Source organism: Brachyistius frenatus, unplaced genomic scaffold, assembly GCF_029030835.1.
Source record: "Brachyistius frenatus isolate BFR_SWC_R1_liver_20210118 unplaced genomic scaffold, ASM2903083v1 Contig_6, whole genome shotgun sequence".
In the NCBI taxonomy this organism is placed as follows: Eukaryota; Metazoa; Chordata; class Actinopteri; family Embiotocidae; genus Brachyistius; species Brachyistius frenatus.
The window spans coordinates 772321-916499 of record NW_027210605.1 but is presented as its reverse complement, the minus strand read 5'-3'; the positions used below and the strand labels follow the sequence as shown (position 1 = coordinate 916499).

The following is a 144179-nucleotide window of genomic DNA, read 5'->3' as shown; positions in this document are numbered from 1 at the left end:
AAAGAAAACAAAGGTCTCCATCAAGTGGAAGAAAAAGCATCACAGAGAGAAAGAGCAAGAGATCATCAAACGCTGTCAGAGAGGCTGGGCCTGTCCACTGCCTTGTGAGGATTGAAATAATGAGTGCGTGCTGGGGGGAATTTACCTCCAATGCCAAATGTAGGCTGCACATTTTTGGGACCAAAGGGCTCACATATCAAAATAAAGTACAGCAAAAAAGCTGAAGCTGAATTATTTTGCAGAATAGATGCTTTAAAGGAGGTAACACACTAGCAGTTGTACAGTGGTGTGCTATAATCCCTTAGGGTGACTTAAGTTACATTTGGTGCCTATAGGTTATGTTATATTGTATACGGCATTGTCTCTGACTGAACACACAGGGGACGTTAGCAGATATAGAAGTATTTGATTCCCTTTAAACAACTGGGATCCACAGCGGTCCTTATCTCTGTTAAACCCCCCAGTGATGGAGAGTGGTTCAGTGGTCCGAGGGACCAGAGCGGCTGGGTTATCTCTGGCCCTCAGCCTGGAGGGAATGAGCAGGTGAACCAGGAATAAAAGCGTCTTTAGGACACAGCACATGCTTGCAGTAGTGCATAGCAGACCACGAGCTGTGCAGCTGCAGCATCAAATGAATTGTGCGGGAATGGGAGAGGGCAAGGCTTCAGAGTGGGTTTGGCGCTCAAACTGTTATCACACCTGACAGTGTCTGGTTTGGGTTCCAGTGGTGCACGCGGCATACGTAAGCGGCTGGTCATCTGTAAGGCAGAGTGATAGGGTGTGACGTGTCACACGCCACATTAGGCCCCGCCAGAGGATGTGTTTGACAGACCACAGGAACTTCACTCCAGCAAAAAGCTTTGCCTCCACTCATTGTCAGACCCACTTGATATTTCCAAGCTCAATTGTGGCGTCTTAATTATAGAATATCAACTTTATTGGAATTTCTTCCTTGATTTCAGCACAGAATGTGATTTAAAAAAAATGTCTGCCATTATTTATTATGGAAGGTATTTTAAGTAATTTCACACACATTGCACGGATACAATATATATACACGGATATATATATATGGCTATTTGTTTATTGTCTCCACTGTCCATTTTTTACACAACCAAAATAAATGTGTTTCAGTAAATTAAATAACTGACCATACTGGTCTTCTGTACAAACTGATTGGCCCATCCAACTGTCTGGTGTTGTGACTCATCAGTAAGATAATTAATGTAAATAATGCTGTCACTTTCTATTCTGTAATGTAAATCTGGGATATTCAATCCTGTGTACGTGTCAAACAATAAGCGGTATGTCATTAAAAGTTAGTTCTTCAAGCTTCCTCTGACTGATATCTGAGAAACAGTGTTGATAGATAATAAGACATTAGAGAGAGGAAGTTTGAGTATATGGTGGAAAGAAAGCTTTTAATGAGGTGAGTGAAATTTCAGACCCACAGTACTGTGAAAAGTCTTTGGGCATTAGAAGTAAAGTGAGGATCCTATCAAAGATAATGCCGTTAATAATTCTTATTTATCAATTAACTTAATGAAATAAAGAGAAAAAAAAACCTAGATTAAATCAATATTTAAGTGTGACTACCTAATTGTTCTAGGCTCACTTGCACACCGTTTTTAAAGCTACATGGCAGGTACGTTGTTCCAGGGACCTTGGAGAACTTCTTCTGTGGATTTAGGTTCTCCATTGCTTTTGTCTCTCCATTTGCTCATACACCGACTTGATGATGTTGAGTTCAGGTGTCTGTGAGGGCCACACAATGTGTTGAAGGACTGCTTGTTGTTCTTGTTGCTGAAAATTCTTTATAACTGTATGGCTGTATGTTTGGGGTTGTTGCCTCATTTTGGTGAGAGAGAGTGTTCAGATGCCTCTCTGGTGAGATGAGATCAAGATGTTTGACAAATCTAATTAACTGTGTTTGTTGTTGGATCCATCTTAACCATAAGAACTAACTAATATCTGCAAATTTTTAAAGAAATATGAGACAGCTACCGGACTTCTATGCTGATAGTGGTTTAACCCTTTCATAATGGAAACATTAATGACAAACTAATAAACTTGCTTATATTGATACTGATGAATCTTATACCATGGATACAGTCCATCAATATACCGTCATTATATTATTACGTGAGGAAATCAAACAAACTTTCGACCATTAATATATCCTCTTTTACTGTTCATAAATACTCACTACAGTGAACCCTCGTTTTTCGCGGGGGTTACGTTCCAAATAGAAACCGTGATAGGCGAAATCCGTGAAGTAGTAACCTTTATTTTACAATTGAAATAGATAGAACTGGACATTAAATATATCTACGTTACATATAGTCGTAATGTGATTTCAATGCATGATGCAAATCCGAGAAGCAGCGAGACCGTGAAAGGTGAACCGCGTTATAGCGAGGGTTCACTGTATTGTCCATTGGTTTTAAAGCAGTACCTTCTGTAAATGCTGTAAATGCTTCTGTAAGAGCTTCTAAATTTCAAAATCTAATTTATAGTACACACACATGCATACAGTAAGGACTAAACAAGGGACTATATAAGACAAATCTAGAATCATTCAATATAAAAAATATAGAAGGACATGTGAATTGAGTTTATTATATTTCTGTCGACATGTTTCTTTTGTATCAGTAGAAGTTTTGTTTTGTTTTCCTCGTGTCTTGATGAGGTAACACCAGTGATCGCACTCTGCTTGCCTCACTGTTTGCCTCAGTCTTGACCTCATTGACCCCTGCTGTGTGTCTCAACCCTGTAGTGTTCAGGCTGCTCTTGTGATGTCTTACCTGTCATTGTTGAGCTCGGGGGAGAGAGAGCACGGAGACGAGGTGCCCGAGGAGAAGGAAGGACAGACTGGGCAGGCCACCGTGGCCCCAGCCTGGTCCGACTCACTCATCAGTGAGCGCAGTTCCGAAACCTCTCTGACAGATCAGAATAGAAAGCATGCACCACATCATAGCTATGATTCACTGCAGCCTCAAGTCCAAGCAGACCCTCCAGGCCCTCAGACCTCTTAATCATCGTGTGTGCCTGAGTGTTTGTGTGTATGTTGTTTAAGGAAGAGACCGAGACAGACAGGGAATGAATGAGCTTGTTTGCATATGACAGCGCTTCTATAAAAGTTGCCCGTGTGTTTTCTGTGTGTCAGAAAGAGTAAACGGCATCTTAACAGGCCCTCAAAATGTCTCCCAGAGCACAGCACTCTATGTTGCGTCAGTTTTTGGTTCATATTTGAGGGAGCGGGGTATTTATTCATATCTGTTTCTTATTCTGTGCTGTTACGATGTGCAGTCAAGGGCATAACTACATGAGTGAAAATGTCATGCGACAATAGGGATGAATATGCATAGCACGTGTGCAGGTCACTTGGTCACATTTGCATATCACAATGTGCCATAAATAATCAAATTAACATTCATTTGCACACACAAACACACAGACAACTTTACAAGGATTCCTATCCGCAATATAAACAAATCATTTGTCATGTGTCAGAATAGAAAAAGTCAATCAGGTAAAATCCTTTTACAGTTTCAATGTGCTTTATTTCAAATATAAAAGAGAATAGTTTAAGGCCGTGAACTTGTCTTAATCACCTGCTCTTCACTTTGCACCTCTCTTTCCGTTCCCAGTTGTAATAAACTGAGGAGACTCAGCCAACATCCTGAGGAGTGAAGTGTTAAGTGTGTGCTGGCGTAATCTGACAGAATTTATTTAGAATGCAGGTCTTTACTAAAGCTGTGCCTGAAGCAGCTGCCGGGTCCTGTCTTCACACTTAACAGGAGTATTTGTTCACCTACAGTAACTCCACGCACACATGCAAACACAAACATGCATACACACGTGCATGCATCCATTTGGGCAAATGCAACTGTAAACACAAACATGCACGCACAAATACACACGATTTGCGCCTATACTGTACACACACAAACAGACACAGGTGCCTGAGTGTGCAGCCTTGCTCGTCAGTGTGGGTTAAGCTCCAGGAGATTAACTGCACAATAATGGAATTCAGTGGAACACCCAGTATGTTTCCTCTGTTGTCATTTCTGCGTAAGAGTAGGAAAACAAATAACTCCATTTGATGTCGGCAGAGTTTTTCATTTGTCAGCTATTATCAAAGTCCCACAGCATAAACGCCAGCATAAGGAGGTCCAGGGTAGTGCACGGGGCCCCTTGGGTAGGGAATCCATGAGGAAGCCTAATGGCTTCACTGGTGAAGAGCTTCACTGGAGAGCTAGTCCTTCCTCCCATTGGCTTCACATCAGGGCACAAGATCATCCAGACCCCCACTGTGCATGACATCCACGCAGAGTAACATGTCCTGCTCACCATGTGGAATTTCTCCCCTTGGCAGACGTTTGGCATCAGCTATTCAGTTCTGGAAATTAGCCCGGTTCTGAAAATATTTGATTAAAATTAGTATACACTTTTCAAATGTTTTAACATTTTCAGAAAATCCAGGTACAGTCTACGCTTCTGTATAAACAGACACACTTGGAATTTAGATCATATGTGAAATTTCTAGACAAAAAACAATGCAAAAAGATTGCTGTTTCTTTTCTGGATGTCTTCCGCGCCCTGATTCTTTTTTAAGTGTTTCACTTCGCCTGTTCCCCGGCCTGATTTGCATTCAGTTTTTGACCCAGGCAGTAATCTACAGTGACTCCCCCATAAGCCTCTGGCACATTTGGGAGATGTTATAAGCTGTGACAAAAGACAAGAAGCGCTAGAGCAAACTGAAGGTAGCAGGGGACAGTCTACTGATTAGCTAAACTTGTCCTCTTTATCGTGACGTTAAATTCACACTCTCAGAGATTCATTTTAATCACAGTTGCTCCTCTGCAATATTCCTTGATTGAAAATGCTATCTGCTGTTTGGATTATACGGAAAAATACAGTTTCCTTCTATAATCCAAATGGAGGATAGGCACTGTTGTACAGAAATACAGAAGAGAAATTCAGTAGTAGGAATATTGACATTAGACGACAGGTTTCTTCATATGTGGTTCATGGTTGGTTCATGAGCTGCTGAGAGATGCAGGATGGGGGAAGGGCAAAGTTATGTGAAAGTTAACTGAAGCCATTTTGAAGGGTTTGTATAAGTTGCAGGACAGAATGATTTGTTCATTTAAACTCATAGATATTCTTACAGGAAGGATAATAAGCTCATATGATTTGTGACAGTGTAACCTCGTAGGCATTGGCTTCAGAATCTGATGTTTGCATGTGTACCATCATCATATGCTTTGTTTGCCTTGGAGCCCTGCGCCCTGAAATAACCACCAGCCAATATTTGCTATGTCATAAGAGCACATGATGAAACAGCAAAAATCTGGGAATCCACAGTTTCATGTCCCAGATTGCACCCATAAATCTCAGATCTCATCCAGCTGCACATCATAAATGTATGCATAATACGAAGGCAGCAGTGCAGTGCATGTGCAAAAGTGAATCGGTAAACAAGTTAATTTCAGCAAGGTTTATATTCAGATTGGAAAATGGAGCCCGATTAGCATATATGCAGAGAGGCTTTGCAGCCTTGACATCCTCTCAGCCCCTCTGCTGGAAATAGCCATGCACACAACATCCTCTGATTACATTGATATGTAGATTCATGCATCTGCAAAGATTAGTTATTCATTAATGTATTTGCTTTGAATTCTCGCGTGAGCGTACCTCAGACAGAAGTCTTGGGAAAACCAAATGTATCTAAAGGAAAAATGTCACAAGTGATCACGTAAAATCCACATCAAAAATATGCAGGTTCGGTGACCCACAACAACATAAATCCAATCGGGCATTATGATTAAGAAAATCCTTTGCACTAGGGTTAAAAACAGAGAAACATAATTATCAGCCTTTTCATCTTCACAGCAGAACTAGTTTTTCTTGCTCTAAGTGGGCTATGAGGATTAATCATGGCAGTCTGTGTGAGTTTATAAGCTGTAGCGTTCTGTCATCCTTTCATAAAGGCATCATGGATCACCAGTTTGCTTCTTCAGTGTCCTCTCTTGCAGCCACACTGCAAGCACTTTTCAACTTTAAAAATAGGCTCGCGACAGAGAGTGCCAAGAAATGCTAAACACCAAACAATGTCCCCTTGCTCAGATCTGGCCATAAAAGAGCTGATCAGCCCAGAGACGCTTCGCTCTACATGACAAAAAAATAGTATCACAAATAATTATAGCCATCTATACCAATTAATGTGTGCAGTGTTGGTGGGTAATGCACAGTGTAGGTTTATGGTCAGGTTTATTCATATACCCCTTAATCACTGAGTCAGTGGGCTTCAAATCCACCATGTTATGAAACAGGTAATGAAAAGGAAATTCCCCAGACTTTCGGGGGTGTTCCCTTCATTTGCATGTCGAGGCTAAAAAGAGAAAACCGACAAAAATGAAAAGCAGTAATACTGCTCATGTCACAATCCAGGCTGTTTGGGAAATCAGCTGCAGTTTAGCCGTCAAAAGAAAAAATTGTACTCTGAGATCTGTGAGCCGTCAAACTTTGGTCATGCAAAAGTGTCAGCTGTAGGAACAAAGTTGGCCAAATATGGACAGGTTAGGTGTTTCTTAAGACAAACAGCTGGCCACTAGCTTTCTGCAAAATTTGTGACCCAAGCAAAATATGACGTCTTATTTTTTGTTTAACTAAATACAAACTCTATTTTCCATAATAAATCACAATATGTCAGTATGATAAGGTCAACCAAGGATAGAAAAGAAATAGGTCAACAATTTATACTTCTTCTCTGGTAGATGAACATACATTTTGGACGCTAATAAAACTCAAGAAATGTAAACAAATGTCAAATCTTTCACTGCTGAAGCTGCGGAAAATTGTTTGCCTGAACCTGAGACTAATCGTGCTCGGCAAGATTGTTCCCGACTAATCAAGAGCGTCCTCTTCCTGTCCTCCCCGGCCGAAAATTATGATCTATAACTCGTATGCACGTAAGACATCAGTTTGGGTTGTCTCGGTGGTGACTGGTTTTCGTAGGTAATGATGCTAAATTACACAACTGGGAATAAAGGAGGCTCCTAAGTCATCCATCACGGGCTCGTTTATATGAGCTGCCATTAGGGGCACATTATTCAAACCCCAGTCCACTCGAACACATAGTTTTCTGTCCCTGACCTATCTCTCTTTCTGCCTTTCACACACACACACACACACACACACACACACACACACACACACACACACACACACACACACACACACACACACACACACACACACACACACACACACACACACACACACACACACACACACACACACAAACAAACGGGCGACTGGAGGGGACATCTCATTCTTTTATCCATGGCGAGTCATTGTGGTGGTGTCAGCTGGTGCCGTCTCTTTTATCACACTGGAAGCTAATGGAAGCAGCAATTGCAGGAGGTGGGGGAGAACACACACACACACACACACACACACGCACGCACACACACACACACACACACACACACACACACACACACACACACACACACATAAATACACACTGAGCCATAAGAGGTTGGGGAGATGGGACGGGTGGGCACACCAGGGGCCCCGAGGCAAGAGCTTTTTTGTGGTGATGTTTTCCTTGCTTGCTGAGGCCTCTCTATCAGCTTGTGTTTCTGACACTCAATAAACCACAAGGAAGGGCTCCAGACATTCTCTTTTGATGCCCAATTTTTTTTTTCTTTTTCCTGTAAGGATTATTTTCCTTTTTACCCCTATGGTAGAGTTACATACTTCAACCAGAACTACAGAGGAGAGGTTTTATTTAGTTTTACACGTCCCACCTGGCCTCATTCTAAAATAAACAGAAAAAATGAATCCAGCTACACAACACGTTGTATTTTCTCCACCTAATCCCTCCATGTCATTTTATTGCTCTAACATTCTCTTATTGACTGGAAATACTCTATGGACAGGCTTTATTTGCAAGAGAGGGAACAACAGCCAATTACTGCAGGAGGATTCAGTGCAGCATACATCTTTTGATAGGATAGTTGGAGTTGACCTAATTTTCTGGTAACAGTGTTACCAGAAACACTGTCTCTGGCTCCGACGTTAAACACACATGCTATAAGGGACATATGCCAGGCGTGTATTGTATTTATATTTTCTATAACTCTTTATTTTTTCCGTCTTTTTCTGTTTGTATAACATAACAATCGTGCTTTATCATGTGACACCATTTAGATACATATCATGTTTATATTATGTTTTACATTAGGCAGTGAGACAGTTAAAAATATACAAAACAATATTGTTTTACTAGACATAGTTTCTATTTTTAATATATTCGTCAGTATCTTCATTGTCATCATCATTTCGTATATTTCTGTAAGATATGTGCTTTAGCTTCTGTGATCAAAATATTATTGCAGAAAACAGCAACTCCATTTTTTCAACATTTAGACAATAACTTCCAATGTATTACAGACATTCACAGTTACATGTTTTACACAGTACAGTTTTACAACAAAGTTCCAGAGAAAACTGTGGTAGAGTAACTTTATACAAAATTCACAGGACATGAACTGTAGCCATTTCACATTTTCGCTCAGTTGTTTTGCTTTTCAAAGTAAACATGTTCTGTTCAAACCAGATGCCTTTCACAGTAGCTGCCATAGAAGCAAACTAACATTGTCCTAACACGCCATGGCAAAAGTCTGGGGAAATTAAAGCTTTGTGCTTTTCACTTGTAAAGCAAAGACAACACAAACAAAAAGAGAAACAGACCACTTGCTTACTGGCCTGCACTTATACATCTACATATGTATTGCTGAATACATACTGATCAAACTATAATTGATCATGACACATAAAGAAAAAAAATCATGAAACACAGAATTGGTCCAGGTTTTTGTGCTAGCATACAAAGTGGTATTTTATAGTTCTGCCCAGTCATGTAAACAGACTATGGCTTGGATGAAATTGGTGTACTGGCTTAAGGCCTTCTCTGTTCTTCTTCTTCTTTTGTTTGTCAGGAGACATTTCAGATTTTTTTTTTACTGATGTTCCTGAGGAAAGCATGCAAAACGTAAACAGGATTGACTGTAAGCATTAAGGGATAGTCAATGTTTTGTAAATCATTTTTCTAACCCTGTGCTTTTTTTTTTCTTCTTGTACTTCTTTGTACCCTGTGCTTTGCCAACCGAATACTAAATGGCATAGTTTTTGCTTTTGTCTGCCTATTGATTTTGGTCCTCCATCACAACACATATAGTATAAAACATCCTAAAAATAATTCTAAAAATGTTTTGATCACATAAAAGTTTTCTCTGTTTTGTTTTTTTTTACTGAAAAAAAGATAAAGAAAACAGAAGAAAAAATAACAGTCTCTCTCACAAAATCTTTTGCAACAAATACTGGATTTCTCCAGAGCTCCTAAACATGAACTTCTTATTGGCATTGTGCTTACTCAGAGCTCCCCGTTCGCCTTGTGGCCTGTATTTTACCTCACAGAGAGCAACCTTTGGAAAAGAGACAACTGTGTGAGGTTTAGTAAACATCCACAAAAAAAATTGACGCCATCCCTTGCACTCTTCAATGATGTCAATTTTGTTCACTACTTCATCTACTATATTCACACGGTATTTACTTGATTCATGAAGATATTCAACAAATCTCTAATCTATATCTCTAAGTTTTTTTCTTTTCTCACAGTATTACACAGTATGTTTAATTTTTTTTTTATTCTGAATTACGGTTGTATTTGCGAACACTAACAGTCTTTGATGTTGTTTTCAGAATGCAAACCAACAATAAGACATCATTGGCTTGGTTTACAAATGCAGAAAAAATTTGACATGGTCTGAAAATTGTTTTGATCACATATTGCCCCTGGAGGTAGGTGAATCAATTATAATCTTGGAAGTCCTTTGTAATGGTCTCTTTTGTCTACATGCTCCATGAGGGTTTCTTTGTTGTCTACACGTTGGCCTCAGCATTGGTCAGGTTAGAGGTCGGGCTTGTTGGGTTTGGGGGATTAACAGGCTCTGTTGGGCTAGTAGGGTTGGGTGGTGGGCTGGTCGGGCTGACAGTTGTGGTGATGGTGGGATTAGCCGGACTGGCCGTGGTGGTTGTGGTAGTAATGGTGGTGGTAGGACTTGTCGCCGGGTTCACCGGGCTAGAGGCACTGGCTGGATTAGCTGGTGCGGAAGCCGGGTTAATGGGCGTCACAGGGCTGGTTGAGTTGACAGGAGCCGGGTTGGTTGGGCTCGCAGGGTTTGCGGGAGCCGGGTTGGCAGGGCTGGCGGGATTGGCAGGGCTGGACAGGTTAGCGGTGTTGGTCTCGGCTTGTTGCTCAGGTCCATTCTCTTGGCATCGCCTGACAACTGCAGGAGGCTGAAGCATTATCCGAAGTCGCTGGTGGAGAAACACAAATTTATTACATAAGAGAAACGGTATGTGAGGTTACGCAGTCAGATTACGTGTTAAACTAAAGCTACGGCAACACAAACTGTCAAAATCCATGATATTCATGTACGGAATTTCCTTCTTACCTCTTTGTAAGTACCCTTGAGCCCGAGATACATATAGATCATGTATCCTGGTATGAGAATCATGGAGGACATCGCCATGAGCCAGCCTACTCCCTGGCCCCAGCCTGGGAACACATAGTCTCCCATCGTGAGAGGAACCATTTGTACGGCACTGAACAAGAACACCCCCTGTGGGAGACATGAGACGCTTTATGCATCCTGACACCACTGTCTACGGGCAGCGCTGCCTCAGCCCGACATGGCTGCAGGCAGGTAATATTGACTTTATTTATTGTTTCATTTTTCATGTCATGACTTTAGATGTACTGTTCTATTAGTTCAGAGAACTTACACCGACAATGAGAGGGGTGAACACGACCCAGCACAGCTTCCACCATATACAGGGCTTGTAGCCAATCATCTCCTGGATGTTGTCGTAGAACTTGTTCACACCTGCGAGACAAATGAATCTATGATCAAAATATTCATATCCAATTTATTTCAATTTGCTGCTGGCCTGCCATGCATGATGATGAGGACGGTGAGGTGGAACACATGAGTGCTCATGACCTTGAGGCTGAACAGTGTTTGAAGCTGCAGAAACGTCTCTGGGTAGGTGTGACATTTTCTAACCTTCATATTTAACCCACCCTCCCCCAACTTTTCGCACGTGATGTTTGGTGAAAATGTAAAAAGAAATATAATATATTTTTTTTAATGGTAATTTTGTTCTTTTCTTTTGCTACATTACTTGAAACACGGATAATACACACCGTAGAACCAGGATATGGAGATGCATTCAAAGAAGACCAAGAACAGCAGACACATTCCACTGGCAGAGTAGTAGTCAAACAGTTTGAACACATAGATTCCACCCTGGTCACAGAAAAATGGATAAGTGTTATAAAATATTTAATATGCAGATATACTCTGGTATTGTAATTTATTAAGAGGAAGAAAAAAAAATCACAAATTAAATGGCATCTTTTAGACTACATAAGTGCATGAATTCTACGAGTAAATTCTGATTAAAATTAATTTTTTTCTTTATACTAATTTTTGTAATCAGGTGCCATGAAGAGCCACATGAGAGAGCTGCCCTGCTGTACCTGTGTGATGTTTGAAAGTCCGATCAAATAGGACACCAGACAGACAGCAGCGATGAAGATCTCTCGTCTACCATTAAGAGCTCTCGGAAACTCATCCATCAGAGCCGTGATGAAGCCTTCAACAGTGCAGAACTGAAGGACAGAATCATAGAAACAGCATTAAGCAGAGGTATGAATATATGCACTATTTGCACCTTGCTGCTATTCTTTGACATAAAATGTTTTTAATACGTAGGGTATATCTACCTATTTTGTTGAGGTCTGTGAATATTTTACAAAATGATTTCTGTCCCAGAGGACCTTCACTTTACTGGTTAGACTGACTGATGATGACAAATGACAAAGAACTGCAGTGTGCACTAAACCACAGGACAAAAACACAAACATCCTTTAAATGTCTGAGGATCCACTTCTTGGAGGCCATTTTGGTAAAAGCCCTGATATGCAAAAGCCCTGTTGCTATGACAGTTAGAATAGGGTTCAAATTTATGTCTTTTACTTTGAAGTGCTGGTGGTCACAGCCATTGTATTACTGTGTATGTTTTTTTTTAATCACTCTGGCCTCATTTAAACCCAGATATTATCCACAAAATAAAGAAACACAGACGGTGGAACCTGCGGGCACATGGAGGTGATAAAACTGCATTAAAAATACTTGACAGCTGATGTTGAAGCCCAGCTAAAACTGCCCACAAGAAGCAAATTGCATGCTTATCATGCAGAGAGCAGGGGTGAGCTGCATGATATGTACCTGCGTTTAAATATTTAGGTCAGCCCATGAGCAGATCATCTTCAAGTCCCTTACCTGGCTGTCTATCCCCAGCATGAGCAGCATGGAGAAGAACAGAATGGCCCAGAGAGGAGACACAGGCAACTGGGTTACAGCCTGTGGGTAGGCCAGAAAAGCTAAGCCAGGACCTGGATAGTAAATAGAAAAATTTTATTTCATCAGGGACAATTATTGTTCTATTTTGATAACTGCAAACACACATTTTCACATGGAAATGTCGACAAAAGCTGTGTTTAGCAGTCAGTATCAATGACAACGCACCTATTTTGTGCAAAGGCAGAACCATTACAGAAGAAATCAGTCTGTAGTTACCTGAAGCTGCTACATCGGCAATGTCTTTCTTTGTCACATGTGCCATGAAGCCAACAATAGAGAAGATTACGAAGCCAGCAAACATGCTGGTACATGAGTTGATACAGCACACAATGATAGAGTCTCTGGGGAGAGGAAATATAACATCGGGTCGTTGTCAAAGATTTAAAATGACTCTCTTTTTTTTTTTTTTACTTCTTTATTTATTGAACTTCCCTTTTAACCAAGTCTAAAAGAATAATTAATGCTTTTTATTCTTTTTGATCATATATATGTTTAAAAGAAATGCAATCTTATAACAGATTAAAAAAAAAATTCATTTAACTCATATCAATTAATACATTTCTCATATATTTTCATGGAAATAGATGTGATGGAAAGGTAGAGCCATCTAAAACAAGCCCACAAATTGCACAAAATGAATACAACTATTTTTTATGTAACTGATTGTTTATGTGACCCAGAACCATGGGGCTGCTGGAGAAAACACTCTGCTGGGAAAAAAAAAAAAATCTTTTTTTTTTATCCAGTATGCAGAGCAAGAGAAAGAAACAGCCTTCTCCTTGGATTATTATTATATTCCTGCCAGGAACTCACATTTATAAGACCTTTTTAAGGGCTCTTACCAAGTATCCTTGAATAAGATCTTATGGTGTATGATATAGCAGCAATTTAATTACTGCTATGTCAGCTGTAATGATTTTCTCTCATGTATCAAATTCAGCAGCGTTCTCTGTCATTGCCTTATAGATTACATCCTGTTCAGGAATCATCCCCAGTCTTACCTGTAAACATTGTTATTGAAAGGGTTGTAGCTTCCCAGAGCTATAAGTGACCCCAGTCCCAATCCATAGGAAAAAAAGATCTGAGTAGCTGCATCCAGCCATACCTGACAAAAGGAAATGAGAATATAACTGCGTGAGGCCCAGTTCTGTTCACTCAAGCATGCATTACATAGGTATGAGTCATACAATAATATGTCATTACCTCAGATTGTTTGAGCTTTTCAAAGTTAGGGGTGATATAGAATAGAATTCCCTCTCTAGCTCCAGGTAGAGTCACCCCACGGCAGAAGAGAATAAACAGCATGAAGTACGGATACGTAGCTGAGAAGTAAACAACCTATAAAATGTGAGACGGTTATCAGCAGGGTAACATCTTTGCATTTAAGGATATATATGGTGCATGGAATGGTGAATTATTTTCATGAAGTTTTGTTGATATTTACTGGATTTTTGTATTAAAAAAACTATTAAAAGGACCAAATATTCAGCAAATAAATCACTGCACCTTCACTTTGAATCAGCTCTCTGTCTCAGTGCATTTATGGCTCTGTGCAGGCACTTTGTGAGCAAAATGCGGAGGAGGAAGGGATATTTTGTCACCAAAACTAATTTTATTTGCTATGGTCATGTGATGAACTAGACTTTCAAAATGTGGCACAACAAGGGAGAGAAGCTGCTCCAAGTGAAAGGAGAGGACAAAACCAGATTGTAGCGTATGGCTGTTTGTTGCTCCTCCTATCATGAATCCACACTCAGTGAAGACAATGTGTCAGGAGGATTGGAATTAGAGGAGCCACCATGAGGCAGAGCAGGATTAGTGAACACAAGTTTTTGGTGTCTCTTCTCTTATTTTAAAATCAATCTGGACAATGCTGACTGCAACCTGAATGATTGATGAGGTGATATTAGATTGATTAATATTGCATAGCTGTCACATACTGCTCCTCATTGGGAACCAGTATAGCATAAGAGGTGTTGGGCAACCAAATCTGGCGACCATCTTACCTTCCCTGTCCAGCCAACCCCTTTCCAGATACAGAAGTACACAAGAACCCAGGCGATGGCCAGTGTTATTGCCAGTGGCACTCGAAGCTGGCCTGGTTTTTCCAAGCCATCAGTCATTTCAAGCATGTTGCGCCTATAAGTCAGAGCAGACAACAATAAGACTATTATACACACAAGAAAATAACTGTGCAGCAGAGGAAGCTGTCTTTTGTGTAGCTCGGGAATGCATGCAGGAGAGTTTAAAGTGCTGCTTTTGTGAAAAGCAAGAGAGCAGTCAATATCTTACTCCCAAAACTCCAACACTGAACTGGTGAGATTGGTGGTATCTGCAATGGAGTAGTTTGTATAACATCTGTCTGTGTTCCATGGATTGTTACATGAGCTCCATGGAAGATCCTGAAAAACCAAAAAATGTAAGTGTTTTTCTTTCATCTTTGACAAACTTTGGGATCAGAAAATTCTCACAGGCATCAGAGGCTACATTCACAATGAACAACCTTGACCTTATGCTGGTAGAAGCTTTTAATGAATCAAGTGAGAACACTGTGTTATACTTACAGCGGTGAAGGAGTTGTACAGGTAGTAAATGGCCCAAGAAATGATTACAATGTAGTAAATGTTAAGCCAGAAAGACAGGACAGCTGCTGCAAGGCCCACACCTATCATGGAAAAATTGATTAATGTAGTAAAATGATCATGTGACCTCCATAAATCCTGCAGGTCACAATTATCTCTATGAAAGCATCCAATACAAATATTTTTCCAGTGCAGATTGTTACAAAACCGATATTTTAGATAGGTCTGGTACAAAGACACATGTATTTTATATTTTGTTAATATACCTTTAAACATAGGAGCCAGTTTCCACACACCAAGCCCTCCAATTGATGTGTATTGACCAAGGGCGGTTTCCAGTAGGAACAAGGGGACCCCAGCAAATATGAGGGTCAAAAAATAGGGAATCAAGAAGGCTCCTGGATGGACAAAAGTACATCAAGTTATGCAATTAAACAATGACCAATCCCACTGCACTGACGCACTACTTAAAACACCGCAGCACAACGTCTATTAATTAGGGTTGCAAATGTAGGTGATATTCATTCTTTTTATGTCTTCTACACGGTCAATTAGCTCGACTATGTGCATAATAGCGCTGAATGGGCCGTGCAGTTTGTTTAAATTAGCAGTGAAAATAATGTTTACCTCCACCGTTTTTTCCACAGAGATAGGGAAATCTCCACACGTTTCCCAGTCCAATTGCATAACCAACACACGACAGGAGAAAATCAAATTTTCCCGCCCATGTTTCTCTATCTGGCAACTCCTTTTGCTTATTTTCGGATTTCACGTCCAGTGACTTCGGTTTGTCATTATTAGTGGCCACCTCGTTTAGTTCTGTGACTTGTCCATCCGTTTTGGTGCCGTTCGTCGCCATGTCTCTGGATTTGGCAGAGGTCCTGGCAGTCGAACGGGAGGCTTCAGCACCAGTCCACGTAGACAGCAGCTTCGCGGTTTTTAGACCTAACCTTTGGAACCAAATGTCTGGAGATGAAGCCTGTGCACACACGGCTCCTCAGTCGCCGTTAACCTGGAATCGTGAATAGAGTAATTTGTTTTTTTTTTCAGGGGGCGCAGAAAATATGGTCATTTATGAGACAAATATGGACACATTTTGCAATACATTCATTTAATCCCTGGCAGGTGCAATAGAACAATGCCAATTAAATCCAAACATACACTGTTTAACTTTGAAATATGCATTTAAAAACGCAGACTAATGCATCTGGATCATTTGGCACCCTGACAAAATTTTCATTCATATCGGACTCAACAAACACCGAAAAAAAAACATCGATGGCAAAGTCATGCTGACTTGCCTCCACAACTAAAACACAGACGATACGTAAATTAACAGCAGTCAAAACCAGATCAGCAGACACGGCAGCCTGAACAAAGTCTGCGATTAAATATGCCCCAAAAGGAAATCGGAAATGAACATTACGGACAGAAACTGAAAAGGAAAACTTTAAGACGAATTACAGGATCCAAAACATGCACTTGAAGCGCAAGACGCACCGTACCAATACCAAATAGCCTATGAGAATTAAGCACAATGAAGTCCACCAATTACCACCGACAGATTCTCCCAACAGTTATCCACATACAGAATTGAAAGCAGCAGGGATACAGAGAGGTCTCAAACAAACTGAAACACAAAATGCATAGTGGAGACAAAGGGATGTCCAATGCGTAAACGCTTTACGCATCAGGCTGCACAAATAGCTGCCTCATTCTATCCGATTAATTGAGAACCGTAAGCGTTTTTAAACGCACAAGAATGCGTCCCCAGATTTGCAACATCCAATAGCAAACAGTAATCAATTCTGCATTTAATTGGGTATAGCATGTAGGTTCAGAGATCATCATGCAATCATTACATTGACCCCAGCAACATATTTGTAGTCTCATTCACAGTTTAATCACTCACACTATCGCCGCAAAGACACAAATGAATCATACATTAACCACACTCGTTATGAGGGTTAAAACACGTACACACGCACAGACAGACGCAAGAATTCAGCATCCAGTTTACTCACAATGAATCTGTGATCTGTGCCGCCGAGGATACGCTGTCTGCCACAAATCCCGAAACGAGGTATCCGTAGATTCCTCCTGTGGGTGAAGTTGTAAACTCCCAATATTTCTTGAAACATAAATAGATGTTACTTCCATTAAAAGACTTAAAGGGACAATGCAGCTTTAGAGGTGTCCAAGCAGGAGCTGTCCAGCGGGGAGCAGTGCTGAAGACCAGGAGGAGGAAGAGGAGGAGGAGGAGGAGGAGGAGGCTGAATCAACACGGGCAGCAGCCGCTTCGCCTTGTGCGACTGTCTAACATCAACAACCAGAGACTCAACTCCCATCTACACAGCCTCAATGTCATCTCAAAGTCGCCCCCCCTCACTCCTCCTCCTCATTCTCATCTATAGGCTGTGCTGACATCGCACTTGCCGCGTGTTTGTTTTTAGTATTTCAATTTTTATTTTCCCCTTTTCAATTAATAAAGAGGTATTTACAATTTTGCCTTCATCTCCCAAAGCATGGCAGCCAAGTTTTGTAACCGACTGAAATAAAGACGAGTGATTAAATTCCCATGGTGCAGATTAGGTGATAAATAATTAGTTTAGAGGCTTTTTCAAAAAACTCTTTTATTTTATCTGAAATGAAGAGTTTTTATTTCACATTGTGAAATAGGATTTTTGGATCCTCATGCGCCCAGCATTACAAAATGTGACCCCCTCCCCACACACACACACGAGAAAACCACCCCTCCTCCCCCCAGTAATAAAAATGTATGATCGAGGTGCAAAATCAAACATATGGGGAGGTAATATAAGCAGCATTATCAGGGTCCAAACGCGTGCTTTTGGAAGGTGAGACCAGTCAGCGGCTGTCTGCAAATCTGGCAAATTGTGATAAAGGGAGCCCGTCAATAAAGGGAGGGAACATTGGCTGGTTGTCTAACGCCTGCCTGTAATCGTCCAAAGCCCGACGTCTTCCACAAATGAGGGGATCATATGAGAAGAATAAACTCGTGGACTATAGGCTCGAAATTTGAAAAAAAAAGAAAGAAAAAAACCCCCAAAAAACCAAAACATGTTTAATGATAGAAAAAACACGCCAGGACGGAGGAAAAATATGAACACATGAAGCAAATCAGCGAAGAGTGGATCCAGTTGTGGATTTTCTTTACTTTTTTTTCTAATGAAAACAACCGGAAAGTAGAAGACAATAACGAAACACATCTTTAAGGAGTAGTTCGTCAATGTGAAGTGCAAAGGTAAGAGATGCCTAGCCGTTGTAATTAGGCCCACTTGTTTGATTTATGTCGCTAAAAGTTTTTCTTGAGCTCAGCTATTTTTTAAAAAAAATTTAAAAAAATTTTTTTTTTTACTTGCTTGATCAGTGATGTCACGTTGGTTACTTATCTGTCCTTTTTGTAACTTGAAGGCTTGTCAGTTCGCCTCCATGCTTGTAGTTTGTTTTCATACTCCACACGTGTTGGCTGGTATCACTTAGTTTCTTGCTAAACATCAGAAAATACACTCTGTTTTTTAATGTCACGGAGTTAAGGAGTAGGGAATGTACGCTGACTGCGGTGTGAACTGCTGGAAATGCTCTGGCAGAGATCAGGAGCGTTTAGACTCCAGTGTGAATGCTCCTATCACAGGCTGAGAGGGCACCAGATGGCAAACCAATGAGGGGTGAACTAACCTACTAAATGGTACCACATGAAATGCAGCATTTAAAATCCCATCTGGGTTGCCGTCCCTGCGGACATGGAGTGTGAAACATGACACATATTTATACACCTGCTGATGGAGCACACAGGCATGTCCAATAGGCTGGTGACATGTACTCTCAGCCAGCTGACCTCCTAACCCCGCAGCTTTGGTTTGATTCCGCTCAATGCCCTTTTCACCAGCAGCCCCTAGTCTCTTAATTTCAGTTGGAATCCTGGATTTGACTCCTTGTAGATGCTGTATGTGCTCCATTAGGCTGGAATTACTTGTCCTATTTTGTAATGGCTTTCAGAGTATGTCACTGAGATTGAGGCTCTGGTTGCCCCTCTTTACAGGCCCAGTGGCTGTAAAATCATTTTAATGCTGGGGAGGTATTTGCGGGATGATGCAGCCGAAGTGCAGTTCACTTATATCTGAAAATTCGCTCCTGGCTTTTTGTCATTTCTTAAAGGTTTTGTGGACACAATTGTTATTAAATATGTGACTCTATAGACTTCAACACCAGCATCAAAATGATACTGTATGTTTAGAAATTACCTTTGTAAATAACCTACAACTTAAACAAAACAAAAATGCTATATATTGAATCAATAATGGAATATGAAATATATTTAATACTTAAATGTTTTGATTTGGATTTTTAAATAAAAGAACATGTAGAATTTTTAAAAATCCAGGTAAATATAATAGAATTTAACGTAATTTTTTTTATAACAACATCTCAAACAATTTTGAAATACCCTCATGAGAATGATGGCAGGTCACTGTATAAATCTGCCTCCCATTTTCTCCCATGATTTCAATACTTTTTTTTTAATAACCTACCTTGAAATGATTGCGTTAACTGCTCGATAATCTCTATGCAATTGTCTCAGCGTTGCTCAGTTTTCAAATGCATCTTCATGGACTTGTATTTTTCAGCACCACTCTGCAATTTGAGGCCACAAAATGAACTGATTAGCATGATGATTAGTCATTAGTATGCTAATCATAAGCAATTCACATATTTTATTCATAATGTCGCAGAGTTGTTTTTCTCCTTCTGCTGGAATTGTGTACACATCCCATTTTATTTTCATTGTAAACATGCAAGTCAGTCTGAGTAAGAACTGTGATTTTACCTATAGCAAGCTTAGCATTTGTGGATACAATAGCTGATATTGTAGCAAAAGAAAATAATGCTTCAAACCTCTTTTAATGATATTGAAAAGGTGCTACGTAAAAACAAAAACAACTGAAATACAAAAAAATCGAAACAAAAATATTTACAACACCTTTGTTGTGACAGCAAGTCTGTCTTCTACGGGTATTTAAAATATAAACATGTCTTATTAGGTAATTTCACAAATAGTTGCACTGTCAGAAGCCTGAATGTGCAGCCTCGTTTCTGTTGCTGTCTCCTCTTTATTTTCATCAGCCTGTAACCGTGATAGCTGCTGTACATTTTTCTTGTGTATAGTACCACACCGCTGCAGCACCACTTGTGTCTTCATGACAAACGGACTGGCATACATGCATTTCACCAGGGAAGTAATGCATAACTGAATAACCGCTCACTCAGTATTTCTGTGTCGAGCATGAATATAATTTGGTCTCCTCTCCCGGGGATGATTGATGAAATTTACCCCACAACTGCACATGCTGCGCAGAGATACCTGAGACATCCACTGCATGTATACAGCTTATGATATTTTAAGTCACTACACTGTGATCTCTACAGTATATAGCCTCCAAAGATACTGAAATCTCTTGAAGGCTAGATGCTCTTATTTGTCTACGCTTCTTTAGTATAGCGTTTGTTTAGCATGACCTAAATTGCTGTGAAGTGAGTGCCTCAGCAGCTCTCTGTCTCGCCTCTTTCTTTTTCCTTCCCTACATCTCTCTCTCTCTCTCTCCGTCTCTTTGTATGCCTCCTGTTCTCTTTCCCTCTCTCTCTCTTACGCACACACACACAGATGCATTCACACACACAATTTACAAACGAGCAAAACAAGCTGAGATGATTTTTTTTAATTTTTTTTAAATTTTTTTATAACAAACAGCTTTTGCCAGATTATGTACAAGTGTAGTGAAGTATTGTTGGATGTAAGAATCAACGAGGTGGGCTGGCTAATGATATTTCAGGAATATTGAGTCAACCAAATTTGGGGAGCTTTCTGCTTCTCTCCGTGGTGTTTTTTTTTTACATTTTACCCTCCTGAAGGGATCGACTACGCAAAGACGTTAAATCCCACAGCTGTAAAAGACTGTCTTTTCCGTGTTTTGGGATTGGGACGTAGCGTTTGCCAGCCATTCAAAAATGCTATTTCCACAAATCCATGGAATTAGACAGCCATGATTTAGAAGACATTCAGCCTGGCTGCAGCTCTAACATGTTTGGCATCAACCCGTAAATATGCACCGAGCAGGACGGAGACAGGTAGTAGTGCTGATCTGTTGACAGCCCTATGTGACGGCCAGCACACGGTGTGGATTTAGTAAACATATGACCTCCATGATAGCCAGTATGGGGGCATTAAATCGCTTCAAATTTTGTACATGTGTTGCTAGGCAACAGCATAATCGGTCTCCGTCTCACCCTCTTTATATGGCTCTCTACTGGGATTGCTGTGCTTCTATCATTGAAAATGGTTAATTAACTTCTACAAAAAGTCCATTAATGTTGCAGATTAGACTTCTGAGGGTTAAAAAGCACATCTAGGCTGCACAGAAATGTACACCAAAATACAAATGCATGTAAGGGATTAAAAGGACCTTGAATTGAATTATCCTAGAACCGTGCATTTGGTTGTATTCTAGCAATAACATATTTAATGACTGTTATATACAATATTATCAATATCAAGAAGGTTATGTGGCAAAAAAGACACACTGGTTCCAATGCTGTCAAACTAATTTACAGATATAATATGGTTTGACTGACTCTGAAAACAATTGAATAAAAGTGCTATTAAAATAAATGTATGTTCAAACAAAGCATTGTTGCCCACTTTTAGTCAAGGTTTATTATATGTTCTTTGAACATAACAAACACAAATGTAGCATATACCTTCTTTTAAAAAAATTTTTTTTTACAGAATACATATTGAAAGTTACATTAGTGACAATGACCAGTTATTAAATATTTCTGGACCACAACAATGTAAAACAGTTAATCTCTAGATTAAAGAAAAGTAATCAACCTGAGTACAGAAATATTGGAATAAAGATGCCACAGCATTAAATCTATAGAATCGTGGCTCTACAGAAACATGCAATAAGATTTTCAGTAACTGAAAGTAAATACTTCATCATAACATATCTTTAAATACATTAATATCTATTTGATCACATCAGTTGTTCACATTATATTAATACATAGAACTTGCCCCACAGATGGTTGTGTACAATGAGCTGAACGTCATCATTTCTCCCATTTAAATAAGAAATGACAGGAAGGACATCCTTCTTATTAAAATAATTGGCTGTGTATCTCATTGCCTAACATTAGCCATTAACTCTCAGGAGAGGCCTTAATTGGATAAAAATTTGTGATGTAACACTTGTTTAGATGCTCCCATTTTCCCCCATTTACTCGTTAACAGAGACTCCACACTGATTCTTCTGGTCTTTCATTTAATTTCTACACTCTGTTATAGTCTGTATTCTGGATGTTTCTTAATATGCAGTATGTTGGAAACCACTGAATTATTACAAAAAACATTTTCAGTGAGGTCAACCTCAACAAACAATTTTGCTAGATATTTTATTTCATTTCTTACTTTGTTTCTTTGTTTGTTTCTGTCTGTCTGTCTGTCTGTCTGTCTGCCTGCCTTTCTTTCTTACTTTCTTTCTTTCTTTTAAAAATGTTTTAAAAAACATTCTAAGAGAAATATCTTTTTTGATGACATTCAATTTCCAAAAATGATTACCAGAACAAGTATTTGATGTTTAAATTGTTTTAATATATCTGCCAACTTAAATTTACATAGATATTTGAGAAAGATTTAATATTTTTTGAATATCCGCCTCAAAATATGTTAGCAAAATGCTTCAGTGAAGTAACTGAGTAAATCTTTGCACATCAAAGGTACAGTGCCGGGTATTAGCTAGATTTATAGTTTCATTGTGTCAGGCTTCCACGTTGTATTCTCCTCCTGTAATTAAGAGTTGCATATCAGCTCAAATAATTCTTTGCTTGGTTAGGCCATCTAGGCTCATTACATCATTGCAAGCAGGGTTGCAGAGTAGATGGAAAATACAAATGATGAGATTAGAGAAATTGATTACAAATGAATGGCAAATCCACAATAATCAGATGCCTGATCTTTTTGGTGGGGGAAATTTATTAATTATTATGATTTAATGAGTGTTTTTTTTTTATGAAAACATGCACCATTACTGAGATAACACACAAAACTAAGATAGTGATAAGGATTAAAATCTTAAAATTACTATCTGGCAAAACTTTGATGTTTAACATTCTGCAAATGTAAAGGCAAATTCATTTATACAGTATACCATGAAGGATTGTAGGCACATTTGTGGTGGTTGAGACTGAAAGTTGAATAGCTGTAACATGCAGCATGTTAACACTTTAATGGCAAGTCGTGAATATCTGGCTTTGCTCTTGGTTAATGTCTCGAACCAGCAATCATGATAAAACTAAAAACCCTTCAGGGTGTTATTTCAGTACATTTCTGTTGCGGTATGCGGTGGGGTCACATGTTACTGCGCACAAATGGCTCATCAAATATTTTATACCTGAGAAGCAGCCACAGAAGAGGAAGCAGCAGTTTCAGTGCACCTAAAACATGTCTGCGTAAGGGAAACCGTGGGTACAGAAGGGAAGCAAGAGGTCTATCATCAGCATATCCAAATAGGAAGGAGCCACGACATGGAATTCTTTAAATGGAAGCTTTGACAGAATCCTGCAATCCTTTCTCACCACACTGCCCCTGCTAATCCCCTCCATTCAACCACATCACTATGGAAACTGACTGGATGTCTCACCCTTGCTGCCTAACTTGTGCCATGTAGCCATGTCCGCCACTAATATGGAGGTTGTGCAACAAAATTCTGGCTGATTACTGTTCAATTACGCGCCACAGGTCTCCATGCCATGACATTATTGGCGCAGGACCGTTGCAGGTTAATGTCCTTTGAAATCTGGGAAATAGCTACGGAAGAGACAGCAGCTAAGCTCAAAGCTGTGCAAGAGTAAGCACTTCAGCCTTTAAAAGAAAAACGTAGCTGCATGGTGAGGAGTTTGAGGTGGTTGGAGCAAATTTTCATATTCCTTGAGCCTGCTACCTATTTAATTTCTTTTCCTTTCCTCTGGCAAAATTGCAGGAGAATATTTGTCATGGTTTTAAAAGGTTTATCAGCTTCAAAGCTGAGGGAGCTGGTCGTCCAACCCATCAGCGAGACCACGCAATCCTTCCACCACTGACTAGAATGGGCGAGAGCATGTGGACAAAATTTTCCTGCTAAGCTCCCAATTCAGAGTTTTAACATAAAGCTGAGAGAAGTACATTTGCATTTGCCATTGACGTCAGGTTTAATCCATCCCAAACCACTTCTTCAACCCCCTCAACATCTTGGAGAAGAGCTTCAGTAATTGCTAATTTCAGAAAAAATATGGTTATAATCACTTGCGCCATCAGCATGGTCAGCGCTAACACTGATGGCCTCAGATAAGTTGGAATCAGCTGGAGAACCGAGCCCACAGGTAAACACAACATAAACAAAGGCAAGCTACAACAAAGGCTGTGCTACATGCATCTTGATATAGTCCAAGTTAAAGCTCTGATACTGAAGCAGGAAAACAACCTAATCACACTTACATGTGTCTTGCTTGTTGCTGTCATCTTACATCTTTTCATAAAAATGCCAAAAGCATGCCTGGGACATGAATTACCTGCCTGGGTGAATTTTGTCCCAAAGCTGACCTTGATGGCACAACGCAACATTGTATGGTGTTTAATTAGATGCTTTTCTGCACTTAAATAGTTGTAGTTATTCCAGGCACCCACTTAAGGCAACATTAATATTTATTCTTTTTTTTTTTTTTACCAATCAGTAAGTCGCCTAAACTAGAATTAAATAAAAATGTCTTTAAAAAACAATAACAAATGTCTTTTACAAGTTATTACAAGTGATTTCTTAAACTGTTTATTTTGTCTGACCAACTCTCCAAATTTCAGAACAAACAATAATTAATAAAAAAACCAAATGTATTCTTTAATCAATCTACTTATAATAGTATGAAGTGTGTTGGGTGAAACATTTCTTTCTCATAAAACCAAAAAAATGTGAAGAAATACTTTATCTGTTCATTCATCACTTTCCAGAATATAGTGTCAGTTTTGTAGCACATCAAAAAAGAGTGAACTATGAAATAAATAATATATCCCCTCAATAAATGATTCATGAGTCATTTGTTTGCACAAATTCACATCTACCAGTGCAACAATCAACACTATTTCAACATTCATGAGGGTGTGTTAGGATCAACTCATTTGTTGTTGAAACAGATGTTGTCTTGATTCTCTCCCAGTGGAGAAAAGAGCATCTGGACTAAAACTATTTCAACAAAAAGGCATTTCTGGCAGATTCTCCCTTGGCCGCTATGCAATGGCAAGCTATCCCATGGCAAGCTATCCATGGCAAGCTATCCCAGGATAGAGACACACGGTACAATCTGCATTTTTGTTTTATTTAAGTGTTGAGAATCCACGTTCACAGACAAAAAATTAAAAAAAACAAAAGATCTTGTCCCCAAAGTAAAATCTTACTATGTCAAGTTTGATGAACATTCTCAATTTTTTCAGGAAAATTTGTCCTTAACATTAGTAAAGAAGACCCTTTAAAAAAAAAGAATCATAAATACAATTGTAAGCATTGACTATTCGGTGCTGCTTTAAGCTAAATGCAAATGTCACCATGCTAACATACTCACATTGCTAATGCTAATAGGCTCATATTAAACGGGTATAATGTTTACCATCGTTACAGTTCAGGCACACATGCTAACATTTGCTCATCAACACTTAACACATAATACCACTGTAGATGAAAGGATTATCATTTGTTTTCCTGGGATTTGGTCATAAACCAAATCAAAGTTGAAAAAGGATAGAGCTCTGGGAAAAGTTAAGAGATCATCAAAGTCGTTAAGATTCCATCTCTGATTATAACAAATCGGTACAAAATGTAATGGCAATCCATCTCAATGATCTTGTGTGATATTTTTCAGATAAAGTGAAAACTTTGACTTCCTGGTAGCACTTGACAAAAAAAAAAAAAAATCAAGGGAACACCAAGATTGGTAAGATTCCCTCTTTTGTTACCATGAATGTTTATACCAAAGTTCATCCCAATACCCCAAATTACTCGTATAGTTGCTATCAATTAAATAAAAATGTCATAATGCTGATGGTATGAGATAAATAGCCAAGGAATCACCAGTGAGAGGAAGACCCATCCTCTGGGTATCGTGATTATCAGTGCAAAACTTTAAGGCTAAAAGTGATGGACCACCTGACCAACTAACCAATCACCTATCCACACACCAACCAACCAACAAACCAATCATTTATCCACTAACCAAACAACCAACCCACCGACCAAATAAAATACCAATCAATCAACCAACAAACCAAACAAACAACCAACCCACCACCAAACTAACCAACCAAACAACCAACATACCCACCAACCAAATAAAACATCAACCAACCAACCATTCATCTACTAACCAAACAACCAACCCACCGACCAAATAAAATACCAATCAATCAACCAACCAACCAAACAACCTTCCAATCCCCCATCCACACACCAAGCAACCAACCAAGCAACCAATCCCCTATCCACACATCAACCAACCAACCAACTAATCAACCAACCAATCCTCCATCTACACACCCAACCAAGCAACCAACCAAGCAACCAACCAACCAAGCAACCAACCAATCCTCCATCCACACACCAACCAACCAACCAACCAACCAACCAACCAACCGGTCCTCATGTTGGTGCACAGTTGGACCATTCAGTTGTTAGGTTGCTAGAATAGATTGCAAGTAAAATAGATAATAAATTATGTTGACTCATACACAGACCATGTTTAAATATATCTGTCATATATCCTCCTAAACCAGGTAGAGTGGGTTGGTACATTTCAAAGCTGATATAGTAAAATTTTGACAAAAAAAGCCGGTAAAAATACAAAGAAAAGGTCATTGCGTGTGAGCTGTATGAGTGTTTTTACAGTTACAGGAGGAGGGCCTTCTGCAGAGAAATAACAGCTGTGACTGGATATTCAAGTATGCTTACTAAAACCTCCTGTGTTCTACACTAGTCCAACTCTTTACAAAAATAACAACCCACTTTTTTGTGTGTTCTTTGGGTATAAGGTGCATTACTCTACCTATGGCCCACACAATATGTCTCTCACTAGAGATGTTGGCTGTCTTTATTTATCAATTTTACGTGACAGAGAACGATAAGCTTTGAACGCAAATCCCAAACTTGTTAGATTCGCCACCCCTCAACCTCCACAGAGGCAGACCCATGACTTGCTCGTGTGCTTTGGCTGATAGTTCTGTCCAATTTATTTCCTCCATGATCTCCCATGTCTCCCCATGGCACAGTGCAAAGTAAACCACATTTTATTCAGAGAGACCAATGGCAGCTTAAAGTTGCCCAATTAATCAGTGATAAGTGTTGTAGCACATGGACAGATATTCCATTAGTGGCTTTTCCACTGGGGGCATTACAGAGTTACAGGGTTTTCGTGCATTTGTCAGCGTCTATTTTCTTTCTGCTTTAAATCACCCACTTACTCCCTTCCCCAGCTTTGCATTTCCTTCCAACAGATTACCTTATATTTGACTGTTCCTCAACTATTTTTGAACATCCCTCAGGGTCTGTGCCTCTTTACTTTTGAACTGCAACTTATTTAGTTTGACATGTTTGTTAGTTTTTTGCGAACATATTTTTGTGCAGAATAAATACAAGCCATTATAGGGCCGAAAAACATGTTCACCATAGAGCCACAGTTGCTTCAAAGACTGCCCTTTTAATTTCAAGTCGATTTTATTCTGTGTATGTAATGAGTGAAGTAGGAAAATGATGCTATTTAACCTTTTGAGGTTAGAGATGGCAGATCAGCTTGTGTAACACGCTTGTGTGTGTGTGTGTGTGTGTGTGTGTGTGTGTGTGTGTGTGTGTGTGTGTGTGTGTGTGTGTGTGTGTGTGTGTGTGTGTGTGTGTGTGTGTGTGTGTGTGTGTGTGCATATATGCTTGTTGTGTGTACTAGCAGAAATGTGAATGACCATTACATTGTATGAGTAAAGTGATGCAGCACCTCCAATGTATCCATCTCCTAAAATGGGACAAATGCATGAGCAAGAGATGAAGTCACTTAATTTAGTTGTCGGCAATGGCATCAGGAAACATTGACCTTTCGTTGGTTCCTTCAGGCCATGAAATGAGTCACATGACAGCCGGATATTTACAGTGCCTCTCGTCACTGGCCTTGTCAAATCACAGAACACTTCACTGAAGCCGAGTGGGCCCCCGGCTGGACTTCAGCTATGCAGACGGATGCATAGGTGTTTTTTTTCCTCCTCTTTTAGATCAAGCTTTCTGCCACCCTGATTAACACAGAAGAACATGAGGGCACACAGGGACATGAGTGTATGTTAGTGTGTTTGTTTGTGACAGTTTGTGTGAGTGTGTTTCCACTAAAAAGCAGACAGGGAGAAAGTGAGACATATGAAGGGAGACAGACTGTCCGCAGGACCAATGAATTTCAGGCCAATTTATCTTATGAATGAGCCTCTGGAGGGCATTCATCCCCAGACAGTTCCATGAATTGTATAACAAATAAAACTGTACTTTTAGACCCACATCTTGCAGAAGACAAATCTGGAGTCTTCTGAGGTTGAAACCAGGAGGCATTTATCCTGTATCTGTTTCATTTGTGAAACAAGACAGGCACAGTTAAAATTTTACACATTGACAGACTCATTATTGTTTATCTTTGCATAGATATATTTAGGTGTTCTGTGTAGGGTTCCTGCACCTTGACTTTCTCTCAAGCCAGATATTATTTGGAAAACAAGGAATGTATTTCTCTGCTGCAGCAGATCTCACAGTTTGACATGTTTCTGATTTCAACTGTGTCTGAAATGGTTCACAGTATTATGGAATGTAAAATCAATAAATACCATAGCCGTGCTTTTCCTCTTCCAGCCAAAGAGACCAAATGTCTCAAATGTCAAAATATGACAGATAATTGGGCAGGGATGGGATGCTTTTCTCTGCCACAACCCTACCTCATGATGTCGGCCAATTACGTTGCTGTATTGTGACTAAGAATCTTACCTGCTGCAGCTTTAATGGTCACAGTCTGTTTGATTTAAATTAGCTGTTTGATTCAACAAGTATTTCACTTAACGAGCTTTAAAAGGATTTTTTTTTTGGAGCACAAATCAGCGCTGGCCAATAGTTGATATCAGGACTAATAGCGAGAAATACAGTAGCAGAACCATATCGTTTATGAGAAGAGTCTAGCTGTTAGCTGTACTTTAGTGGTGCTTTAAACTAAATGCTAATGTCAGGTGTGTAACCTGCTCACAGTGAGAATACATACAGACTCTCATTTATTTTGCAGGTATTTGGTCATAAACCGAAGAATTGGAGGACAAAAACTCATCTCGTGGAGAACCACGTGTCTAAACCACATTTCAAAGGAATTTAACAAATGTCAACCTCATGATGGTGCATGAAGAAAAGTCAGCGCTTTATTATTACCTTATTCATACAATAATATTACCCTTTAAAATAGTTACAACATATTTTGACATGTTTTGATTGGGATGCTCATATTTCTTTCATATCATATCAAAAGACCACTTGCGATATTCATTTTTGTTATTCAATGTACAACGAATTATCACTGTTTCAAAAGTTGGACATTTTTTCGTCATCATTCTTCACAATCTCAGTGCAGGAATGTGGTAGTTCAACTTTTATTTAGTTCAAAAATGCAACTAGCAATGTGAAAGTAGGGTGATAACTAGTTGGAAGAGTGAAAAATGTGACCTGCTTTCTCGTAATACATTCTCAACAGAGCTAACTTTTAGATTTAATAATGCTGAAGTTATACCGCTGTTCATTTTACTTAGGAATGTCTGAAACATTGTCAGAAACCCTGAGGGCCCTTGGATTCCATTTCAGAGAGCAGCTATTTGAGGCGAAGAGGAGAAGGCAGCGACACTGACAAATCCAAAATGGATGTGTGTGCATGCAGGAAGAATTTTTCCAAAGGCAGGCGACTCTTGTTATTTGCTACACATATAAAGGCTTAAAAAAAACAAGATTTGTTGGGTTCAGTCATAGTACTTGCTCCCCATTTTAACCCCTGTGTTTTGTTGACATCCATTTTACTTTCATGCTGTTTGAGGTCAAAGATTTTAATGCCACATATGTAAAACTAATAACAATTATGCAAAAGAAAATTTCCATCAAAACTATTATAACATTTTCTTTTATTAAAATTCAACATGATGTAGGGGACAAAATACAGACATTTCTATAAAGCAGGCTATTTCTCTTGATAATTTTTTTATTTTTTATTTGGCCTATGCAAAAACATATATTTATTCACTGACAAATGTAGATGATGCAATCCTGCATAGTTAGGTTACTCATATTTGGTCTCAGTTAGAACCTAGAGAGGTTACAACTGTGATAAAACTACACAATAACATACAACGTCGATCCATACGGACTGCTTTAGGAGGGGTAGTGTTGTATAAAAAGTAATCAACACCAGATACAGATTCAGACCATCTCAAATTCTCTTGTATTTATCATTGTTTCACAGCTAAGGTCTCAGAGACCCCATGTCATTTTGGGTCAGTGCTCTATTACACAAGATTAGTCCCAAAACTGAAATAAAATAAAGACACTGATAAAGTGCACAATCCTCTGTCTTCACTGATGTCTCTGTTGGGTGTCAGACAGTGGAGGTTTTCTTAGCTTATTAACTGTCCTCACGGAACACTTTTGCATTTGAATGCAAGCTAATACAATGCCTCTGCTTATTTGTTTTCTGTTTGTGTTTACATTGTCAGAAAGGTGATCATTCTAGTTTATGTTCATTATCGGGGTCATAGAGGGTGGTGGTGGGGTACTGGACTGCAACATAATTAATTCCTCCTATCTTGGCCATTCCGTTAAGATTTACCAGGAGGCCAATGTTTATGAATACATAATATACTGTAATTATCCAAATAAGAAATCACTAAATTACAAACAACTTTATTTCACAGTGACAATGACATCACCAAGATGCATTGAGCTATACATGCTGTCATGTCTCTGGTGTATGGAATAATATTATTTATGAGGCTATAAATTGTAGACATATGTGAGTAGTTAGCCAAACTGAGCCAAAACAGGGAAACTTTACAGGGTTTGTGTTTTTCACTTGACGAATCTACTGTTTGTTTCTTCAACATTTCGGGGGCAAAGCCTGTTCGATGATAAATCTCGAGACAAAATCTTGACCGCTCTTCTTGTTGCCACGTAGCAGAAACACATTTTCTCTTTGCTTGAAGGGAACTTCGTGTGCCATATATCTGAGAGGAAATCTTTTCTGGGTGTCTCGAACACTATTATAGAGGTTGGGAGGAGGGTGGCGGAGGCGGCGGCGGCGGGGGGGCAAAAAGGGTGGTAGGGGACTTGGTGGTCCAGTGGAGTGGAAAACGCTGCCCCCTGGCAGAAAGTTAGTGCGTGGCTATATCCGCGCTGGAGCTAATATGGCCAATGGCTCATTAGAGCTCTGATGTAAGGAACACTGCGTAACGCAGAGTGCCTCAAAGAGTTTCATAAAGGAAACACTGAATGCAGTGAAGCAAAGTGAAGACTTCCCTCTCCATCATCCCCAAAGACAAATCCCTCAATTTAGGTTAGACATTGTCACTGATGAGAAATTGGGCTTCTCTGCTGAAACACTCTCTGGACAGCCAGTGATGCTTTTATCGTGAGAAAAAAAACGAAAAACGGTGTAACATTCAGTCACATGCAGTGCATTCACAGCCTGCCACAACAGGAGCTGCTGACAGGTTGGTCATCAATGAAAGGAGGCAGAAGGAGAGAAATAGACAGAGAGAGGAAGGGAGGAAAGAATAGAAAGAAAGAAAGAAAGAGAGGCTGACAGGCTCTGCTCCCCTCCTCCTCTTGGCAATCAAGGAGGTGAGGACGCAGAGGGGAGGAGGAGAGAGCATAGGACCTATGCTTCAAGCTTAGTTTCCCATCAACCCAATCATTATACCACATGCGTATTTGAACTGGCATGATGTATGCTGTGTATCGTAGAAGATCCTCACAAATGTGGTCCAGCTGATTGAGAACTGCCAGCAGGAGATGTGACACCTCCTGCAGTTTGACATATTGCACACTTGGAATCAATAATGTTTTCTGCAGTAAAAGATTTTAGTTGATGATGGAAATTCAGCCTTTTGAATGACAAGTCAGTCAGATAACTGTCATGATGTTAAGTAGGATTCATAAGCACAGTGTGCATGCTTGTGAAACTTCTAAGTATATCACATAACCTGGTTAAATGCAAGTACAAATTAATTGAAATAATTTCACTCCAGTGTTCTTCCTGAGACATGAAATGTAATCTTTTGGATTTTGTTAATTTGCATGAGTGATTCTGGCGCACGAATGACAACTGTTAACCTTAATTGTGACACCCCACATGTGTATGCAATTTTGTGTGTGTGTGTGTGTGTGTGTGCACATAAGAAAATAGAAGGCAAAAAATAGAAAATGATACAGTCACTCTGAGGACAAAATGTGGTGGCGAGGAGGCAGAGAGGGAGGTGGAGGGGGAAATAGCCCTGCTCATCTCCTCTCATTTTCTGCCCGCTACTACCCAGCAGAGTTTCTATGGCAACCCCTCAAAAAGCGGTGTGCAGTGAATTGTGGATTTGAGATGCGCTGTCTGATTGCGCTGTGTGGAGGAGATGGCTGGCTCTTTCGTCAGCCTTCCTCTGTAAGAGGAAATTGGTGGAGAGCTCCAATAAAACAGCACTCCATATGCTTTCTTTGATGTGTGTGCCAGTCTTTGGTTCTTCAGCATGTGTGTGGGTGTGCATGTGTATGCATGCTCAAGAAAGCTTTACATTAGAATCTAGTGCCCCCTGCAGAGCTGCTCATCACTTTTGGCACCCACCAGACTGCACTCAGTTTTCCAAATGAATCTTTTTGGCTGACCATGTAGACTCATCAGTATGCTTTGGGTTTCAGCTGATTGAGTCGATGCCACTGATGACGATTCATTTCTGTTTTGAAATCCAACAGCAATGTAGCTACACCGCTCACATTGTGTGCTGATTATGAAATTTTGAAAAACGACATGGAAAACATACACAAAAATATTTTTTGCCTCATGCCACGCATCCCCCCCTCTCACACAAACACACACACGCATACACGCACACACACACACACACACCTCCTCACCTCACCGCCTCTCTTTTCATGGGAGCTCAAACTTGTGCATGTGACTGACATGCACTGATGTGAGGTCTTTGTCAGGAGACCTGTGTCTTCATTTGTGCAAGACCCAGGACATGTATGTTGTTCAGTGTGAGCTTCCTCTCTCTCCCTCTGAGTGGCTGTATGATGCTTGTAAGCTGTGCCAGTCTCCATTAGCATCCCATTATAAACCAGCATGATCACTCGTCACTTAGAATGCCTGCCACAGCATGCTTTGTGTGTGTGTGTGTGTGTGTGTGTGTGTGTGTGTGTGTGTGTGTGTGTGTGTGTGTGTGTGTGTGTGTGTGTGTGTGTGTGTGTGAATCAAACAGTAAAGTGATTGAGATGGCCTTGTTTCAAAAGAACATGAAAAACGCAGCAAAGCCATGCGCTGTGTACAATTCAATTTAAATGTGTCTGCAAGTGTTTGGTTTGTTTGACCCAGATTTCTCACCTAGCCCACTATTGATAAATTGGATATCCTGAGGCAGCCTTGTGCAACAATTTAATTTAGTTGATATGTAGTGAACAGCACCCTCTGCTGACTGAAGCTGTGTTGCGCATGAAAGCTAAAAATGAAAATAATCAGTTATGCCCACAAGGACTTACTAGACACCAAAAGTACTGCTGCATTGAACAAGAAGCCAGACATGGACATCGCCCGTAATGATCAATAAAACAGACAATGATCTTTGTCTTCATTCTTACTTAAATCACATGCAAACAAGTCTCTTCTCCACATACACGAGTAAACCAGCCTGTTTCTGTGATGATCTTTGATTTAATTTCTACCTCACATAAGCATGTGCTGTAGTTAATAAATGCAGGTAGTGCCGGTGGTTAAATATGTGGAAGCATAATTATCTTAACTATATTTAAGATTTTGTTCATCCAAATTGCAAAGTAGAGTATTTTTTCCACGTTTGTTTTTTTCTCCTGGTTTTGAGACAGCTGATTTCACCCAGACATAAAGATATTGAAAGGAATTTTGTTTCTGTTGCTCACATCAGTGAACATTTTTGCTTTTAAATAAAATAACATCAACATATTCTTTAATAAACCTTTTCTGGATAAACCACAGATCACACTGTCAACAGTTTTAAAGGGACTATTTCCTCAGAAAGCAGCTCCAGTCTAAGCTGCTCACAGTAATCTGTTAGTAGTCTGGGGATCATCTAGAGACAATAATTTTTTTTTAATGTGCTCTTGAATCCATGTGAACACCAGAAATAAGATCCCAGTCACTTTCATTGTACTGGATGGAGGCAGAAATCTCAACACCCAGAGAAGTAAATGAGAGAACATCATTTTGTCATTTGGGTGAACAGAACCTTTAATTTTGCTCCTTATTTTGTGTCTTCTAACAACATAAGAATGCCTGTGGTTGTCAGCACAAACAGTGATTGTGCTAGAATTTTTAAGGTTTGACATTTTTTATCAGTAAAACGCAGGCCTGACTAACCTAATTAAAATTGGCCGAATTCCATTTAGGTGTTGCAGGTTTTGTTGTTGTTTTATCAGAAGCAAATGTTGAAATGGAATTATCATGAATTTCATTACTTTCCCTTTGTCTTTATGAACATTAAAATGTTTGCCAGGACCTCTTTAGGACCCCACAGTTAACACCCCTCACACCTTTGCCTGCTCTGACTCCACAGAGCTGTCCTCCTCCTCTTGCCTCTCTCCACGGTCAGCTGGCTGTCAATCTCATCCTGGCCTCCAACCTCTCACCTCCTCTGCCCCCCCCCCCACCCCACACTCTATGCAGACACACACTCACAGACACACAATGTCCTGAGCCCTCTGCATCTCTGGTCCAGGTCTAGAGGAATGTTGAGTGTCTCTATAGCCCCTTCCCTGGAGATTAGGCCTCACCATGCATGCCCCCCTCACTTCATTCCATTCCAAAGTGTGCTCCCTAAGAGCTGCTGCATTTTTATCTGAGCCCGGTGATTGTGACAGATTGGCCAAATGACACACATATACACAGACACACAACTGTGGACACACAGCAAGGCACAAACAGAGGGGAGGCTGCTTTTGCCCAGGGAGGGACCAGGCAGTGCCAGGCTCCAGCTATAAAACCCCCCCAGAATGAGGCCGGAGTCCTGCTCTGAGCTGGACAGTACCTTCTTCCTTTGTGCCGAGACACTGTCGGGACAGGCAGCAGACGAGTCTCCAACATGAACGACATCTACAAGGCAGCGGTACGTCCTCTCACAACTCAAACAGATGAAAGTGTGCAGCAGGTTTCCTTTGATGAAGTGATGTAGTTTGTTGGATACTCCCCAAAACTCTGTGAGAACTAAACTGGTTTGAGAGTGGTGTTGTTCTGGATCACAAACCATGATCTTTGAAATTTTTTGTTAGTGTCACATATGACCATTGGTTTACTGTGTGAGACGGGAAGTTTATTTTGTTCTGTTGGATTGGCAATTGTATGGAAAGCTTTGGTACTTGTGTATTAATTTGTTGTTTGAAAAAGTCTCCCATCATGTTGGTCATCTGACATCTGACATTACTTGAATGGCTGGAAAATCCCTTCCGATGTGCACATCACCTCTATCAGCAGCTGATGTCAAAAGAGCCTTAACACCATATACGTCTCTAGATGTTCTCCTACTTCAGCCCTATCAGCGCTGATGGGAGCCACTCATGAGGTCACTGACAGGCTGCGTTCCCGGGTCCGGCAATCTGCTGCTTCATTCATGACTTCAAATGGAGCAGTCACCCTTCACATGACTAATTTTGGCCAGTTGCTCAGACGCTTCTGCGTCCGTGGTCCTCTGGTGCCAGAGCTGGGCTTCAGGTTTAGATAAAAAAAAAACACGGCTGAATTCCAGCATTATCTGTGAGCCCGAGAGCTGTGTGGCTATCTGTCCACCACCGCCTGGATAGTCGGCCGGCTGTCCTGTCCACTCACATCCCAAGTGAGCATTGCAGAGGCAGTAAAAACACACAGGAATGTATATTAGACGTGTTTGTTTAGACAGATTTTATCATATATCATCACCAGAGTGTGTATATAGGCCTTTCTATATATGTGTTAGTGTGTGTGTGTGTGTGTGTGTTTAATTTATAGTGGACGACAGACGATAACTCTTACATAAGCAGCTGTCTCCCTCTCTCATTCGTGGCAGCTTTTCCAGGATTACTGTTCCATTGTTGGGCCAGATCCACAGCTATGCTAATTTAAAGCACTGTGTATTGTGTCCTTTATCTGTGGTTCCTGATCCTGCTGTCTGTTTATTTTTATCTCCTCCTCTTACTGGATCTCACACATGATATATAGGTTCAGTGTTTTGTCAGAAGTGGGCCAGTGTGTGAGACACCTCTGTTGACCGAAAAGTTATCAAAACAGACAGAGATAATTTATTCTGGCTGATTTTACATTTTATATTTCTAAATATCTTATCCCAATTCCAAATCTAAAACACTTCTTAAAAAAATATTTTTGATGACTGCCTGCTTGAGCTTCAGTAAATGTAACTAAATCCATCATAACTTTGTGACCAAGAATGTCTTTAATATGCCAATATTCATGGTGATGTCATAATTTAGTAATTAAAAGTTAACTCTTTAAATTTTTCAACCTTTACAGGTTGAGCAGCTGACAGATGAACAGAAAAATGGTGTGTAAACTGTTATTTTGACCCTTTATTCTCTTGTACTGCCTACATGTAACGTGTTACTTTGCCATCAAGTCAGTTTAATATTGCATTTTCAGATATAACCAAGGGTGATGTTGCAAGGAAAAATCTCACCCTGTCCAACACCAAATGTGTTGTAACGGTTGTTAATTCGTGTTTGTGCTGCTGCGGTGTTGCAGAGTTCAAGGCCGCTTTTGACATCTTTGTACAAGATGCGGAGGACGGCTGCATCAGCACCAAGGAGCTGGGGAAGGTGATGAGGATGCTCGGTCAGAACCCCACACCGGAGGAGTTGCAGGAGATGATTGACGAGGTGGACGAAGACGGTAAATCAACACACTGCTGGGCGACAGTAAAGAGGCTAAATGATTGGTTGTTGTTGACCTCTTCATCTCCACGGATCAGCTGGCGAGTCCATCACTGCACAATCATGTTGTGTGGACAAGTGTCATTTTGACCATCTGAACTTAATGTCAAATGCCAGTTAAGGATCTTAAACACAACAAGATGTGTCAGGCTGAATTAAAGGGAAATGTGTATCAGATGACGCACAAGTCATCTTGAATTTTCCATGTGATGTAATGAGGAAACATTGTTTGTCAAAGCTTCAGTGTACAGTATGCCATGTTGTCAAACTATGGATTTTTTTCTCCAACAAAAACTATAAAAAGAGACATTTAAAGGCCCAGTCTGTAGTTTTTGGCCACATAAATTTCCTATATATACTTATTAATATAGATATAAATAAAACAAATTGGTTTATTCACAGATTATAGACTTTTGTTACTTAACTGTAGGTACTATCTTCTGAGGTGAATTTCTGGAGGTGAAATAATATGAAATTCCATTGTGTGATGAAGTACAATTTGTGTGTGTACATGTGTGTGCGTGTGTGTGTGTGTGCGCGCGCGCAGGGAGTGGCACGGTGGACTTTGATGAGTTCCTGGTCATGATGGTGAGATGCATGAAGGACGACAGCAAAGGGAAGTCAGAGGAAGAACTGGCAGAGCTATTTCGGATGTTTGATAAGTAAGTTTTATGTTTGAACCGTTTTACTGGTTTCCTTATGATCCCACTATTGAGAATTAATGCAGTGAGAGCAGTTAACCGGCACAAGACATACTGCACTGTAAACTTACAGACAGACATACCAAAATATCCATAACAAGAGGATGCTACCGTCTGACCAAATATTTTAAAAAAGTACCACAGTCTAGTTATCAAATTGGAATAGTGAGGTTCCAGCAAAGTATGCTCCCCGTTTGCAATTATGTGTACTGACAAAATGCCAAGTAGCTCTGCAGAGTACAGTGTGTGGTTTTCTCTATAATCCTTTTTGACAGTTCAGAATATTTGAAACACCCACTCCATGTAAGCCAGACACCTCGTCTGAGCATCAAAGAACAAACTTGCCTCACTTTCCCTCACAGTGATGGTTCCCAGACATTTAAATTCCAGATATGATCAGTCACATGTCACATACAAACATGCCACCTTCCCCACGCCCACCTCTAAAGCTTAGTTACTTTTTTTTTTTATTTTTTTTTTTTAAATGTATGAATAATATATTTTACTCCTTTGGTTGTGCAGAAACGCGGATGGTTACATAGACCTCGACGAGCTGAAAATGATGCTGGAATCTACAGGAGAGGCAATCACTGAGGATGACATCGAGGAACTGATGAAGGACGGGGACAAGAACAACGACGGCAAAATTGACTATGATGGTGAGGAGTTGGAACGGTTTTAAACTTTGAAGAGTTATGATGAAATGGTTACGTATCTAACACTTTCTGTAATCTTCATTCATTCCTTGAAGTCAAAAAATTATTATCCATTATCTATACCTGCTTTATCCTGAGCACGGTCGGGGGGGGGGGGGGGACCTATCCCAGCTCACTTTGGGCAAAGGCAGGGTACACCCTGGACAGGTTGCCAGTCTATCACAGGGCCAACACTTATAGACACACAGAAACAAAGACCATTCACCCCCAAGGGCAATTTACAGAATCACCTATTAACCTGATAGGTCTTTGGACAGTGGGAGGAAGCCAGAGTACCCAGAGAGAACCCACACAGGCAACATGCAAACTCCACACAGAAAGGCCACTGGCCAGGACTTGAACCCAGAACCTCCTTGCTGTGAGGCAACAGGGCTAACCACTGCACCACTGTGCCGCCCAAATGAGACATTTGCTTGATAAAGACATCTTCGCTGACTATGACTGCCTTCATTTTCCAGAGTTCTTGGAGTTCATGAAAGGAGTGGAGTAAACCTGAAGAAGAGAAGATCCAGAGTGTTATTTTTCTATTTCTCTGTGACTCCACAGTCATCTGTGGAAAACTGGAAGCTGAACTGGATGATGCTGATGGAAACAACGGGACGACTTTGCAAGATTTAGTCAAATACTGCATCTGACTGTTTCTGTATTTTTCTATCATCTCTTGCATTGTTGTAAATACAGATTGTGACAACTTTTGGGGCCTATGTAGACTTTAATTTGTGTAAATGTATCCAAATTACTTTTATTTTCTGTTGAGGCCAAGTAGTATCCCCCCCTCTGTTTGCTTGGAATATCAACTCTGTGTTTGTTTCTGGCTAAATCTCATCTCTGAAGTGTCACAGCCAGTTTACAAATCTTCTTACTGAGAGGCTGATATTGTTTACCTGGGCAGGAAATATATGTGTGCACAAAACAGAACATATTCATGAGACAACAATGGTTTTACCCCAATCTGTGGAAGACTAGCCAAACTTTTAGAACAATGTACCGCATCTAGTGTTGTTAAATGTTAAGATGTACACATTGTATATAAAAATATTTCTGTATGTCTAAAATACCCTCAAGACTTTTTATTCCCATCTCATGTCCCTGGAACATCTGCATGTTTCTACATGAAAGGTCTGTTTGGAATGTGCACTCATGTAATATAAACAATATGCATTTGTCAGTGCTGTCATTTTGTCCATTTTTCCCTTTGACTAATTTTCTAATAGCTTTCATTTTAAGAAAATTTCTGACCTTCTTGAGAAGTTGTGGAGGAGACAGATAATTCTGTCCATGCTTTAGTGCTTTTGTTGTCCTACTAGTTTTACTAGAGTACAAGACAGAGTCACAACAGTAGTGCTGAAGAACAAACAGCCATTATTTTACTGTCTCATTTCAATTTTGCAGAACTGGTCTTCAGATTTTACAGGCTCATCACAATGCTCGCCTCTCTGCCCTGCCCTGCTGTTCACAGAGCAAATTAACAAGCAAAGAGGACCTGAAATATTACTATTGTCGCATCAAAACAAGAGACACTTGTGTGCAACACTGAGCCATGCAGTGAATTTGGATTCATCTGTGTAATTTGTATTCTATAGTGTCTCTTTTCTACAGTATGTGAAGTATTTACATGGTTGCTGTGTAAGTATCTAGTTTCACAGTCTATTGAGACAAGAGCTATTTATGTCTAATCATGTTAGTGCCCATGTTAGGGGATCTGGATTGACTGACACCAGTTGACAATCAGATGCCTTCATCCATTTAAAGAATGCAGTTTGACTACAAAGAGATAACAGTTGTATTGTTAATACAGCTTTAAGTCTGACATACATACATGTTAGTAAACTGAATATCTGGATTATCAGAGTAGAATGATTAATTTTACATCAGCCAGCATTTTGTGAAAAAATCCTTATGTGTTTCTTTCTGTCAGTGATTTTAGGTTTTGGCACCACATTCACAGGAATCAAACAATCCTAAAACAGTCATTGCATAGTTAAATCATCATTAACATTTTAAACCATCATTCCCACACAAACAGGCTGCAGTTTCAGTAAGTGCAGGAGTCATGCAGTTAACACTGTGGCCACTTGATGTCAGCAGGAAAACATGTTCTTATCTGTTAGTTTGACTCAGTTGCAGTATGCTGAAGATGAGAGATTTCATAGCAGAGTTATTAGACTCTTTCTAAAAAAGATAATACTTAGAAAATTATGAAAAAAAAAAAACCACACCCACACAAAGATAGATGCAGTCAATTTGAAAATAGGGCAAGCAGAATATGTTTATCTTCTATGTGGTTAAAATGACTGTAAAATACAATAAGCAATTCCAAATATGAGCATGTTACAGTATTTGAAAAATATGATCTTTTTTTAAATCAATCCTGATGGATGAGAAAATATTAATTTTAATCTCTTTCCAAAATGAACATATAATATTTTCTGTATTATTTGATTTGTGATTCTGACCTTTTGTATGATTTTGTTAGCTGAAATGGGAATGACTGTGTTTTTTGTGAGCAGGTGACATCAGTGGCTTGACTGATGACAACATCCAAAAAAAACCTCCCACCTCCCTCAATCTCTTTCTGCCTCCCTGGGGGTCCTGTTATCTCTATTCTGTCCCCACGGTCGTGTGTTACCTGCGGGATTAGAAACCCAGAGTGAACCACATGTGCTCTGCCAGACCGATCTCAACAACCTAACGAAGATTGCACACTATGTCAGCTGCACTATCTGCAGTCATAGCAGCACTGACGCAATACTAAGATAATATCAAGCTGAAATTTAAAATCCCCCCCCTCCTCCTTTTTTTTTTTTAATCACACAGATTAAACCACTCGGCTGAACATGTTCTTTATGAGCTTTTAAAGAGCTGTCTGCAGCGTGGAGCAGGATGAGTAGTGCACTCTTCCCCCATCAATGGGAGGCTGGGCAGCAGCGGAGCACTGTGTGAATGAATCTGGGGTGTGGCGCACTAGCAGGAAGTTGGGTGGAGAAGTGATGCAGTTACGTAAAACAGGACTGATGACTCATGCCTGCTGTTAATAACACACACACACACACACACACACACACACACACACACACACACACACACACACACACACACACACACACACACACACACACACACACACACACACACACACACACACACACACACACTGCGGTTATGAACCACCTTTGCGAATGTGAATTTCAGGGAAACAAAAGCCACCATGAGACCTGTTTTCTCATGGTGTGCAACATTCACACCCTTTAACACGGACCATTAAAAGTGACTAAGATAGAAGGGATTTGTGAGGTGATACTGAGTTTATAGATTTGTCTTCATTCAGTTTTATTATACCAGTGGAGAAAAAATGGGTTATTCCATTTGCTTCGAATGAGTCAGGCAGACTTAGAGCTATAGTGACCATACACAGACACACACTGTTTCACTGTTTTACTCATTTGTAAATCATCTATTCAAACCATTAGATCACATAAGAATCGTGATCTACCATTAAATTGTCCTGAAACTGTGTTACTAAGCTTTGCCAACAGCGCAATGTTTTCATAACCTTTTCCCAGCACAGTATAATTTATGGATGCATAAAAAAAAAATCCCTGGAAGAGCGAGGAATACCCCTGGACACAATTTTGAGTTTGGGAGGCGTTAACTACTCATACCATCCTTCTGCCGCCCACACATGCAAACCTCGTTTGAAGCCAACAGGCTTTGGGTTTAGAGGATTCCTGTTTTTCTTGCTTTTCTGCATCACATGGTCTTCGAGGTTGTTCATTGCCAAACATCACAGTTTAATCTCTTGGAAATTTCTCATGCTGTTTGCCATTCACAACAACACAAAATTATTTATATTAGCTTCCAAATTCTCAAGATCCCTTTACACTTATTCTTTTTTAGGTCATGTAAAAGTAATGTATTATGTTTGATGTTCTGTGCTATTAATAGTCTGGCTCTTAAGTGTGGAAGAGTGATTTACAAAAAAATTATACACAGGCAACATTCACTTCTCTAACAATGAACAGAATCCATGGATTTATGAAATCTGATCACATTTTGAATAGACAGAATCTTAGATGAATCTCTGTTTTCAGAGAGCGAATGGTAGGTTGTTTTTTTGTTGCCATAAATACACAATGAGGAAGTGGAACACTTTAGACAAAGAGAGAGTGGAAGGACTGCAAATCAAACTGGAACAGACAGAATATTGTGTCATGACGCTCCATCCCACTTCTGGTGCTGAGAACACTGAAGTACTGTTTCTCGACTGGCTGACCATAATGGCCCATAGAAGAGCAACACGACAAGACACAGAAATCTCAAATTCCACAATAATTATTCATTGATTCAAATGAATAACAGCGATTGTTTTGTTTTAATGCACCACTGGAGGGTTTATCTATTTTTACCGCTTTCAGAAAGGAAAGTAGCTGTGCATGTAAAATGGTGGAAGATTTAAATCATACACGCTTTGTACTTTTTAACACTTTCAGACGCTGTTTCAACAGGACTGCAGATTATTAGATGGTTTGTTTAAAATTGGTTTCCTGACATCACTTTTCCAGGCATTTATGACGTAGAAGCACATCCTGAAGTACAGACCTGCTCTTTGGCTCACTCAGAAACTCCGGACTGTAAGCAACATATGGCCTTGTGTGAATGGCATACCAGACGGCAAAACAGTTCCCAGCACGGCCTCCTCCGCAGCTCCTGAGCAGGAACACATGATAGACAGATGACCTTTACTTTGTGTTGGGTCTAGCAGGACACAAGGAATGTTCACTTTCATTCATGTTGCCACAGATTAAACTGCAAACAAATATCACTTTGTTCTAGTGCTTGGTGAGCGCAGGCTACTGTACATCACCGGATGGTGAAATTGGCCACGAAATGAGAGACTTCTGGTATTAACAGATGGCTGCCTCGGTCTGCCACTAGGATTCCATGTGGCTCTGCTTTACACATGACCCAGTATTCTCTTTGCCAAAACTCACACTTCTCTTCCTCCTCAGAGGACATACATGTCTTTGAGAAGAGACTGATGTTTCACAAGAGTGACTGAGGAGGGTTATGAGGGCTGTTTTGAAAAGATAATGTATCTGTAGTCCGTTTCTGAGGAGATAATGTACTTCCTGTTAGATGGCTGTATTTGTAACGGCACATATGTTCACTGCTCTGTGAAAGCATTGCGAATAAGTTTACAGAAGCTTATGATTTAAAGTATTTTGTTACAATTACTTGTGACTATGATGTTAATTTTACAGTCAGTTCAGCTTCTTAAATGTGTCCTTCCTCTCTATACTGCCCTTACAAATAGGGAAGTAGGAAGCATTGTGCATGACTTCAATATGATTCACGAATTCTGAGAATCCGATGGCAACCCCCAAATAATTGGAGATGAAATTACTGGCATATTATTCCAACACTAAAGGGTATTTCCATGTTTCACTGTAACAATGAACTGATATGAAAGAAAAAGTCATGCTCGTCATCATTTCTGGTAAAAAGCAAAGAATGTATCATACAGCTGTGTCTGAATGTTGCCTTTTAAATACAGTATAATAAAGACAGCACGGCGTCCATGATGTCATCCCTTCCTCAGTGTCATGATGTCAGTGACAACATTCAGCCAAATACTGAGATTAGGATTATTCTCCTCGGCCCAGAACATCTGCTCTACACAAACAGAGTGAGACCATGGGAGTTCAAATCCCTGCAGTAAAGATGGCAGTTATTCAGATGAGATTGGCATTTACAGCAGGATGGCCAAACGTGTAGAGGACATAAGAGACCAACATCTAGAAATGTTGAAACTTTTAAAACAATTTTTTTTGTCATGGAAATAAAAAAGTGAATTAGTGGACATAAAGACTGAGTCTGAGCTGAATGAATGAGCTATCCCTGTTATAGTGCATCACAAGCAGAAGCAGCTGTGAAATTATTGTCAATCATGCAGTATGCTAAGTATGTTCTTATAACCACAGCAGGTGTGAACCAGCTCTGACTGGCTTCTGCTCAGCCTCAACCGCACACACACACACACACACACACACACACACACACACACACACACACACACACACACACACACACACACACACACACACACACACACACACACACACACACACACACACACACACACACACACACACACACACACACACAAAACATACCATAAGCATGCTTGCAAACTGACACATGCCCCCTCCCACCCTCACCCTGAGCTAAAATCCAGTCAGCCTCGTGCACATCTGCTTCCCCAGTAATGTCTGCTGAGTAAGCAGTACATTTGCCTCTGCTTCCCTTCATGGGTGATCACAACAGGACAGAAATACTCCAATTATCTGTCACACAAAACGTTCTATGGCAGCAAAAAAAAAAAAAGAAGAAAAAGATCACACCAACAGGCATCCTTTTTTTTTTGCTATGTTTAGAAATGATCATTTTTCCTCATCAAAGGCTTCACTTGAAAAGTTCTGTCGCACTGCACAGCAAGCTCTGTAATTTCTGTTTACATGAGCAGGCATGAGTTGCCTACAGATTTTCTTGAGCAACTTAGTAACAGGAGAAAACAGGGGCTTTTGAGACCTCACACCTTGCTTTGAAGCTGGCAGCAGAACACAAAATGATTTATAATTACAGATTGCAAACTTTCAGGAGAGACATTCAGCATGAAATAGTCTGTGCCATAAAGTATTGAATGGTAGCTGCACGGAAATTCCAGACACAGGCACCTACTGTACATTACATATGAAGAGAAGTGTTTGAAGAATACTATGAAACAACAATAAATAATGGTACTTGAAGGTTTGTAACTCTATAAATCATTATTCTTTACTCTTGTAAAGTCCTGGGGATCTAGATATACAGTAAGACCACAATGATTAATGGTTCTCACTCCATCGTCCCCAAGCACTGTACTCTTATCTTTCATACATTGCAGCTTCCCATTGCCTTATCGTGGGTGTCTTTCCAGTCATAATCACAGGTTTACCCTGCAGGTATGTGGCTGGCCAGGTTCAGTCATGCTGGAAAACCCATCACTCAACAGCTTTTATTATCACCACTGCAAGGTGTTGCTAGGCAAGTCTCTTCATGTGCTGAGCTGCTGCTCTGAAAGTCGAAGGTTTTCGTTTTTAGCCCCGCTACAATATTTTCACTCATCTCAGCATAGAAGCTGCAACTAATACAGTTTTAGTGTCGTATTTAAGTCATTAAATCCCACAGAGTGACAGTTATTGGACCATGAACTGCTGCACAGATCGACTACAGAAGATTAGCCCCCAACCTGTTTTTTGTTTTGTTTTTTTTCACACTTAAGAGTTTGGCTTTCGTTCAGGAAATAATTTCCTAAGCTAAGGGAATTCACTGCATCATCTGTCTGTCGTTTGGCAAAGAACATATGAATACATCTCTCACACAAGGTACAAACAATACCAAACCAATTTAAAGTTCAGGGAGTTGGAAGTTAACATTAAGCTCAGAAAAGACTGAAAAAAAAGAGGTTTCCTCAGCAACTTTATGAACACATTTGGAAATATTAATACTTTGTGTTGTCTAATTATTGGGTGAAGAGACAAAGTGAGGACCAGGAGATTTCTCCTATTGACAATAATATATGTAACTAGTGTGATTCAATGTGTGAAACCACATAATTTGATTTCCCCAGGCATTATAAAGAGGACTTTAACTTTCCTTTTAAGATTCAGTTTTCTGGATTATAGTCATATTTTAATATCAATTCTGTTAACACTTCCCTCTTTACTGGTAGCATGAGAATATTAAAAGTACATCAGACAAATGATGCTAATTTCCCTCTCTAAATGGCATTTTGTATGTGAAGATGTTAAGGAGTTCTCATTTCCTCTTTTTTTTTTCAAAACAAATTACATTTATGGTTTTACAGGATATTGCACTTTTGCCAATAAATGTTTAAACCACAATAAACAACAAAATAACTGAGGCAAAGACCCTTCGAAAGCCATTGCCCAACCCTGTTATTAAATTGTATCTCTCAAGTTGCAGAGGAAAGCCATCGGAAGTCTTGTATGTGTGGTAGAGGACATGCTGTGTCATCTTCCCCTTCCTCTATGCGCTGTTTGACTGACTGATTGTGGGTGTGCGCGCACTGTGGTATTGACAGATGTGGCCCTGTCACTGTCTTTGTGTCAGAAAGCCTGTGGGAGACAGGAAGCCAGGCATCAGAGTGGACAGAAAACAGACAGCTGACCACACCTACAGCCTTGGGGCTGGACAGCACACAACAACTACTTCCAACTCTCTGACTTCTCAGCGCACTCGTTGGTCCTGACTCAACCACACAGCCGCTTTCATTTCAATAAAGTGTGCTATCGACTTTCAGTGAAAAACTCCAGTCTAAACAAAGACAAACAAATGACTTTCAAGTAAAAATATACAGTATATTTGTTGTATAAACTTGTACAGAATGTCTTGGACATTTATATATACTATACATAAGGGTCCAAACAGGGTCACTTTCATATCCTTCATGATTTTCAGAAAATGTCCCCCATATCAACCACATTTTATGTACATCTTTACAAACAGACCAAACGAAACAGCCCTTGGGTACACTTTAAGAGGCCATAATGAGATACAGATGCCTTGTATAAAAATCCCTGATAATGTCTCTCTGTGAGGTAAGAACACATTATTCAAACTCATTTCCTTTCATACATCAAACTCATTCATTTGTTCTGAGACGAGACTGGCAATAGAGAACAGCTAATTACACATCATGTTTCCTGTAACTTTACTGTGCCACAGAGGGAGTAGCTGCTGACTGAAGAATGTCGGTGTATAAAACAAGGTGGGCATCCATTTGTTTATACACTGATTACTTACATATTGGTTCCTTTCAATCGGAGCAAGAGCGAGTCCTATACATTACACCTCGACAAGGTAACTGACATGTTAAGGTACGGTCAAGGCCTCAACGACGACAGGCAAAATGACCCAAAGGTTACAAAAAAAAAAAATCCTTGGCAGAACATAATCACATGCAAATGAAGCAGTTATAAGCAGTAGAATGTACAGAAGTGCTTCGGAAGAGTGATATATTTAAACTGATATTTTCTGCAAAATATCACAGTTAAAATACACACAGCAATGGTCACTCAAGCTGTTAATGTTTAGCAGATATTAGTGAAAGTATTTGGAGTGAAAGCACAAGAAAAAAAATGCTTTCTGTGGTGGCAGCAAACGGCCATCAGTAGAAAAATGTATTGAAGGTTGGATGACTGGAGTAGCTAATTTCCCTCCACTAGAGTACCAACAAAACATCTCGAATTGGTCCCCAGGAAACATTCTGCTTGGCCACAAACTCATTTTAGACCATCAAGGCAAAAATACATAATTGATACAAAGAAATACATCCGTTTTACAGCTGGTGAATAACAGTCAAACAACAATCCTAGATGTATAATAGAAAAGTTATGAAATGTCCTGCTATTATGGCTGTACATGACCGTTCATAAATGCCATGTATGGTGGATAGCGAAGTGGATCCATGTGTTAGATATTAAGGCATCGAGAGTGGATCTAACAGGGCCTGTTTCCTGTTCCTTCAACAGATCAATGCAGTTGCTTTTGATGCAGAAATACTGAAGCTGACTTACTGCTTGTGTCAGCTAGTTAAGCATCTGACAGGCTCAGAAAACCTCAGAGACGCCACAGGAAACAACAAACAGAAAGAGCTGTCCTATCGATCCTCATGTGGACTCCAGCGTGTCCAGCTGAAAGACATTGTGATTGGTCGGTGTGGTGAAGAAGAGCTGCTCCTCGCTGGTGGGACGGTTATCGCAGGGACTGTGTAGCCCCAGCTTCCTTTCAAAGTCCAAGAGCTGACCCATGAAGTTGAAGTTGGGTGAAATGTTGGACTTCTTCCTCTTGACAAAGTCATAAGCATCGTTCAGAGAGAGGTTGAGTCTCTGCATCAGGTAGGCCACAGTGACTGTGACGGAGCGGCTGATGCCGGCCAGGCAGTGGACCAGGATACCACACTGCTGTGATCGAGCCTCATCTGAAAGGGAAAAATCTCTGGTTATCCTCAGATACAGATTTAAGTGTAACGAACATAACATTGCAGTTTTTAATTTAATCTGAACAATATTTTCCTGACTATAAAATTGAAAGTAGATTTAGAGTTATCAAAGTGGTTCTGGCTGCTAGTTGACAGAAGAAACCCTGATGACAAAATAATACCAATTCTTCTTTTAACAGTTGATTTGAGGAAGAAAATAATTTACCCAATACCCTGTTAGTTACAGACATTAGCAAACAACTGCCAGCTAAATAACGCAATGCAGAACTTGTAACCCTGGAATCAAACACAACCCCAGAGAGCGGAAACAACTCTTCCTTCCTTATTCTACCTCTAACCCTCTTAAGAAACTGGTTCATGACACACAGCACTGCAACCACCAAACAAACAAGTGAAGAGCTGTGGTTTCAGGTGCAGTTGGTGTGACTAACACTGAATGAAAAGCAAAATTGAAACATAATGTTGTGTTGCCACAACCTAAAAAAAGATGTTTTCACACGTAAGTGTTGTTGATCTTTGTAAAAACAATTCAATGATAATGTTGTCCAGCAAATGATAGAAGCTTAGCAACAAACACATTCATGCCCCAGTGTACCAATATCATTGATTATAAAATCATTATTAAAGCAATTAGAAAATAATGTATTCATTCTCTGGTTTAACTCTCATGTACGCAAAGGTCCCCAGATGACTTTGGCTTACAACGTATGTACAAAACAATCCTTGTGGCAAAACAAACAACTCAACAAAAAACATTTGTCTAAAGTGTGTCAGTGTGTTTAATGTCCAGCGATGCCAGTAATTAATTTACTCACCTATAAATGATATTGCCTCTGGAAAGAACTGGGACAGGTTCTGACTCCAGTGGTCCGAAATGGGTATCTGTTTGTACCTGAAGTGGCCATCGTGCTCAAACATGTTGGGGAGATTGGGTGTGACGTTCAGGATGTACTTGATGTTGTACTGGCCCAGCACATCGAGGTTAGTGGAGTCTTTGGCGCAGCCCAGGTAAAGATACGGTAAGATTTGGACGGGGAAGGCGGGCTGGTTGCTGGGGATGGGGCTCTCCTCGGACTCTGTGGCACTGCTGGGCTCTCGATCTGACTCCCCATCAGAACAATCGGAACTGATCCGGAGATTTCCGAAACCCAGAACAGACATAGGTGGAGAGGAGCTGGGACAGGAGCTGTCCAGGAGGGTCTCACAGTGCTCCGGGTACCCTGTGTGGAACTTTACAAATCCACCTGGATAAGAGCCAAAACACAAGAGTCACATTTACACATTTAGATCATTTTAAAGGGGGCTCCTTATATAAATAGTTCATTTTAATCATATTTGAATGGTCAAAACGTTGCTGGGTGCTGAAGCAGAACTGTACAGACCCCCCCCAAAAAGGACCATTCATGAAATGCATGCCTGTTCCTGCTGGAGCAAAACATGGTGCAGCCATTTTGGAATTTTAATTGAGAATCTCAGTAGTGACACAAACTTTGGAGCAGCCTTGCAACCGCAAACACACCGAACGGGATGAACATGACCACACAAGTTACATTTCTATACAAATACACACACCGTTACAGTTTCGTTTTGACCTCCAAAAGGTTTGAAAGTTTTTTTTAAATTTTTTTTTAGAACACACAACATCCGCGCGTAATGACATTGTTCTTAGATTATTTTTTTGAAAGGAAAACCATTTACCTTGGAGGTAAAACGCTTTACAGCCGTCCTCCCACAGTTTTTGAAGAAGTAGACCCAAAACAGACGCTGGCGCTCCGCTGTCCTGCCAGTCCACGGAGCACTCATCGTACAGGACCACCGTGTCCGTCTTGCACCGTCTTATAAACTTCTCCTTGTCCTCGTGGTTGGGGATGATGGTCCGGATGGGTATGTTGCCCTTCTTGAACCTCCGGAGCATCAGCCCCGGTATGGCCAGGTTTATGGCGCTCTCTATGTGGGATGACTCGTAAAGCTCATGTGAACGGCAGTCCAGCAGGAGCAGAGAAGTGCCCCCGGACTCTAACTCGAGTTGCAGCCATTCCACGCTTTTACTCGGCGTCACATTAGACATATCGGACTCAATATCATACTACATGCACGCGCAAACACTTACTACATGGTCCATCGAGCGATCAACTACATGTCCGCCGAAACATGAAAAAGAAGAGGCGTCAAATGTTGCCCCGCCAGTGCATGGCGCTTCTGCCTGAGCGAAGAGAGTTCCCCTTTTTCCTCCTCTCCGTTTCCATCAGTCACAGAGTCAGACCTGCCCCAGTAAGACAGCAAGGCGAAAACTTAACGGAGACCTGTTTACACTTTCATTTACAAAATACACGTTTTAAATTGGAATGTTTTATGGCCAGTAGTCTCTGCGTCAACTTCAGCTGCTCCACGCCGTGCCAGGGTCCTGCATGCACATTCTCCTTTTACCATTCCGATGCATGGGAGGCTTTTTTTTTTTTTTTTTTTTTTTTTTTTTAGTTGACAGTAGAGCAACTCAAGAGGGAGGAGTTTAGTCCTTACGATTTAAAGTCATAGCAGAGATATCGCAAAGTTTTGTTCTGAAGGTCTCAATGGAATATTTTTGTCAATCACCATAACCGCACCATCAAATTCCTTAGCAAACGTTTGTGATATTATTGCAAATTTATTCTATCTCTAAAAGAGATTATTATAACATGATTTCTACGGATGGCATCGTAGGACTTCTATTATTTCCTAAGGTATCACTTAGGTGTTCTGTTGGGGGCCCAATATGTGTCTGGGTTAGTAAAACAGCAGTATTTACACAGTTTAACATTTCAGGATAAATTGCACCTTTGAAGATGGGATTTAAAAAAAAAGAAGTTTTTACCAGTAACGTGGGATTGCATTGTTCCAGATAATAGAGCAACATTATCTCTTGTTCACAACGAAATTCCCCAGGCTTTTGGGGGGTTTTCTGGAGTACTTTCATGATACCTTTTGAAACATACTGTGTTTTATCCGGCACAATTTTACACACAACATAGACTAAACAACAAGCTACTATATATATATATTAGAACAGGCCCGGTTAATAACACAGGATTTCATATGTAATGCATTATTTACAAAGGATGAACACATATCATTAACACAAACACTAAATAACAAATGATGGAAGCTCCACCATCCTTCATTCAGTCTGCACTTTGAATTGGTCATGCATTTTGTTGTAGAGTATTTCACAACGGAAGGATGCCGCCATCTTTCATCACGATAATATCACTTATCAGATTGTACACACCCCTGAAACTGCTCTCTTTCTCAATTTTCATTTTATTCACGAGTTGGAGTGTATATAAAAAATATATATATATATATATATTGAATGGTGACTGCAGAAGGAAATTCACAACACTGCTGCTCTGCCTGAGTGTCTTTTCTTAGGATGTTACCAGAGCGTGTTTTGTTACTGATGTGTGTAATAATGCAGGAGAATGGTGAATAAGGAGGAATAAGAGAGGGAGAGGGAGAGAGATGCGTGCGGTGGGAATCCAGCCATGCAGCTCATCTGTCTGCACACGTGAGTGGGGGAGACACAGATGTGCAGGGTATCAGGATTAACACAGAATGAGGACTAGAGCTAAAGTTGCGCACGCACTCACACACACACACACACACACACACACACACACACACACACACACACAAACACTGTCAGGCAACGTATCATTGCCACTCTACACTGCACCACCATTTCAGCACCTGCCTTCAACAGACAGCCTCCACATAATGGCAAGAGTTTGAAAACCAACACACACACTCACGCTGCCTGTGGCCCCTCATGCCCACATGATCGCTGCTCCAGAGGAACTCTGTTCCAGTAAGCGTAGAGAGAGGTGTTGGACTTGCCCTCAAGCTTACCATAATAAGGAACTGAGCAGCCTGCAACTACAAAAGACAGTAATGAGGGAGGATAACAATGTGTGACAATGAGGTCAGACAATGTACGAAGGTGTCTTTAATGCCAACAACACTTTACAGTCTTTTGTGTGTTTTGCTGGATTTACTGTATAAAGCAACATTTGGTTTAAGAGAAAGGAAGACCTTGTTTTATTTTGTAAAATCCAAGAACAACATGGAGCTGTCATATATGCAACTGTATGATGTGTCTCAAAATTTTAAATCAAAATGCACCAAATCAACGTAACACATAACAAAGCTTATTTAATCAAAATCAAAGACTGCTGTTCTGACATGCAGAGACCTGCGTGATAGTGGTGGTCACCTGACTGCTTCACTTCGGTTACATAATGTGCTCCAAACGTGAGCGAATGGTAATTCTCCCAGAGCAAAGAGAGGAGATGTCTTTGGTTTACAGAATCCCAGGTTTTTGCATGTCAAGTGCTGCTTTGAGGGCTTTCACGTATACCCGGCGGATACATACACACACACACACACACACGCATGCACGCACACACACACACACACACACACACACACACACACACACACACACACACACACACACACACACACACACACACACACACACACACACACACACACACACCCCTGTCATGTGCAGATGTACAGAGGGATGAATTCAGAGATGAGACAGATGGGAGGAGTGCTCCCTTTTCATTGATGTTTCTCTACATGTGGGAATAATCGGCATATATTAAACAGATTTTTATCTAAACATGAAAGTCATAGGCCACAGAATAGAGGAGGTAAAAAGCCAATAAAAATGTTAAAGCTATATAAAATAACCTGGCTGCGACTTCAATGGCAGGTACATCTGATAAGTCAGTTCATTTAAAAGTCATTTATAATCTCTGGTTTTGCAAGTCTGCTATCTGAGACATGCTGTGAGGTACATGGAAGTGTGTGTGCTGCATATTATTACAACCACAGTGATCTCTCATGTTATCTAGATGGGAAACACAATATCCTGTTTTCTGCTGATACCCTCTAGTGGTTCATTACAAAAGCTGCTGCACCAGTTATGAGTCATCTGCACAGGAGAGGAGGTGTCTGATGTCACAGCCTCACAGCTGCAAACAGGAGGCCCAGCGTGCCTCCATGTGGTGAAACCTAGAATGCAACAATGGGCATTTCATGAATGAAATAACCAGATGACCACAAATCCGCCTTTAAGCTGATTATGCATAAGGAACCCTCTTTGATACATCACAGTCTTTTTTTCCCTGCTAAATCAGTAGGTTTGACATTGAAAACAAAAGGAGAAGAACATATTCTAACAACATGAAAACCGCTTATGCAAAAACTATTTTATTGCAGTTTACTGTTTATTTTAATGATGTACTGTATCTGTAAGACTAAATGGCATTTATCCTCCACAACCTTAGAACTAAGCCACAAGCTCCTCCATCACCCTCTACGTGACCTTTGAAAGCTACAAACAGAAGTAATGTCATGTTATGACAGATGTGAGATGTGTCTGTGCTGGGAGCAATGCATGTACAGTAATGAAATAGTAAACAGTACAGCACATATGTACAAAAAAAATATCCTGGGGTGTCACAATAAATGTATTATGATAAAACTGTATGAGCCTTTAAATACATTGTTGCACCATATTAGTGATATGAGATTATGCAAGTTTACAGAAAACCTGAGTAAGACAGAATGTAGGATATTTCTTTCCATTGGTTGTCTCTCCCTAATAATAATCCACCTACTAATAGACCATGTAACGTGTTATAAGTGGATACACTGATTGAAAACATTATGAAATCCTGTGCCAGGTCTCAGCCTGACTCACCCGACACGTAAAACTAAACTATGATACAGAAAAAGGTAAAAGAGCATCCATAGGCAACTGAACATAAACAAAACCACAGTATTAGCAACCGGTATAGGAAGAGTTGTAATACTGTATCAGAGGGCACAGTCGCCATCCTCGAAAAGACGGCACACAAAATTCACTGTTTACGCAACTTTGCATTGAAAACAGACAAGTATGTGCTTCTGGTTTGGCACAGGGATTATCTGTGCTCATTGTTTCAGACAGTATGAAGGACGTTGCACGAAGTCGTCCTCTAAAGACAGTGTCCAAAAGGAAAATCATTGCTCACAATATGGCACACACTGTATGATTAAGCTTTGCCAAAGAAGATGAAAAGAAGCCTGATAAATATTGGCAGCTCATTATTTGGCCAGATGAAACCAAAATAAATTTGTTTGGATCAGATGGGGTCCAGCATGTTTGTCGTGGAGCTGGCTCAGACTACCACAGTGACTGCATAGCGCTGACTATGGAGCTTGGAGGTAGGAATGTGGCGATATCTTGCCGTGTGAGTGCAAAAGGTGGTCAAGTATGTCCCCTGACTTAAATCTTGGCCAATAAATCTGATTCTGATAGAAAACAAACTTCAGCCACGGCAGTAGACAATGCTTCAAATATGGATGCTGCTGCAAAAAAGCCACAAATCCTAAAATGTGGATGCTTCGCACACATCTTCAACCCAATAGCCCAGAAGGTCCTACAGTTTAAAGGTAGACACACAAGATTAATGTCACCAATTTAGTATCTGAACAAATTTGAAATATGGTCAAAATCTCCCCTTCTGTTACTGACTTATGATGTTAAGTAACTGCCAAAAAGTGTTTTTACAGATCATTATGACATCACAGTGAAGTTGACCATTGACCTTTTGGATATAAAATGTCCTCACTTAATTCACTTATTATATTTAACATTTACGTGAAATGTTTTCATAATCTGTGTCTGCATTATTGCATTATGGCCAAAAGTATGTTTTGTGAGGTATTAGTGACCTTTGACCCCCAAAATCGAATCGGTTCATCCTTGAGTTTAACTAGACGTTCGCACCAGATGATATTAAATTACCTCCAGGTATTCCTGAGATATTGGATTGACAAGAATGTGACGGCTGTGAGGTCACAGTGACCTTTTGACCACTTTTTTTTTTGGTCATATTTTGAGAAATTCCCTCAAGGCATTCCTGAGATATCACATTTAAAAAAAAAAAAAATGGGACAGAGGGACAGACAGACAACAAACATAATGCTGGGGCAAAGGCATATTAAAAGAATGGATCTCACTAATTAAGGATATACTTTCATTAAAGGACAGGATTAGTCATTTAACACTTTAATGATAATGACAAGTATAGTCAGTTTTGATGTACACTGTACTTATCTATGTTTTGCCTTTTGAAATACATTTTAGCTCATGTGACATGTAACACATCGCTGTGTCGCATGTGGTTGTATACATGACCTTTGTGAAGGAAATGATCTTCAATATTAGCTCAGTGCTTATCAATAAGTACTTAGTACTTCATTGAAAATCACATTTTGCACATAATGACTCAATAAATTAAAATTTAAGCCACAATCTATGCATTTAAAATTAACACACAAGAGTAATTGAACACCTTAACCACATACAGAACATTTTACATTTAGTGATACATATAATTTATATAAATAGAAAAAAACATGATGCGGATTTAGTGTTTTCCATGACGTCAGGCCACTGCTGATATCATGTGACTGAGGCCTTTAAAGTAGGATTTCTCTCTCTCACTCATCAGCTCAAAGTGAAGAGGTTGCTGGCAGAAGTTACACTCTGCTGAGGAGTGCGGCCTCAGCGCCAAACCCACCTCCCTCCATGTCTTCACCAGCCGATCTGTGGAGACAAAGAAGCATACAAACAGGTGAGGATACGACAATCTTTGCCAGGTATTATTGATGTTAAATATCCTTTACAGTCGAAGAATTTTACAATTAATTCCATTTATTGCAAATTCATACAAAACCAACCAGAGACTTTTACCTGTGCCTTTATTCCTCTAAATGATAATTTAACATTGCCCAGAGTTTTAATACAGTAAATAGAACTTAATGCAAAAAGACAGGACACTTAATTATAAGTGAACCTACTAACAAAGTAGTACATCATCTGGGGAGTGTGGTACGGTGTGGGAGCAATGCGCACCAGCTCCTCTCCTTTAGCCACAGTGGGGTAGTTGATTGCCTGAATGTACATATTGTAGTGAGACATCATGATGTCACAGATCTCCGTGTTCTTCTCTGCATCTGGAACCTGCCAAACAAGTACACATCATAAATGTCAGTCACACTTAAAAAAAAAAAAAAAAAAGACTGAAATTTAATTTAGACAATGAAACAGAATTTATTCTATAGCATTGACATGTTAAACTGTAGGAAAAAAAAAAAAAGATCACATCCTCAGGCAACACAGCAAATACCAAATGGACTCCCAGGGAAAGTCCAGCATCAGAGTCATTTAAATTAATGAATTATTCATGTTCTTACTCGGACAGGAATGATGTGGCTTGGACAGTGGACCACCGGAAGGCCAGAGTCCATCAGCATCTGTCGGAGCAGCTTGACACTCCTCTGATGTTTCCTCCGCAGCACCCGGCCTTCCTCACTTTTCAGGACCTTGATGGACTCCTTCGCCCCCGCCAGCAGCATGGGGGGCAGGGAAGTAGTGAAGATAAAGCCTGCAGCGTAGGAGCGCACTGTGTCCACTAGAGCGCTGGTGCTGGCGATGTAGCCACCCACACAACCGAATGCCTTGCCTGGAAATGAGACCCATAACAAGTCATATGGAACAGGCGAGGGTGTTGTGAAATGTTTGCCCTCATTAGAGAGGCTTTCACTTACCAAGGGTCCCAGAGACGATATCCATTTTGTTCATGACTTTATCTCTGTCTCCAATGCCTCCTCCTCTGGGCCCATACAGACCCACAGCGTGCACTTCATCCACAAAGGTGATAGCACCAAACTTGTGGGCAATATGACACATCTCTTTAAGTGGGCACACAGCACCTGTTGAGGGCACAGCATTAACCAGAACAGTCCAAATCAAGTACAATAAAAACAAATGCAAAGTTTTTCTTCACCACACAAATGAAATATTGGAGGGTATTTATTTGGTAAGGGTTTGTAAGAACACTACTGATTCAATGTCAACTTTAAAAAATATTATATTTGTAATTTCATGCATATACGGCAATGTCACCAATATACAGAGACAACACAAAATTCTAGAAATTCTGTACAACCTCATTCACCAACTAACTTCTGATTAAAATATATTGATAAACAATAAATGATTAAACCTTTTAATAACTCTATTAAATCTGCCTCATAGGTTAGTGGGAGGGCTGTGTACTGCGTATTTACCATCCATTGAATGCACTGTCTCAAAGGCAACAATCTTTGGAGTGGAAGGGTCAGACTTCTCAAGCAGCTCTTGAAGGTGGCCGACGTCATTGTGACGAAATATAAACTTCTTGACTCCGCTGTTTCGTATACCCTGAATCATTGAGGCATGGTTGCCAGCATCGGAGTAAATCTCACAGCCTAGCAGAGAAAACAAAAGGCAGAAAATGTTGGCTCAAGTACACGTTTCATTGTAAATCGGAAAATATGTGAGCAATTGCGGTAAAATTTTGCGTCAAAGCAAAGGCATGCAACCTTGGGCCATGTAAAAGTATATTTGTGAGATAAGTACCCGGTAGCATTTTTGACAGAGAAAATAATGTGGAGTCGTTGGCTACAAAGCAGGAAGTGAACAGCAACGCTGCCTCCTTGCCGTGCAGGTCAGCCAGTTCACTTTCAAGTTCGACGTGAAATTTGCTTGTTCCTGAAATGTTTCGTGTTCCTCCTGCACCGGCACCATGCTTCCGTACAGTTTCGCTTGAAAGAAAAAAAACAGAGAAGATTTACAATCATGAAACTGCTTTTTTTTCATACGTCATCCGATCTGAATTTCAATGCGAACACAATAATCAGGGCTATAATTATCGTGCCCACTCACATGATGGCCTGGGTGACTTTGGGGTGGCGGCTCATGCCGAGGTAGTCGTTGCTGCACCACACAGAGACGTCTCTCTTTGCATAAAGAGACTCCGAGTAGTCGTCTGCCATAGGGAACGAGGAGGCACTTCGGTTCACGGTCTTAAACACCCTGTATGTGTGGTCTGTTTTCTTGCTTTCAATCATCTTTTCAAAAAATCTGTCATACTGGAAGGTGGCACCTGAAAGAGGGAGAAACAAGAGGAATGTCTTACAGGATCAAATCTATTACCTACAGTATACTTTTTTTTTTTTTTTGAAATACTGTTCATTTAGAACAGGCTTACCTTCAGGCAGATTATCCTTGAGCAGATGAGATGCATTGGAAGATGTGGGTTTATTTAAGCTTTTTGGTGACCCTGCATCGGCCTTGTCTGCCTCGACGAGATCCGCGACTGATAAATCCACACCAGTTTTCCGTGTTTAAGAATGGCGGATTTAAGAGTATAAATCCATGCTTGACATCCATTTGCTTTGCACTTTAAATATCACCAGAGTGCTCAAAACAATGACCTTTCACAATTTACATGTCTGGCATACTTAATGGATATTTACAAATAAAGTGTATTTGTCTTGACTGCTAACCTGTGCGGTAAGAGTGTATCTCCTGGACGTCCTCCTGCAGCTCCATCCCGGCCTCTCTAACTACCCTGTTGTTGTTTTGTACCATCTCTGCAGCCAGGAAAGGACATTTGGAGCCAACAACCTGGCCAGCAGGTGTCGCTGCGTGGCCTGGAGGCAACTTGACTTTATGTTTTGGATCTACAGAACACAAGAGTCCAATTTGAAATTACAATCAGTTCACTAAAAATAATGTAGCTGACTTGTTTGCATTTAAATATAGCTGTAACATTGAATCATTTTTAAAAGGATGCGTGCATCATGCTTTCCTTACGACTTACCATCATTGATTTGAGTTGCTTTGGACACAGAAGTTGAAGAGGACAAGGCTCTGGCCAGAGGTCTGGAGGCCAGGTCCATCATCACTGGGCACTTTTGGGCATAGCTCACCAGTGGCAACTTCCCAGCCAAGCGGAGGAAAACATTGGGCACAACTGTCAAGAAAGGGCACCGGCGGATCACTGCATCCATATGAGGTAGTCTGTATCTAAGTGGGAAGGAGAAAAGAGGAAAGATGTCAAGTTTTCTCAGTAATTTTCAAGGCATGCAGCAGGAGAGTAAGCATCTATTACTGTATGTATATTGCATAAAAGTCAGATGATGAAATAGAGCCTTCTAAGTATAGACAATGAATAAGGACAGTTAAGTCAAAAGAGTAAATGCAGGTAAATATGTGACGGAAACACTGTGAAAGGAATCAACTATTTGGGTAACATTAAAGGTTTTTTTTTTTTTTTGCCAAAACCCATCCCATAAAAATGCAAACTTTATCTACCTTTGTCCCTGTGGTAATTTTTTTTTTTAATTTTTTTTTTTACCTGAGTACTTCCCAGTCCACTTTGATGTAGCAGATATAAAAAAAAAAAGTGAGACATGACTGACTTCACACTAATCTGTGACCCCTGAGACCAGAGAGGATGTTAAAAGCCCAAAAGACTCCTGTCCTTTTCATTCACTCTGGAGTCAGCTGTTCTTGACAGAGCCTTTCCAAGGACCTGTCATGCTACCACTGCAGTGTCTCCTCTTTCTCAGCCATCTGGCTGCTGTTCAGATGAAACATACATAACCACAACAGTGTGAGTCCCGAGCTACCCAAATCTTACAAAACAGGGTCTGGATCTCTACTTTAGAGAGTAAGCTCCACAAAGTCAAACATGGTGTCGTGTGTTTTAAGTCTTTTTTTTTTTTTAATTGTCAGTGTCAGCTGCCGGTGACTTATTTCTAGAAACGAACTGCTTTAAAGTAACTGACCTTGACTCTAAAATCCTTATTGAGATGACAACTGAACAGAGAGTAGATGAAATATGTAAATAGTTTGCAAAACTAAAATAACTGAACACATTTATTTTCCGTACACTATATTTCAACCATTTAATATAGCATGACACTTTTAAACCCTTTTTCAATCGATCTGAATGTAAAAATGTTGTGAAAAGTGAAAACTGTTATTGACAAAAACATCCAATTATCCCACTTGCTTTTTAAAAACAATCTCTATTGGTTTCCCGGGTAAGTATACAGCAAAGTCTTTACTGTAGTTTCAATTTTAAACTGAAATATAAGAAATATATCCGTTTCAATCGGCATCAATTCACCAAGCTATGCTCATTCAGTTCTTATATCAACGTACCGGTTTTATCCTGTTGAAATAAAACGGTGCTCTTCCACACGTTGAGGAGACTCCAGCCGACACAATCACAGGTCGGCAGTATGTTGCGAAATCAGAGTCACGCCTTCCAACAGTCGTGCGTAACGTCACCGTCGACGCCGTTCATTGCGGCGATACGTCAGCGTAGCCGCCATATTGGTACGGGGAGGAGAGGAGGGGGGGAGCCTCGCTTCCGTGTATGTTTATATAGACAGGAGTCTCGTCCAGCAGTAGAGTCTGCGTAACCCGCTGAATTTCTAGTTGCGTGGTTTGTTACAAATGCAAGATGAATCCATGATTGCAGCACTTGCTTAAATTACTCATGCAGGTTTTCCAACAAAACACTTTATCTTTTTTTTTTTTTTTTAGATGGCAAGATTCCCTCCGTAGTTCATTTCAAGTTATAATCTCCGTTTGACACTTTGTAAAAAAAAGGCTTCGAGTTTAGTATTTTGGAAATAACGTGGTAATAAATTACAAATAAATAAAAAAAAAAAAAAATTAAGACTAAAGTTGAAAGATTCCATGAAACTTTTCCCTGCTGTACTTTACATTTCTAGTAAAAAAAAAATATATATATATATTTTCCTCATTTACATTTTAAATGAGACATTATTTGAAAGAAAACAATATTTGTAGTGCAACAGGTGCACATAAAAAAAACAACGTTTTACAGTTACAACATAAAATAAAAACACCAGAGAAATGCAATAATTTGTTTAAATAAAATTAATAATAAAAAAAACCGTTTCCCCTCCCCTAATAAGTTTTTACCTACAAATAATGTACATAACGTATTGATGAGAAAGATTACGTATTGTAGGAAATTCAGAACGTTTGCAAAGGTAAAGGCATTGCAAGATAAGTTCTCACGAGATGCTATTCAAGGTTACCTGGTTTTGGCTTTTCTTTCATTGGAACATTGAACCATGTTCGCACAAAAGTTACTTCTTTTTTTTTTTTAGGTTGAACGATGCATTATTATGGCGGCGACAGGGACACATTTCACTAACTTGACGGTGTTTATACAATACAGTAGCCTGTATGTTTAGTTCAGTTTAATGCCAGCAGATGGAGCTATTGCCCTTCACCTCCAGTTTCGTCTGATTGACAAAACCTAAAATGCTTGTGAACATGTTGTTATCAATATAAAATAACATTTTGGTTTTATCAACTCAAATTTTAACTATTTCCTAGAGGGCCCCTTTAACACAAATACTACCGGGAATTTATTGTCCAAAATATGAAATAAAAGTCATACTATAGCATGTCGTCAAAAGGACAAAATAAAATAACCTTTTTTTTTGGCCTATTGATGGTGTTTCAACTAACAAAATTTCAAATCTTTGACTTTTTTTTTTCATATTTTGGAGGACATGACTTTTTATTTAATATTTTGGACATGCTATAGTATGAATTTTTTTTTTTATATTTTGGACGACATGCATGCATGACTTTGCATTGTCGTCCAAAATATGAAATAAAAGTCATACTATAGCATGTTGTCAAAAGGACAAAAGAAAATAACATTCTCACAGGCACCATGGTGCGGTGGTTAGTGCTGGTGCTTCTCAGTCAGAAGGTTGTTGGTCCAATTTATTTTGGACAAAATGCTATAGTATGACTTTTTTTCCCATGTTTTGGACGAGATACTATAGTGGATAGGAATTTAAAGGCACAGTTTTGTTTTTTTTTTGTGGTCAAAAAGTGTTTTGTCCGTCATTTGAACATGAATAAAGCAAAATCCTGAATAGGTGGCGTTAAACATTGAGTGGATTCCTGTTAAAGTCCCTCCTGACCTTACTTTATATCAAGAGTTTATACCTTACAGTTACTGAGAAAATCAAAGGCAATTTCCTAATAATTGAAAATATTCATTAAAAATAATCTGTAATAGCTGGCGAAAAACGTTGACTGGATTCCCGTTCAGGAGAATCTCGACTATGACCCTAAGAAATATCAAGGAATTTAAAGGAATTGTTTTTGTTTGTCAAAAAGTGTTTTGTCTGTCATTTGAACATGGCGCCGCTCCTCCGCCGCAAATTTTTGTTTGTTTGTCAAAAAGTGTTTTGTCCGTCATTTGAACATGAATAAAACAAAATCCTGAATAGGTGGCGTTAAACATTGAGTGGATTCCTGGTAAAGTCCCTTGACATCAACGATTCTCCAATTTATTGTACACCATCTACAACTGCTGGTGAACGAAGAACAGCAGCGTAACTCTTGGTATGCTGTATATTTATGAATGAAAACCTTCACTGATAGAACTCCAAACCACTAAATTGTCATGAGCACACTTGTGGTCTTTGCATGTCCGTGTTTGTGATGCCTGCAAGGCACCGCTGAAAAAACATGAAACTGTAAACCAGTAAAAGTAAACTGACTGACAATTTGTCTTTGATGACTTTACAACAGCAGGTCCAAACATTTTGGGAATATAAGCAGTTCCAACAAGGATATAAAGACCAAACACTTGATCTGACTTGTCAAAGGGATGACATGCGTTTTAAATATGATGAGATATTTCTGAAATAATAAACTACACACACACACACACAAGGTCTATGAACATTTAAACACCACAAAACAAACAAACTTAAATTCACATTTCCCTCTGACTGATAAATTCAGGTGAAACTGCTGCATCCAAGATCTGTCTTTAATTTTGAAACCAACTTTAGCAGTTCTCTTGTTATTCCACTGAGTGGCAGCATTGTGCTCATACCCAGCCTCCATAGTGCAGCTTATTGGGCAGGTAGATGCTGGTGAGGAAGTCTGGCGCTATTGCTGCCAGGGACTGTATTTCAGCCTTTACCTTACTCTGCTGCATCAGTTCCATCTGCAACAGGGGGAAATGCACACTTTTAGGGGGCGTTCAAGAGAAAGCTGTGCAAACAAACACTCTGTTTAACAGACACTCTGCAACAGAATGGCTACTCTATATCCTCAGTACCAGTGACCTCAGAGTCCTCTCGCACGGATTCCTCTACCACATCTCACCTGCAACAGGTTAAAACTGTATAAACCTGTAATAAACAAAACCTTTTTTTTTTTTTTTAAATGAACAGAACAACATTGTCTATACTAGATAGATAGATAGATAGATAGATAGATAGATAGATAGATAGATAGATAGATAGATAGATAGATAGATAGATAGATAGATAGATAGATAGATAGATAGATAGATAGATAGATAGATAGATAGATAGATAGATAGATAGATAGATAGATTACTACTATTATTACTTTTATACTAGGCTCATAGGAGCTGAGTGTGGCAGGTTACATCATCCATATTGTATAAACTAAATGTTATGGTCAGCCAGTCAAATCACAAACTGCCTCACACCCTGCGTGCGCTGTTTGCAACCAGCCTCTCAAAAAGTTGATATTATGGTAAACAGTGAAAAAGGGCATATTATTGATCATTTCCACCCGTGTTATCTCAATGATTGCATTGCTAAATGAGTCGTGTGTGGTCAAAGTGGTGTTTATCAATAGCTGGATAATTTCTCCAGGGATCATCGCCGTCTCTCCCTCGCCAACCTCCAACCTGGCGAACCCTGCCAGAGTGAGTTAAACTTGACAAAATGACAAATTGACTGACAGTATATATCACACCACCGCAATAATTGTTGCCTATTGTTATCATGCTTTGGAAGGTTTTGGAAAGTGAATGTAGGCTGCTCGAGATTTTAAGTTCCGACGGTCACCCTGGAAAAAAAGAATACCAGCAAAAAGGTCTTAAGTGTCACACAACAGGACACAATTTGGTCAAATCGAATGTATTCATTCCTAAAATAATGTTTAAATCAGAGATCACTCGAATATTTGAAATTATACATTTCAGAATCTCTCCTCCTTCACACTTCACATTAACCCACACATTTCTATACACTGTAAATGCTCTGCACTTCTTAAAGCTCTGTACAACTGTGCCTCCCATTCACCCTTACATTTACACACCAAATGTGACAGCTGCCATGCAAGGTGCTCGGCTGCCAGAGAGAGCAACTTCAGGTTCAGTGTCTTGGCCAAGGACACTCCAGTATGCCAACAAGAGGTTCCAGGGATTAAACTGCCAACTTTATGATTAGTAGAATATCTGTTCTTCCAACGGAGCCAGAGACGTCTCATATTCCTAACATCCATCCTCCTCTCTACCCTACAGCTCTTACCTCGTTCCATTGTTTTCTCTCTCACCTCTTTCTGCCAGTCTGGTTGGCTGCTTAAATAGGGCCTTTGGAGGAGGCTGTTGAGTTTGCTTTCGTCTCTCTTGGTGAGGGGGATCAGGACATCCTCCGGAACACGCAACCTAAAGAAAATAATCCTGATTGTAATATTAATATTATTTTGGTCAACAACCCGAGGACATTTCTGTTGATGGACGATGTCCCTGCAGAATGTTAAATCCCATTTTCAACAGACTCTCAGTCAGGAGTTATTTGTATGTTTAGGGTGAACACAGAGGAAAAACTGTACAGACTGCAATTAAATGTATGTCAAAGAACCCTTTTGACCTAAATTTGTTTAAGGGGATGTATACTTAAAACTCAATATGTTCTCAGATGCAGTTTCTTGAAAGGGAAAAAAAGTGAGGGAAACAGCAACAGAAACCAAAACAAACAATCTAAATGTCCCCAGAATATAATCCCAATTAGAGGCAGGAGGAGGAAGTAGGAAGTAGCGAAAGCTGAGTCCAAACCTCTGGAGGTCAGAGGGGAGGAGGCCTAGCCACATAACACTGGGGACGGTCAGGCTGTGGGCCTCAAACGACATCGCCTGTGGAAAAACCCGCGCACACACGCCCAGTCAAACACAAACACACACACACACACACACACACACACACAAACGCATGCACACACACGCATGCATACGCATGCACACACAACATGCTTAAACTCAGAGTCTCAAATAAGCACACACATAATCAGCACTTTACCTTCATAATATGGTTATGCCCAACACATGTTCACAAGGAAGTTAATGATTACACAAACATTGCAGAGGTCAAAAAAGACATCGCCACACAATCTCTCAACATTTTCACTCTATACCTTGTCAGTTTAAATATTCTGAGATGTGTGATTGGTCCATTTTTTGTTTTTGTTTCTTTTACTTAAAGAGCGGCATAATTACATATCGCTAACAGGGAGACACTGAACAGGCCACATGGGATAATGTAGAGTACAGGAATAACTGGCATGGCAGGACTCACCACTGATCCGTACTTGTAGATACACATGATCTCAATGCCTGGGAAAATCAGGGGGCGAGACAGACACACGCTGCAATCACCGACATACCACAGCAATTATCCTCCGAGATGTGTAACGGAGCATAGAACAAAGTAAAGCATTACATATGCGTCGCGCCATGCAATGGGAAAAGGGTTAGAGATGGACGGAAACTGAGCCATCCCGCCTGGAGAAGATCACGCCAGCGGGAATAATAGCCAGACTAGGCACCATGACGTACTGGACAGGTGTTATTATTTGCTGGCTTAGTGGGACATGCAATCCAGCTGTGTGTGTGTGTGTGTGTGTGTGTGTGTGTGTGTGTGTGTGTGTGTGTGTGTGTGTGTGTGTGTGTGTGTGTGTGTGTGTGTGTGTGTGTGCAGATGAAAAGAGAGTCAAGTGTGGCTAAATGTGTGGAAACATGCAAAGTGCGAGAGTTCAACTGGTTTGCATTTAGAAGGATGAGTAGTACCATGAGGGTCTGCATCCACAAGGGCGAAGATGGGGACGTGCAGCATGTCCCAAAGTTTTCTCACCATCAACCTGCTGTTGACATCTGGCACGCCTTTACCCTGATACACACAAACACACATCTGTTCACGAAACGGAACACTAAAACTGCTTTTCAGATAATTGGGATACAAAGTCCCATTTACAAAATCCCCCAAATAGTGGAAACGCACGGTGATGATGATGCAAGGAGAGAGCTTTGTGCAGAAGTCGTCATCCAGCAGTCTCTGGAACGTCGCATCCTTCTCAACTATCAGGACAAATCGTGCAGAGGACACAATATCTGAACGTGGTCAAGGAAAGCAGTCTTGTCCCCACACAGAAAGACATACATGAAGTACACGCTATAAAACTACCAAAGTGTTGCGAAAAGGAAAGGCATGTGCAAATACACAAACACATTACAGAGGATACTTCTTATCCCAGCGATGTTTGATGACACTGAAACCGCCTGAAAACAAAACAAGGCTATTAAAACTGAATAAGCTCGTTAAACCTTTGTGGTTCTGCTGCTGGTTTGGTCGACGGCGAGGTACTCTGTGGAGCTGTTGACACATCATGTACAGCAATGTCTGTATAACAGGTTTTATTAAGACATGTGCCAGTTATATGATACATATTTCTGTCAACTGCAGAAGAGCACAGTGTGAGTTGTTGCCAGTCATCCAATGTAATTGCAGGGAAAGAGGCGTATAAAGAAGAAAAGCAGCATGGAAGTCGGTGACAACAATGTAGTTTTGTTTTTTTAAAGACTTTGAAAGTGCTTTATGAAGGTAAGAGCATGTGTTGTTGGACATTATGGATACCAGCAAAAGGACATTTGTTTTATTTATGCCGGCAGGATGAAAACTCCTCAGGATACCATTAAGTCTTGAGCTGGATTTATAATTTCTGCAAGGGGTCAAAATGTGTCCCGTCATTCATTCGTTCATTGTGACATTAAGAAATAGAAATAAAAAGATCTTGACGAGCTGCAGCAACTCGGACTTGGAGTTATGTTTTTGAGGAGGTACATCGTAACCCATTAGTGTGAATCTATAAGTCCAGCTTTAGTTGATGTCATATTTCTTAAGTGTTGTAACATGAATGCTTCCTCAGTTGGTGGGACTTACAGCAGAGCTGGAGTGGCAGTCGATCCTCGTGCCGTCCTCCTCCAAGTAACACAGGTCACCTGAGATTAATCCCTTGGACGTGGCCAACTAAGGACACAAAAGTCACACACACACACACACACACGCACACACACACACACACACACACACACACACACACACACACACACACACACACACACACACACACACACACACAATTTAACACGTAGATGTCAACACATTTCCAACACTGCCTCTTCCAATTCAACTTAAATTCTATTTCTGTTTGATCAGAGGAGACATATTTTTTGCACAGGTGTTTCCTGACATATGAAGCAGAACAAAAATAAAATACCAAACTAAACTAACAGATTTCATCTGTGGGACCTGAGCAAATATCCAAAGGAATGTTTTGCTACGACCTTTCAATATCTGAGGCTTCTTTTTTTCTGCCATACAATCACACAGTCATGTAAACAGTCTCTCACATTAGCATGGACAGACACACACTTACCACATGTAGTGATCTGCGTGGAAGCTTCAGCATGCAGGAGATGTCGTCTACTATACCGTCAACAGTTTTCTGTGAACCAAACAGCTGCGTGTTGTTGTAATAGATGTCTCTGTGGAAGCAAACTGTGATATCAGAAAGTTTCTGCAATTCAAAGCAAAACAAAGGTGAATTTGTTTGTTTTTGTCGAAGGGAAATGTGCATCAATGACAAATAACCTTTTAGTAGCATACGAGTTGCTCTGCACAAGTCTGTAGATGACTGAGAGAATCTTGAGAATTTGTGCTTTGAACAGAGAAACAAAGAAACATACGTTTTCACACAATAAAACACTTAATTCACTATCGCACAGTACATGTTATATCGCTGTTTTGAAAGATTGGCGGAGGAATAAAAACATATTCTGTATTCATGTGGTAAAGGGACCCTTAAAACTTCTTTCGACATGTTCTGTCTCTGCCCATTTGTCACCTAAAACTAAGTCTCACTTTTACTGCAGTTTGTACATGTGTTCACAATGAATATAAATGAAAGCCACATGAAGTCCCATACAACTGTAACGGCTTTTTGACTAAAAGGAATGTTGGTTGTCAAGAACAGAAAAAGTTGCAGATGGAGCAAAAAACACAAAAGACAGAGGTGTGTGAATCCTCTTACCAAATTTCGTGGCAGATGAGGGACAGTCGCTTCTAACGGTGGTGACCGAGTGTCCTGAATTCATCTGAAGGCCGATGGCACTGTCAAAACTTAAGGAGGAAGTAATGAAAGAAAGATGTGGAAGTTCACAAGGCAAGAAAAGTGGCCATTAAAGAAATCTCGACCGATTGACATTTACTTTTAGAGCTTTGAAAACACCTGCAAGTTATCTAAAAAGTCCCCACACCCCGAGGGCTACCTGTGAGACGGCTCGTCGGTACCTCACCTTCCTGCTCTGGCACTCAGTCTGCAGGACTCTCAAATTTAAAAGGGTTGAGCCAGAACGTGCTGTCAGCTGCAGCAAGTTTTGATCCAAACAAGACCAGACGGACTGCTTTGTTCTCAGCATAAGGTCTCCACATTTTAGTCACATTAAAGCTCTTTACAAATTTATGTTTGTGTGTAGGCGCAGTGCTTTTCAATCCCTTATCACGGTCATCTTTTAGGTAGCAGGAAGTTATTTCAGCATCAGTCTCTTTGAACCAAAGTTGACTGTTCATTTTTTTTTATTTTTTTTATCTTCCACCTGGTTGCCGCTGCAGTCTGCTTAAAACACCCTTTATATAAAGTCAGACGGTTTTGAAACGTGTATTTCCTCTTTAAGGAAATTAAACATCCATCTAATCATCTTGTGTGGCCTCCCACAGAAAACTGTCGGTAAATGTTGATTTATTTCTTTAGACAACACGACTGCTTGTGTTTATCTTTGAAAGGTCAAGCGGATCCCACATAGTCCGTGCTTAAAATGGCTGCAGTGTTCAGAGTGAGATGAAAACCTTTTCATGTTGCAGCCTGTTTGAATCAAGTTACCTGACGTTGGCCCAGCTGGATCTGTTGGTCAGTGCCAGGACAGGGGCCTCATCTTTGGACAGACTGCTAACTATTCCAAGGATTACGCTTTCAATGCGGTTCAAAATTTCCCTGCTGGAAATAAAGATTGTGAAGATGACATTAAATCAAAACCAAAATCATCTAACAACAACGCAATAATCTTTACTGTCAATGTCGTAAATCGCTTTGGACATAGGATAATCTGTCTTATTGCGATTATGGTTATACAGCGGAGTACAAACAGAAGCATTTTAGGGATACAACAATCAAACAATAATTTTTGTTTCTGAGGAAACCAGTGAAATAAATACCTGACAAATTAACGTGCTACATGATGGAAAAGCAACGCTGTTCATTGATTTGCAGAATTGTCGACACAGAGATATGAAGCAGACATCTACTGCACCACAGTATACTGCACATACATATTGTCTTAACAGATTAGCATATTGTTTTGTTCTTGCTTGCAGACAAAACAATTATAAAGAAAATATATTGCAGATCATATCTACTTTATCCTCAATACTCCCAACTCGGATTCACTGAAAACCACACAATTCGTGCTCTACTTTTTTTTTATTCCATAAATCTATTTGATTTCTAACCCATGTTTTTGTTAAATAATAATAATTTATTTTTTTTAAACTATCTAAACTGATTATCTGTCAAACAATACGGTATGTTAAGATGATTATGTTAAACACTATACTGTCGAACATACAGCTATCAGCCATGACATTAAAACCACTGACAGGTGAAGAATCAAGTATAATACAACAATAACTCCCTTTATAGGGAATTATAATGTTTAAGTGTTAATCGATCTGATAGAAAAAGGTCTTGATTTATTTGAAATGTCATACTGGACACTGTAAAAAAATATGGTGCTGTTGAACTTCACTGGGTCGTACTGCGAGGTGTTCAAAATAGCTTGTCCTTCTCAATTAAATAAATGTGCTTAAACTGCACAGTTTAATTAAACTGCAATTTGTTGCAACACAGACCCAAATGTCACCGTGAATGTCACCTGTTTTCTTCAACTGAGAACCAGGAGGAAGCGCTAACCTCGCTTAAACGTGACATTAGCCGGCAGCCGGGAAGATTGGTTGTGAACTTACCAGCTGATTTCTTCTGCTGCCCGCTGGCAGTCCGTCGCGAATTCGACACTACTCAACAGCTGAGCACGGAGCTTGTCAACTTCAGAAAACAAATGTGCTTCTCGGGATCCCATCGTGTAGATCTTACCGCTTCACCTTCACTTCCCTAACACGATGTTTCCCGCGGAAAGAGCGAGAGGAGCTCTCGCGCGTTTTTGCGCGACTGGCTGAATGTTGTTTCGAGTTTTCAGAGACCACAGACACCGACCCAATTTGATTACTTTCACCGTATTTATTCGGTATTTACGTCGTGATATGTGTTAATGCAGCTTATTTCAGTGTTTCCAAATGACATTCAAGTTTGAAAAATGAATATGACAATCCAGACAAACCCCTGGAGTAAAGCAGCCTACATTTTGGCTACTTAAAGCCACTTAAGACACTATAGAGAATAGGGTTCAACATTTTAACTGGGTGAATTTTGTTGATATATTACAGTCAAACAATTCCTTGTCTTATCACCCCACTAATCAGGAAATTCAAAATCAATTTTCTCAACGTTAAGAAAAATATTTAAAAAAATAATAATAATTAAAAAAAAAAATCTAAAAGTGCTACTGAACTAGAGATTTATTGGTGAGAATATGAGAACATAACTCATTTTGAGCCTTTAAAGAAATTGAAATTAAAGGAAGTTAGTTTTCAGAAATATTTTTCTTTTTAATTTTTTAATTTATTTTAATTTATTTATTTTATACACTTTATTAATCCCCGAGGGGAAATTTCTTCGCTACAGCAGGGGGGCTCTCAGGGGGGAGCTGCTGCAGCAGGCTGCCACTAGCGCGGCGCCAGGTAACCTGACCTGAGGTGCATGTTTTTGGATTTAATACAAGGTTGTTTTATCAAAGTGAATCATTTATCATATTCTTTTCCAAAACTCTCCTTAGTACTTTCCACCAAACTTTCCAGTTTAATTTCCATCTATACTCTGAAGGTTTTTACAGTGGGGTCTAGTCATATATCATTCATAACCGGACACATTAAGTGAAATGAAATGAAATCCTGAATGTGTTGGATGTTTCCCTAGTTTTAAAGACATGTTATGAAATCAAAAAAAAAAAAAAAAACTGACCTGCATGAAACAAAACCATAGACTATTTTTGCTTACCATGTCTTGCTTTAATTACTGCACCTAACAACAGTTTTAAAGTATTGTCCTTTACATCTCCTGTTACTTAATGTATATTTTACTTGAATAAATCTCATGGCTAAATAATACGAGGAATTTTTACCTACTTAAATCATTTCAATGTTCTTGCACAACAAAAAGACCACGTGAAATGTGCATGCAAAGAATTTTACTTTTACTTTTTTAGGAATTACTACTTTTATATAAGTAAAAGTAAGTAACTACTAAGCACAAAGTGGGTGTATGTATACACCACACTTGACAATAGCCAGTCAAAAACCATGTGGCAGTTTATAAAATGCATTATGCATTATGATATATTGTAGCACATACAAGGATATAAAATATTGCACTGCACCCACCTGTACAGTATACATTTTAATGAAATCCAATTTTATTTCTCCATAAATTAGTAACTATTTATGTCCTTAAACACACATTTTAGCCTGAAAGTGACTGTAAGAAGCTACCACTCTCCTTTTTCAAGCTAAAGGTCAGGGCACATTTGCAACCTGAGGCCATTAATAAGATCCAGAAATGTGTGTGGGCCAGTTAGCACCTCATTGGTGTAAGGTAGTCAGAGGCCAGAGTATGCTGGTGGTGTTGGGAAAAATCCCCATTAGCACCCTCTGTGGCACTCAGTAATGAGACCCTCTATCGGAGCTTGCTGCTACTTGTCCAAACGTGTGTCTACTGTATGTGTGTGTCCCCATTTGTGTGGTTTCAGTAGGGTGGGTGGAGGCTTAATTGGCTGTGGTTAAAGTGTGCTAGAAACCAAATATATATTGTTTCTATTAGCCATGTGGAAGTGATTTTTAAATATAATTGTGATGATTGTGGCGATGATGCTGGCCAACATGTGTTTCAGGGTTCTGTGAGTTGCTTCTCATTATTTTGTTCGCAGTTTAGTTTACTGTATCAGACAGTTACTGACTAATTACAGCATTTTTTTTTTTTTTTTTAGCTCCAAACATTGTAATGACATTAAATACATACGACACCCTGAGGAAGTGCACATTCTGCTTCATCAACAACCCTTCAAAACCTGTTGCTGTCTCTGTTGCGTCATGTTGCAGTCATGCAGCTTTATTGTTAGAAACAGATAAATGTGCATAGATTCTATAACTATTAGGTCATCCAGAGTCCCCACCTTTTAGAATTGTTGGCAGGCATGCTGTGTGTGTTTGCAAAGGCACTGTGGTCTTCATTTCACAGTGTGAAGGCCTGGTCAGAGTGTGTGGGAGCCAGGATCTAAAGAGAAGAGGTCCGTGCCCCTGACCTGACCCTGAATATTTCCTAATGTGCAGCTTTACCAAAGGTCCCCCTTTCCCCTGAGTGGCTTTGACAAGCTGCTTCCGTAGTAATGGCTCTTAATTTCTGAGTAATTGCTATCTCTTAGTGATGAGGAATAATCCCTCACCCGAGCTGAAAAAAAAAATCGTAATATGTTGAAGACTGCAGGTTGCCGGGGTCCTTTTTCTTCTGTTCCAGAAAGCCTGAGACCCCTGCTGTTCCTTTGGCCCACGAGAGATTTGTGTCGAGTGTGAGGCCCTAACCTGAGGAGACAGAGTGCAACGAGTCATGTGCTTGTCTCGGGATGAGTGTTTGTGCTGGGCAGGAGGGTGGAACACGGGGGAAGTAGGGGGCTGCAGGGTCAGAGGAAAGAAAGGGGGGGGTGGGAGGGGACCCGCTGCAGGTGAGGGGGATTAGCTGCAGCTCGAGGCCCAAAGAAACTAAATACAGATCTGTCAACCTAATCCTCACAAATAGAAAACAGAGCTGCCCTCCCTTCACAATCCACATAGTTCAGCACATCCACCTCCTGCTCCTCAGCCCCCCCACTTTCTACCTCAGGCTCTCCTGCTCCTCTGTTTCTCATCAGCTTTTGGCCAGTCTGGCTATGCCGCCTACTCTCTAATGGCTCCTCAGACCAGCATCCCCTAAAGAGGAGTTGACTGATCACCCAGGGTCCTCTCTGATTGACAGACCAACATAGCCTCACAGAGTGATGAGAGCAAGAGTCAAAGGGGCAAGGCCTCTTTCTATACAGACAGGAATCTAAATGGGACCTCTGCTTTGAGCTGCATGAAACTGGGTAGAGCTTTTATCAGGCCCACACACCTCAGTAATGGATGCTGATAAGTATGTGGCTGGGTAAGGAGACCAGCTCAGTGTCAAGCCCGAACTCTGCGCTGATGACACAAGTGACAGAGTGCCTGAGTGATAACATCCTGCAATGGATAAGCGCTACTAAGCTGGGCGTTATGTGAAGCTTAACTAAAACGGTATCTCTGACTGTCAGTGACACAGACTATAACTGATGGGTCTGGCTGGACTGCTGAGAGCAATAAATCAGAACCAAGCTACTCCGGTGTTCCAGAGTACCATATCAGGTGACAGGACAGACCACAAACAGGCAAAAGCAGGCAGTTAGTGATAGAAATGAGAACCGCCAGGTATAGCATTTTAAATACGATAATCAAGTATTCCACAGCAGAAAATCTTTGCAGGTCATTTGGACATGTTGTAATTAAACTCATTTGTTATAATACTGCCAAACAAATAAAGTAGAGCTCCCACAAAGAATGTATTAGGTTCCAAATTGGCAACTTATTTGTTATTACTCAAGTCTAATAAAAGTACTTTTGAATATTTTAGCTTACAGAGACTTCAAGTAGCTTAAAAAGAAGCCATGAGAGTTACTTATGAGCTCAAGATGGTGCAATGCCAGTGAAATGTTTGTTGCTGCAGGAGTTAACAAATTACAGTCTGTGCTAAGAAATCTTGTGTGTAAATTTATTTCTCGATGAAGTGGCTCTGAAAATGAAATGATTCTGGTCTCATCACACATAGAGTTTAGTAATACACACTACCAATCTAAAAGATGGCGACACTAGTACAGCTGTCTCTCAGTGGGACAATGATATATCAAACCCTGAGTTGGCAATAACGTTTTCATTTACTCTTCTTTTATGCAAACACATCTGGAGAAACTGGAGTTTTAGTTGTTTGATCATCAAGTTTTAGCACTTCAAAATGAAGTGCTAAAAATGTGCAACTTTTTAAAGCGATTAATAATTTCATACTGAAAGCAGATTTTAGAAAATGACATAACCCAAACCTAAATGGGCTACACAAAGTGAACTATTTCAAAGCTGTTTCATATACCCACCCCCTCTCTTTTCTCCTGCCTGTCTCACAGCTGTGTCTCATATGTTCATGAGGCCCCTGGAAGTGTGAGACATCAGAAGGGGAACATTTGCAATAGCTCAGCTCCACCTGGTTCGGCTGTTTTAACAGGCCGTTGGTTTGTGCATTGGACACAGTGGGGTTACGCCAAAAACGTAGACAGGGGAGGACAGGACAGGCGGACAGGGTGGGGAGGAAAGGAAAAAATGTGCCTCCACCCTCTCGTGTCCTTGCACCCCGACCCCACACTGCTTCGTTCGAGGGTCAGTTTACCCTGAAAAGAAAAAAGAAAAAGTTTTACTGTATCATCAGTGGGTCTCCTTGTTTGGACCCCCCACCCCCTCCATCAAACCTCATCCGCCTCCCTGCATCCACACGTCTTCAAAGGACTGCTGCCTGCTGCTCTCTAAGGCAACACATGAAATAAATATTAATCTGACCTCTGACCGCATGCTTTGAGCTCCTAAACAGAGTTAACCAGGCAGACGGAAAGAACTGAGCATAGATAAAAAGAAAGATAATGAGAGAACAACATTATGTAGGGATGTAAATGTTACAGGGTTATGAAGGGCTTTCCAGGGATGTTTCACCACACTGCTGTGTGGTCTTCTTTGGAGCTTAGCGTCATGCTCCAACCTGTTGGAGAGTTCTGGGGAGGTGCGTATTTACTCAGATTGTCTTAGTGGGAAGAGTGCATGTGTGTGAGCTCAAAATGCTCAAGGCTAAATGCTAGTTTGAGCTAAATGTAGTAAGAACTACCTAAAACGAGTAGAAGCAACTGACCAGAAAATACATATAAAGATCTTGAGCTCACCATTATTAGCTCTGATCATAAAACCTGTGTATCATCATGAATGTGCAGCCAGCTGTTCGACTCACTACAGTTTTGCCTTCAATGCTTTTCGCAGGTATACTACTGGCAGAGTTGTATCCTTTCTTTTATAAATGTATTGAACTATATTTGAGAGGAATTATAGCTAGACTTTTGGCAGCTTCTTTTTTTCTGTGTGTCGTTGACAGAAGGTTCAAACACTGTTTGTTCTGCCTTTCTGCTTTAGTTCCCCTTGTCAAAGGCCCCTCAGTGCTGCTCACCCAGCCTGGCCTCAGCCTGTGCCCACTGTTTACTGGGACTGTCACCAGGCCCATGGAGGCCCAAACAAAGGGGGATCTGTTCCTATTGTCCTGTCCAGGATTGTCAGCCCCTTTCTGGGCACAAACTTAGCTGATGGCTGGGGGATGTTGGAGGAGCACTGGGGTGGATTTGACCTCACCAACCTTACAGCAAGGGTAAGAGAGCAAAATAATGAGACAATGAGAGAGAGAGGGGGGGGGGGGGAGTGAGAAAGAGAGGAAGATATATAGTTAAAACCAAGACCCTTTCAAGTCCCCTGTCGGAAACTGCTGTAATGTAAACACCTGCGGCCATTAGCTGATTCTATCTGAGGCACCGGATAGAGATGTTTATATGTTACAGGCTACTACTGAAAGGCCAGTTAAAAGCAAATAGAGGATTAGATATACAGAATGAGTAGTTGCAGGCTATGTTAGCCGTAATGCTTTAAGCTATGTTGAATTGTCATTGGAAAAAGAGGAGTGGAACGCCTTTGAAGACAAGAACAACCACATTAAATGGGCAGGAAGGTGAGCTAAGTGTAGAAGACCCCAAGACACGCTCTGCCTCCTTTCCTCCCTACCTCTGTTTGCAATCAAAGCTTAAGCTGTCTGGCAGCCTCTCTTGCTGTGCCATTGAAGTCTAATTTTATTGTCATAAAAATCACCTGGCAAAGCTGTAGCCCAAAAACATCCACAGAGCCTTTGAAAGTCCGCTCTCTGTGCTGCGAGCTCTGTTTAGATAAAGCAGTCATTCTTGGGCAATCTGAAATCCTTCTGCCTGTGTCAGCGAGAGAGAGCAGAGAGCACAAGAGGGTCAGGAGAGTTCCATTAAAGTGTGGTGTTTAAGAGGTGCTGGTGCCAGGGGGGCAGATGGAGGGATGAAACAGCTGCCAAACATCTGCACCCCTCCTTTGCAGTCTGTGCTCTGTCTGTGCACCGCTGCCTTTGTGACAAACTTCCTGCTCTAGCTGGGGAGAAAGCTGGGATAGCCTCAGAAATGGCAGGCTGTGATACTGCCTTTTTGAAATCCAAAGACAACTGACTTTAAAATCTCACAACCACATGACCCAAGGTATTCAGAGAGCGCACCTGCATCACTGAGAAACTATTATGGTAGCAGCATTGTGACTACATGTTGCAACCTCTCCCACATTATTGAAGTATTCACTGTCAAAGGCAAATAACTTCTCTCTCATATGAAGACTAGTTTCCAAAAACAGTCTATTGTCACTGTCTGCACATCATTAATGAATCCACACAAGCATACAGGTAGGAAATGTGGGAAAACAATGACGAAATGTGCTGGAACTGAAGCATCATAATACAAATCCTGTCCTAATCCGTTTTGTATTTTCACATCTAGCCTCCAGCCTTTCTCCAACAGGCAACAAAGCCTAGCTCTATCTCCATTAGACAACCACAACATACGCTGTCTCTCTCCCTGTCTGTGGCGCTTTCTCTCTCTCTCTCTCTGTCTCTCTCTCTCTCTCTCCCTACTGCTCCTCCCAGCACACAGCGCCTCCTCACAACTTGTTCGTGTCTGTGCCAGTGAAACGCGTCTGCTCACAGCCTCCACTCTGCAGTTGCACTACACTTGGTAGCTTTTGACCACAGGTTGTGTATGAGGACCGAGGTCCACGCGAGCACAATCCGTCCAGAAAAGCAATCAATAAAAGGACTTTGAAGTTAAGTTGATGTTTCATTTTGGAGCACTTCCCTCAACATGAGGGTCCGCAGCTGATTTTGGATATTGAACACAGGCTGCCCGTTGCTAAAAGTTCAATATCCAGTTCTCAGAGTTTCGCTGAACAGAACTGGGCGCAATTACGCACGGAGAGCACCATGGCACCGATTTTGGATAGACGCGCTCCTGCTTTGCTTTTGGTTTGGAGCTACTGTGTCCTGGCGGATACCGCGTTTACGAACTTTACTTTGGACAATGAGTTCCATTCCAGTTTCATCCACCGTCGGCTGAAGAGCCAGGAGCGCAGAGAGATGCAGCGGGAGATCCTGTCGATCTTGGGTCTGCCGCACCGGCCGCGACCCCACCTCCATGGAAAGCACAATGCTGCCCCGATGTTTATGTTGGACTTGTACAACGCCATGTCCATAGAGGGGGACGAGGACAGATACTCCTACCCTTACAAGCCCGTCTTCACCACGCAGGGGCCCCCGATAGCCAGCCTGCAAGACAACAACTTCCTGAACGATGCAGACATGGTGATGAGCTTTGTGAATTTAGGTAGGCAATCTGTTCTACTGTTGAAAAATGTCTTACTCTGAAAATCCATTTTCCAAAAAATCTCCCAGACAAAACAAACCACTGGAAAACAATCGACTTGTTACAATGATAGAAACAATTATGGTCTTGAGCTATTTTAACATCATTATGCACATTCAGTCCAGTTATTCAGTTCTCAAGACTATTTTCATCATAAAAAATCTGGATGACAAGGTCACTATTTTGAATCTCAAACACATAACCAGGACAGTGAAGAGGATTATTTTTAAGTACTGTACACAGTATTATCACGCACATTTAGTTTTAAGTATCCGCCAAAGGATCATCAAAGGCTTATAATTTACTGACTGGGCTTCATTAGCAGGGATAATTAATTCCTCTTAAGTATTTCCCTTCACTTGATGCAACTAAGTGGTGTTTAGATGCTTTAGTCACAGGATATCTATGAGTCAAAGGTGGTAGGGCAGAATCATTATAGAGACATTTTATCTCGTTAGTTCAATGAAAGGAGCAGCACATTACACCTGCATGCACACACAGGAGACCAGCACAACAACCACGTTTGCTTACAACTAGGTGGTGCAGGTATATCTAGCTAATAATAGGACTGTCACATTCCTGTGTCCCCCTCTGTTAAACAGCTGTGCAGCCAGCTCTAATGTTCAGGTGCTCGAGCTGTGGATGATGGACCAGGCAAGCAGCTAATATGTCAGCAATGTGTTATCTAAAGAATGAGCAAGTCAACAGTAGAGTGGGTTCAAAGTGCACTGGGTCCTCCCTTCACTCTAATCTGAAGACATCCCTCAGACCACAAGATAATGCCACCCAATGATGATCTGAACTTTGTTTAATCCGATTCAGTTGCTCACAAAAGGAGTTGTAATGTTGCAGGTGCACTTCACTCCAGTATATATCGTTTTGTTAAATGTTGCTTCCTCAACACTGTGCTTATCTTATCAGAATGTTTATTCAAATCAAACGGTCTTGAGCTATTTTAATACTGTCAGCAACAGTCAGAGGTTGTTAAACGCAAATCATCACAACATCAGCCATCAGCGAGCAGTGTCAGATACATGGATAGATAAACACGTCATTATAATGAAATTTGCTCAACAACTCGTACATTATCAGAAACAGCTCCATTTGCTCTATGTTCCAGATGAGTAGCTGCAGTGTATTAATTTGATACAAAACAAAACATGAAATCAAATCCTGAGCCGGAATATGTTGTAGTTAAACTTTTGGAAGCCAACAGGACTTTTGTGAATTTCTGCAAAGAGTTGGAAGTTTACATTAAATCCTGGAAAGATCATTGTTGGAGCGTTTTGGCAAGAGAGAGGGAGGTGACACTGGTTCCTCCACTGCACTATGTAATTACTGTGGGAGCTGCTGCATTGTGACTATTTTTGACGGGCTGTGACACAGATGGATTTGACCACAGAGCCTCGCAAAGTCAAGGGCCTCGCAAAGTCAAGGGCCAAGGCTGCAAGAAAAAAACGAGCTTTTGAGAATCATGAGAGAAAAACTTGGTCCATTCTGCAAATATCAGACAGAAAACCTTTGCAAGATGGTTTACATCGGCTTGGGAAAATATATCTATTTAATAAGTATCATGGACAGAAAGTCACACTATCTTCTTGAAATCTTGTAGCTAATGTAATACTAACTAATGGCGTTTGCTCAAGTTGAGTCTTCTTGATGGCACATGTTCAGTGTTCCCATAGAAGTCACTCATTTGGAGAAGTGGGCGTTTGTCACTGCATCTGCCACGTGTTGCATTTGTCAGTAGGGTTCATTGTTAGGTTTGTTCCTGAGTCTCCTGTGACACCATCGAATATTTGTCCGCGTAGCCTGATTCAAAACAGCAGATAATGTGCTGTTTCATTATCCTTCACGTGAGAGAGAGACAGAGTGAGGGACACAGAGAGAAGAAAGTGATGGCTATCAAATGGATTGACTATTTCCTTTCCAAATTCCTTCCTTTCCACATTTGCTCGTTGTGTTTTTTGTTTTCTTATTTAGATTGTCCGAGCGCAAAATGAGTGTGGCTTTTATTTAAAAACTGTCCCTCAAAACTCTGCATACCTCCATACGGAGCCAAGGTATATTAGTCAGACTTTGTACCCTGGTTACTGCTTCCTGAGAGGCCTGTTGTCATGGATTGTATTTCTATTTAAGCCCAAATACTATGACAGGAATGGCTCTTTATTTCTGATGTTCACAACTCATCAAAGTCAAAGAACATCTCAGTGCCTGAGCCACCCAATGCCTTGATATAAAAAATATTTTTCCAGCTCTTGCTCCTTCTTACTGATTGCCACTCAAGGGAGCCGATACACTTTGTTGTCAGCTTGTGTGAGTTGTGCAGAGTCCAGAGCAGCCGGCTCTGGGTGGGTGTGGGCTTTGGGACAGACCCCAGGCCAGGGACGTCCTCTCACTGAGTCACCTCAGTTTAAAAGCCCAGCTGTGTAAATGGCTTACAGCATACATTCAGAATGTACGCTGCTACATGCAACACAGGTCACCAAGCCACTGGGTGTGTTTGGGACATGCCATGTTAACATGCCAGCAAGTTAACGCAACACACACATTCCCTGGGTCTCAAGATGGCAACAGAAAATACAATGAAATCTGTCTGTCTGTCTGTCTGTCTGTCTGTCTGTCTGTCTGTCTGTCATAATAATTTAATGTGGTCCCCATGGTCTCTGGCAACATTAGCCCTCAGCCACTGTGCATTTAAGCATTTCCTCTTTAACAAACCACAGCTTCCAGGCCTTTTGGCCACTACTTTGGCCTGTGCTAAGCTACAGTTCAGTTCAGTCCATGTTAAACTCTACTAAATGACTGTCAGCCAACCAGGCACACACACAAACACTCAGAATGTCCAACCCGAAATACCCATTTACACCTCTCCTACAGAAAAGGACTGTGACTTGGACGTCTGCTATTTGCATCCTGGATGACTGAAAGGTCAACATCGTCACCTGTGCTTCTGTGTGTGTGTGTGTGTGTGTGTGTGTGTGTGTGTGTGTGTGTGTGTGTGTGTGTGTGTGTGTGTGTGTGTGTGTGTGTGTGTGTGTGTGTGTGTGTGTGTGTGAGGGGTGTTATAGTCTTTTAATGTAAGATGTTATCATCATGAGGTGTGTTAGTCACAGCTTCCTTATTTTCCCTGTTCTCATGCAACCATGGATTAACAAAGCTTTGTGACAGTGTGTTAAAGACAACTCTACACTAAGGCCAGAATTAAATGTAAGGGTTTAGCCACACTTACTACATCCATATTGTAATGATATGGTCTTATCATGTTATTGCTCTAAGTTAAGAACAAGAGAGCACTTATGCTATTTTTTTTTTCCTATGGTTGAACAATTCTCAAAGATCTAGTCTGTCTTTTAAAACTTTCTGAAACACCCTCATCTGTGGCAACCAGCTACATGCCCATTGGTTCGTACTGAAGACGTTAATCAAATATACAGTTTGACTTTTTTAAGGTTTTCAGTAATTTCCAAAAAGAGTATCAGCACTTTATAGAGTAGGAATGGGTCATGATTTTTGAATTTTTAACTAGTCAATAAATCATAGAAAAATTAAATAGTTTATGCAACTATTGTCATGTCATGTTGAAAAATATATTTTTGCTTGTTTTTATTGGTTCCTTGTAATAATGTGTTGCTACAATCAGGAGGTGGCAGTAATGCTCCTCAAAGCTTTAAACAATTAAGCAACAAAAGACCTACTACCGGGCTCTCATAAAACGTGTGTGGTGCTGTGAGATTAGATGCTTTAGTAAACAGGAGAAGCAGGTAAAGACTACAACAGCTGTCAAAAAAAAAAAATCTGTCGAACTCCTTCAAAAATTAAATGGAAGTGAGGTACATTGCAAACTGTGCCAAGTAAAGTTAATATATCAAAAGACAGGGATTAAGAGTAAAGCATCGAGCACACTGTCCATCCCACAACCTATGACTAACTAACTGTCACCGGCCTTCATTTTAAAGAGGATAGCCAAAGACATGCTTCTCAAAGACAAATGTTTTCCAAGTCTGATGTCGTTTGTTAAACCCTAGTTTAAGGCATGACTCAGTCTCTCTCTATTAGTGTGTGTATGTGTGTGTGTGTGTGTGTGTGTGTGTGTGTGTGTGTGTGTGTGTGTGTGTGTGTGTGTGTGTGTGTGTGTGTGTGTGTATGTATGTGTGTGCACGTACAGCGATGGGTGAGTTGTCCACAAATAATAGTGAAATAGTTCCCCAGTGCGTACGTCCTTCTATGTGTTTGAGTCTTTATAGATGTTCATATATAAAAAGCTGATGGCTCATTTTGTGGCTTTTTCAATAGCTAAACCCAAACGGGTGAGTCTCTGCATGTGTAACAGTAATAATGTGAGTAATCCCTGATGTCTTTATACTCAGAAGGGGTGCAGTTGTAAAGTAAAAGCGTCTAAAACGTGAGCATATCAAGCCACAAAAAAACACGTGCTACCAGGGTGCATTTAATTGTTCAGTGCTCTGCTGCTGTTAATCAGCACCAGATGTGATACATCTCACCAAACGCAGTAAACAAACAAAGCTCCTCTGCTTTCTTTCTCTCATTGCTGCAATGTGCAAAATTTGAAATGTAAATCTCTCACAGTCATGATGTTGCACACTGTGAACAGTTTTCGTATAGAATTGCGTGTCATGTTAAAGCTCTGCCTGTATTTAACTCATGAGCTGAGGCTGTGATCAGAGAATAGAGAAGTATCTTACTTGGCCTGCTGAGTGAGTCAGTGCACTAGCAAGTAATTATCCTCTGTGTTACCTTGGTGACCTGACAGGGCACCACCTGGCCCTGCACCATTCATGGCCCTCTGTCTGCTCCCGCAGGAGCTGCCACACCAGTGTCTGCCAGTTCTTTCTGTTTTATAGTATGTGTTAATAGCAAGACAATGGAGAGCAGAGAAGGGGGAGAAATGTCTAACAGGCAAATTAGGATGGCTATATTAGAGGCTTTGGCTCTCAGACAGTATTGTGTCACCAGCTCGCACACTCACGGCTGCATGCGCGGAAGCAGTTGTGTCACGCTACAGTCACACTAGAGGCACGCAGGTCTAGTTTTATAGCTGATAGTGGTCTCCTCGTGCCATTTCCACTGCAGAGTTCTGATGTATCTTTTTTTTTAAAACATACTCATATCTCGCATTCATTCTCTCCCCACCCTTCTTTCTATTGCTTCTCACATTCCTCTTCTCAGTGGGCTGCCTGTGGTGCGGAGGTTAATACCGATGTTTCCCTCTGTCTGCAGGCCAAAGCAGCTGTGCAGAGAAACTTTATCTTTTCAGAGTCCAACAAGTCCCCTCAGCTCAACCTCCACCATCATGTCTGGCCGAGTGTCCAATCTGTCCCACACGCAGGACCATCTGATACCAGATTTCTCTGCTTACCCTCCTGAACCAACAGCGTTGATTATCAGCACCGGCCTACTTTTAATCAGTTAGTCATCATACGGTCCCAGTAGTGTTGTGTGGTGTTTGGTCTCCAACCTCCTGCTCTGGCCCTCACCTCCAGGGGTTTAAACCTCCTGTGCTCCCAGGCATAAAACATTTCAACACTTTCTCAAGTTCTTTTGTATGTTTTTCCACTCCCCACCTCTTTCTCACACATACACACATACAGAGAGACACACACACACACACACACACACACACACACACACACACACACACACACACACACACACACACACACACACACACACACACACACACACACACTTTCTCTGAACTCAAAGCACGGCATTCCCTTTCTCTCAACTTCATTTGTCACTGCCTCTCTCTCATAAACACACACATTGAGCTATTGTCCATTATTTAGTAGTTGTACACCGATGAATTTGGTCATCAACATCCTTCCATCTCACACCAGAAGCTGCTTCTGCGGCTGTGTTTGAGGAGGCTTGTCACATGAGGGTCAGAAAAAAGTCTGGCCTACAAAGTATGTGTTGAAGGCCAGTCTTTCCCCTGTGCATGCAGGCAGTCCTTGACGCTGTTAGTACGCCTTTCTCCCTCCTGTAGATTTATGTAATCGCTTCTGTGTACACTCCCAGCAGAAGAAAAGCACATGCATGTGTATGTACATGCATGCCTACAACTGCGGTGAAAGAAAGAAGCATGTTCACTTTTTTTTTTTTTTTTAAAGCCAAAAGGAATGTTTCTGGAGCTAATTAGTGTTATTTAGTGCATGTTTTATTGCCTTCTGCTGGGCAGGGAGTGAGCAGAAGCAGAGGAATGTAACAGTTGGTACAGATAGCCCTTCCTTCCTGTCAGGTAATTTCTCTTAATGTACTCCACGATTTGACGTAATACATCGAGGTCTGGTGTGTAAATAAATACCACGAATGGAGACAAAGAGTCTTTCCGCTAATAAGCTTCAGGCAGCTTTACAAAGTACACAGCTGCCGTGATCCAGGAAAATCATATTGTTGTTTTTTCCATTTATAATCTCTCAGATTCACCTGTTGAACCCAGGAGTCCAGAATGACATCTGGATGTACATAGCAGAGCCTCTGTGCACTTGGCCCAGCAAAGGCACTTGCTGGGAGAGATGATGAAACACTCCGCGGGTGGGATTTGACAATGTGGCGTGTGGTCAAAAAGCCCAGATGTACTACGCAGCGGGCGTTCTAGCTCTGCTCCAGTGATGGACGGACCTCCTTCATTGCCAGGAATGTTGGGCTCATTTTTGCTTCTCCAATAATTACACTCTCCTACTCTGCATCTTTCTTTTGTCACTCTATGGCTCCAACTTTGCCATAACTGACACAATAGACAACAACTCTAAAATGCATATACGTCGTACAAAGTCGATTGATGCACTTACGTGAGCTATTCTATCATCTGGGATACTTTGGCTTTGTCTTATCAGTGGCCAGCAGCATCTAAGACTCCCCTGCACTTTCATGACGGCGGGTACCAAGCAGTGAGGCTGAGAGGGCAGATGTGGGCCAGAGCACAGCCAGAGATCCTGGGACCAATAGCTCCGCTGCAGCAAAAACAAATACAACACTCTTTGCTTGGTACTGGGGAACTGACAGGGCATAGAGGAGAGGAGGAATGAAATAAGTGGAGACGCTAAAAAGGAAAGAGAGGAGAGGAAAGGTCTAGGAAAGAGGAGAGGAGAGGGAAAAGGTGGATCACAAATAGATGCCATGCATTTCTTTACAACGAGCGCATTTCCTTCTTTATTTATTTTCCCTGTGGGAACATCATGTGCCTGAAGACCTTCGTGTTAGAGCAGTTATGTGTGTTTGTGAATAGTAAAACACTATTTTAGAGCCACCTACCCTGCCCAGTCACCAGCTGCACTCTGTGATGTGTGTTAGTTCTCCGGGCGGAAGATTGCGTTAGCGGAAGCCCATAATACTGACCAGATTCCTCACCAGGCTCCAACAGCCAAATCAAAGCCTGTAAAAGCAAAGCAACAACTGTACGCAAGTGGTTTTATGATAAGTGATGAAATATTGCATCTGTGTAGCTTAAAATATGGCTGTAGCAGGTTTCTGTTTAGTTAGGCAAGTGTGCAGCTGTGTTTCCTCCCTGGATATTGTGTTTACTTTAAAAAGGAATGGGCTGTGATTAAACAAAATAAACAACAAGCTGTTAAAATCAGGGTGCCAATGTGCCCATCATGTGTGCATAAGATGTCACACTGGGATGCAGGAGAAAACTATTAAAAAAAATAAAAAAAATAAAAAGTTTCTGCTTGTGCCGATGTGCGTATTGTATGCGAATTTTCCTGAGGTCTATAATAAGAGGTGGCTTGGCAGGATGAGGAGGGTGTGGCCCCTGTGGCCACAAAATTAAAGAACATAAAAACAAGGGGATGAGGGCAAGAGTGAGTGAGTGGGGGAAACTGAATGGCTGTGGTTCCACGTCTCCGAGTTGTTAAATCCTGCAGTTAAATGAAATGCGGATGGTGACATTAGCACAGAGAGAACTCCCTCACTGCTTGGCACTGATCGCTTCACACTCCTTCATCCCTGTCTCTCAACACCACACAACAAAGACTGCTGAAGATTTAGGATGTGGTTTCTTTGTTGCTTCACACGAATATAGGCTACAATCTATCTCAGCAGACCTCAGAGGGAACATGTTGATGTCTAGGTTCAAATATTCAGGAAGACTCAATTTGCTTTTCAGATTCAGCTGATATATATATAAATATATTAAAAAAATTTCTCACTTTCCACTAGTGGTATTGAAGAAAATGTATTTCATTGTGTGTCTTGTCTGGCACACTATAAACACTGAGGCTGGAAAGAGATTCTTTTAAATGTAATTTTTCAGTGAGGTGAGCAGCAGAAACAAAACTCTACGGACCTCTATTTCACTGGTGTGGCAGCAGTTAATTAGTTTCATGTTTATCAACTTTGGAGCTTTAGCGATCAGCCAGCTAATTTAGCTCGATACAAAGACAGGAAACAAGTGCAAACACCTTCCCAGGCTAAATCTGAAGGTAACAAAATCCAACTTGAAGCACTCTGAAACTCAGCATTTTATTTGTATAAAAACTGAAGTGTTTTTGTTACCTTTGCACAAAGCCAGGCGAGCTCAGCTACCCTGCTGCTTTAGATATGACAGATATGAGAGTGGTATTGATCTTCTCGTCCAAATTCTCCACCAGAAAGTGAATAAGTGCATTCCCTGCAATGCCAAACTATTCCTTTAAAACAGAAGTATCTGTGTAGCTAGTACAGTGGAGCTATTCAACTTCAAAAGCAAGTGGGCTTATTAGGAAAACTACCGAGAGCTAGTGGGCCACCAAGAATGCTCAATCAACTGCTACAGACAACTCTAACAGTATCATGTTTATGGATATATTACTACATCGAATAAACTAGTCATGTGCATTGCTTTACTTTCACTAAAATGGTATCATTATGATTGATTCTTGAAAGCAGCGCAGGACACTGGCGGCTGGCAAAGAAAATAAATACTCGTCAGTCGATTCAGTCTGGAATTGGCAATTCTTACATTTCTTGACCTTCAAGAGCTTTTGAACTTTGATGTTAGCTTAGTTAACCTGAGTTTGTCTGTGGCCCGTCAGCCAAGGGTGCAACGTGAGGCTTGACTGAGCGGATGGCAGGCACAGAGCGGGTGTAGTCCTGTTACAGTCAATCACAGCACATGTTAACGCTAACACTCACTCACTCATTCACTCACTCACTCACTCACACACACACACACACACACACACACACACACACACACACACACACACACACACACACACACACACACACACACACACACACACACACACACACACACACACACACACACACACACACACACACACAGTTTCCCTGATCCTCCCCGTTTCTACACTATCCTGTCAACAAAGTTACCCAATAGATTATCTATGACTCAAAATGCAAACAGCTACCTGCTTATATCCTTATATGTCGAAGGTTCCGCCTGATTTGACAGCTATCTCACAGGGGCCAGATTCAAATTCAAAAGGGCCATATTGAGCCCACGGGGCACTACTTGAATAGGCCTGCAGTATATATAGGTTAGTGAGAAAGAAAGCACCACAGAAAGGCATTAGAATCAGGTACATTACTGTCAGTTTCAGGCTGTTACATATCAAGTATAAATCTCTGGTCCATGATGCCCAGCGAAGCATGAGGTGGAACCCTGCACTACAGTTTATGGGTGTAGAGGGCAAGCAGGTTTGATGGCAGCAGCGAGAAGGACAGAAGGAGGTCTGCAAAGCTGCTGTGAATATAATCTCAAACCTCTCAAAGGCCTTCAAGCTAGAAACTCAAAAAAGTTTGGTTTGACCGCAAGTCTTAAACGTGAAGTCTTTTCTTCCGGTGGTTACTGTTTCTACTTGAAGGCATGTGACTATGTACACACACACACACACACACACGGCCAAAGACGCACGCGCGCACGCACGCACGCACACACACACACACACACACACACACACACACACACACACACACACACACACACACACACACACACACACACACACACACACACACACACATGTACGCACACACACAAAGATGCACACTCGAACGCACACACACGTTGCGGCAAGTTAATGATCGTTACGCGTGAGTAAGTTATAGCATGAAACTCCGTTGACCCTTTCCAAGGGGACCCAGTGCTGTCAAGCTCTACAGCAGTATAAATACATCACGCAGGCATGATGTCATCAGTAGTCGCCAGTGGGCAGGATGTTTCCTAACGTGGTAATCGCTCCACTGTGGGCACTCACTCTGTACCCAAGAGATCAAACTCTTTTTACACTTTTTAGGATAAACATCTTGAGCAATCTACGCCTTCCTTGCAATATGCTTTTCTTTAGCCGTCTCCTTTTAGCTTACGGAAACTATGACTTACTTTTTTCCCAGTGCTGTATTTAAAACATCGCTGGAATGACAGCAACCGAAAAACAAAGAAAGAGACAGATTTGTATGGCACATCAGTTAAATTTGCATGATTCAGTGCAGCCCTGAAATTATCTGACCCTGATTTGGCTGACTATTGGTTTATGGTTTGGGGTACCAGGTGTGTTATTAGAGTTAATGAGCTCTATAGGGATGTAGAAGGAGCTGCAGATAGCGGTGGTTAACCCAAGAGAGCTTAAGGTGGGACGGGAGGGGGCGAAGCTTAAGCTGTCGGTTGAGAAAAGTGAGAGTGGTGCCAGGGGTGAGATCTCCCCCCTGCTGAGTAGCGGAAGTGTGCAAGGCAGGACTGAGGGGTGTGAGGGTGCTGAACAGACACTTGGGCTAATGCGAGCCGTCAGATCTGTCCGCTGCTGCTCCGAAGCCTGAGGTGCCGTAGAAGTGTCTTAGGTCCACAGGCCCGACAGAGGAGAGGGAAAGGAAATGGAGGAGAGGAAAGAGGGCAAGATGAAAGAGAACACATGCAGGCAGAAAGGATAAGGGTGATGTTCTGCAATTTAATGTACGACGTCAAAACCCACAGATCAAAACTATCTCTAGCTACTTTCCAATTCCCCCAGATTGTCTCAAGGCCTGGATATAAATTCAAATTTGAAAGGTCCTCGGCTGAATTCATTCAGCTTTTCTTTTTTTGTTGCTGTGGTTTTTAAATCATAAAGCAGGTCAGACATAAATGGTACAAAAGAGTCAAAATGCTCAGTCAGATGGGATATGCAGAAAAAAAAATTATTCAACAACTGTGCCATTTGAACAGCCAGTTTGGACCGCTATAAGTTTGTGATGTCACAGTGATTTTGTTATGTCACAAACTCACGCTCATATCCCCCCTCAGCACGGCCCACTGTCCAACCTTTTATCTGGAAGAAAACATCGAGCAGTCATTCAGTCGCGGAGCTAGGAAGCTACAAAACCACAGAAAACCAAAGGCGAGTCAGCCAATCAGAAGCGAGAGTCAATGATATAAATACGCCTTAAAGTCACAGACACAAAACAGATTGTTCTTGGCAGAGGCCAAGAGAGAAGCTGAGCAGAGATGTGAAATTATACTGAGATGGTTTTTGCAAGAATACAAATAAAACACCAGAAAAGTTTAAAATATTGGACCTTTAAGAAAGGGTAATAAATATATGACTTCATTTCCCCCCCCCCAAAAGTTATACAAAACAATACTTTAGGTAAATGTTATTCCAACAGGAGTAAATCAGTAAGTGCTGGAGACTATTTTTTCAGCATTATGTGGTGCAAATATTTACAGTACCAGGAAGGTGTACTGAACGTGGGACTGACTCACAATAAACTACAGTGGCTACATTCATAAATTCATGGTTGCCAGGTGCACCAGAGAGTAGACTTGAGGGACGGAGGAGTCACTATCATCCCAACATGTCTGATGTGTGGCGCTGTGCACATGTGTGGCCTGCTGCAGTCAACTGATGTGGGATGACTGTGCACCATCAGCATTTGTAGAAAAAGCGAATCAGATGTCAGACACGCTGATAAAAGCAGCTCACGGAGGAAGCGTATACGTTTGTGTGCTCGTGTGTGTTTGTCTCTTTGCATGTGTGTGTTATTGCATCCCTAATTATGGATTACAAAAAACCCATAATGATTGTGTTACCGTGCTGTGACGCACAAGACCATTCACTTCACAGGCAATACTTTGTGATAGTTGTGTGTGTGGGTGCGCAGTAGAGTGTGGGTGGACGTGTGTGTCCGTGTGAAGAGCCGCAACCAATGTGGACGTTGACTAGTCAGAATGAAGGGCTCAGGCAGCATCGGAGGGTGTGTCCGCCATGTTTGTGGTGTGTGTGTATTTGCGACACAGGTGGGGCGATGGCTACTCACTTCCTCCCAGAGGAAATCATAAATGCACCCACTTGGCTTTAACTGTGCTTCTTCCCCTCATCTAATGACTGCAATACTGCCACGGCCTGTAAGAGAATGAAACAAAGAGACAAAGGCCGACAGAGACATTCTACAGGCAGCTCTATTTTTCTATTTTCTAATTTTACACTGATGAAATTCATGCATTTAAGAATGGGAATGTGATGTGAGACTAATAGTTAGTGTGGGAGTTTTACAGCAGCATCCAGCTGTTCTCATAAGCAAAGATAAAGAGCTTTTACAGTGAAAGGGCGGGCGGCTGCTCCGGGGGCTCGAGAACAGGTCTGGCTTTCTCCCCATAGGGAGTACACCTGCACTGGGCTTCAGGAAGAGGGAGAGGTCTCCGGAGCGGTAGAAGAATAAGCAGGCCTTGGAGCTGAGAATATGAGTGAGAACTGAAAATGTGTGAGAAGCTACCAAAAGCATGAAGTAATTGTTTCCTGGATGGATAATGACGGGAAAATGGCAGTCCTTACGTTGTTACATTCCTCTTTTCATGTCCTGTTGTGAAAAGCAGTTATGATTAATTACTGACGTGGCCTAGGCGATTTGAAGAATGGGTTTAACCTTGTTTGACATAAGATGATGAAAGTAATAAGAATTTTTTTTTTCTCTCCTTTTTTGTCTCTTTTTAAAATATAAGACAATTTTACCAACTTGGACCTTGACGAATCCTTAAAGTATAAAGAGTGTAGTAGACTGACTGTGAGGTGAGCTGCAGATGTAGCGGTGTAAACTAGCTGATGACTCCTATGAACCTCAGACTTAATGTAGGGATATTGAAGGTATTGACGAACGGGAGGTGTAAACAAAGTGGCATTGCGTTGGCCAGTTCATGGAGATAATTAGTGTTGGAGTCTATGATAAGATTAAAGTTAAAGTTATTTTTTCTTGTTTATTACACTAAGTAAATTTATTATTTGCATTTTTATATTTCAGGCAGGTGGGCACTGCAGTACACTCCATCCTACTCTGGAATGTTTTTTTTCTAAATTTTTTTTTTTTTAAATAAAATAAGAGTTCAGGTTGAAACACACTTGTGCCACATCATCAAAATTTATATCAAGAATCATAGGATTTTGGGGGTAGTTGTAAAAACTACAAAAATGTTGGTGTCGGGAAAAACCTAGTAGAATGTGCTGTACGTATTGTTAACACCCTCTGTAGTGTTGTAAATGGTGATGTGGAGGATGGGGGCTTGATGAAAGCTCTGGCTGATGGAGTGGTCCGCAGTGAATGAAACGGGGTAATAGATAAGTGGAGCTGGATGAAGTAACTAAGGCTTAATTGATGAGGTTGCAGAGTCCACATAACCTTAAAGTCCCCTGTTTTTAGAAAGAGTCAAACACTTTTCAAACCTAGATGGCCTAAAGCTGGGCCATCCAATGGCCAAAAGAGAGCAGCTGAAGAGTAATTAGATCCTTTCTTATACTCCTGCTCTGGCCAATCATCTCACAGTGCTGCCTTTGTACATTGTGCTTCAGCAACTGGGTTTAATAGAGGCATAAATGAAAGGGGCAGGGGAGAGATCCTACTGGGAAATAACACTGCACTAGTTGTCTAGTAAAACATGCATAACATTTACATCATTGCACACGTATATTACAGACAGCTGGCATGCTCTCATCAAGAAATATTTTGAACTGTAGTGTGTGTGTGTGTGTGTGTGTGTGTGTGTGTGTGTGTGTGTGTGTGTGTGTGTGTGTGTGTGTGTGTGTGTGTGTGTGTGTGTGTGTGTGCGTGTGTTTGCAAAAGTTTTACCATGTTTTTAAAAAAAAATTTTTTTTAGGTGAGATAAAGTAAACCACTGCAGGAAACAAGCATTTACAATTTAATGTTCTTAAATTGCTAATGCATTATTATTTTATCTATTTTTATTTTATAAACTGAAAAAAAACAACTAATGTGGCATGTGCAAACGTTTCAGCACCTTTCTACTCTGATGCACAAACAGAGACTACATAGTCATCAATAGAAAACTGTATCTGCAGCCTCATCACAAAAGTCAATGTCTAAAGTATGCATAAGTCAGTGTCCTTTGGAAACAAGTGCTGTGGACAAATGAAGTTCAAATTCAGCCTTTTTAGCCTTAAACACCAAAGATGTGTGTATTACTGACTTAGTACGGTGGGCAAACGTACACATGCCACAGTTAATGTTAAATTATTTCTTTTAAGTCCTTCACACAAAACATAGCATCAAGATTTGAAGAATGGTTTGTTTTTGATGTGGTTTTTTTTCAGTTGTTGCATTAGTTATATTTACTTCTTTTCACTTTGAAAATCAAAAAAATATATTGAATTTGCTCTTTGCATACAACTGTATGCGCACGTACAGTATGCGAGTCTGATGATGATGATGATGATGGCAAAAATCCTGGGATTTTTTTTTTGTGTGTTAAAGTTCTAAGGTAGTCGACTCCAATAAACAACTGTTGAATAGTAATGGCTGTTGGTTGATGGATGACTGCTGAGGATGGCAGCAGGATTTCTTCTGTCACTTAGCTGTGACTCAGTCTTGCAGGAGTATGTGGACGTTATCTGTAAGCTGTAAACAATTATTTTCATAAGGGGAGTATTGATTAATCAGTTGTTAGTACTCCCCAGGATGAACTATCCAATAAGATAGTTGGATAATCTTAGGAATCTTCTTTAACCTGGCGATATGAGCCTAATAGCATACTAATGTTAGCATTTAGCTCAAAGAACGACTGTGTCCATCATTGTTCATGTTGTTTCATCCACTCAATTAATCCTTTAGATATATACATATCAGGGGAAAAATAAAGAAGCCGCTGCTTAAAAATGATTTAAATATTGATCAGTGGTGAAATTGTTGTCATCTTTTCCCTATCTATTAATGAATTAATGAATTGTTTCTGCAGGTCACAGTTCACTAAATCAAATCAGGGCAAACTCAAACAAATTTATAAAATGTCCCTGGTATCTGGCTCAATAAGTCATTTATTGTGTCTTTTTGATCTGTTTGTATATGTTATAGATACATGTATGTGTGGGGGGTCTGTCTGACAGTTGATAATGAGGGAGGTGGAGGGAGACCCAGGAGATACAAGGCACTGACCCCTGGGATGTCCTGCTGGAACATAAGAGGAGGAAGGTCAGAAGGGGCACATCTTGGAGGTACAGGAGGGGCTGGAGAGCTTGGATGGGGGGATGAGAGAGAGCGGGGAGGGGTGGGGACGGGGTACACCAAACATGAAGCCCCAACTCATGAAAACCAGATGAAGGGCAAGACTGGATGACTCTCTGGGGCTATGAAGGGAAGGAGGGGGGAGGGGGGGGAGAGAGAGAGAGAGAGAAAGGGGCTCATAAAGCTGTCAGAGTCCGCCCGCATCTCTCTATCATCGCTCAGTGTGCACCAGATGCGTTACTTCTGGCACTAGTCCTCATGAATGTTTCAATCATAGGCCAACATGTATACAGCATATATATGTGTTTAATCTGGGACTGACCCAGAGTCTTGACAAGTTATGTCTGCTACACACTAACAACTGAGGTTGATGGACTGCTGAGGAAGAATATATTGTAAGAAAAGACATTTGTTCTCTGCCTTTGCAAAAAAAATGTTCTTCCTCCCGGAAGATGACACTAAATACCACACAAAAGGCTCTTTTAGTTTCAAGTGAAGTCATATTAGCCCTGTGTGTCTGCCTCTAGAAATGTATATATGCTGCTAAAGGAAGGGATGCAAATAGCTCATATGAAAAGAAAACATTCTCTACATTTTTTTTGTTGCAGTGGAGCACGATAAGGAATTCCTACCAGTGCGGCGGCATCATCGAGAGTTCAGATTCGATCTGTCACGAATCCCTGAGGGGGAGGCAGTCACTGCTGCTGAGTTTCGAATATACAAAGACTTCATCCATGAACGTTACGATAATGAGACCTTCCGTATCAGCGTCTACCAGGTGTTGGAGGAACACTCTGACAGGTAAGCTTGGGTATATTGTTATGTGTTAAAATAACCAAAAAAAATGATCAATTTAGTGTCGATCAATTGATTGACATCCATGTTAAGTCATGTTTGCAGTGCAGCTCTTTCAAAATATCTTCATACCGAAACGACATGATTTCCACTGATCCCCAAAACAACATGCATTACAATTTTCCTTAAATCTCAACAACAGAACAGATAATTTGACCCTTTGAGAGGAGAAGCGGCAGGCGTAGCAGACCTTTGTCATCATGGTAACAGTAATAAACAAGTGGTTAAAATTGTGAAAAGGTCACAGTTTGTTTGGATTAGGCACCAAAACTTCACATTAACGATGGTTCTGTTTTATTCGAGTGTATCAGTAAGCCATAACAGTTTAATGGCGTGCCAGCATACACAAACCTGCACCCAAAAAGTTTAATGAAACTGTAATGACATTTTTTATTTTATATCTGTGGTTTTCCTACTTGTACATGTCAAAATATTTGTGAAAAAAAAACCTGTTGCTAATTAAGTATTTGGGTTTTGGACTTAACAAATCAAGAAATTTCAAGGAACCACCCTGGGACATTTGAATTAATAAATTAATCAAGAATTAGCAGTTATCAATCTTGTCTTTAAAGTCTGAATACTTCTCTGAATCGATTACGATTTTGACACACCTTCTCTATGTGGTTAATCTGTACCATCCAGAAGGTGTATGTAACTCTGGAATGGCTCATGTCCTGCTCTCTTCAACCCCTCTTAAAGGTTTCTGTTGTCCAGAGGAAACAACACAGTCATTTATTCCTTTGCCAGAGACATGCCTGGGTACATGAATGAACCAGGGCTCTGTGACACACTATCTGCCCACTCAGAAAATAGGTCGAGATACATGAATGGTCACATGAAGAACAAGGGGTTTTAGTCTCCAATGGTGAAGGAGTAAAAAAAATCCAGAGTTCACTGTTGGACAATATGACTGACTTGTATAAAAACCATTCCTCTCACTACTTTTCACACAGGTTTTTTTTCTCTTCCACAGCTGTGTTGACACACTCTCTCTCTCTCTCTCTCTCTCTCTCTCTCTCTCTCTCTTTCTCTCTCTCTCTCTCTCTCTCTCTCTCTCTCTCTCTCTCTCTGGGTCTTCGGCTTCCTGGCTCTCCCACTAAATTTCAGCCAGTGATGGACTGTGTGTAGTGTATGAAAGGGCCGGTCGTTTATAAAGCCATTATTGTCAATTAAGAAAATGAAGTGTTCCCCTGGGCCTCACCATCTGGAGCCCTACCCACCTCCCTCCTTCGCTCTCTGTCTTGCTCCATCACGCTCTTTGTTTCACTCCGTCACAGTCCTCTGACTCCCTCTCTCCACTTCATTACTTCGCTTCGTGCTTCAGTCACTTAGCCTTACAATCTGTCACATGGTTTAACTTTCTTTTTTTTTTAAATTGTGCATGTTCATATCCAACTTTAAATGTGTCCTCTGTGCCCCCTTTTCAGGGAGTCAGACCTGTTTCTGTTGGACTCAAGGGTGATCTGGGCAGCAGAGGAGGGCTGGTTGGTGTTCGATGTGACAGCTACCAGTAACCACTGGGTCCTGAACCCTGGCAGAAACCTGGGTCTACAGCTAGCCCTGGAAAGCACAAATGGTGAGAGTCACTCATAATGGTAAATTACCTGGCACTTAGGCCACAGATGGCCATCTTACTAGTGTTACACATTTTTGCACAAAAATATACTGTATATGAAGAAAATACATCAGATATTGACAAAAGGACAAAAGTACAAAGCCTGAACTGGCCCCAGACCAATTTTGGGTCCAATTCGCACCTCTCAACAATCGCAGGGGACATTCTGGATTTGAGATTGGTCTGAACTGAATATCTGCACAAATGCTTGTGTACTCTGAGGGGTTTACAGACATAATCTTAATTTTACTGTGTGGATCGGCATCTCCTGATTTAAAATGGAAAAGTAAGGAAACATTCAGCAAAAATCCGCAATGGCCGAGGAAAGTGAGCTGAATGGGAAGAGAATCAGTCACGAATCCCACAAGCAGGAATATTATGATGGAAAAGTATCTCCATGTCAAGAAGGTCATAGGAAATTTGTAATGACCACAGGTCCAACCCTCCACCTGTGTACAAGTAACAAAATTCTTAGCTTGCAGCAGTCGCTTGTACTAGCCCCATTTGTTGCTAACTTACGGTTAGAATATTAAAAATCTTTTAAATGTAGTTTTATCTCACGCTTTTAAAATCACTTCAAAATGCACCACACATCAGGGGATGAAAAAACTGAAAAATGATCGTATAGATAAATCAAGACTCCCATAGTGTAAACAAGAACTTAAATATTCTCAAAGATAAGATTTGTTGTGGTGTTGTTGTACACATTGCGTGTACGTGGGGGTAATCATCTTCAATACTGCATAAGTGCTGTTATTGAAATTATGAATTAAATACAGCCAGTTACCACAAATTACACCTCCACGGCCTGCTCAGAATATTAACGAGTTTCTGCTATATTTAAGTGTCAAAATAGCACTATAACAAACCCAAGTTAATTGCACTTACCACATTACTGTGGAGCTGATAACACTGGATGTTTAACAGACACGAAGGTTGGCACTACCCTGTAACATGCATAAGTCTAAACCATTGCTGTAAAAGCCAACAAATAGGATTTGTTCTTTGTGTGCACACAGAAAACATAAATCAAACCCAACTTCTCATCATTCATCATCAGTCATTCATCACCACCATCATTTGTTATACCCGCATCATCATTAGCAGGCATGTGGAAAATATACGGTCTTATCTTGAGGATAACATCATAGTGGGAGTTTGTCATGATGAGACTCAAATGTTTGTCAGTGGAAAACTTTATCAACAAACAGCGGGCAGTACAAGACGGTGTATGAGAATATTATCTCTCACCACATGGCAGGATGTTACATGTTAGGTGAGGAAAACAGACAGTCTATTCCTTTCAAGTTGTGGGAGGGGTGAGCTGCAGAAGCTGTATCCACGAGTGTGTGTTTGTATGTTGAATCGGGTATGAAGGTTTATGGGTGAGCAAGTACAGACAGGCGCATGGGACGTCCTGTCGCCAGCAGCGACCAGAAGCCTAGATTTACCACCATACAGTGATCAGACACACATTCTTCTGTGCGAGAACAAGATAGACACTGCAGCAGCGCATGTATACGTGCGTGCACAAACGCACCCACACAGACACACAGACTAACACAAGCAGAGAGGCTTTGATGTTCAGTCCTGCGTTTGTTCTTGGCATTTCAGAGGCAGAGGGCTGAGAAAAAAGAGAAAGGTGAATTCCTTTCAAGAAAATCATTTTTATAAGTGAATGTTGCATTATAGACAGAACAAACGTGTTTTAAAAAAACAAGCACACGCATGAAAAATAAACTTAAGTGGGCATACATTCATTTAATTTCAAAAGCACAACCTTCCTCCTTTCTACATCGCCCTGTATGAATACAATCTGGGTTTCTTTGACTTGCCAACACCTGTTGTATTGTTCTCTCTGTCCCCCCCTGCAGGAGAGAGTATTAATCCACGTGTGGCAGGACTGATTGGGCGCAGTGGGCCTCAGAATAAACAGCCCTTCATGGTGGCCTTCTTCAAAGCCACTGAGGTGCACCTGCGAAGCATCCGCTCAGCGCCAGGCGGGGCCAAACAACGAAATCCCAACCGCTCCAAAGGGGCAAAGAGCCAAGAGGCACTCCGAGTGGCCAATATTGCAGGTAAACACAGAAAGTGTGTGTTTTGTGTATATATTCAGTGCTGATTTATGTTGTTGTGCTGTGCTAACCCCTTGTTTAATCTCTCTTTTGCTTATTCTGTGAGGAATTCATGGATTGGAACACAGATGAATGGTCCTTATGAGGAAGTACAAGGGGCAACATACGCAGCATACTCATTGACATGCACACACATACACAACTATGCAAAGATACTAACGTTTTGTTACTGGAGCTGATGGGATTCCTGCAAGACAAAACCTGTGATGCATATTCAAGGTCTTTGTTTAGGAGGTGTGAGAGGGCTGTGTTTATGTGAGGCTCTGAAACATTATACTATAATGCCTGCGCTTCAAATGTGCCTCTGCTGTCTTTGTTTATTTACACAAGCATTACAGAGCAGTTGGGGCCAAGTTCCCTGCGTGGAGGTAAGGCAGCACAGGCTTTCATGGCAGAACACATCTGCGGTGTGCTGTGGGGAACAGGGCCACAACACATGGGCCAAATGGGCCTGTTTGGAACTTTGGATACCGTTGGTCTTTAACTGGATGATGAGAACCAGTCGCTCATGATCATTTCCAATGTGAACCGCTTTCAGCAACTAATGTACCACAGAGCCCCAGAGGTCACCAGAAGAAGAGATACCATTCGATAAAAAAACAGACAATCCTTTTCTGCCACATGGACGGGGTAAAAGGGAAAAGAAATGTTGATATGAGTGAAGAAAAGAGCTATGATAAATGTGGAGAAGCTAAACTGTGTGCACATCTGTTTCATCTAGTGGAAACTCAAAGCCCAGCAGAGTGACCCCTGAGCAGGGTGGCCCATTCACTTGAAACAATTACCAAACTGCTGAGAACTGGGGCTGATTTCCTTCAGTCATTGTTTAAATGTTAATGTTTTGTATGAGGACACTGGCTGTGTTTATGTCTGTTCTTTATCATTTCTGCCTAATTGGAGTCTGACTACAGTAAATAGTTACCCTTGTAGCTGAAGAGAATAACAGCTCTTGTACTGAAGTATAATCTCTCTCTTTTTCCTCTGTCTGTTCCTCAGAAAACAGCAGTACTGATCAGAAGCAGGCGTGTAAGAAGCATGAGCTCTACGTCAGTTTCCGAGACTTGGGGTGGCAGGTACGGAAACCATTCCATGTCTGAGCCGCCACAATGGCTTGGCTAAATCTTATCCCAGAATCCTGATGAATGACCACCTTTAAATGCTAGAGCCCAAGGACTTGATTTCCACAGGGGACAAGTCCACTTCACTTTTACAATTTCAGACCAGTGTACCAGCTAAAATTCCTCTGAATGCTCTCATTTTAATGTCCAAAAAAGAAAGGCTTTCAACTAAAAATAATTCCAGATGCATTCATTGGATCAGCTTCATTGTGCCTACAGGAGCTAGCATAAGAATTTTTTAGTTTGGGTTTGCCTTTCAGGTTATGTGAAGGCTGTTCAAACCCTCTAGGTGTGATCAAAAAGTTAAAAGACTGTGATTTTAACAACCAAAAACCTGATTTCAATCTGTCCGTCATCCCCTTCAAAGTAGTCCCTTTGCACAGAGATAAACCACTCTCAGCGCTCCTACTATCCATAGTACATTCCCTGTAGTGACATTCTGTAAACTCATCAAGCACCATCTGCGATTCGCGCTAGATCTCCTCCAAGGTGTCAAAACAGTGACCCTTGGGATTGAACTTCATTTCAGGGAACAGAAAGGAGGCAAGGAGCCAAATCCTGTGACTGGCGGAGGTGAGGGGGGTCTGGTTGTTGGCCCAGTATAAGCCTGTGGGAGAACCCAATTGCATCGTGCCACAGTTCAGGTCGTTTGCACCAATTGCTTTTCCTCAGACGCCTCAGAACGTCACAGTAAAATTCAGCATTAACAGTCTGACCGTGGTGGACAAATTCATGTTGCACAACCCCAAGAAAATCAAAGAAAACCACCAGCATACTCTTGGTTGTGCTCTTGGCCAGAGGTTCCTTCTTTGGTCTTGGACAGTGATGTTCCCCTCTTAAAACACGTATGTCACTCAAAACACCTTGCCTAGCTCCTTGTTAAATTTCCATAAGCTTTCTGAAGCATTTCGGTTGCTGTTTTCCTGAGTTTGAGGTCTATGTTGAAATTGCAAATGATTATGTACCAGTGGTCTCAACATGTATAACTAAAGGTGCGGATGTTGATCAAGCGAGATAAATTGGAATACTGACACATGACAGGTTTAGCTCCGTGCTATGCTCCATTCCCCACAAATGGAAAAATCTCTGAACTTTTTCATCGCACCATGTATGTAGCCTGAAAAGATCTGCAGACATGACTGAGGGCTGAAAGAAAACACATAAAACTCCTCTTCCCATTATATATATATATATAAATAAATCTAGCTGGTTGATAAAAATTCCCAAACTTGACTTTCTCTCTATCTTCACTCTCAGGACTGGATCATCGCTCCAGAAGGATATGCAGCATACTATTGCGAGGGAGAGTGTGCCTTCCCTCTGAACTCCTACATGAACGCCACAAACCATGCCATTGTGCAAACCCTTGTGAGTAACCATGAAACCAGAAAACAAAAACGCAGCAGTCATGTTAAGAGTCTAATCATCTCATCAAATGTCAAGACAATGTAGCCGCTGTTCAGACTTCTGTATTTAATCAACCAAAAGAGTTGCAGACTGTATTTTAGTGTAAGCTGTCATCAGGGATTTGGCAGCGATGTGACACACAACAAATGTTGCAAGGGCATCATTTTCAGCAGCATTCGTGCTCCTGTGTGATACATCCTGTTAACTATTTGTCAGAACTCATGGAGTTGTGATGAATTTAACAGCTGATTCCTCCTATTCTTCCCAGGTTCACTTCATCAACCCAGATACAGTTCCTAAACCCTGCTGTGCCCCCACCCAGCTCCACGCCATCTCTGTGCTCTACTTTGATGACAGCTCCAACGTCATTCTCAAGAAATACCGCAACATGGTGGTCAGAGCTTGTGGCTGCCACTAGACTGTCAGCTTCTGCAAATGGACACATACATATGCACACACTCATGAGCAGTGAGGGCTTCCCCTTGCTCTCATTTGAAATCATGAGAATGAATCATGAAATATAGTACATGCATATTATGAACGTTCTTTTGTGGAAAAAGCTTGTTTCATTTTCAAGATTGTCCTGAAGTTAACATACTGTTGTGTGGCCGAACATGAATTTCAACCAATTTAAGACTCTTCGCCACAAGTACACACACACACACACACACACACACACACACACACACACACACACACACACACACACACACACACACACACACACACACACACACACACACACACACACACACACACACACACACACACACACACACACACACACACACACACACACACACACACACACACACACACACACACACACGTTTGTGCTTTCTACTGTGTATACAAGACATTTAAAGCAGTGATTGTACTGTATATTCATTCAGTCAACAATCTTTTGTTTATTTCAATAATTATTATAATTATTGTAGTTCATTCTTTTACTGTAGATGTTTATTATATATATATATATATATATATTTAAAAAAATATATACATATATATATATATATATATATATAAAAAAATATACATATATATATATACATATATATATTTATATATATTTTTATATATATATATATGTGTGTGTGTGTGTGTGTGTGTGTGTGTGTGTGTGTGTGTGGCTGAGAGATGAGGAAGGAATTTATTGTTTCTATGTACAATATCGTGTAAATAATTTTTTCAAACAAAGCAAGTGTATTTATTTCCTGGAAAGTCTCTTGGATTTGTGTTTTTTTCCTGTATGTAATGCCGGCTGTTTTCTTTCTCATGATAGTACACAAAAACTCAGAGGAAATGAAAAGAAAGCTGACAGAAAATTACTTCGACATGAGCATTGAGTTAAAACTCGATGCACTCTCTGTGCCTCACAAATCCTGATACATTTTTAAAAACAACAATCCACGGAGCTGCCAGACAGATGAGAGACAGAGGGATCTTTGTATGAAGCATCTTGTTCTGTGTGCAAGACATTTTCAGGTTTATATTTCTCTGCTGTAATACAATCTGTCATATTTAAAAGGTCTATTTATTGAGAGCTGACTAAGCTGTTCAACAGTGTGCTCCAATGTCTCAACTATGTTTTACTGCTGAATTGGTACAACAATAAACGGGGATAAAAAGCAACAAAGCCACCTTGAGATGTGTTGTTTAATCGGGATGAAAGGCTGAGTTACGCTGCCAAGTTGGAGAAGGACACATGCTGGTGTTGTACTTTCTTACATGTTCCCACACAAATATTTGCTTAGATTGAAGCTTCATCCTTTACCTGCTGACCTGGGGTCTGTCACAAATGTTTCTACAATCATAAGCAAACTGAAAACCTCTCAGGCTTGGTTTCTTTGTGTGTACAGTGGGTACGGAAAGTATTCAGACCCCTTTAAATTTTTCACTCTTTGTTTCATTGCAGCCATTTGCTAAAATCAAAAAAGTTCATTTTATTTCTCATTAATGTACACTCAGCACCCCATCTTGACAGAAAAAAACAGAAATGTAGAAATTTGTGCAAATTTATTAAAAAAGAAAAACTGAAATATCACATGGTCATAAGTATTCAGACCCTTTGCTCAGTATTGAGTAGAAGCACCCTTTTGAGCTAGTACAGCCATGAGTCTTCTTGGGAATGATGCAACAAGCTTTTCACACCTGGATTTGGGGATCCTCTGCCATTCTTCCTTGCAGATCCTCTCCAGTTCCGTCAGGTTGGATGGTGAACGTTGGTGGACAGCCATTTTCAGGTCTCTCCAGAGATGCTCAATTGGGTTTAGGTCAGGGCTCTGGCTGGGCCAGTCAAGAATGGTCACAGAGTTGTTCCGAAGCCACTCCTTTGTTATTTTAGCTGTGTGCTTAGGGTCATTGTCTTGTTGGAAGGTGAACCTTCGGCCCAGTCTGAGGTCCAGAGCACTCTGGAAGAGGTTTTCTTCCAGGATATCTCTGTACTTGGCCGCATTCATCTTTCCTTCAATTGCAACCAGTCGTCCTGTCCCTGCAGCTGAAAAACACCCCCATAGCATGATGCTGCCACCACCATGTGTCACTGTTGGTATTGTATTGGGCAGGTGATGAGCAGTGCCTGGTTTTCGCCACACATACCGCTTAGAATTAATGCCAAAAAGTTCAATCTTGGTCTCATCAGATCAGAGAATCTTATTTCTCATAGTCTGGGAGTCCTTCATGTGTGTTTTGGCAAACTCTATGCGGGCTTTCATATGTCATTGCACTGAGGAGAGGCTTCCGTTGGGCCACTCTGCCATAAAGCCCCGACTGGTGGAGGGCTGCAGTGATAGTTGACTTTGTGGAACTTTCTCCCATCTCCCTACTGCATCTCGGGAGCTCAGCCACAGTGATCTTTGGGTTCTTCTTTACCTCTCTCACCAAGGCTCTTCTCCCACGATTGCTCAGTTTGGCTGGACAGCCAGGTCTAGGAAGAGTTCTGGTCGTCCCAAACTTCTTCCATTTAAGGATTATGGAGGCCACTGTGCTCTTAGGAACCTTGAGTGCTGCAGAAATTATTTTGTAACCATGGCCAGATCTGTGCCTTGCCACAATTCTGTCTCTGAGCTCCTTGGACAGTTCCTTCGACCTCATGATTCTCATTTGCTCTGACATGCACTGTGAGCTGTAAGGTCTTATATAGACAGGTGTGTGCCTTTCCTAATCAAGTCCAATCAGTTTAATTAAACACAGCTGGACTCAATGAAGGAGTAGAACCATCTCAAGGAGGATCAGAAGAAATGGACAGCATGTGAGTTAAATATGAGTGTCACAGCAAAGGGTCTGAATACTTATGACCATGTGATATTTCAGTTTTTCTTTTTTAATAAATTTGCACAAATTTCTACATTTCTGTTTTTTTCTGTCAACATGGGGTGCTGAGTGTACATTAATGAGGAATAAAATGAACTTTTTTGATTTTAGCAAATGGCTGCAATGAAACAAAGAGTGAAAAATGTAAAGGGGTCTGAATACTTTCCGTACCCACTGTATGCATGTCTGTGTCTGTGGTTTATGTCTATGAGATCATTGTGGGCTCTTTTCTGCATTTGAGTGACTGATTGTTTGCACATGCATTTTATTGTAACGAACATTGAGTTTAGGTGTCATGAAATGTGCTAAAATGGCTTGCACGGTATTTGACATTGACATCATAGTGAGAACACCATTAATTAAAGAGAATAGTGGGAATAATACTGGCAGCATGTGTGGGGGCTGTTTACCGTGCTATAAAACCATTTACAGATGAATATAATGAGATGGGACAGTTTGTATTTTCAAAAACATTTGGTCAGCTGTTATTTAAACTCTATGTTAAGTCCAAAGTTTGAGGTATTGTTGCATTGGACCAAAAGTTTACCAAACAATCCAGTGTAAGAAATATCATAAAAAAAACACACAGTTATATAAATAAACACCTTTCTGACAAAGTGTCAAAAGTTAAAAACTGTAACATTCACAAAATATGTATAACAACAAACACTATAACAATTGCTGTCCTGGATTCTATACCACCCTCCCAGGATGGTCGTTATAAGACGGACTTCTGGCACACTGTTTTATAGTGTAGTGTAGTATACTCCTTGAATGTAGGTGAGGAGAAGAGTGGAACGAAGTACTCTCGGCTCCAACATGAGAAGCTCCTAAAAATAGTCTGGAATTAAAAGTTTGGCTTCATCTATAAGCCAGGGCTGCTGCTGGACCTCCCATGAAGCTCTTCATCTCTCTTTCGCACTACATTCATTTATATGCCACCAGGTGTCCCTTGCCCTGAAGCTGCATGTTTCTGGTCTGCAGTTACTGGCTGCGCCAACATACACAATGTTTATTATCTTTCTATTTTGTCTTTTCTCTCTCCGCTCAACTCTCACCACAACCGGTTGAGGCAGATGGTTGCCTTCCTGAGGTTTTCTTCCTGTTAAAAAGGAGTTTTTTTCCCTTGCAGTCATCATTAATGCGGTAATTGTTTAATTGTTGGATTCTTTTCTGTAATATTGTGAGGTTCTGTTGTTGGGGCTTTACTTTGTCATGTGGCCTGAGATGACTTGTGTTGTGATTTTGCACAAGATAAATAAAATGTAATCAACCATTTTTGACATTTTACATTATTAACTTTTATTATTAATTCATATTTGTGAAAGTGTCACACAATAATTGTATGTGGAAGAGAAAGGAGGCTGAAACATAAAATAACCACGATAGGTACACAAGTTCACTTGCTGATACAGTTATTTGCGAATGGATCCTTGACAATAGAATTGTTGAAAGAGTAGTGCGCTTCACTGAGGGTGCATAAGAAAGCCAGGGTGTTCAGACTTTTGAACTGTTTCTAGAAACTGAACAAATTCCTGAAAAGCAAGTCCCACCAAGACAAGCAAAAAGTACCAGTAACTGACAAACGACCTGTGATGGATCAGGTACTCAAATATCTGAGCCCTGGGTTTTAATAACAAGATTAATGGTTTTGTATTTATCGCCATGTATAATACCAATTCTATCTATTCTCTTGTGGCATAGTTCTTTCATTGACAGCTTACTTTGTGTTGAGTGACAGTAACACAGATATACGCTGCCCTCTGCTGGGGAAAATTACACAGTGTGTTTTTCTATAAAACATTACGAGTTATGACTTAGTTTGTTTATACATCTACACCTCCTATCGAAGTGAACTCTTTTACTGTCCTCCTTCTCACTATCATTACCTGACCTGAAGGATTTTTACTATTTATTGAGACAAACCCTATAGATAGAGGAGGATCCTCTGAGGACAAAAAAAAAAAAAAAAAAAAAAAAAAAAAATCCCCTCCACCTCCACACTTTCATTTTCACATGAAAGTTTCGCTATGATTCGTACACGTTTATGAATGTGCTTGCGTGAGTGTTTGTGTGCGCGCTTCTGGCCTACGATTACTGCTTCTTGGTGCTACCTTGCCACTGACTCATAGGGACGAATTAAAGAACAATTTCCAAATTAGAAATCAACACTTTATTGAATTTAGCAGTTTTATGGACTATATGTCTTAACACTACTCCCTGTTGTGTTTACATTTACATGGTTAAAAGATGATGTCTTGCTTTAATGAGCAACGTCAAAAAAAAAAAGCATCGCATTTGCAGCATTGTTTAGAAATGATCATCGCATCAAAATCACATTTCAGCCCAGTGACCTCGTTTTTCACCCTCCCACAGACACCTTCCTAAGAGTGATTAAACGTTTGCTGCAACTCAGTAAGAAGGGGGAAACCGAAAGTATTAATGCTTTCGCTTTCGCTCTTAAGAGCGCACTTAGGTTTGGTAGCAACTTCTGCATGTAAGTTTCTGTTGAAACCTGTTCGTCTGTAATTTATAAACTTCATTTAATTCAGAGTCTTAATATTACCACAGACGTTTGAGCAGCATCAGAACAAAATATTGTTTTTTTTTTTTTTTTTCCAGACTGCCGGGTGAGGCCGTGAGTAAATTGCGCTCGAGTTACTTTGCACATGTCTCTGTGACATTTCAAAGTGGACTTCTGTTTCTGGAAGACGCAGCATGCACTGAAAATGGATGAGCGAGCTAAGTTGCACCTGAAAGAGTGGCTGATAGTGCAGGTAGAGAGTGGCAGATATGAAGGACTGTGTTGGGAGGATGAGGCCAAAACTATGTTCAGGATCCCGTGGAAGCACGCAGCCAAGAAGGACTACAAACAGACGGAGGATGCAGCTCTGTTCAAGGTCAGGTATCAGTCCGTTTCTATCATACTGCTATTAAACCATTTTTCCATGCTTTTGCAGGTTTTTGAAATTAGACAGAAATTGATCCAACTATATGCCTTTAGAAAATAATAAAGTTAATTATTTCCCGCATTGGTTTTGACTAATCTAGGGCCAATAACAGGTCAGTTTACATTGACATTTAAAAACGAAACATTTTCAAACATATTTATTTAATTATTTTGTAAGAATACCTTAATTTCTCCCCCACAGTTAAAAAAAAAAAAAAAAAAAAAGTCTTTGCTATACTGCGTTACAATGTTGCACAAGTTTTGTAAAATGATCCAACAATACATCCTAGCCACCCGTTGCACAATTCACCTTCCTAGTTAAAGCCTGTCCCTGTGTTAAGCATAGACAGAGGTGTAGAGCGCATATACTAGTAATGCTTCTTAACAGGTCACTATGAGGCAGGTGGAGAATATACACTATACAGTATGAGAGCTTCTGCGGTATAATGCCACGTTCTGCCTGCATGCATTGAGTCCACACTCATGCATCCACAATGTCACTTTATTTCGGGAAATCTTTAAATCAGATGGTTTAATTGGCTCATACTTTGGGCCGTTTTGGCTCTAGAGTGTGAATTTCATCTGTTCTATTGTGACCGAAGCTGGAATAATTAGAGATACGCCTACATTACTCTTGTGCAACACTCAGTTCAACCGAATAATGCCTGCAATCCTTAACACTCAGAATTGGCCCTTAACATTAGTTGGATAGTTATCAGTTTTTTTTGTTTTTTTAAAAATCAACAAATAGCCTACTTTATTTGATGAAAGTTGATGTCCCCATTTTAAAAAACGTATTTTGTAACTAGGCTTTCTGAAATCCCTGTGTTCAAAAACACATTTAACAACAAAGGGTTCGCCAGAAATATTGAGGGATTAATCAATGACAACTTGTACATTTCACACCCGTTGTGAAGAGATGTAAGTTTTCAGATGTAAAGTTCACGAGCCTGTTTACGTAAACAGTCCTCTTAACACAACAATTTAAGCAGCTATGACAGGACAGCACCAAGCAAACAGACACTGAGACACATTTCAGCCTCAGATTCAGAGATCACAAACTCAACAGGAATTTGCAGATTTAATGTTAAATGAATGAGAGATGACTGCCAGGGTCGGGAATATGTGTCTATCAAACACCAAAGCATTATATTTATAACAAAAGGAAAACAAATTATCTACTTACCTGCAATGATTTTATTATGGTCCAGGAGTTTTCTCCATGTTTGCTGGTTCAGAGTCTCCACTGCTTTTAAAAACTGCACAAAAAAAGAAGAAGAAATGCAAAGAAGCAAGTCCTAGCCCTGCGTATTTATCTTTAGTTTTGGTAATTTATTAATTCATTTTTTTTAATTAAAGTAGTCACTGATTATAAAGAATTTAAAATAAAGCAAAGACCTTTCTTGAGGTTTCATATGGGGCTCCTCCCTGGCTCCACCTACTTTTGAAACAATTCTGACTTCCTATTGATACTGCCTCTGCTGATTTCATTCCCTTATAATAAGACTATTTGGTAGCCTATACAGTAAAATCCCAAAGTCTATATGATTTTATTTAATATTTTATAATTAAGTAAATGTAGGCTAAATAATAAGGTTGTCAGTTTCAGTGGGCCTGTGTATTTTTCAGGTCATTACAATGATGATGAATCAGTAAACCAGGCAAGCAGGCAGTAGGTCATATATTATTCTCTGTGTTTTTCAACCCTTCAATCATCTCATGTTTCAACTCTTTACATTCAGGCCTGGGCTGTGTACAAGGGCAAATACAGGGAGGGGAGGGATAAAGCTGATCCCACCATGTGGAAAACCCGTCTCCGTTGTGCACTCAACAAGAGCACGGACTTCCAGGAGGTCCCCAATCGCAACCAGCTCGACATCACTGAGCCATATAAAGTCTATTGCATCCAGCACGACAACGGGCCGTCCAGGCCAGCAGGTAAAAATGTTTTAAGAGGTTCTTTCTAACTTTATAGTATGTGAATTTTTCATTTGGACTCACTTTTTCCCACTTGTTCCTCTTCTCAGAACCTCCTGAGACAAAGGATCACGTGATCAAACAGGCTAAGAGGTCTCCAAAGAGTCCCAATAATCTGGACAAAGAGGTAAAATAAAACATGCAGACAATAAACCACAGATTAACAAAATGTAGCCCTGTATTTACACAATACAGTAGATTATAATCAATGGTTATATTTCCCTGGAGAAAATGAAGAACACACTCATATTAATCAATTTGCTATAAACAGGGCACATTGTTTCCTGTTGTTTATTTCCTCTTTTTACGAGTGTTAATTTGGAGTTACAAATAATAATCAGGGATGAAATTAAAATTGTAATGTAACTTAGTTTATTCTTAGTTTCCCTCTGCAGGTTAAATTTGTTTGACTTATGTCTTTTTTGATATTACCAACATGGGCTGTCAATATTAGATTTTTACCAATATGGGGGGTTTAAGCTTGTTTATTTAATTGGACTCTGAATAAGTGATGTGTTCTCTGTGGTAGACAATAGTGTCCTGTTACTGCAGGAAACCGTTATTGGGGCGGGAGTGGGGGGAGTCAATTTATACCAATAAGATATAACCTATAAACCTCATGCTACAGTACGTTTGGATGACTTTGGTTTCTGTTTTTGTAGGTTTATTATCAAATGGAATCCTGTCAAGCAAATAAAGAAAAAAACACATTGACTGGTAAGTGTTACATACATAAACTGCTACAACACTATAGAACGGTTGAAGAATTGTGATCATAGATCAACACAGGAAACGTTCCCTCTTCAACCAACTTGTTTGCACCACGAGGTTCATGCTTCTACTTTTGAGGGAAATTTCTCAACAACTAGACATTTGCGTCCCCTAACTTTTCATCCAGCTTTATCTTCATGTCTTCACTTAATTTTTGGGTAAGACAAAAGATCTGCAAAGCTAATGACATTTTACCACCAGCCTTTAGCATTTAGCTCAAACTGATGTGCGTCGCAGTCCTGTTTGCCTGGCTGTGGACTCATCAGTCTTGTTTATTTGTTGTTCTTTGTAAAGCTTACAGCTTAGTGCCATTTTATTTGTTTAGTTTGGATACTGGCAGGTTAGTTCTGAGACTGACTGTAGACTAGTTGTTGGGTGGTCCAGCGAAAAGCACTAATCTACCACTAGTCTTCAATGGTTTAATCCCTGGCTGCTCTGCTTCTGGCTTCAGCGTGTTTGTGGGGGAGAATCTGGCAAGGGAACATATGTTTTGTCACTACAATAGAAACTCCTACTGTATCAATGGGATATCTGCGCAGGGGGGAGAGGGGGGGAATCTGGAAATCCTTAAAAGTCTCTAAAAAAAAACAAACATTCAAAGTAGTCCTTAATTCTCGTATGAGGACTCCTACTTCTAGTTTGGTCTGTGCACCGTGTGGGGTGGGGTTTGGGAATGTGTGCTCCTCAATTGTTTTCCCAATCTTTGGCCTGCATGGGCAGGCACACTTAAGGAATATATTAAGTCCAGTTTGGTTCACTCAAATGGGATCTAAATGCCACCTTGAACCCTTGTCAGGCTTGCATGGACACATTGGATGGAATTTTACTTGTGAACAAACAATACACACAGACATTATTTTTTTCCCCAACAGTTTTTTGATTGAAGTTTGTCTCTGTTCTGCTTTAGACAACCTGATGAGGGAGCACATGTACTGTGAGGTAACAGGAAAAAAAGTTCAAAATCATGCCCCTGCTCCTTTACCTTTCTTCAGCCCTCCACTTTCTATATCAGGTAAAAAAAAAAAAGCTTTGGGAATACAGACAGAAACAACCAAATAAACATATTGCTGGGCTTTTAACTTTGACCTGGAACATAAATTGCATTCTGTGTGTATAGACTTTCGTATGCAGGTGATGCTGTTGTACCAGGGCCAGAAGGTGATGAAAGTGACCACCAGGACTCCAGATGGGTGCTTCATCCTGCAGGGCCATGTTCCCCTGGGAAATGAACGGATCTATGGACCCTGCACTGCCCAGCAGCTCTCCTTTCCCTCCCTGGGCTCTGTGTCCCCGCACTCTAGCATGGCTGAAGCAATGAATCGTCTCCTTTGTCACCTAGAGAGGGGTGTGCTGTTGTGGGTGGCCCCAGATGGGGTGTTCATCAAGCGGTTCTGCCAGGGCAGGGTGTACTGGAGCGGTCCCTTGGCCAAACACACTGACCAGCCCAACAAACTGGAACGAGAAAAGACCTTCAAACTGCTCGACATACCCGCATTTCTCAGTGGTAAGGCAGAGCATGGATACTTTAACAAATTAAAAAAAAAAAAAATCATTAACAGCAACTAAAATGCTGTTTTGATTCATTAGCTACCAGTCATCCTTTTTTACTGTAAATTCAGGTAGAAGAAAATATCACCCATTGAAAGACATTTACATTACGTAAAGAGGAAATCAATTTGTTTGATCAATCTGAATTTACAGCACTCCAGAGCTGTTTACAGGGAAAAGGACCGACACCTTCTTATGAGATCGAGCTCTGCTTTGGAGAGGAGTACCCCGACCCCAACGTACCTAAAACCAGGAAGCTGATCATGGCACAGGTGGGTGGTAGATAAGAATCTTTCTTTTTATACACTGTCTTTACTGGGCCATCAACTCAAACATTGCATTTGTTTAGAATCTGGTTGTGTATCAGAATCTTTTAAGGTACAGATTCCCCTGTACTTCTTAGGAGGCAGACATCACAATTACAGTTGTTTTGGACTTAACACCTGGGCAAATACTCATGTGTTTTGTTAATTTACATTAAGCACAAATTCTCCTATCCCTATAAATGCAGTCATCTAATTGTGTATTTGTTCAGGATTAGTTTCCTAATAAGTGAAGAAAAGCAACGTTACATCCAAGTCTACAATGATGTGAACAGTGTATGATTTGCTGGCAAATGTCAATTTCTCAAATGCCAAACACCAACAGTTTGGACTTACAAAGTTTGTGATTTTCATACCATGTTGAAAATCAAGTATGTCAATTTGTCTATCTTCCACGACTAGATCTGAACCTCAGAGTGCGAGAGTCTGAGTGTAGCGGCTGCGGTTGTATTTTCAACCAGTAGAGGTCCTCACAAGCATATTGATTGGGCATTACAATGTGTCCCTTTGCCCAGGTGGTTCCCTTGTTTGCAGTGGAACTGTTGCAGAGGTTCAACTTGGGAGAGACTGAGGAGAAGCGTCCAACCCTCACCACCAACACAGAGGAAAATAAGATGTACAAAGACTGAAAGTTACCCTGCGCCGGGGTAGGCATGGACAATATACACATTGATTACTGAAGCCATGCTCCCTCCCTGTCATCAGCATGAAAAACAGCCTCAGAGCAACTCAGTACTGTCAGACGAAATGTATATATGAAGAAGAAATGATGGCCGCATGGTTGACCTATTTGCAATGCATCAAGGGAAATTCAAAGTGATGTGACTTTTTTTTTTTGTCTACCATGCAGCTAGAGTTGCTGCGGTGATAATACATTTTTAACCCAACAACACATACTTGAAACATATTAATAACTATTAATAGCCTATTACTAAGCGATTTTTGAAGTCCATCGTATTTTACAACAAATACAGAGAATAAATTGACACCTTTAATTAAATCTATAAAGCTTTTTTTCCCTTTATTTCTAGCGAACATCATATAACAGATTCACAATTTTTAAAAATATACATTTTTGTAGCTATAACATTTAAAAAGAAAAATCAACAGGTAAGATCTTGAAAATAAAAAAAAAAAAAACTAAAGTGAGAGAGTGTGCTGAATCAGAGGATATACCCGTATCTGAGTTTAAAATACTTTCATCATTTTCCCTGCCTTCAAACATATACAGTACATAAAAAAAATGAGATGGGAACAGAAGCGTACAGTACATGGGGGTCAAGAGTATTCACAAAGCATCATGTTCCAACGTGTTATTAGCACCATTACTCTTCAGCCGTACTGCACTTTTTACTCTTTTCCATCATTCAGTTTTTAATGGAAAAACACCATGAGTGTCGAGGCGATGTGGCACAGACCTGTCTGTGTGGGTGGGATTGTCTGTTACGCAGTTTTCATTAGTGTTCTCCCTTTCTCAGAGATAATGTTAAGAACATATTGGAGAGTAATGCCTTGACGAACATTTGTTTGAAATGACTCCCAGTGATGAGAATAAAAAAAGGCGAAGAGTTGCTCATACATTCACCTTGCCTGGCCAGGCCGACACGTCCGGATCGGCTCAGAAGCAAGAAAAAAAAAAAAAAAAAAAGAAAGAAAATAAAATGCATTGCAAAATTGACAGAGATTGCATTTAATCTGTTTAGCATATTTACTGTATATAACATTTGTAATGTAATATATATATATATATATAGTCCATTTTTGTTCATATACGTATATCTGCACTTCAATAGCGTTTACTTTCATAACACTGATTGAAAATACCCTGCAGCAAACACTTTCAGTAAGTAGGTGTGTGGGACAACCATTACAAAAACAGAGTGAACACAGACAAGTGCTTGATTGTCTCAATAAATGTCTTCAGTGTGTCTGTAAGGAGCCATCCAGACGTCCTTCAGCTGCTCCTTCTTTCAGGGCAATGCTAAGTAAGGTTGAGGGAAAGAGGGAAAGAGGGAAAGAGGGAAAGGAAAGGAAAGGAAAGGAAAGGAAAGGAAAGGAAAGGAAAGGAAAGGAAAGGAAAGGAAAGGAAAGGAAAGGAAAGGAAAGGAAAGGAAAGGAAAGGAAAGGAAAGGTTCAAAAAGGGCTGGACTAGAGTGGACAAGATTAATCTTTTGGGCAGCAGTGTGGACACCTGTAATTTGCATTTTCAGTTTTTAATTTTTTTTTTTTTTTTTAATTTTTTTTTTTTATTCCTTCCCTGCAACCCTACCTTGAGGTCTCTCCATTGTTTGTCTTGGTGGGTGCAACAGAGACAAGGAGGGTGTGTATGTGCTCGTGTACGTGTAAGTATGCATGTATGCATGTGCAAGTTTCTACTGCCACTTCATTAGCTTGGAGCCATGAGGTAATTCCAGGAGGCTTTCATCAGTTGCGGCTGAGGGAAGGGTGTCCGGGGCAGACCAGCGCCGTTTGCGCGGCCGCTGCTGCTCCTGAGCCGGTGGCTCTGCGGCCAGAGCGCGCGGGGGGGCTGGCGTGGTTGGAGGTGCATGGTGAGGAAGCGGTGGAGGAGGAGGTGGGGGTGGCATCTCCTCCCTGTGCGAGCTGCTGGACTCTGCTGGAGCCCTGGAGGGGAGTTGTGTGCGATGAGACCTGGAGCTGGTACGTGAGTGTGTCCGGTGGGTTTGGGTGGGCGTGAGGGCCAGGCAGACATCGCCCTCCATGAGCTGGCGGCAGGGCAGGCCATAGAGCTCTGTGGTTCTCTGGGGACAGCAAGAAGACCAGCCCCGGTCCTGCACAAAGAACGGATACTCCACCAAGACCTTCAGTAACTCCTACACAAAACCACAACATTGTTATAAACTCAACCAAGAGGCCTCTCAAGTCTGTCATTCATTATCACAACAATGCGACTTTAATGAAATGGATCAAGAGCATTTTAACCTGAGAAAATCAAGGCAACAGCAGCTGAAACTATGACTATTATCAACACTCATTTTTGTCGTTAAAATATGTGTTATCCTGGAATATAAATATGCTACTCTAGAGTAAGCAGAAGCATACTGTTTATCTCAAGACAAAGCTGACCTGAGTGTTGCGGTCTTTGAGGTGAACCTGCAGGTGGCTGAAGCCCTGTGTACTGCTGGGGGAAATCAGCAGCACAGTGCAGGTGCTGAGGTGGAACTCTGGGGAGGTATCCGCACTCCTCAGGAAGTCCTCAGTCCGCAGCTCCTCCACCCGCTTCAACCGCCCGCTGGCCAACTCAATCAGAGAACCCTTGGTGAAGTGAGGTAGGAGTGCAGGGGGAGATGGGTGAAGGGCCGGGGATGAGGTGTGAAGATGGGAGGGAGATAACTCTCTCCCTCGGTCTCTCTCTCTGTCTCGTCGTCTCTCGCGCTCAATGTCTCTTTCTTGGTCTTTGTCCTGTTGTTGTTGCTTCTCTTTGTCTCTGTCTTTACCTCGCTCCCTGTCCCTCTGTATGACCTTGTCTCTTTCCTGGTCTCTGTCCCGGTCTCTTTGTGACCTGTCATGGCTGTTAGGCAGACCCAGGGGTGAGGTCCTTAGATTGTGCTGCCTGGGGCCCGGCTCCCTGTGCAGGTTGTACAGAGATGTTCCTGAGGAGCTGTAGAGCGGGTAGGCCTGGGCCTGAGGGCTGGGGTGGCACACCGATCCCAAGGAGTAGTAGATTTGGGCTTCAGCTGGTGTGGCCCCAAGGTGGTCCAATAGTACCCCTCTACCTGCCCTGGAGTCTGGTCCGAGGGGATGGGGACTGGTGGAGAGCAAGTTGGAGCTGGTCTTGATTATCCCATGCAGATGTCTGTCCTGCAGTGAGGAATGTGGCTCGGGGCCCTCCTGAGCTTGAGGGTCTGACAAAAATGGCCCTCCAGAATGGACATGGGATGTTAGATCCTCCTGCTGTCTCCGTCCACCGTTGGCATGGGAGCTGTGTGAACTGACATCCAGTCTGGTTCTGCTGCTATCGTTCCCGTATTCTCCCGTGAGCAGAGGCCTGGATGCTGAGGCAGTCCTGCTGCCTGGCCCGTCCAGGCCATTGGGCCTCTTGCCCAAGAACCTGTGTCTCACTTCAACTAAACTTGGGTCTTGGGGGTAAAGAGAGTGGTGGCTGAACATGTATGACGGGGAGAAGAGAGAGGAGCTGTAGTCCCGCCGACCGCTGTTGATGTAGGACCACATCTCTCTAGAACTGGCTGGAAAGGGAGTCTTAAAAGAGGAAGTGGAGGAAGAAGATGGGGAAGGTGGCAACGAGAGGGGCCCCTCCCCTCTAAGCCACCTGGAGTGGTGGGGAAGGGGTGAGGCCAGAGGATCATCTCTCCAAGCAGGAGAACCTGAGCCCCTCCTTTCGCTGACCTGCGCTGGGAATAGGGGAAGAGAGACAGAGGGAGGGTAGCTCACGTGCCATGGTATGGGCACGGGGAGGCCTGGTGCTGGAGCAGGAAGAGGTGGAGGAGTGTGAAGGAGATGGGGGTTTGGGTTAGTCAGGGCTCTGTCCCTATCACTGGGATCCCTGCCTCCCTCCCCTCTCCCTGTGCTGGACCGACTCCGGAGCGGCACAGGGGGTTTAAACTCATCCAGAGGGATGTGGTGTTCTGCTGATCCTTGCCGAGACTCCCTCTTCTTGGGAGGGAGGCACTCTTTGCCGCGATCAGGGATGGGATTCATGGGTGGGCTCCAGCGGCAGTGGGGGCCCCCTGTGTGTGGGTGTAGGCTAGGTCACATGGGCCTCACGGGAGAAGGAGGGGCGCAGACAGAGGGGAAGGCTGATACACAGCATCACTGTCAGATCACTGTTGATTCTTTTGTACTGAAGCACCACTCACCTTCAGAGAGGAGGAGAGAGGACAGACACAGAGACGAGGTGGGTGAAAAGGGAGGGAGGGGGACATAGACAGAAGTAAGAGAGATTAAGTGTGAACATTGAAAAAGAACAGTCTGTCAGGTCCTGGCATCATCTGTAGTTAAGACTTAGCTGTCAGTCTGGTCAGACATACAAACAAACATTCGGCTGCGTCAGACAGATGGAGAGAAATCAGCGAGTGACTCCTTCTTCCAAACTACTTTAAAGAGTTTAGAAACTCTTAGCTTCTCTGATAGCTGTTGCTAATTAGTCATTACCTATGTGCAGTGCGGTGGGACTGAAACTACCCAACTTACTCGTTTCATTCAAACACATTACTCCCACATGTGGGCTAAAAATAAATTTAGCAGCCAATGAAGTTCAGAGGCAGTGCAGTATGTGTGTGTGAAAACACACACACACACACACACACACACACACACACACACACACACACACACACACACACACACACACACACACACACACACACACACACAGCAGGAGAGTTTTTATCTCTGACTCTCGGGGGATGATTGGAATATGTAGATGTTTTTGTACCACTTTCATGAAACACCCCCACGACACCCTCGGGTGTTCTCTGTATTTTATATAGGCTTACTACGAGCGCACCCCCTAACCCTTTTTTCTTTCAGACACACACGGACAGCAACAGACTCACAAATACTCCCTCAGGCGGCTGTACTTACTCCCCCAGTGATAGGCAAAGCTGGTCACCACCCACCCAAAAGCTGACAGAAACACTGTTGATATTGCCACCAGTTGTTGTGGATACAAGATATGTGTCTTTGCATATTAATTATGTGTCACAGCAGGAGTGTGGGGAAACGTGTGTGTGTGTGTGTGTGTGTGTGTGTGTGTGTGTGTGTGTGTGTGTGTGTGTGCGTGCATGTATGCCATGTGTGTGTGGTTTTTTTGGGGGGGGGGCCTGGGAGAAATGTGTGAATGTGTTTATTTGTTTAGGTCTTTGTGTGTGTTTGTGTTGGAGTCCTCAAACGTGTCAGAGATTTTGCAGCCTTGTTTCATTCAGTGAGGAATGCGGGGGAGCTCCACTAATTCTTTTCCAAACGGTTTAAATGAGCTCTTTTGAAATGATGGCTGCCGCGCTGCGAGCCCAGTGAGCCCAGCTGTTCCCTCCTCTACCTCCTCCACCGCAGCCACCGTCGCCGTTCCCGCCGCCGCCACAACACCACAGAGCCGTTCAGCCACTCAGCCCCGCGCTCACCCGCAAGTCTGTCTCAACTGCCTACCAACTCCCTGTCGTCTCACCATCCGCCACACTGTCACCATGGCAACTGTGTCCACACAAACACACTTGCACACACACATCCAGTTGGTTTAGAGAGGTTAGATGGGGATACTCCATGGAGAGGCGGGTACTCCGCTCCTGACTTGGTCCAAAAACAGAATACGTGTTGGAGTGGCGCAAGCTGTTCGTGCATCTGAGTGGAGAACTGAAGACTGGGTGGTGAGAGGAGGAGGATCTATTGTCCCAGACACTGACAGGACGGTGGAATACAGTTGAACATCGGAAATGTTTATGATGTACATTTATTAGGTCAGCTAAGATGTTGTTAAAATGATGCAAGTCCAGTTAAAATTATTTATTTTAAGTTCCAATGAAAGATGGGGGCTGAAAAAAGCTGTTGATTTGTGGTTTATAAAAAAAACCCCAATATTCTAGAGATGTAAGGCCTTCAGATTAGAGGAACAATCAGAACTCTCTGCCACACCGACACATCTTCCTTTAAAGATTTTTTTCAATATGTTTAATATCTTAACCAAATTTTTTTTTTAACTAAAAGAATTATTATTATCTCATTGATTCATTACATTTGACCAACATTATTTAACTATGAAATAAAAAAATAAATAAAATTGCAATAATGTCTCAAAAATACGAAATGGAAAAACATTCTGAAAATACATTTTAAAGCCACACACAGCATTCAAAAAGGTCAGAATTTGTCATTATTATAATTTTTTTTTTTTATCTTACAGGGGAGTTTTGCAATGCAAAAAGTTGTCTAGAATGCAGATGATTTTTTTTTTTAGATTAAAAATAAAATAAAAATCTGGTTTCAGTTTTTGTCCTCAAATGACTCTTACACCCTTGTCATTTTGACAGTCATTATGGAATAGGTTGTCAAAACAGACCTAATATAAACTTGCCAAAAAAGTACAAGAAAACAAAGAGCACAATTGTGCATGTGGAGGAGTTTGCAGAGAAATGTCTTCTAACAGAATCCTCCTACACTGTGGAGACATGCACACAGAGCTGGAGTTTAGCTGGAGCTACTGTTGTTGTTGCATTTAAATATATCCAAATAGTCAGATCACAGGCATAACGATGTTACACCCCCCCCACCCTTCCCCATGAAATATTCCTCAAGGCTTTTGATTTGCAATGTAAGCCTAGATATAATTAATAAATACAAGTCCCTTTTAGCTTTTCTTCAAACTAATAAACACAAAAACAGTCTGGAACAGTTCAATTTTTTTTTTTTTTTATTATCCTGAAATGCAAACTGCTTACATTTCTTAACTTTCAAACAACTTCAGATTTGACAAACATATTTGCACTGCTCTGGCTCATCCCGCCTTTTCTCTACACGCATTTCCCAGGAGAGCTGTCAAACGTACGTTTGTCTCTGTGCTCATGACTGCAAACCTCAGAAAAACAGAACTACAAAATATTAGTGGCTAGTTTTGCCTTCTTTGCTCTCAAAGAAACATGGATTAAAAGCTCTTTGGGGCTAATTGCAAAGCAGTCAACAACAAAAGAGGGAACATAGGTGCAGACACAGAGGTGGATGAAGTTGGTAGTTGTTGTGATGCGAGACTGACCTTAGGCCGAGCTGAGCAGACGTCCCATTGTTGGCAGTCATTCATTTTCTAGTCCTCCCAGAGGGTCAACCCACTCCTCAGCTCCTTACTGTGCTACAGTGCTCCTCCACGGCAACACCGGCAGTGACAGCACCCGCAGATATCAGCAGCCTCCAGCTACACACTGCCTCTGATCTCTGTGCGCGTGAAATAACACCAGCGAGCCCACCAAACTGAGGGAAAAAACGGAGAGCCTGCTATCCGTCTCTGAGTCTGTTGCCTATGAGAGTATGTGTGTGTCAAGAGTGTGTGTGTGTGTGTGTGTGTGTGTGTGTGTGTGTGTGTGTGTGTGTGTGTATGTGCTTGTGTGTGCAAAGGGCTAAGGAAATGAGTAATATCTAGCAGTGAGAAACATGTCTGCTATGCAGAGCCACACAGGCAGACCAGTTGCTGCTGCCGCCCACTTGCTTTAATCACTGTGAGGGATACAAACATGCATACACACGCATATATATATATATATATTTGTATATATGCACACAAATGTACACACAGTCAAGGATGCAGCCCATATAGATACTGAGCAGTATATTCTGACTATAGGTTGCCTTTGTACTGTCTGTTGTTATACTTTCCACATGCATTTTATTTGTCTTTTTCATCAAACATCATTCACCAATCAAATCATCAGAAATTAAATTATTAATGCATGTTTCTGATGAAGACTTTCTCATGTAAGACATGCTAGCACATAAAAGGGAGGGAGGGATAGAGAGGAGACAGAGAGACAGTTGATGAGAGACAGGGAGGGACGTGGTAGGAGGCTCATCCTACACACACAGTCTCAGACTTAGGCTTTTTCTGCTGCCTCTGACTCAAAACTAAACCTCACATCCATCAAGCACACACACAGACTTCTTCTTTTTGTTTATCAGTAGTTTCATCTGAATTTGTGTCATTTGTTTTCATCAAAGCACTTTGTGACAAACCTGCTTGTTAAAAGAGCTTTTATGAATACATTTTATTTGACTTCATATGCGCACGCACTCATACAGGCTCATACGCTAACAGGAGCACTGCAGGAGAGCTCTAAATGATTTGCTTCAGTGATTCAGTCAGCACAAGTGAAGTGTGCTGGTATGGCTGGTGCCGCTTATTAGGACTGTATCGGTGAGAGCAGTGTAGTTCATTCACAGCGAGAAATCAGAAACCTGTCAGTATAGAAACCGTTTGCAAAATAATAAACAGGCCCAGAGTTGAAAATGCAAGGCTATGCAAATAACCCTGTCTGCTCCTCGTCAAAGAAACAGGGCCAAACCTCAGCTCATACAAGCTTATGTTAATTATCAGCACAGAAATGCAATGCGGGAGTGAGAACATTAAGTGGAGCACAGGGGGAAATAGGATTTAATGAAGCAATCAAATCATTATTTGTGGTTAATTGTAAAAAGCAATCTTTATGTTCTTTCATACTTCTAAAAGCAATTCATCTGACCTTTCAAACGTAGACGTGGAATGCAGACTCGAAATGCAGACTCGAACCCACCAACAGTAAATTAGTTAACCTTGTCTAACTTCTCAACCTCAGTGGGATGGAACGCTAATCAGACTTCTAGGTGTTTGAAAAAACATCGGCTTGAACATTGAAACATTTTCACAATGAGGTGACAACATCTTCTTTGACATTTAGGTGAAAATTCCTTGTATTTTTAATGTGATGTGCGCTGAGGTCGTGTGGGCTCGACTGCTGTCTGCTCCGGCAACTGTAGAATTCGTGTGGGTTCATTACATGCATCACAATTAGTAGAGACAAAAGGGGCATAATTAATTTTTTTTTGAGAAATCTGGATTAATAAAAAAACAAACAGTTTTTAAATTATGCTGTTTTTTTTTTAATGCAGGCCAAAAGGGAAATGTAATGAATATTCTGACTTGACAAGCAAAACTTGAAACAATATCTAGTTTTTAAACTATCAATAAAAACAATCTTAAAGATGATTTGAAACAAAGAAATAAAATATTTTGAACATTGCATTAATTTCACGTTCAGTAAAAAGCCTCATTCAGCCACAATAAAAAGGATGAATAAGGATCAAGTATTGCAGGAATCTTACTAATTTAAGAGGCTCATTTACCAACAGTAAATTGCTAATTTAGCTGCACAGTTGTCAGCATTTTGCTGCTTAAATCAGCATTTTCTTATTATATTGTAGAAAGCAACCCGGTGCCACAGTTACCTTGGCAATGACAATGAAGCTTTCAAAAACACATTTATGCAATTCAACTTCCTCCTTGAACAACATATTTTTAACAAAAGCTACTTAAACAAGGTAGGCAAGATGGTGAGTAATCATACTTTATTTATTAAAATATAAAAAAATGATCAGAAAATAAATTAATTGTAGAAAAGCAAATTAAGTAATTTCTTTCTTCTAAAGATAATTAACACCTCTGTCCTGCAATCAGTATTCAGCACAACTATTTTAGATACATTTGTAAAATCTGTCTTAAATGAAATTTCACATAAATCATAACACCACTCAATGTTTGGTATAAATTTACACGTAACAGTTGAGTCATAGCGAAAGAGAAAGAAATAAGACTGGGTTCATCATAAGGTGTTTACTATAATACAGAGATATAGAAATGACTATTGTGTTCTGCTTATGTATGCAGACTTTGATATTTAGCATATCGAACACACACACAGACAAACATCAACACAAGCAAACACACAAAGGTGTCACAGTGCTGTCAATCATTTGTGGCACCACTGAAGCATTTGGTGTACTCGTCCGCCATCTCTTCTGCTTCTGTCTGTCTGTCTCTCTGGCTTTGCCCTATTTAATCTGTCCATTTCGCACACGCACACACACACACACACACACACACACACCGGGTCAGGCCGAGACGAGAAAGGTCAGAGGAGTCAGACTACATTCAACAAATCATAGTGGAAGTTTAGAGCAGCAGTAGGGGTCAAAGACCTCCACAGGTGAGGCTTTCGAGAACACAGAACATTTTACTGTCTTAGTTTTCACTGCTTTCTTTTTTTTTTTTTAAAGAAAGAAAATGTCATTTTGCATTGTTTTTTTTAGTTTTTTTTACCCTTCCTATGTGTAGCCTCGTATTGGGTGTCTGATCACGTTTCAGGCTGAGTGGGAGATCTATGATGGGCGTCTGATGCAGCAGAAATTTGTTGCTGAATGTAACAGATCTGAACAGAGGGAAGAGTAGAGGAGAGTGGAGGAGAGGATGGGGGGTCGAGGACACAGCAGATAAATGGACAGACATACATACATACAGATGAAGAGACAGTTAGAGAGACAAAGAAAGATATACACATGGAGAGAGAGACAAACGGACGGACGGACGGACAGGCAGACAGACAGATAGTCAAATGGATAGATGAATAGATAGTTGGATAGATGGAGAGATGGAGAGATGGGTGGAGAAGGAAGATGGATGGATGGATAGATGGAGATGGATGGATAATTGTAGTTGGAGACATGAGAGATGGATAGTTGGATAGATGGATTTTCTCATCTAACAGGGAGAGTCAGTGATGGGGGGGGGAGGGGTGTGTGTGTGTGTGTGGTGGTGGTGGTGGTGGTGGGGGGTGGGGTGGGGTTGAGTACTACTAGCTTTGTGGTGGCTTACTCTACAAAGAGCCAGGATAAGCTGATAAAAGGACAGGGTGATACGGGCAATAGCTTATTGGGCAAAAGGCCAGGTCAGTCTTCAGAGCCCTGACCCATTCTTCAGGATGAGCCAGCAGCCCTGCCCGCAGCAGGCTCAACCACAATGAAGACAGGCTTACGGCTCAGGCGTTACTATTAGCGCCACCACACATGCACATACACACAAACATCCACACACAGACTTTGCAGCATGTAGACAGAAACGTGCATGCTGAGAGTCAATACAAGATTGATTCTTTGTAAAAATGTGCTCACTCATTACTGTCCTGTACATTTTACTGCTGCAAAAAGTGATACAAATATTTACTCATTTTAAATGGGAGTAAGATCAACAGGGTGTGCCATAAGTCCAGCAAAAGAAACGGAACATAGCACCTTCTACATAGCAGAGCTGTAGACAGAATATGCAGAACATTGCAAGTGCAGAGCTGATAGGAAGAAGAGTACAGCAGTGTGAGTGATGCAGACTAAAGGGTGACGCCTGTAACGTATTGCTGGGTTAATCCCTGTGAATCCAAACTGGTACGGCCTAAAGCAGGCTTAGTATAGTTCTGTGAGGAAATCCCCCTGTGTAGTGGTACAGGCCATTAGCCCCTGGGGTATAAATAGGGCAGCTATGGCTCCTTAAGCTGGCTTTTACGCAATATCAGTTAAAAATATGACTTGACTAATTACATGCAGGTCAACCAGTCAGCAGAAGCAAAAATTCCTCCACCTCCTCTTCCTCTGACCAGACTGCTGCAGTGTTCTTCAGCCTCTGTCTTTGCTTCCACAAATACATGCAGACGTGTGCTGCACATGAAAATGTGCACACATGCACAGAATGGAACAAGTGGAACATTTAACAGGTATTCTGTAAACTTTGTGGTTGACATTTCAAAGGTGGGTGTTATGTTTTTGTCATTCATTGACATTTAAGTTTCTACTGATGGGAGTTTCAATTTTGCAGTTTTCCACTGTCTGATAATTTGTCTCTTTATGCGGCATTTGCATCACCTTTTTTTTTTCAACCACAAAGAGCTGGTTTCGGTTTGTAGGCATCATGCGCAACACAAAGATGTAAAACACAAAATAAACATCAAATGTGCCAATGGGGTGAAATATTCGTATGCAACTGCAATGATAGTGATGTCACATACTGCTGATGCACAGTCATCCTTTTTTTTGTTTTTGTTCTTGCAACTCACTAATTTCCTTCCTTAAAGTTTTTACAACTTTTTACATGCACTAAACTGCTAGTAGTACAGGTAGAAGCCCCTCCCACTAGTTTGTGACATGATTAGCCAAAGTCATAGTTCTTAATGTGAACAACAACTCTCACACTATGAGATCAATAGCTTATGAGTGGGGTGGAGGCGGGAGGGGTGAGTGTGAGAGCGGGAAACAAAGTCTGATGGGGTAAAAACAGCTTGAAAGAGAGCGGACAAGTGTGTGTGCGTGTGTGTGTGTGTGTGTGTGTGTGTGTGTGTGTGTGTGTGTGTGTGTGTGTGTGTGTGTGTGTGTGCGAGACAGAGGATTACTTTTCAGTCCAAAGGTTCGTTGTTTTTGGCACTGTTCCCTGGCGACTGACAGTCAAACTGGGTTTTTGTTAGTTCTCTGGTTTAGCAGCAAAATGTCAGCAAACATAGTGATGACATCTCCATGGAGAGAGCATGGCCAGGTCTCCTGTTGGTACCTTAAGTGCCATTCATTTTCTGAGACTGTCTAGACTAGCTTCACAGATACTGTCTAGAGTACCTTTATCTCTGCTGGTATTCAAGGCAACATTGCTATACACTGCCATTATTGCTACTGCTCTACAACCCCTCCCACACCAAATCTGCCACCCAGACACACATGGTCACAGTCATTTACTCAACACATTGCTTATGCTGTTTGCAGAGGGTGCTGCAAATTATACTGAAATATGATTGAGTGGGCTTGATGCTTATTTTCAAAATGAAAATAGGAGAGTCCCAATACCACTTCAAAGAGAACTTTTGACACTCAGTTTCATATTTTCCAGCTAATAATTATGAAAAAGATAAATTGAATTAGAAAAATATGTTTTGCTGAGAGATTTTATTGTTACACAGGACAAAAAAAAGGAATGAAATAAATAGGAAAGCATTACAAGGGTAGGAACGGTAACATACATCCAACTTCAGGACAGGCTTTCAGGACATTATTGATGCAATAGGCTACAGGATGTCTCAGATGTTACTCTTTCTGGGCAGTGATACCAAAACCAATACTGTGCAATATATTGTGTTTGTGCACGTTGAGTCCGTCTGTTGGAGGGAGCAGATTTACTTTCATGGGCTCCACCAGGCAGAAAGGCAGGCCTGGCTGAAAAACTGTGGGTGTAAGTGGTGGGTGGTAGGGTTGAAAGGTCGCTGACCCCTATTGTAGATGAAGTGTGGAGGAGGAGAACATACTGCTTGATCATACACAAGGGTTAGCGAGTCAAGGCCAAGGAAAACGATCTGTGCGAACACAAGGAGCGAAGAACAGACTCCGATAACTGGCAGATTGAATACACATCTTTGCTTCGGAGCACGCGCACGCACGCACACACACGTGTATATACATATATACGTATATATATATAGATAGAGTGGTGGAAAGGAATTAAGTACATTTACTCAAGTACTAAAGTATAATTTTGAGGTAATGTACTTTAGTACAGTAGTTAGTAAGTATTTTTATGTTCACTTTTAAGCACTTTATACTTATACTTTTTATTCGAAAGCTTTAATTGCTTTTAAGTTAAATCATTTGACACAAAAGATAATATAACAAGCTTTTAAAATCCAGCACATTGTTGAAGAATAAACCAGTAGTTATCAACCTTTTTGGTTTCTGACGTCTTACAAAAAGTACTGTGTAGTAGGGGTGACATTTTAGATGCCCGAGATGACCACTAAATAGGGATTTTTTTTTTTCCCCCTCTAAACTTATCACATTGTTTCATTGCAATAAATACTTACACAACCCAATATCTCGTCAAAAATCAAAGATTAGAGAAAAAGTTGAAACTTTGTTTTCTGTCTTCTTTCCTCTTCTAATAATCAACTCACAACCCCTACAGTTTATCTGGTGTTACTGTATATTAAATAGACAAAGCAGTCTAGACTCCAACAGTGACATTCTGCTTACACGCTGATGCTTCAGTAATAATAATCTAATGATGTCATATATTATGATTATCAGTCAGAGGGACCAATCCAGTACTTTAACTTCAATATTGTAACTACTTTTTGCTGCTGATAATTGTGTACTTTCACTGAAGTAGGATTTTTCCTGCAGAACTTTTACTTGTAGTAGAGTATTTTTTCCCATTGCTGTATTGGTACTATAGGACCTGAATACTTCTTCCACCACTGCACATGTCTTCACACATTCAACAAGTGGATTTGAATGCAAATGCATCCTATGAAATATCACTTCCTGCACCTTCCTCTCATGGGACACCTCGACTGACAGCTGTGTCTGTCACCTTAAAGTAGTCTGGCGTGGTGTCAACTGTATTCAAACAGCGGCTTGTGTTTGGGATTACTCATCACACTCCTGGATCCTCTGCTGAGCTCCAAAGTCAATTCCCAGACCATTCCAATGGTCAGAGTGCTGATCTGAGAACAGTGAACTTGCAAATCCTCTTCACTAATTCAACAATACACGCAGAATTAATTCATAATTGTATGATGTCTATCCTTAACAGTGTTGGTGCAGCATAATTTATTTTGTTAATCCTAAATATCATGCATTTAGGCAGGTTATTTAAGGATGTGGAAGCCAATCTGCCTGCCTGTGTATATATTTACATATTGTTTGATTGGCCAGTTCAGAGAATAATTATAAAGACATTTGGCTTCTCTTTTCAATACATCCAGTCTTGATTAATTAAAGTACAGTTCAGGCTTAGGTTAGGGATCTTTTTACAAATGTTTCCACCCAACACGAAGGATGGGGGTTTGACTCCTATTTCCGTTCTGTGAGACAATGACATACAAGACATGCAAAGACATGCGAGCCAATAGGTGTGACTTTGAGAAATTGTGCCTCACACATCCCGGAACATAGTGGTGAGTGTATCCCTGCTTTCTAAGCCCCTGAACGGGAACAAAGTGGTATAGAAAATGAACGCACAAATAAGGTTATTTGGGGTTACGTGGGCTCAAATATATGCTAACCTGCAGCGCCCACGGGGCGGGGGGGTTTCTGTGAGTGACAGACGGGGATGTTTTCAGAACAGCCGTGGCATACAGCCCTGAAAAATCACACATAAGTGAATGCCACACACTCACAGCTTCATATAATCATGCAAATGTATGAATGTGCTTCACTCTCTAAGTTTTCCCTTTCTGTGTCTTTCAGTCTCCCCACCCCACCCACTCTCGGTCTTCCTCTGTCTTTCCCTCTCACTCATCTGGGTGACTGTTTGAGAGCATACACTCAGCGTGGGTGAGAGTGCTAGAGTAGAGTATACGACTGTTAACACAAGGTGCAGGGTGTGTGTGTGTGTGTGTGTGTGTGTGTGTGTGTGTGTGTGTGTGTGTGTGTGTGTGTGTCTGCCTGTCTGCGTGGTGCTGTAGGTGGAGAGGCACAGCAGGGCGTGAAGGAGCGCTATGATAATGACAGGCCATGCATTATATAACATGCAGATTGCATAAGGAGAAGATTATTTTAGGTCCAGATATTGAGGATGTATAAGTAATTTTTTTACGTGGGTGTACAGCACTGTGCGCACCTCCAAGCGCACGGATGTGTATTTGTGTAGAAATGTTCTGAAATGTGCCTTTTTTTTTTGTGTGTGATTTCTTTCGAGGAGTGTGTGGGTGTCTGTAAACTAAAGTGTATTATGTGTTTGTAAGAAGGGGGCATGAATGTTTTCAGATTTCTTTCATAGCTATCTGCATATCAAAACAAGTATGTGGGAATGTTGGCACATTTGCGTACAGTGTGCATAAGGGTGTCTTTATTGCAAACTCCCACTCATTATCACTTTTAGACTTCAGAGATCCACTTAAAAAGGGCTGATTCTTCTTGTCGGGTGAGAAACCTCGTAAAAGACCAGTTTTGATGATTTTTCATGTTTGAGCTTGTGTTTGAAAGAACACATGCTCCTCTATGGACCGCACAAATTTCATGACTCTCTCTCAGTCACAAGGTTATGGTCCTACAGGATGTGTTGTTTGGAGTCACAGAAGTGAGGCAGCGCAGATACAGTCTCCGTGAGCCACTGCCTCTACTGTGCGCCTTGCTCCATGCATGAGTGTGCCCCTGTAAAAATAGACCTCTTAAAGGGCCAGCATCCACTCAACCTTCTCCCACAAGAGGCCTGTTCTCCTCTGGGTGACAGTACTCTAAGAAACATGCGATTCGAGAACATGTTGTATTTCTCATTCATCGCGCAGAGACAAGTTGTATTTCTGTGTCCCCAAAGATAAGGAGCCATCCCTATGTTCGGCTTCCCTTTACATCCTTCATGAGGGCACATCTCTGGTACATACAGGTGTATAACATAAACCCCAAGACTTTATCTTGGTACGTTACTATGGCGCACAAACACATGAGATCTGGGTTTTCAAACCACCAGACTTCGGCATGAACTCTCATTGATATAACAGAGAATCCTTCCTCAACATGCGAGTAAGAAAATCCATTCAGAGAACAAAAAAAAAAAAGAAGCTCCTCGCAAATGAAGCACCGAAACATACAATCTTGCAGTGACTTCCTGTACGCTCCAGCAGATCATGCTCATAATTGAAATAAGTTGATTAAGTCAGCAGGGACAAATGTTGTACGTCTTGCCTGAAATACATCTATAGCTGAGAAGTGTTTGAACCTGTGAAATGTTCCTATATGCAACATATGGGATATCACCGCAACAGAAGGACAGCGCCTTCTGTAGCAGAAATAGACATAGAGAAATCATAAATGTGCATAGTGGCATAGTGTGTCTCCATCGAGAATGGCGACTAATGAGGAGGGATTCGAGTGGAGTCAGTGACTGAACCACAAACACAGCTCTGCGCTCTCGACAGAGGGGTGCCGAGGTCTTCAAATCAGAGTTACAAAGTTGAGGGGGAAAAAAAAAAAAATCAAAGGGGGTATTTGAAGTTCTGCTAGTTATTTTTTTTCTCTTCTACACTGGTTGAGTACAAAGTTAGATTGCAGATGACGGATGCACCTGCCAGCTGACAAGTCCTCCCTTTTATTGTATGAGATATTTCCCACACTTGCCCCCCCAACATCTGCAAATCTTATTTTGTGTCTCTTCCACCTCCCTCACTCTTTCACTTTCCAAATTTTCCCCAACTGGACTAACCCCACCCTCACCAATCTCATACCCATCCCTCCCAATTTAAGCGGGCTCCTCGAGGGCCCCTGGCTATCTCTGGACCAGGGCTATTTAAGCCCACTGCTCTAATTCTGAAAGCCCTGATCTGCCGTCGGGCTGAGTGATGAACCTCCACCTCTCTCCCTCTCCCTCTGACTCTGTCTTTCTCACACACTCCTTCTCTCCGGATCAGTCACACTCTCCCTCTTGTTCACACTCTTGCCGTTATTCTCTTCCACGCACACAAACACCCACACACATTGGTGCTGACTTACACGAGTCTATAGACCATGCTCATTCACACACACACACGCGCGCGCGCGCGCGCGCGCGCACACACACACACACACACACACACACACACACACACACACACACACACACACACACACACACACACACACACCAAACAATTCAAACATATTTTCTTCCAATTTCCAGCCCAGCTCACTCGCATAATGACATGCACCCACGGCAACTCTTACACCGGTGTTCTCAGGGCATTCAAACCACACAGCATGGTCTGTTTATCCCGTCATTCAAAGTTGCCAACACACCTGTGCTCCCGCTCTCCGACACACACACACACACACACACACACACACACACACACACACACACACACACACACACACACACACACACACACACACACACACACACACACACACACACACACGCCCGAGAAGAGGAAACGGTGTGGTCACATACCTCGCCGGGTGCCTTGCGTAGCAGGTATCAGAGAGTTTACTCATTGGATCAGGCGGCAGCAGGCACGTAGGAATATCCAGTTTTGAGACTGCGAGTCTCTTCCTCCGCTCTACTGCTCAGCCTTCCCTCCCTTCATCCTATTCCTGCCTCTCCTCCTTCTCACTCTCTAAACGCCTCTTTGCTCTCTCTCTCTCTCTCTCTCTGTGAGTGCGCTCTCTGTCTCTCTACCCAGCTTGCTTGATCTCTCAACCCCCTCCCTCCCCCCCCTCTCCCTCCTTCTCACTGACACACACCTTCTATGTCACTCTTACAACTTCAAACTACACTCATCCCTCTTAGTGAGTCCCTCTGACACACAGCGACACTTGATAACTTTTTCTTTCGCCTGCCTAATATGCTGTCTGTCTCTCTCTCTCTCTCCCTCGCTGGGAGTGTATAATTAGACAGAGCTCAGTGGTAATACAGTCAGGCTCATTGTGGGAGCCTTAGCATTGCTGCTCATGTTTGGCTGACAGCCCAGCGGCTTCACTCATTAACCTCCCTGGAGCTGCAGAATGGACCAGCCCACAGCCCGCGCTATTTGCTGCAACACCTCAGCCTCTTAGCCCCTCAGCCAATCACAGTCCATAGGGATGATGGAAAAGGTGTGCTTGCCTGGCACAGTGGTGTAGGTGAAAGAGCTAAACATAATCACTAAGTATTGACATGCTGCAGCAGGTGAAGTGTAATACCAACTGGTCAAATCTGACACTGAGGTTTTCATCACACTCACAACAAGTCAGTTCTCCTTTCTTAGCTTGATCACTTCATGGTCGTAATCTACGTGCAGTGGCATCATGTGCTTTTCTTTCAAGCCTGAAACCACAACAAGACAATTTATACATCTTATTGTGAAACCATTGCGAGGTATGGGAATATCCGCTGTAGTGTAGCAATAAGTCATATGCTCTCTTTACTGTACTGTGTGCCCCAGTTCCCTGAACATGACTCGGCATTAAACCCTTCCTTTATCTCACGGACGCAACTATATCGGAAAAAGACTGGCAACTATTTGGAGATCAAAGTTAGAGCAAAGGAACTGTCATTACAACTTGAAATATCATTATCATATCATAATACACATATCATTGCATTTAAATATATTATATCGTGATCTAAAAACAGTATTAGAATTAACCACTCGACGCTCACTTTTAAATGTCTCTTAAGTAGCTTTAAAGTTGTCAAAATCTTGTGAAAGCAAAGAAAGCTTGTTCCAACTCTTCATTGAATCTGTATGATGATAATGCTGAGAAACTCAACAAGGTTTAGATGCACAGCACATTGTAAGTTTGTAATGACTGACTCACTGCTGACACTTCTTGTTAAGAGGTTAAATCATGTTGAACCTTGAGTGAAGTGCTCTGTACTCGACTTTCCAACTGAAATATTCTCCTCAGTACAATGGGAGTTGGAGTCTATGGCCTGCGCCCGCAGAGTTAACAGCAAAAGTGAAGAGACAGCTTATTTCAGACTCAATGTTCACAGTCGTCCTTATTGGAGTCACCAATTTGTTATTTTTACAATTGAAATGACAATGCTTATTCCATTTGTGTATTTTTTTTTTCTTTGTGTCAAAAGATCTCTGAATCCTGGGCATGGAAAATGATGAATGAATAAATAATTGCTCATAAATGTACAAATCACTGCTTCTCTGAGGCAGCTGCACAAAAACTCCTACATATATAATCATATTTTATTTGTTAATATTTTTTCATACATTTATTTTGTATTATTTAATTCCTGGGTATATTGGATACATTAAATGCTGTTGCTCCAGTAAAGCATGGGTAAAAAAGCCACGACAGATGACGACATATTTGTACGACTCATCTACATTTGGTGATCACACGATGGGACATATTAAACAATTTAAGCCCCTTTAAAAGTAGATCAAATAAAACAGGAGTAATGTATTGGTTTAAAGACAACAGTTTCCCATTTGTAAAAAGTTAATGTCAAGTGAAAGTTCTGCCAATAGCCTCTAAAAAGTTCAGCTATCTCTAAGCAGTGTAGTTTAAAACTATCAGCATAGTTTGAAAACATCATCAGGTTTGATTGGGTAACTGAGAATAGAGATAAGATAAACCATTTCACCAAAAAAGATTACAGCTGCATCATAATATATATTATATTCTGTTTTTCTGCAACACATTTAAAGCTTTTGCATCCACCTGTAGATTTTGAGTGATATTAAACATAACCTCGAAATATCTTTGGATAATTATATGTGCTTGAAGAGATACATTTTTATTCTGCCAGCCAAACATTTCCACTAAACTTTAAAAAAAAAAAATTAAAAGTTATTTCAATAAAAGGTCATCAGTGAATTCATGCCGAGCAAGCATGATCTTTGGAAAGTTTCAGTTTGACTGGAGCCCAGGAGCAGGAGGGAGATTGTGATCAAACAACCAAAGAGAGTGGGAGGGTGTAACTACAGCACTAATCGAGAGATCACATGGTGTGTGTGTGTGTGTGTGCGTGTCAAATTTGTGTATGCATTTTTTGCTCTTGTGATCATTAGGCACTGCGCCGGCCAAACTTCTGAGTATCATTTCCTCTCTCCTTCTCTCTCTTCCATTCTCACTTCTGCATTCACACTACAACATCCTATAAACACGGATTCAAATAGAACTGGGGAAAAACATTACTCTTGAGTAGTCGCTGAGTAAACATTTGAAAAAGAGGATTATGAAAAAAAACAAAACCCTATTTTTACTTCAACTAGAAATCTTACATTGTAAAAACATTGTGTTTCTTCAGTTTATTGATGTTACTGCTGACTCAATGAGATAGCATTAAATCACTTTAGCAACACAGACACATAAAAACATTCAAAAATATAATGTTAGTATTCAAGCAGCTTAACAAAAACAATTGATTTGTGAGGTGTGTTGACTCTCAGTGATGTACAGTCAATCAGCTCATGTGACGTAGAGTGTTTCACAATGTGCAATAGTGGTCAAACAGACTTTCATGAGTGAAAAGCTCAGATGCCAATAGACTGATCAGAGGCTGTCACACACACCCTGACGAGCCTGTAATAACACAGCAGGGGTGTCTGGGTAAAACCTGACCCTGCTGACCCTCAAATCAAGTGTCTGGAGGAAATTTACCACCTCACCACATTAAAGTTTCTGATGTGCATGCAGGCCCACGGAACTCAGTAAAGGCTTATAAAAGACTCCAAGCCATTGAGAAAAAAGATGGTAACTGAGTTTATAAAGGCATAGTGAGTGTGAAGCAGCACCTTCAGCCAAAAGTGGGGGAATCTTTGACTGTAATTTGTGTTGACACATGGAATCAAACAAACCGAGAAAAAGAGCCAATCACGCGGCAGCGAAACACAAACCTGTGATTCCTGCCCACACACAGACAAGCAGCAGTGACAAAGCCACCGCGAGACAATTTCACAACTCTGTGTGTGTGTTACATGTTATCCTTCTGCATACTGTATGCATGTGTGTGCTTGTATGTGCATGCGTTTGCATGAGGAAACTAAGAGTGTGTGTGTGTGTGTGTGTGTGTGTGTGTGTGTGTGTGTGTGTGTGTGTGTGTGTGTGTGTGTGTGTGTGTGTGTGTGTGAAAGTGACTCACCCCGTGTCAATTACTCCTCTACTAAAGTGTCCTTTCCGTTTTTACTTCACACCTCTCCACTTTGCTATTTTTGGGCCATGTTAGCAGAACTAGTAGTATCCAGAAGATACACACACACACACACACACACACACACACACACACACACACACACACACACACACACACACACACACACACACACACACACACACAGATAGACTCACTACCACATGCGAAACCCATTGGGAGGGTTTTTGAGGAGCGAGAGGAGACGTGTATCTTTTATGGTGCACTGGTACAATAGCTGATTCGGTGGAGCTGACAGAAATATCCAGGGTTACTCGCAAAGTGAAAAATATCATATTGCATAAGATGGTGAGAGGACCTGACCACGTAAATGCAACAGTAGCTCTCTCCCACAAAGGCACACACATTCCTTCATACACACACAAGCAAAGGCACACACACACACACACACACACACACACACACACACACACACACACACACACACACACACACACACACACACACACACACACACACACACACACACACACACACACACACAGATGTCCTAATAGTGTCCTGCAGGCAGGCGGGCAGAGGCGGGCCGGGATAGGGAAACTGGAGCTGAGGCAGAGTGCTGACTCAGGGAACAAACCAGTGAGAGAGAGAAAGTGTGTACGTGTATGAGAGTGTGTGTGAGTGTGTGTGAGAGAGAGAGAGAGAGAGAGAGAGAGAGAGAGAGAGAGCGAGCGAGCGAGAGAGAGAGAAGGACATTGTGCTGCACAGAGGCCTCTCGACTTGTGTGTTCAAACCAGAATGTCCCAACCACCATTCTGCTCACTTTACATTGTTTTACCCACAACTTTGAGGCTAAGGCCAAAGCGGCTCGCTGCCGTGGCAACGGAACTAAAAATTAAAGTCTTACTCTTGTAAGAATTCCATTGAGAAAAAGAGGAAGTAAAAAGAAGAAGTCAATCCTAGTCTTTGTCCTTTTAGTTGTATTATCTCACTCCTTGTCTTCTTTTCAGTGAATGGTCAGTGTTGTGAAACTTGTTTAACCAGGCTTATTCTCAACTTTAAGACTCACTTGGTTAAACTTTAATTTAATTTAATCATCATTTTATTGTTTATGATACCAACGTACTAAATTAGGTAACAACAGAGATCTGTGAATACAGATAATCAGACAAGATTTTCTGTAAACACCAACTCAAATTTTAAAAAAGATGAAAAAAATAAATGTAAAAACTGAAATGATTGCCCAAACTATCATTTATGGAAAATAATATGTAAATTAAGTTTTCTTTAATTAAAAGTCCATACTCACATCCTCAAATGCCTTGTTTACTCTCACCAAATGTCCAAAACTCAAAAATGCGTAGTTTTGAGTTCATATATGAAAACTGTATCAATATTTGCCAGATTTTAGCAACCACTTTGGCGAGTAAAATGTTATTACACCTGACAGGAATGATTAACAGAAGTGTGAAAGTAAGACTTGAGTTGGAATAAACCTTGGATGATGCTTAAAATTTGTTGGCAGCATTAGAACTGGCACATGTGTGTGTGTGTGTGTGTGTGTGTGTGTGTGTGTGTGTGTGTGTGTGTGTGTGTGTGTGTGTGTGTGTGTGTGTGTATTGTATGTGTGGGCATGTGAGTGTGCATGCTTAATGTGATGTATACAGTCTGTGCTCTAAAGAGAAGAGAGGCACGTCAGCAACATCCAGGTGGTTTTGGTTTACCCTCACTGCCCTATTGCTGTCTCTTTCTCTCTCTCCTTCCTCTCTCTGTGTCTCTCTCCTCTACTCATCCCCTTGTTGTCTCCCTCTGTCTTTCCTGCTTCATTATTTGTCCTTTCTCTCTGGCTAAAAATACTTGCTGCCCTGTCACTATAACTGATCACCTCAGAGGAAATTTGCTGCCAGCAGTGGACGGTGTTTGATACAGCAGCAAACCCATCCACCCCACCCCACCCCACTCTAATCCCTCCTCCCCCTCCTCCCCACACACACACACACACAAACACACACACATGCCATAAGTCTTGGATCATAATGGTGTCAGTGGATTAGTGTTTGCGACTGTGGGCTGATGTATAAAATGTGTTTGTGTGTGTGCTAGACAAACAGGTGCAGTAACCTCATGAGGCTGACTGAGCTGTTGAGAATATAGGTGCAATAGTTACATTAGGTCACAGCAGTTGGAGAGCTTGAATAGCAAATACTATCTCACTTACAAACACACACAGACAAGGTTGCACCTGTGCTTTGCTGTTCAAAATAACAGGAATATATTGTGTGCGAGAAGTACTGAGCAGGAGTGATGCAGACAAAGGAAATATGTGTGAGCAAATGTCCACAAGGGTACGTGTGAAAATGGGTTTTTATGCAGGAGAGAGAACGGAAAAGAGAGAGTGTGAAAAGGAGTGGGGTTGACGGGCCACTCTTATGACTCGTAAGAGAATTAAATAAACAACAACTTCTCACTCCTGCTTTCACACTTGATGTGCAACTCAACCGAGTCTGTCGGAGACGGCGTAAGGTGTCACTGTTTGGCGCTCAGGAGAATTTTCCTCCTTGTTTCCTGTTGCCATGGCAACTGCGCGGTGACCCGCGGTGACCCCAGAGAACTGGAATGGGATGCAGGTGAAGCCGTCCTTTAGCACATGTCAGTGAATGAATATTATTGTGTTCATCATGTCCTGCAGGTCACCAGGCTGAAGTCAATAATTAGCCGTGGTGATAACGACACGCTGTTTCTCTGTGGATCAAATGGTCACAGTGCAAGTGGCAATTTATGAACAAGTCTCCAAATATTTTGAGGCTACTGATTTATTTGTAATATTCATGCTTTCATCATGGTGGTTACATGTGATACTTATTTTCTTGCATTCAGGGCTACCCTTACCTCTTTATTTTCCTCTTTCTCTCCCCATGTCTCTCTCTATTTCTGTGTGTATGTGTGTTGTGTGTGTGTGTGTGTGTGTGTGTGTGTGTGTGTGTGTGTGTGTGTGTGTGTGTGTGTGTGTGTGTGTGTGTGTGTGTGTGTGTGTGTGTGTGTGTGTGTAAAAGCATGCACCGCAGCCCTTCTACCTGCATTTCAACAGGTCCTGTTGTCTCATTATCAGAGTGACATTTGTGCAGTCCTGTGGAGCCATCTGGATGCGTCCCACACACATGTGAGAGAAACCAGCCTGGGTTTGGATCTGACTCACATCAAACAGCCTATCTGCCCACACACACACACACACACGCGCACGCACGCACGCACGCACGCACGCACGCACGCACACACACACACACACACACACACACACACACACACACACACACACACACACACACTCTAAGACGCAAACAGCAAATACAGACGGCACAAACAGAGCGGCCTCCAGAAGCTAATATCTGACATTTAACGAATAGTGAGGTGACGGAGAAATGCTTCACACTTAGACTGTCCAATCACAACAACGGAGCTGCTCTGAAAACAGTTGCACATTAGGCTGTGGACAGCTGTTGGGAAGACAAAGATAACAGTGACCTCTTCTCACTAATGTCGATCTTCGTGGTGTGTGTTTGAGTGTGCAGGTGTGTCCACGTATACATAGATGCATACACATATGGGACGGCCCCACGGTGAATATAAATGTGAATACAAGTGCCACAGGTGTGAGTTGTGAAACTGTGTCAATGGCTAAATGGCAAAGAAGAGGAGCATCGACTAAAAGTAACGGGTCACTTGATTATCCAGGAAAGTCCCAAAAATTAAATACTGGATTATCAATATTGCTTTACTTAGTTTCCACAAGGTAGAGTCACTGAATTTGAAAGAATATGGTATAAATAGGTGCAAAGAATCAGTCAGTGAGTAGAACAATTTTGACTAATTCAGCAAAAACTCGAACAATAAAAATCCAGTTTTTGTGTTAATCCTTCTGTTACTATAAATTCCTAGAATCACTACTTAATTTATCTCAGAAAATCTGTTTGTGGTCTGGTACTTGTAACATATACTGTAATTACTGGGAGTGAAGCGGACAAACAAAAAGTGTATGTGTGACTCAAACACAGAAGAGATCGAAGAGTGTGTGTTAATTCTGAAATGCTGCATCTGAATCAATTTTCTATCCTGGTTTCGGAGCGAGCTGTAACCTGCTGAGGGGACGTTATGACTGTTGCTCGACATTTGTGAAAAGACCATATGGAGTTTTGCTATGACTGTGTCAGTGCAGTGAGCCATAGAAAGACACAAGTGCACACACAACTGAACCAAGAGGTGGAGAAGTGAGCATATTATCAAATTAATGCTATGTGTGAAAGGTAAATATGCACGAAAGACTTTTCGCTCTGAGGCTCTCTGCGCAGACTCACGGGCCTCATGAGCCCATTTACCTGAGCAGCTCTGTGCATGCAGGTTGCAGGAAGCCACTGTGATGTTCAGTGACATGCTAACACTCTGCTGCATGCAAGGTAGGCCTCTCTCTACCCCCTTTCATCTCTCTCTCTCTTTCCCTCCTACCTTCTCTCATCTATAATTGATTGCTCCCACTGTACCAACTTCATTTGCTGGCTGTGAATAATGAATGAGACACGGAGTGGAGGCGCTTTTTCCTCTCCGCTGGTTTGATACCCGATTAGGCGTTTACAGTGTATCTGTGCTATCCGTGACCAGGCCTGGGGTTCCCAACGTGTGCCACGAAGTGAAGAGATGTTGCCAAGAAAGGCTGCACTGCCTCGGAGAAAAAAAAAAAAAAAAAAAAAAAAAAAAAAAGCGTGACAGGGTGAAAAGAATTAATCCCATTGATTGACATAATTGAGGATCAGCATCAATTAAGTCCAAACAACAGGCACGCGGTAAAGTAACAAGCGTGTTGTTTTAATACATGATTGAAGCTGGTGTGGTGGTGAAGCTGCTGGCTTGTTGTATGTAAATGAACCTTGTGACTTATGGTGGATGCCTAATTCCCATTATTGCAATCTCACACTCTGCAAGCATCTTCACACACGCACACACTACATACTGTACCTTGCACACGTTCACACACTTTGAACTACATATGCAAACCCACACGCAGAGACAAACTGTTCCCTGGCGCAGTGAGATGTGCTCTTTTGAGGTGCATGCCATGTGATGCACATTCTGCTTACCTCCTCTACACAGCTCAATGGGCTTTCAAGCTGTGTCCAGCACAGGCTCACTCACACTCAAACCAGGATTATTAATAGCACGTTTCAGTTCCACAATGCGGCGGAGAATTTCAAGCAAAGCAATTCAGAACTAGGGGCCCAAAGATGACATGACTGCTTTTTGACGGGTAAAGTTACATCAGCCGGACACTCAAAATGGAATCTCACACTTAGTGCAGGAGCTGACATGAGTGGCATGCCCTCCCCTTCCCACCTACTATCCCTTGCACATGCACATGCCCACACACATATCCTCATTCATGAAAAAAGGAGACTTGCTCACACAGACGTGTACAGTAACAGAGCCACATTTTTTTTTTTACCAGTCCGCTGTTGGATAAAGTTGTAATGTACAGAAGGGGGCTCGGTGTGTGCAGCAGAGGGCTGACGACACAGCAGCTGCTGGACTTTTCTGCAACCTGATGGAGTGTTTGAGTTTGGAAGAGCGGTGGTGGTGATGATGATGATGATGATGATGGTAGTGATGAAATAGGTGAGGATGTGGAGGTAGAAGACAGCAGTGAAGAGAAGGTGGAGGTTGAGAACAATATCTGTAGTGTTTCCATCTTCATCTCCGCCTCACATGTAATGCCTAAATGTCTGAAAAGCAAGAATATCCTTTTCTATCCATTCGCATCTCTCAATCCACTTATCCCTGTCACCTGCTCTCTCTCTGTCTGGCTCTTTCTCTGGCCACACAGTTAGACATTAAATGAGACAACTCTAACAGAGGAAGACCCTGAGTGTCTGTCTGAAACTTATAGAAACAGAGACTGTCTGACTCTGAATAAGTCTTGATCTGCCAAGGTAGATCCACAGAGGCACAGTTATAAAGAGAGACAGAGGAAAGGGCTGCGAGAGAAAAGACTAAGAACCCAAGTGAGTGAGAGCGCGTGAGAATGAGAGATGTACTGTAGGGAGCTGGAGGGAGATGGAGAGAGCAAGCAAGAGAGGGAGAATAGATGAGCATGAGAGTGTGCGAGAGAGATAAATAGAGACAGAGCGAATGGGAGGAGGGGGAGAGTGTAAACAGCAGAAGGTTCACTGGGTTCAGTGTGCAGTAGAGGAGCTGAAAGATGGGCGCCAGAACTCGAAGCCCAGGGGGCTGGATAGTGGTGCGTGACTCACATACTCATACATACATTTACGCACTCACACACATGCACGTGCCCGCAGACAAGTGCTCTGCAACGAGAAACATCCAAATGCCATTTTATTTCCAAACATGAGCTATTACACATACAAACCCCCGGGTGACAAAACTGAGACAGAAATAATAAAGAATACTTTAAACATGCCACATTTTCAACTTTCTTATACATTAAAGTATACGGGTAAATATATTTAAATATTTTCTAAAAATGTCTGGTAGGATTCAGCTTACAGAAATTCTTTCTCGAACTTTGGTATAACATAGCCGCTTCCTATGATAAACTGTGGGTTTTGTCATGTTGACTCACAAAATACATAATATCACACATCTGCCATTTCCACTGACAAGAAAAACAAAATAAGGTTGACATTTGAAATTCTGAGGTCACCCAAACCAGTTTACTGTGCAGTGCGTTGTTTCATCAAGCAATGACTAATGTCCACAAGATACCGAGTTCACTGCTGTATATCAGTGGCAGGGCTCAGCATGACGAGTCAAACCGATACTGTCAGTCACCCAGTCCAAGTTGCCGGTTTTCTCCACATGAGTCACTAGATCTCATTTAGACACTGACAAAAAAAAAACCTCTGCACACCCTTGCAAAGCTGACATCACAAATCATGTTAACCCAAAAGTGATCCATCCAAGCACACACTTTCACAGCGCCTCCACAGAGACATGCAACACAATCAAAGAAGTGTGACTATTACAAAATACAGACTTTACTCAGCGCACCATGGCTTGAATATCTGAAGTAAAAAGTCAAAACTGATGCACGCCATATTATACTGAACTCACTGCTGTCAGAAAGTTTTAATGCCAAAACAAGTAGATATGCTGTAACTGTCAAATGCCCGGCTGGCAAGGACAAAGTATTGAGTGTGGTTGTTGTAATTAAAATGCATTGCTGCTGTCTAAAAAGCTGTCATTCAAAGTCTGGCGAGACAAAGCTCTGTTTCACACAAGCGGTTGTGCATCTCACAGCTGGAACAAGCACAATTCTCACAACTTTTTAGTCTCACAATGGCTAATTACCACCTTGGCAGAGATGTGTGCTCCTGTCTCTGAGAACAAAGGCATCCCGGCTGTCGCCTCTCCGTCCTGCCACATTTAGAAAACAGTACCCAGATACTGTGTAACAGGGAGGCTCAGAGGCACAAGTTGCAACACCGGCAGGCAGGTGTGCACGTTCGCGCCTGTGGCACTTGGATGTCTGTTGCCATGGTGACCCCCCAGAATATCCCCCACACAGCACATTGTGATATTTTTTAATAAAGTTTGAGGGCTTTGACTTCACTGTCTGGTGTGGCTGTGAAGATGTGAAGTTAAGACGTGAAGTGTTTTAGTTTTTTTTTCTGCCACTGAGGCGTAACTGTGTGTTGTTCACCCGAGAAAATCCAGCAGCTTATGTCAGCAGGCTTACTGTTTATTGCGCCACCAAAGAATAACCTTAATGCAAAAGGAATACTAACTGGTGACCAGGAGTAGTGTGTGTGTGTGTGTGTGTGTGTGTGTAGATGGGAATACATGTGTTTGTGACTCTGCTTGTGTGTGTGTGTGTGTGTGTGTGTGTGTGTGTGTGTGTGTGTGTGTGTGTGTGTGTGTGTGTGTGTGTGTGTGTGTGTGTGTGTGCGCGCGCAAATGAGTATATTTACCACAGTATGAGTCACAAAACCACATCAGAGACTGCTGCAGAAAACTGAGACAACACAGTTTCAAAGAGGAAGCCAGCACTGATAAAGCTAAAAGAGCAACAGGCACAACACACACATACATGCACATACAGTCATGCACACGCACACACCAACACTGTGAACAGTCACTGGAAATCCCCTTTTGTTCACCTGAATGAATTAAACCTGGGAGTATATGAAACCTGAAGTACAACATTTAAATTTCATCATGATTTTCTTTCATTTCCAAAAGACACATCTCGTCAGTAGAAAATGGAATTTAACGCACACTTGATTTAATTTTAGCACAAAGACTGATCTGAAAAAGTATACGTTTTCTTAATGATATTCTTTTTTATGGCATTTGTATTATGGAAGTGACAAAGTCCTTTTGGGGTTGCACTGAAGTACGTTTTTACAGAAATCTTAACTGCAGATTCCCTTGCAGTTAAACTGAACTGTAATACACAACTTTCACCAGCAGATGCCAATATCGATTCACGAATGAGGTGTAAGGACCTGTTGGGAATTACTGTAATGTACTCTACAGTGGAGGAGGTCTTGGCTTGTGTTAAGTGACAGTGAAAATCTTCTCTCACCGCTTCTATGTCAACCATTGTTTACGTTAATGTCCAGCCTCAGTGTTAGATTATACAAGTTCACGGCTGACGTGGAGTGTTTCCAGTTATAGACACAGGTCTGACATATAATGCAAATCAAACAGATTGCCTGTAAAGCTGTGTTACTGGGAGAATACGCTAGGAATTTTCATAAATGATCATAAATGACCACAGCAACAGAACATAGCAGGGCAGGCCATGAATCACATCTTGTTATCCTTCCCTATCGCCTTGCATGGTCTGAATTAGTTTTCTATGACATTAGTGGTTAGACTGGAATAGCCTCTTCCAGCTGAAGTGTGATGTAATTGCCTGTTAGAAGCCTTTTATTAGGGAAAGGGGGAGTCAGGACCTGCAGGACTCCATGATGCTAAGTGCCAATTAACCCCCCATATGTGACAGTGTTTCAGGGTGCATTTGCAACAGTGTCTGTGGGGATAAGTGTGTTTTTAATGCTGTGCCTGAACGTGTGTGTGTGTGTGTGCATAATTACATGTTGGTACATACGTATTTTTGCTGCTGTTCATGCTTGCATTAAAAGACCTCTAAGGCGCAAAAGAAACAGATCTGATTTGCAAAAAGCCAAGATTTAATGTAATTTCTATTTCTTAGATTTTCCAAATTATATACAAACAAGTAAAAATACTGACGCTCAAATTGATTGAAATATTAGAAACAGATATTCTCACCTCTGCTACTGTTGATAAATAATTACTAACATGACTTTCTAATAAGCCATCAAGCCTACATGTTATCAAGTTGTTAATAAAGGAGAATGGGAGAATTGGCCATCAAGTCTGCAAATGTAAATGCTAATACTTTTAAGGATTCTCTGCTGCTCTTTTACAGAAGGTAATATTCAAACTGGCCATTAGACAGATAAATTAAAGTGCTCACTGGAGAGACAAAGCAAAGCAGGGAAGAAGTTAAACCAGCCAAATGGATTTTCAACAACCTGGTATTTCCTGGATATTTATGGGCTATTATTAATCTTTTAAGTAATGAAAAGTGATTTGTGAACAAATGGGAACCCCAATGATTTTAAATATTAATGAGTTTTATCATTATAGACCAGGGGTCTCAAACCGTTTTTCCTCTGAGCTACTTTGACAAACTGAAAGTGTCCAAAGGCTAATCATGTTTAGTAATATAATCTAACACACCTGAGCTTCACCCAAAGCAGCTGAATAAGCTTCTTTAATGGGAATATGTATGCTTTTCTCTGTAAGCCTTTGAGTTTTCAATTGAAGAGGGGTGGGTCTATGTTAACACTACATGTTGTTCGAGCCTTCCGTGA

The 144179-nt window shown here is 41.2% G+C and overlaps 8 protein-coding genes across 10 annotated transcripts; 3 read left to right on the top strand and 5 right to left on the bottom strand.

Moving 5' to 3' along the window:
- Window positions 1–8131: 8131 nt before the first annotated feature.
- Window positions 8132–17430, bottom strand: slc6a1a (solute carrier family 6 member 1a). Its single transcript, XM_069723373.1, has 15 exons — window positions 17113–17430; window positions 15716–16100; window positions 15355–15486; window positions 15071–15171; window positions 14799–14908; window positions 14513–14645; window positions 13710–13844; window positions 13508–13611; window positions 12723–12847; window positions 12426–12538; window positions 11621–11752; window positions 11285–11387; window positions 10864–10964; window positions 10533–10700; window positions 8132–10395 (listed from the first exon to the last, which is right to left on the bottom strand). Exons 2-15 carry the CDS (start codon window positions 15945–15947, stop codon window positions 9958–9960), a joined length of 2127 nt encoding a protein of 708 aa, XP_069579474.1. The 5' UTR covers window positions 15948–16100; window positions 17113–17430; the 3' UTR covers window positions 8132–9957.
- Window positions 17431–35461: 18031 nt separating this feature from the next.
- On the top strand, window positions 35462–39962 carry tnnc1a (troponin C type 1a (slow)). Its single transcript, XM_069723385.1, has 6 exons — window positions 35462–35567; window positions 36962–36992; window positions 37190–37336; window positions 37925–38039; window positions 38601–38737; window positions 39253–39962. Exons 1-6 carry the CDS (start codon window positions 35544–35546, stop codon window positions 39282–39284), a joined length of 486 nt encoding a protein of 161 aa, XP_069579486.1. The 5' UTR covers window positions 35462–35543; the 3' UTR covers window positions 39285–39962.
- A 7231-nt stretch (window positions 39963–47193) lies between these two features.
- LOC138635730 (dual specificity protein phosphatase 7-like) lies at window positions 47194–51303 on the bottom strand. Its single transcript, XM_069723363.1, has 3 exons — window positions 50556–51303; window positions 49673–50101; window positions 47194–48836 (listed from the first exon to the last, which is right to left on the bottom strand). The coding sequence occupies exons 1-3, from the start codon at window positions 50923–50925 to the stop codon at window positions 48526–48528; spliced, it is 1110 nt and encodes a 369-aa protein (XP_069579464.1). The 5' UTR covers window positions 50926–51303; the 3' UTR covers window positions 47194–48525.
- Window positions 51304–54037: 2734 nt separating this feature from the next.
- Window positions 54038–61021, bottom strand: LOC138635720 (5-aminolevulinate synthase, non-specific, mitochondrial-like). 2 transcript variants are annotated; one of them, XM_069723343.1, is made up of 11 exons: window positions 60952–61021; window positions 59603–59808; window positions 59286–59462; window positions 58988–59095; window positions 58663–58882; window positions 58357–58541; window positions 58026–58205; window positions 57504–57668; window positions 57150–57418; window positions 56754–56916; window positions 54038–56499 (listed from the first exon to the last, which is right to left on the bottom strand). In XM_069723343.1, the coding sequence occupies exons 2-11, from the start codon at window positions 59790–59792 to the stop codon at window positions 56339–56341; spliced, it is 1818 nt and encodes a 605-aa protein (XP_069579444.1). In that variant the 5' UTR covers window positions 59793–59808; window positions 60952–61021; the 3' UTR covers window positions 54038–56338. The 2 variants fall into 2 exon arrangements, with proteins under 2 accessions (XP_069579444.1, XP_069579452.1); XM_069723351.1 differs by lacking the exon at window positions 60952–61021 and adding an exon at window positions 60097–60118.
- A 2613-nt stretch (window positions 61022–63634) lies between these two features.
- Window positions 63635–71085, bottom strand: spo11 (SPO11 initiator of meiotic double stranded breaks). The gene is made up of 13 exons (XM_069689161.1): window positions 70973–71085; window positions 69834–69947; window positions 68985–69073; window positions 68546–68612; window positions 68331–68439; window positions 67835–67921; window positions 67137–67173; window positions 66896–67005; window positions 66685–66784; window positions 66194–66231; window positions 65678–65754; window positions 65176–65287; window positions 63635–63808 (listed from the first exon to the last, which is right to left on the bottom strand). Exons 1-13 carry the CDS (start codon window positions 71083–71085, stop codon window positions 63689–63691), a joined length of 1173 nt encoding a protein of 390 aa, XP_069545262.1. The 3' UTR covers window positions 63635–63688.
- Window positions 71086–78023: 6938 nt separating this feature from the next.
- On the top strand, window positions 78024–102041 carry bmp7b (bone morphogenetic protein 7b). The gene is made up of 7 exons (XM_069723278.1): window positions 78024–78684; window positions 94785–94977; window positions 96459–96607; window positions 98521–98724; window positions 99778–99854; window positions 101157–101267; window positions 101575–102041. Exons 1-7 carry the CDS (start codon window positions 78285–78287, stop codon window positions 101722–101724), a joined length of 1284 nt encoding a protein of 427 aa, XP_069579379.1. The 5' UTR covers window positions 78024–78284; the 3' UTR covers window positions 101725–102041.
- Window positions 102042–107096: 5055 nt separating this feature from the next.
- Window positions 107097–113117, top strand: irf10 (interferon regulatory factor 10). Its single transcript, XM_069723304.1, has 8 exons — window positions 107097–107521; window positions 109314–109509; window positions 109599–109675; window positions 110211–110265; window positions 111227–111331; window positions 111437–111823; window positions 112021–112139; window positions 112706–113117. The coding sequence occupies exons 1-8, from the start codon at window positions 107351–107353 to the stop codon at window positions 112817–112819; spliced, it is 1224 nt and encodes a 407-aa protein (XP_069579405.1). The 5' UTR covers window positions 107097–107350; the 3' UTR covers window positions 112820–113117.
- A 75-nt stretch (window positions 113118–113192) lies between these two features.
- LOC138635665 (ataxin-1-like) lies at window positions 113193–130786 on the bottom strand. 2 transcript variants are annotated; one of them, XM_069723259.1, is made up of 3 exons: window positions 130624–130786; window positions 115275–117025; window positions 113193–115021 (listed from the first exon to the last, which is right to left on the bottom strand). In XM_069723259.1, exons 2-3 carry the CDS (start codon window positions 116865–116867, stop codon window positions 114563–114565), a joined length of 2052 nt encoding a protein of 683 aa, XP_069579360.1. In that variant the 5' UTR covers window positions 116868–117025; window positions 130624–130786; the 3' UTR covers window positions 113193–114562. The 2 variants fall into 2 exon arrangements, with proteins under 2 accessions (XP_069579360.1, XP_069579368.1); XM_069723267.1 differs by lacking the exon at window positions 130624–130786 and adding an exon at window positions 119911–120157.
- Between the last annotated feature and the right edge of the window lie 13393 nt (window positions 130787–144179).

What these genes read in the sequence shown, in the direction of transcription:
- tnnc1a (XM_069723385.1), top strand. Translation starts at nt 35,544, where the DNA reads ATGAACGACATCTACAAGGCAGCG. An exon ending in ACGACATCTACAAGGCAGCG is followed by an intron (nt 35,568 to 36,961) that starts GTACGTCCTCTC and finishes CAACCTTTACAG; the next exon opens with GTTGAGCAGCTGACAGATGA. An exon ending in CTATTTCGGATGTTTGATAA is followed by an intron (nt 38,040 to 38,600) that starts GTAAGTTTTATG and finishes TTGGTTGTGCAG; the next exon opens with AAACGCGGATGGTTACATAG.
- slc6a1a (XM_069723373.1), bottom strand. Translation starts at nt 15,947, where the DNA reads ATGGCGACGAACGGCACCAAAACGGATGGACAAGTCACAGAACTAAAC. An exon ending in GGGTTGGCTGGACAGGGAAG is followed by an intron (nt 13,845 to 14,512) that starts GTAAGATGGTCG and finishes CACATTTTATAG; the next exon opens with GTTGTTTACTTCTCAGCTAC. An exon ending in TGCCGATGTAGCAGCTTCAG is followed by an intron (nt 12,539 to 12,722) that starts GTAACTACAGAC and finishes TTTACTATCCAG; the next exon opens with GTCCTGGCTTAGCTTTTCTG.
- LOC138635730 (XM_069723363.1), bottom strand. Translation starts at nt 50,925, where the DNA reads ATGTCTAATGTGACGCCGAGTAAAAGCGTGGAATGGCTGCAACTCGAG. An exon ending in TAAAGCGTTTTACCTCCAAG is followed by an intron (nt 50,102 to 50,555) that starts GTAAATGGTTTT and finishes GCTCTTATCCAG; the next exon opens with GTGGATTTGTAAAGTTCCAC. An exon ending in AGAGGCAATATCATTTATAG is followed by an intron (nt 48,837 to 49,672) that starts GTGAGTAAATTA and finishes TTTCCCTTTCAG; the next exon opens with ATGAGGCTCGATCACAGCAG.
- irf10 (XM_069723304.1), top strand. Translation starts at nt 107,351, where the DNA reads ATGGATGAGCGAGCTAAGTTGCACCTGAAAGAGTGGCTGATAGTGCAG. An exon ending in CCCTCCACTTTCTATATCAG is followed by an intron (nt 111,332 to 111,436) that starts GTAAAAAAAAAA and finishes CTGTGTGTATAG; the next exon opens with ACTTTCGTATGCAGGTGATG. An exon ending in CATACCCGCATTTCTCAGTG is followed by an intron (nt 111,824 to 112,020) that starts GTAAGGCAGAGC and finishes CTGAATTTACAG; the next exon opens with CACTCCAGAGCTGTTTACAG.
- bmp7b (XM_069723278.1), top strand. Translation starts at nt 78,285, where the DNA reads ATGGCACCGATTTTGGATAGACGCGCTCCTGCTTTGCTTTTGGTTTGG. An exon ending in GATGAGCTTTGTGAATTTAG is followed by an intron (nt 78,685 to 94,784) that starts GTAGGCAATCTG and finishes TTTTTGTTGCAG; the next exon opens with TGGAGCACGATAAGGAATTC. An exon ending in CCGAGTGGCCAATATTGCAG is followed by an intron (nt 98,725 to 99,777) that starts GTAAACACAGAA and finishes TCTGTTCCTCAG; the next exon opens with AAAACAGCAGTACTGATCAG.
- spo11 (XM_069689161.1), bottom strand. Translation starts at nt 71,085, where the DNA reads ATGGGATCCCGAGAAGCACATTTGTTTTCTGAAGTTGACAAGCTCCGT. An exon ending in ACTGCCACTCCAGCTCTGCT is followed by an intron (nt 67,174 to 67,834) that starts GTAAGTCCCACC and finishes TTTTGTTTTCAG; the next exon opens with GCGGTTTCAGTGTCATCAAA. An exon ending in CTCCCCTCTGACCTCCAGAG is followed by an intron (nt 65,288 to 65,677) that starts GTTTGGACTCAG and finishes TATTTTCTTTAG; the next exon opens with GTTGCGTGTTCCGGAGGATG.
- LOC138635665 (XM_069723259.1), bottom strand. Translation starts at nt 116,867, where the DNA reads ATGAATCCCATCCCTGATCGCGGCAAAGAGTGCCTCCCTCCCAAGAAG. An exon ending in TCAAAGACCGCAACACTCAG is followed by an intron (nt 115,022 to 115,274) that starts GTCAGCTTTGTC and finishes GGTTTTGTGTAG; the next exon opens with GAGTTACTGAAGGTCTTGGT.
- LOC138635720 (XM_069723343.1), bottom strand. Translation starts at nt 59,792, where the DNA reads ATGGATGCAGTGATCCGCCGGTGCCCTTTCTTGACAGTTGTGCCCAAT. An exon ending in GATACACTCTTACCGCACAG is followed by an intron (nt 59,096 to 59,285) that starts GTTAGCAGTCAA and finishes TGGATTTATCAG; the next exon opens with TCGCGGATCTCGTCGAGGCA. An exon ending in TCTGTCAAAAATGCTACCGG is followed by an intron (nt 58,206 to 58,356) that starts GTACTTATCTCA and finishes TTTCTCTGCTAG; the next exon opens with GCTGTGAGATTTACTCCGAT.